General features: G+C 35.8%; 3 protein-coding genes across 8 annotated transcripts; 2 read left to right on the forward strand and 1 right to left on the reverse strand.

The window, feature by feature from the left end:
* The first annotated feature begins 14974 nt into the window (after nt 1–14974).
* On the forward strand, nt 14975–105856 carry LOC115449086 (transcription factor EB). Of its 6 annotated transcripts, none has more exons than XM_030176803.2 (14): nt 14975–15082; nt 83310–83566; nt 95072–95171; nt 95469–95573; nt 95968–96069; nt 96450–96587; nt 97339–97510; nt 98051–98292; nt 99370–99507; nt 99994–100132; nt 100517–100659; nt 101324–101444; nt 101970–102095; nt 102479–105856. In XM_030176803.2, the coding sequence occupies exons 2-14, from the start codon at nt 83511–83513 to the stop codon at nt 102640–102642; spliced, it is 1746 nt and encodes a 581-aa protein (XP_030032663.2). In that variant the 5' UTR covers nt 14975–15082; nt 83310–83510; the 3' UTR covers nt 102643–105856. The 6 variants fall into 6 exon arrangements, with proteins under 6 accessions (XP_030032663.2, XP_030032662.2, XP_037294509.1 ...); XM_030176802.2 differs by lacking the exon at nt 14975–15082 and adding an exon at nt 67908–68050; XM_037438612.1 differs by lacking the exon at nt 14975–15082 and adding an exon at nt 67908–68050 and having other exon boundaries at nt 101333–101444.
* Nucleotides 105857–110487: 4631 nt separating this feature from the next.
* On the forward strand, nt 110488–113768 carry LOC115449082 (phospholipid scramblase 2). Its single transcript, XM_030176792.2, has 5 exons — nt 110488–110738; nt 111355–111527; nt 112516–112769; nt 112867–113002; nt 113653–113768. Exons 1-5 carry the CDS (start codon nt 110652–110654, stop codon nt 113747–113749), a joined length of 747 nt encoding a protein of 248 aa, XP_030032652.2. The 5' UTR covers nt 110488–110651; the 3' UTR covers nt 113750–113768.
* A 10812-nt stretch (nt 113769–124580) lies between these two features.
* LOC115449083 (zinc finger protein 579) lies at nt 124581–131711 on the reverse strand. Its single transcript, XM_030176795.2, has one exon. It carries the CDS (start codon nt 131694–131696, stop codon nt 129795–129797), a length of 1902 nt encoding a protein of 633 aa, XP_030032655.2. The 5' UTR covers nt 131697–131711; the 3' UTR covers nt 124581–129794.
* Nucleotides 131712–144179: the final 12468 nt, after the last annotated feature.

The following is a 144179-nucleotide window of genomic DNA, read 5'->3' on the forward strand; positions in this document are numbered from 1 at the left end:
GATCCAGCGATGTATCAGTCTATACTCCTACTCCACCCCTAGCGACATCTGGTAATCAGATTCCTTAATTAATTCCACCACTATGTCCACCGCTTTGCGCACGCGCAGCCCTCGTGTGCCACGGCGTCTGTTTTGAACATGTCACCCGTTATCACCTGTCACAGTTATCAGGAGGCTGTGCGCAGTTTGAATTATATTAACATTGATCTCGGCAAATACTCTGTGCAAAGGAAGCTATGTTTGCTCGCCTTAGAAATTCTTCGTTGTACTCGCTTGTATGGAAAAATTGTTTTTTTTTTTGAGGTTACTGAACTTATTTGGTTGGGGGCCTGAATTAATTAAAAACACTAGTAGACACCACGGCATCCAACAAAATAAATATTTTTTTTTGATGTTACTGAACTTTTCTGGTCGGGGGCTCGAATTAATTAAAAAAACTAGTAGACACTACGTCATACAACAAAATAAATACAAATAGGTTGAATCGAACGACAATAGGATCTGATCAAATGGACTTGCCGAAATTGTTGTAAAAAGCCCTGTAAAATAAATCGATTTTGATGGCTCATGATCCCAATGACTTCGTCTTTTCACTTATAACACTAACTTAAGCAGTGGTAGATTCTTGACCATTTAAAGAGCTTTGAAATGAGAATTTAAGTACTTAATAGTTAATTTTGACTTTGCCTAAAAGAGATATTGAATTGGCTTTTAATGAGAGACCTTTAGAATTTCGCGTCTTAGGGAATCTTACGGAACTGTAACAGCAACGCATCATGTTTTCACGAGGCAGTGGTGCTCCAGTGGAGCCGGACCGTTCATACTCTGGACAAAACTGGTTTTATTGCGACTATATGGGTGATAAAAATATCTAAATCTTGATCGATATGATAAACTAGTACAAAAACACTGGAAGAAGTATCATTGAGACGTACAACATACATTCTTATTCCTTTACAATAACTTTCGAGAGCAGTTAATTTTTTTAACAAAAAATTCCATGCGTGTAAAATTTCCGCGGGGGAAAAAATCAAATACGTTAGCGGTTACAATTAGTTAGTTCGTTTCTCACTAGATGGCATTAGGAGTTCGTACAAAAATTGCTTTGTCTTTTCTAGATCCACGATCTCACAAGGTCCACGAGAAATTAAAATCATATTATTTTTGAAAATAATAAAACGTAATGTGTAATTATTTACATAATAGCGTTTACACGGAATGTAAATTATGCATTAAGTTATATCCAATAATCTGTGGTAAATTGTACAAAATAAGAGGTAATTGTCTATACTGAGTGAATTCTGGGTTCTAAAAAACAATTAATGAGCCGCTAAGGTTTAGGGCTAATCGGTGGCATGCATGCATTTGATGACGTCAATGGAATTCCCCAAAAGCATTACGAGCACAACTTCCTCGAACTAATAACTTGATTTAAGGATCTCTTAGATGATAAATACATGGCTTGAAAATAAGACAAAAATCTTGATAATAATGGCATTTTTAAGAATCTACTGTGTAGATAATCTTAGTTCTTCAAACAGAAAATTATAAAAAAAAACCGAGTACAGTCATTTATTTCAATGGAACATACATGTTATTACTGTTTAGTAATAGTCTGTTGAAGCTATGTTAAAGACAAATTAACTACTATTTAAAAGGGCACTGGCAGTTAATTTACTTACTCATGCTTGACTTAAACTCTGGTTATTGATACTTACTAAAACTACTTATAACTAGATGAAGACGTGGTACCAACATACAAAACATTTCCCGCCCATGGACATTCGAAATTTAAAATTATGCTATTTGATTTTTAAATTTCGAACAGTAACATGCTAACCCATCATGGCGCTTAGGAGTTTAAATATTTGTACATTTTCTTTATGACTCACATGATAACATTTAATTTATATATTTTGTGTAAATAAAGCCCTTGATATCAATCACAAGACAGATAATTGTATGTAAGGTTAAACAACATGGTAAGTTTTTGTTTTTAAACAAAATGTTAATGGTGAACGCGTGGTGTATTTTAATTTAGGATATGCGTAGGTAAGTACGTATTTAGTTTTCTTTTTTATTTCTTGCCAGTGTTACATTTTTTTTTTGTATATTTTAAGCCATTTTTTTTCATAACAGCCAAAATAGTTCCTCTTGATCTAGTCTAATCTGCCTTGGAAACCTGGAAGGCGTTTCAAAAACTAAATTTTATTTTCGAGCACGAAAAAGCTTAAAAATATAAACTATAAAAATACAACTTTCGTTAAATGACCAAAATACGTTTATATACGTCATGAAACAGATGTCAGAGCAAGATACATTATGTTATGTGTAACGTTTATTTACGTCGCGACGTAGCTACAACGCGTATGCACGTCATGCGCCATGAGCAGATGTGCCCATTGATTCGTTGCACTGCTGATGTGTAGTGTTGACCCTTTCTTATTTAAACCTTTTTGTGTGAGAATTGGGTAGCGTAATTGCGTTGTAAGTAAAATTGGTAGAAAAGTGCTTGTGGGTATTATTCTCTAGGGTTTTTAAGATATTTTTGTCGTCAAGGCTTAGGCAGTCCCGTTTCATCTTATAGAAATAGGCTCATGTATTACTTTATATATTCTAATAAAATATCTCTCGGATAAGTTACACAGTAGCAACATGCATTATCCGAACCGTTATTATACGTCACCTTTTATTCAACTACAATAAACATACAAACTAAAGATAATTATGCATTTGCTTTTAACGGCAGACGAAAGTAGACGTTTCTGCGCAACTCTGACGGAACGGACGACGTCATCACACGTCTGCGGATTCTAAATATACCGCACCACGCACGACGTAATACCACGTACCAATGTATAGTATATGTATAAATAAAGATGCTTCAGGGTTAGTAGAGGCCGAATTTACGAAGAGTTAAAGGTTCTACTGACGGAATTGAAACATTCACCTGGTTTCGCATTGTTTGTTTATATTTAGCTTCGATAAATAAGTTTAAGATGATAAAAATACCTCCACGCTTGCTTGCTTGTTGGAATTTGGAAGAGGGAAATGTTGTGAAGAGACTTCATGCATGTTTTATGATAAGATACCATTTAGTTCGGCATGGCTTATGTTGTAGTTCTTGAGCGTCATTCTACTCTGCTACCTATCACCTGAGACATGATTTTGGCAATTTTTTTAACAAATGTCAACTCCCCTCTGGATTCAGTTCCGGACAAATTGTGTTAGAATAACTCAGTAATCGAGCCTGGGTTCCATCAGTCCATATTTCATATACGGTCCTAAAGGCCATTCTATTAACAGAATAGTAATACACATAACTTGACATAGAATAGATACATAAAATAATTACATTACACGCATTATTTCGCCGTAGACGCAGTGTAATTTTACCCGCAGGATGTTTGCGCACGCTCAGTTGGTTCCTACACGTGTCTATACATATATAAATACATGAAATACTATGTAACATCAACCGGAATCAAAATGCAACGATCAGTAATAACTAATCAAATAGAAACTCCAAGTACCAAGATTATTTAGACTTGTAAGTTAGCTGTCAATTTTAAAAAAGGAACAAAAGTCTTCAATCCATTCCAAATAATGTTGACGTTTTGATCCGTTAGGAAAATCGTATCTAGATACCTTAGGAGTGTGATCTTTGTTCTTTTTTTATACTTGCATTACAAAGTGACCCCGCTGTACCTGATGGTGAGTGAAGAGAGGTCGAATAGAATGTCGACTGACGAGAGTTACCCCTCGGCAGTCGACACAATTATGCCGGCCTGTTGTAACTGTATATACGCAGTCTGATCCCGGAACTGCCTCGGTGGCGTGGTTGTACTGCATGCGCGGTACGGCAGCGCTCTGAGGTCCTGGGTTCGAATCCCAGGTCGGGCAAAGGGATATTTGGGTTTTTCTGCTCAGTATCAGCCCGGAGTCTGGAATTTGTGCCCGATATGGCGATAGGCTCGCCCCCTATCACATCACGGGACGGAACACACTTGGCGAAAAGTGGGTGCCATGGTTGCGCCTCTGCATACCCCTTCGGGGATAAAATGCGTGATGTTGTGTGTGTGTGTGATCCCGGAACGCGATACACTTACGTGGACTACTATGGCGGGTTTCACACATTGTATACGGTGGTAGCTATCCAGCCGTATACAAACATCCTACCACCAGCAAAATTCTTCCATCTTTATAAACAAGAGGTTTATTAGTCGACAGTTATATTTCCCATGGCCGTCCATGGCCATATTTCTCAGTAAACACTTCACATAGCAGGGCGTGACGCAACAAATCTGCGATTGCATCTCATGATTACTTTAAACCTTTAACACACAGTGATAACGAGCTACGTGAAGTCGATAACAGAAAAAAATATGTTAAACATAAGTTATTACGACAAAATTATTCTCTGTTGCGTAAACAGGTCAAATTTTGATGGAATAGTTGCTAATGACTAAATATTTTTCACAACTCAATGGTAGGAGGAAATCGTTCGCTAGGTAAACATCAATATGTACTATGTACTAGATCTGGCGTTCCGAAAACTCCCAAAGGTTATATATAGTTAGTTTCCAAAGGAAGAAGAATAACTATTAATCCAACATAAAACACAGACAAATGTAAAATCAAAAATAGAATTATTAAATAATTTTAATAATAATAATAAGGATTGTTTGCAACTACAGTCTTGGGTTTCGCCATCGGAGGGTGATTGAATTTTTGACTTTTTTATGATATCTATAAAAATGAAAAAAAAAGTTATTTTTTTTTAAATAAAGCAGCATAAAATGACTCAAAAATGCACTAGTGGTAGTATATTGCTGCTATGTATTAAGTCAATGCTGTTCGCTTGGCAAAGCATCGCTTCGCTGTATACGCGAGGCGTACTCGCACCACACGTGACTGTTTGCGTGCATCCTATTGTACTCACCGTATAATCAAAACCTCGCAGTGTTGCTATTGCGCATGCGTTTAGTTACGCCCTCACCTGCCTTGATGGTGGCGCTTGTGTGGTGGCGTGTAATATTGGTGAGATATCATCCTTATGTTTGTTTTTTTATTGGAGAAGAATTTCAAATCTTTAGGATCAAGTTGTCAAATTTCATGGATATTGATAGTCTTCTTCTCTGGCAAAAAAGACTACAATAAAAATATTTTCGTTGTGTTTTATTTTACATCAGCGATATATAAGTGTAGTCACTTGCCTTCTAATTAGATTTCATCTCCATAGCAAATACCAGGTATTTTTTTAATTATCACCTTATTATACCCTTCCATCCAGTCGTTCCCTCAATGCTGAGGATCGTGACCGCAACAACCTATAAGAGCCCTCCATCTGGTTCTATCATGCGGCGTGAATTGCCTTGTACCCTTAAACACTTCTATTTTGGTCCTTCAAGCCGGACATCGCTTCGCACAGCTCTATACGCCCTACCCGCGCCACGTGTTCGCGTGCATTCGATTATACATCTCGTCGATGATAACTGCATGCATCTGCTTACTTGCAAATGAAGATTGGCATTATAGGGTAGGCAGTAATATACGTAATTGGAGCATGGAGTGCCTGGTAGTGATTGAACATGGTTGCCGAAGGAAATCATGGCTATTGGTCAGTCTTATTGATCAAATGGAACGCAATATATTTGTCAACAATGAAAAATCTGGTTACAATTTTAATATAACTATTGTTTTTTAACGAGCACGGTAAAATGACCCTTCTGAACTTGATGGTAAGCGGAGTTTTGTTCAGATATTGTCGAAAAACTAAAGATGATTCCTCGCCAGTTGACATAATAATGCCGGCCTATTTGAAAACTACTGACTAAAATTTTATAATCCTTCACTCCCTCGATTACTTCAGGTTGTTTTACTGTAAGATGTTTGTTTACATTATCTTAAACCCTGCTGACATAGCGGTGGCATTATCTGCCAATAAATTCAGTGCAGTTCACAATATCATTGAAACTCTAGTAGTATTGTGTTAAAAAAACAGAAATGATAATTTAAAAAAATGACATTCCAGATGAAAACTTTTAGCTACATCCTTATTAATGCATAGAAATTAAGACGCTCGGTAAAATAAATTAACAAATGTTTTACAAGTACCTACAGTCAAACATAGAAACATACAAAACATATTCAAACATGGAACCTCTGCCTTTTTTGAAGTCGGCTAAAAAGAATATTGTAAACAGACTTCGTATGAACTCTCACATTTAATTACAGTTGGAACCGTTACAAATTGCAATTCGATATTCAAAATTTATGGTCGGTTTAAATAAAAATTACTGCCAGTATGAGTTTTAAATTTAGAATAATAAAAGTAAAATTTATGCGCATGATAGGAAAATTATGGTTAATTGGAGTTGTATTATTTAATTAATAAAAACTGGAGAGCTAATTCAGGGCTTGCAGAAGGTCGAGGCTCCGATATTAATCGCAATAGACGTTATTTTAGCCGCAACCCTAACGTCTGGCGCGTCAATTAGTCCGGTTATTTTAGTACGAGACGCGCCGCGCGGCCGACCGCTCACCACCTCGAATATGCGCGGAATAAGCTCAAAAAGCGTAAATAGCGACGCGAGCGCCATAAGCGAAACGCCCGTCACGTAAAATGAAATGTAAACCTTATGCTGCGTGTTTTAAAATTGAGTTTCAGTTATTGTTTAACAATTAACCGATGTGAGCAAGGCGAGTGAAAAATTATGTGTTTAGAGTGGTTATTTGTTAAAGTATAACGATTGAGCGTAACGCTTCAAGCGAATTTATTTTCTGCCATGTAAAATTAAACCTTATAAGAACGTGTTAAAGTTAAATCTCGTGCGTGGGTGTAGAGTTTGGCTAGCTTGTTTACAAATGGATTCCCGAGCCATTGAAAATGGATTTGTCATAACATTGGAGAGCACGAAGGTCCTTCGCGGGATGAGTGAAATCGATTTGACATTTCCTAATTAATTTTTAATACCACGGTAACGTATACAAAAGTAGTATAATTATAAAAGTCTATGTGGTAGGTACGGCTTGAAAGCCCCTAACACTATCGAGACTTTAAATTCCTATTTCTACCCAGAATTGCAGGACATTATCTGAGCAATGTAAAATAATGCACCTGCATGGTTGAAATAAATTATCAATCAACCAAAACAAAGTATTGATTTAATTTATCTTTGTCTAAGTTTTCGAACCCATGGCTTAGTAGTTGTACTATCAGGCTGTACATTGCACAGTATTAGGATATGAGTCGGAACTTTAAAGATAAGATTATATGTCAATTGAGATTTCTTTGATCTCACAAACGGCGGTTTATTTTGAGGGCTTATGGAATGAGACCGTTTTATAAATAACCTAAAGACTAGCTATTGACCGCGGTATTGCCTCCGTGTTAGTTTTTCAACAAAAAAATATAGCTCACGCATTTATCCCCGATGGGGTATGCAGAGGCGCAGCCAGGGCACTTACTTTTCGCCAAGTGTGTTCCGTCCCATAATGTGATTAGAGCCTATCGCCATATCGAGCACAAATTTCAGACTACAGGCTGATACTGAGCAAAAAACCTAAATATCACTTTGCCTGATCTGGGATTCAAAGCCAGGGCCTCAGAGCGCTGCCGTACCGCGTGCATGTTAGTTTTTGATATGGAAATAATAACTGAGAGCATTATATTATAGTACTAGATTTTGCCCGCGGCTGCGTGCGTGTGAAAATGTTTTTCCGTGATAAAAACCTGTAACATTAAATAGTAATATAGCTTCTTATTGGTGTAAGAATTTCAAAATCAGTTCCCTAGGTCCAGAAATTAGCCCTTACAAACTTATAAATATTTCCTCTTCATAATATTAGTGGATATATTCGCCTTTATAAGACCCAATATAGGTGGCGCTATGTGAGTGTGGGACAGGTCTGCCTACCCTTTAAATGGGTAAACGGCGTGATCCTATGCGTACATATATTTTTAAAAGTAATTGTTGCGTGACTGAAAACCCTCGTGCAGTCACCCACATAATAAAATTAATTACTTCAAATCGCTCATAAATACATGTTAGCTTAATTTTTTCTTTGTGAATTCATTCAGTCAGTATTATGGTGATTATACCTTTAACTTAAGATATCATAATTAGACCTTATTTTTTTCGCGGGAAAAAACGCGTTATCGCTATCACCACTTGGGGGGTGAGAGGCACGGTTGTTGGTTTCCCCGGTCTTAAGGACCAATGTCGACACTCGGCAGTATAACGGTTTGAGTTAATTTCCTCTCTTTCGCCGTCATTTTCCTAAACGTCTAAGGTATTTCCGTCACTGCATAACCCGCAATTGCGACCAATGCTATATCTGACATGTTTTTGTTGGCATTATAAGGACTATTCGACAGTGGAAACTATGAAATACTTATAATTATCACTGGTGGCAGGTCTCTCATATGTGAGAGTTCGCCTGGGTAGGTACAGTCAGCAACAGAAGTCGTTGAACATAATTTGTTTCCAATATTTCCTAATCATTATCATTTACCATAAGTTACTGATTACATTAAGTTCAAAATAACTTGTCATAATTGAACTACAAAAGTAGCTGAACGCAGTCAAACCATTGAATGTCAAATATTACTAGCGAATTCTTTTTATGATCTGTAATAAATACAAATGTGGCTAAAATTAGCACATTCTTTTGTTTTTATATAAGTACAAGCTTTTTTCCTATTCATTAAATTGAACCCATCAAGCTTCAATACACCCATCTCGCGAAACGCAGCGCACCGCGTTTTTTACTATCAAAACATTGCTGAATTATTCAACAGTCCAGAATATCAATTAAATTGTTATTTTATAACATATTAGCTTTGGCTCGCTGCTCCGCCCGCGTGAAAAAGTTGTTCAAGGTCAAAAGTCATGCTATATATTTACCCGGGATAGAATGTAGCCTATAGCACTCAGGAGTAATGTAGCTTTCTATTAGTGAAATATTTTCAAAATAAGTTAAGTAGTTCCTGAGTTTAGCGCATTCAAACAAACAAATTCTTCAGGTTAATATAATAGTTCATATTGAAGTTAATAACCAGAATTATATATTTTTTAAGTATGGGCAAAACATTTTTTTCTCTTTATTTGTTTAGAGGCTTTAAGTCTCTTAGGAGACTATGCCAGCCCCATAGTAAAAGATACAATAGTACAAATCATTTTAAATTAATTACAACTTAGTATATAACAGGACAGTTGCGTCAGATTGAGGCTCTGAGAGAATACTCTGGAAGATACCAATGTCCTTAAGGTTTATGCTATGAGTTCTTCTCAGAGCCTCACGGACATCTCTAGATTTGATTCCAGCAACAAATGATATAATATATAAGTAAGTAATATTATAACATTAATAGGAATAGGTTAGTTACATTTTAAACATCCTATTTTATAGAACACTGGTCGGTTTAAAAACCAAATGTGTAAATTCAAAATTATTCTGGCAGGAGATTCTCTTCGAAGGATGCAACGTAAACGTCAGTTTCTTTTTCATAATTTTTCAGCCAATCCTTTACTTTGGTGTCCATATTGATAACCTTAATCTGTACTCTTCTTTGGTAAGTGATTTATGGTCCGTTTCAGCGTTCAGGTGTTTTGTAAATTAGTATCTGTTCATCGACTTTTGTTGCTGATCGTACCACAGCAATGACTATTTCTGCGGCCAAGCAGCAGTGTGTAGTCGCTGTTGTGTTCCGATTTGAAGGACATCGTAGCCAGTGTAACTACTAGACATAATGAGACTTAACATCTCATGTCTCAGAATGGCGAGCGCTGTACAATACCAAACAATACTTTGTAATTCAAGGTGTTGGATGGTGTTTCTACTGTTTATGGGCGGTCGTATCGCTTACCATCAGGCGAACTGCAAGCTCGTCTCGTCATTCAAAGCAATAAAAAAAAATACTTGATGTACCTCCGTTTGTAAGTGATAAAGTAGCTAACGATGAGACAGGCGGGGTTTTTGCTTGATGGTAAACGACTGCTAATGATAGCATCGTACAGAACTTGAAACTACAAGCACTGCGTGGATTTTTTTCATACTGCCACGGCAAAGATACCCCACAGCACCTGATGGTAAGTAGGGTCCGATAGAATGTCGACTGACGAGAGATGAATGCCTCTTGACTTGCCCCTCGACAGTTGACACAATTATGCCGCCCTCTTGGAACCGGATATCCACAGGCTGATCCCGGAACGCGACACACCTAAGCCACTTTTTTAACACCTTGTGTACGGTGATCGCTATCCGAGCGGATATAAAATATATCTTTCCGTCAAAATCTTTGTCACATTATCATTTTTGTCATGTCATTCCTCTGCATTCGTCAAAAAACAAAACAAACACATTATCACCGAAAGAGACGGCCATCCGTGACCATCGCCATATGAGGAAATATTGCGATCACCATCCTGATACATAAGATCACATTAAAATTATAATTTAACAGAGTTTATAATAGTTTCGCGGCGGGAACTAGAGACTTACTACACAGAACTCAAGTACTACTATAGCAGTTTTGATCATGATATAATACCAACCCGAAACGAATAGTCTTGCATCGAAGATCACAAATCACTGATGTCTTAAAGCGGAAAGCGAATTTGCGCTCTCTCGTTTTGCACGCCTGTTGTGCCGCGAAGGGAGGCTTTATCAAAAGCTAGGCTTACAAATAAAAACGCCTACAAAAACACTCATGTTATTTTGCTATAATTATTATAGTAGGAATTTTAAATAATTATAATTATGTAGGGATTCTTTGAGGCTTTGGTTTGAGGCTGCGTACACGCTGTTTATTTGTTACACCAAATATATGCCGGGAAAAAGCTATGAACATATCTCTACATATTATTACTTATATAAAATGTGTTTCAACTTATAGCTAGACAAAATTAATTAAGGTTCAGATCGGGTAAGATATATCCGCAGATTTTAAAAAACATATCAGTTTCTTAAACAATATCTTCTAAAACAATATAACCAAATCCACCAAGCAGTTAGAAGTATGCGAATAAAATTATTTATATCAAAAAAGATAAATATTCCAAGAATCAATATCAAAAATATCGTATATAAATATTACCATCTGCTACAAAATAATAATTAGATTCCGAGAAGGCGAGTATCGTGTAGCAACTAGCAACAGAGCCGACGGTCGACGGGACACGCGAGTCGATGCGCACGCGCAACGATTCACTTAATGGACTTATCAACTGCACATTACTATAATAAAAGTTGATTACTGAGGCCGATGTTTGTGCGTTTGTTTAGGGACGATTAGGGAATGACCGCTTTGACATTGACGAATGACAATTATCATCGCGCGGGAACGGGAACATGACCTGATATATTTATATCTTTTGGAATTGAAGTATTCAATTACCAGTACGCTTTTCAAAGCATGTTAAACGACTGGAGATACAACTTCTATCTGTCAACTCTTTCTTTTAAGCAGTCTAGGGAAAATCGTGTTTGAAACTTTAACTGTTACTCGACCTGAAGCGGTCCAAGGGTTTCAGAACCTATACCGCCTTTAAACCAAGCGAACTTTTTGATAGATTTTTCTCTATATATGTGCGGGAAAGTAATGCACTACATCTTATGGTATGGGGTCCAGATTGAATGTTGACTACCGAGCGACGATTATTTTGCCAGTTGTCACAATTATGCCGGCCTGGATATACTGAGGCTGATCTCAGGCGATACATATATCCTACCAGTAAAATAATCGTCTGAATATAAAGGTAATTAACGAGAGTAGTTGCGTCTCAAGAATTGTCACCATGCTTTACTCGGTAAACACCAGTTGAATCCAGAATGCGTTTCGTTGGAACCAGCTACTGGGTTTTCCATCATGTACGGTCGTTGCTTATAAAATATCGAGTCCCACCAGTATTATTTATAATTCGCGATTATTTATATATCTATTATTTTTATTAGTATAACTGAGAGTCAGGAAGTGGCGGTGATGTACCCTCGTGGCTCGGATAAGACGTGAGGCCCTTCTTGCATCTGATCTCTCTCCGGTCATGTTGATTGCCGTCTCACCGGACTATGAGAGTGAAGGCACAAGAGCGCACCTATTGCATACATTTTTTACTCCCGCTCAGCCTTCGTGGGGGGCGACTGAGCGGTTATGCTGGGGTAACCGTGCCTTACGGCCCGGCGTTGAGCCGCCCGGATTTGATGGTGACCTTCGGGCGACCGCCGGGCTGAGTCCCTAACTCTATATACAACTTAACCTATGCACGGCCTACCAGCTAAAACTCCGCGGTGGCCCTCTTCGGCGCATTAGGGACGGCTGCGGGCTTCCTCTGACGTTGAAGTGTCTAGTCTGCGACCGCAGCCGCCTTGCGGCCCGTCTCCTATGGGGGGGGGGGGGCTCAGAAGCCCCCGCGCACCGAAGGACGCCCTCGGCGTCTACGGCAATGTAAGGCCAACAGCACACTCCGTCCATCCCGGGGGTCAACCGAAAGATGTGCAAAAATGCACAAAAATGCACTAGGGCGGACAGCCCCCTGCTGCCCGCCGACGACCCCCTTCGTGGCCCCTATTAGTCGCCTCTTACGACAGGCAGGGGATACCGTGGTGGAATTCTCCAAACGCCCCCATTCCACAGGGCGGGAGACGCCGGTCAGTCGTCCACCCGGCGCCTCCTACGTCTCCTCTGACGGCGGGAGGGATCCTCCCTCTCTCGATCCCACCTATTGCATACCTGGCTGATCTTCCTTTAGATTGGCAGCCGTGGCTGAAATTTGGCATTACAACTACGCCACCGAGAGCTGCTACAAATACTAATCAAATAACAAGTGAGTATTTAGCCCATCTGCAGCATACGACCTTGGAACACAATGCTGGACATAATGCCTCCAGGCGCAAGATCCTAATGTCAGTCGCTTGCCACGAACGTGTCATACGCGTATTTAGAAAGCTGTCCCATTCGTTCGCGACAATATTTGGAGGTCAATACTTCGGATTGATTGGTCTTGTAACATGTTTTTGGTTTGGATGTTAGCCCGTGTTTTAGGTAGGGGAATTTATGTAAATTCTTTCTGGAATATGATAAGAAAGAAAGGATATCTAATTAGATATAGTAGTAGTTGTTTATAACATCGCTCTATATTAAACAATTTCATAAAATATGAGTCACATCACCGTGCGGACTTCATCTTCAGAGATAATGTTAGGTTTTTAATATCCTCACATTTCTACGTTAACTTAAGTGCTCGCCTCATCTTTAACACCAGGAAACAACCCAGACCTTTAAATTATACTAGAACTTACTGCACTCTTCATTGAGACAAACGAGGGTTTTACATATCCTATCTTACTAATATGATACATGCTTAAGTTTAAAAATTATCGGACGTAAGCACAGTAAACACTGAATAGATTTGTATGAAATATGACAAAAAGCTAGACCAAATCTTGAAGTATCTTGCGGAAGATAAATGCAAAATAGTACTTTTATCCATCAAGTAACACGGGCGGAGCTGCGAGCAACTACAAGTATCAGATATATAATTTAGCTGGAAAAGCCGGCAACGCCCCGCCATTCTTCTGGAGAAGTGGGTGTCTATGGGCGGCATGATTACTTACCGTACCGGCCCACCGGCCTGTGCCCCACTACTTTAAATACTCACTTTATGGCGCCCACCATTCAAGGGGAGTACTAGAACCGAATGACATGTTTTTTTTAACGTACGTCACTAAATGTCCATTTACGTCATAGAATCTTTACTTAGTATAATATAAATTTAAGAGCCCAGTGTAGGACCATTATAGATATTGAAAAAGAAATATCTCGTGTCTTTATTAGAGGAACTGTAGCCAAAAGTTAGTGTTTAGATTTAGTGTCTGTCTGTGTGTTTGTACGTGCATCACACAAAAACTACCGCATGGAATGGAATGCAGTTTTTCACGAATGTACTGTGAACTCTAACTTAAAATATAGACTCCATTTTATCCTGAGAAAATATAAACCGTGACGCGGAAAAACATTTTCACGTAGGCAGAGCCGCAAGCAAAACATAGTGTCTATTTGTTTTGAATTGTAACCAAATTCCGAACTTTAGGTGTACGTTTTGAATATCAAGTAAATAAGTTCTAAGAATTGGACGTCATTGTCCATTGCCAAACAGTAGCTGGAGACCAATATCCTTGGCAATAAATCTAGTTTTTATTTAGTGTCAAGGATAAGGTTATATGTGTTGTAATCCAAGGAGGCAATACGTTTTGTAGGAAGCCCTGTTCTTATATCCTGATCCTGATTTGGAAAGTTTTGGATAACGAATCAATCTTTGTCGTGTGATGAATCAATTTGTTTTCTATAAACATGTGAAATATTTAGCTAAAAAAGGATACCTACAGTCGAATTGAGAACCTCTTTTTTTAAGTCGGTTAAAAACAGTCGTTATACAAAAAGTGGGGTTTTAGGTATTACACAGTTGAATACAACTTGAAAATGGATTTGGGTAATATAATACGCTGGTGGTAGGATATATTTTATATCCTCCCAGATAGCGACCACCGTATGTAAGGTGTTAAAACCCGCCGTAGTGGCCCACGTAAGTGTGTCGCGTACCAGGATCGTCCTGTGTATATCCGGTTCCAACAGGCCGGCATAATTGTGCCAATTATGTAGGCCTGTTGGACCCCATTCCACTTACCGTGCCTTGCCCATGTAAAAAAAAATCAACTGAATTTATCCGGAATACCTTATCATAATACTGTATTTAAGATACTGACTCAGTTCACCTCTTTGTTTACAATGTCGACCAAAACAAACCTGAGACCATACCGCGAACCCAATATTTCACTTATAAACCACCCGACTCCCGAAACCATAAACAATGGACCTAAACCACGCTTGTGATTGCATCACACCATATTTCAGTTTACCTGGTCCATACCTGATAAACATGCGCCTACGCATCCGTCGGTATCAAGCGCCCGCCAGTATGATTGCAGACGCCGTACGGCTCGGACGTGTGACGCGCATTCGTTTCCACGTGGTGTTGTGTTGTGTAGTGTTGTGAATTGGATTGCTCCTCAAAAGGATACGGTACGCACTCGTTTTTGTTTATAGACAATTGTGCACATTAAAAACAATCAAGCCTCTTACAGCTTCATTGAAAGCGTCGGCTCTATCTCGTTGTTTATAAGAGCCAGTGTTGTATAGCAATTGTTTAGATAATTTAACCGGTGACAACTGTCTGATAATATCGATGGTTTGATCTCCACGGCCGTAATGTGAAATCCCGCTGATTGTTACTATGAATTAACGTAGTAACCTTGAAACGTGTATTTATTACTGTGTCTTATTGCACGCGTACCATTCGCTAATTCGAAATGCTTTTTATATTGTCAGGATTGTTTTGAGTCGATTGAGTCACTTTGAAGTTTTCTTTGATCACTTATCTCATGGGATTTGTTTCGGACTATATCTACGTTTGTAATCTGGGATATGAAGTGTCTAGGTCGATTTCAACATCTTTCGTAACAAACATTTGTTTATGTGATAAACCAGTTATATATCGGATTCAATTATCGTGTAATAATGACATTAGAATTGTTAATGTATTACATCGTATTTTTTGTTCATCTAATATTTTTATCTTCTTCATGACGGATAATAATATCGTTTTTGTTTCTTCTAATGGAGTACATAAAGTTATTTTACGAAATTGACATGTTATAACAAATTATTAACTATTTTATTACCATTTAAATGAGAATAGTCATATAAAATACTATTAGTATCAGTTTTAACTCAATTTAACTGTCAGTCCCGTTGGTCCTTTCCAAAGACCTTGACTTTACTGACCTCCAAACGAACGCAAGTCATGGGATCCTTGCGTTCAGTTTGCTCTCGTTTACAAATATCTGCCATATATGTTTGTATGTAAACAAATACGTGTCAATATGACAATTTTAACAACTGCTGTTTCACCTACGTAAGTATATTTCAGACGGTTATTTTTTTTTATTCATTATTTTCGAAATATGACGTTTCTTTTTAGTATTTATCGTTACATATAAAATTTACCGCCGCGTCTGTGTCTGAACGTGATAAATTCAAAAACTACCAAACGGCTTTCAATGAATTTTGGTATGGAGATAGTTTGAGACCCTGGGAAGGACATAGGCTGCTTTTTATCCTGTGAAAATATATAGCGAGAATTGTATGCCAGTAAAACTTTCACGGGGGCAAAGCCGTGAACAAGAGTTAGTAGGCAATATAAACTTTTTTTTCTATATGGGCAGTGACTCTACTTCTAATAATAAATGGAGTATAGTCCAGTTAGACTGTCGACTGACGAGGAATGATTATTCTTCGCCATTCGATTAGTCCGATAAGGCGACTATTACGCTAGTTGGACCTAGTAATTAATAATTTAATTGATTAATTATTATGATAATATTTAGTAAGGCCCTGATTCATAATACTGAATTAAATCCACCAGGTCACGTATAAGACAGGTAATTCTGATAGCACTCTTTTGTTTACCTTTTATTTGGGAACTTGACTGTTGTATTTGGTCGTCCTATATTCGATAATAAGCATTCACTCAGACGTCGTGTAACATGCTCTAAGACTCCAACCCATTGACAAACCAGCCTTATCAATATCCTTTAATATCATTCTGTTACATGGCATCCGACTGTTACTCATACGGTTTAATTAGTGTAATTAGTCAAACATTCCGTCATCTGGGCTGCCAAATTGTTACACGCTTGTATTAAGTCAATATTACCAGTTAGGCTTTTGGATTATTTCACCAAACAAGATGGTAGGGGGGGGGGGTCATTTTACCTTCCGTAAATATGGATTTTAAATTGTTTGTCGGGTTCTTATTGAAATCGGCTAAACTTGAAGGTAATTAGGTTTCTTGGTCAACATTTTCGCTCATAAGCAAACATAAGAATAAAAATTATGCATTAGACCCACGTAATTAGTTTACACTGTTTTATTAACTACACCTCACTTCTCGGCAAAGTCTGCCATCTTGTTAGATTTAGGGGATTTAAACCATAGCCTTCTTAACTGATCAGTTGACGACAGGTCTCCAGATCCTAAGTTACTCACCATTGATTGCATCACAATTAATTTTATAAAGGTACCCTGCATGAATTCCTAGTTGCTCACAGGTGAATTGAAACGAATCGTCAAAGTTAATACCTACTTTGTCTATATAACTTTACTTTAGTACTGTAACTGTTGTAGTGTTATTTATTTATTTATACAGAAAAAATAAAACAAATAAAAGAAAGACAAAAGGCACAAGTACAAATGGCGGTTTTATCGCTGTAGGCAATGTCTTCCAGACAACCATAGGATGGATATAAAAACTAGAAAGAGAAAGAGATATATAAATAGTACATTGTCCCGATTTTGATAGTATCTCATACACTACGAAACAGTTCCCAACGCAAAACGTTTGAATCATAAACGCTCATGAGATGAACCAGTTAATTAGCTAAACAAGCTTAATTACAGTTAATTACAACACAGCCACAACATCTGTCTACACGCGAATTTTGGTCGGTTTAGAAATCAAAGATCCAAAATTGTTTTCGACCATCCCCCACACTTTTAACTAAATTGGATTGTTGGAGTGGTTTTTGTAATTTGTTATCGTAAATTAGGAATATATCTAGTTAGTAAATTTTGGCTGATGTAGATTTCATCGAAATGTTTCAAGATATCATGGTTAATGGTATCTTTAACTTCAGATCGTTTAGAAATGGATTCTATTATTGATGTTAGATATTTGAAATTATAATTCATGTCTTTATCAATCTACGAATCTCTAATATTATCAAACACATTTTAATCAATTATAAGAGATTAGCATGCCATTCTTGAAGGTATTAGCCAGTTCTACCAAAATACTGGAGTTGTAACATGGCGTTTAAGAACAATATACTGAGCATTGCATCGCGCTCATTATACTGAGTCATAAGGTCATACTGTTGTTGGCAGATGAATCAAGATTTATTGAGCAGAATAAACTACTTTATCTGTATTCCTGTCCCACTGTTGGGCACGGGCCTCCTCTGTTACTGATAGGGTTTCAGCCTTACTCAACCACGCCTGCCTAATGCGGATTGGTAGACTTCACACACCCTCAATATTTCTATAGAGAATTTCTCAGGTATGCAGATTTCCTCCCAATGTTTTCCTTCACTGTTAAAAGTGACAATTCTCAAAGAATACACATATAATTTTAGAAAAGTCAGAGATGTGTGCCCTTGGGTTTTGAATCTGCGGACATTCGTCTCGGCAGTCCTTTCCACACCCAACAAACCCATCACCGCTTAAAAAAAAACGACTTTTTCTACTCTTAAATTGATATCTTCACTAACTAGTTACATCAATGCGCCGTTAACTCTTTATTGAACTACTTCGTGATCAGAAAAACCACCGCTTTCACAATCAACATACTATATTTGGTGTTTGATGTTAGAAGTCAGTGCACTGTCCTCAAAAATATAGTAATATCTCGTAAATAACGTCTTTGTGTTCTAGTTTCCTTTTATAAGGTAATATTAAAAAATATATGTTTTGTTTTAGTTATGCATTCTCTAATGAATATTGTTTTTGTTTTTTTTTCTAACTTGTATTATTGATCATTACCATAAATCCGTATTTGTCCATTTGTTTATCTAATGCCCAATCATTTTAAGAACTAGCTTTCCAGGTATCAATTTGCATGTTGTTTCTGACTAGCTATTAAAGTGAGGATATGGTTATAGAAGTGGATAGATGTCTTTATCTTCCTCCTTAAGTCGTTTGTCTAGTGAGCTGAATTCAATGATCTTCTTTTATATGGTAGCGATACTCTCATCTCGGGTACCTAGACGATCAGATGCCAGAGGCATCTCATTGCATGGCAACTCTTAAAAGAGAATGATTATTGAGGCCTCTGCAATCTTAAATTATCTAACAATATTGATATCAATAGTACGTGTTAATATATGTATATCGTATATATATCGGTATTCAACCATCTTCTGTAGGAGAGTAATGATTTTTTTTGTTTTTTTATTTTTAATATGCATTTACCAGCATAATAGACAATTACCTTTTCTTAAGAAAATACAAAAGCAAAACTAATACAAGGTGCTCAGGTCGTTTCGGACACGACTTCCATTATAATGATTTTCGGAGTTAAAAATGTGTTTATTTTAAATCTAGTTATCATTCATTATGTGACGTGAAATATTTTAACATTCTGGGAGGTTATCGCGGACCATCAGGCGAGCGAGATGCTCATCACGTCAGTTAATTGCAATAAACAACATCAGCATAAAATACTACAAGTCTTTTAATAGTTCTCATATACCTAATTGACGACGAACATTTATTGCCTGATGGCAAATTTTTAATTAGAAATAAATTAACTTCGGAGCCCATCTGTCCGCCAGTTGGGTAAAGATATTGGATATTTCTGCTTAATATCAGCTTTGAGTCTGGAATTTGTTGTCTATATAGATACTGGTATCATCTATCATATGAAAAGGAATAGAGAGGAATAAATTGGTACTTTCGTTACGTCTTTGTTTACTCTTTTGAGGATAAATATCTTAGTGTGTAGTCTATCTAACTTGCCTCACGCACCTAATGCTTCGCCCATGCATGACCAAAAACTTGGTCCTGGTTTGGACATGTCCGCGCCTTGTCCCTGGGCACTGCTATCTCCGCCCTAGTTACAGCAGTGTGTGCTGTATCGTCTAGTAATATATCAGGTGCACTCAGATCGGAGCTATCGGTTGGCAATGAGGTCAGGGTCGAGCGTTGTCGCCGCGACCTTGACCTGGCGCGGGTAAACAATCGATAGTAATCTACAACCTGTAACATACAACTATTTACGTTTCTGATATAGGAGATAACCCGCTGATCCATGAATTACGAACTGTTTAGCTATATAGTCATAATTTAAAAAACAAACACATCACGCATTTTTCTCTGAGGTGGTATGCAGAGGCGCAACTAGGGCAACAACTTTTTGTCTTGGTCTTGCAAAAACGCAAGAACAAGACCAAGACTGCAAGACCAAGACTGAATTTGGGCAACACTAATAATTAAACGTTTAAGCAACAGGCTCACGCCATATTTCCACTAAATTAAAAAATGATCAAAAATTTAAAATAGTAAAAATTTTAGTTTAAGCAAAAATGTTCGTTATTTGTGGTTTTATGACACAATTTTAGTAGTGGCAAAGACGAGTATGGCGCATTAATTAATGTCAAAATGATCCTTTATAATAAACGAACTGTTTCTAATTGATCTTAGTATACCAGTCACAATGGAGTTAGTACTAAGTTAGTAATATTCCGCCCAAAAAGGCAAATATTTTTTATCGTTTGGACGGTGGGTGGTCATGTTATCTATGCTTGTTTTACTATCAGCGTCACTATAATTTAAAGCAGTGTTTTTTTTTCTTCTTTGAATGACGCGACGAGCTTGCCGTTCGCTTGATGGTAAGCGATACGGCTGCCCATATACAATAGAAACATCATCCAACACCTTTAATTACAAAGTATTGTTTGGTATTCCACTGCGCTCGCCATCCTGAGACATGAGATGTTAAGTTTCATTATGTTCAGTAGTTACACTGGCTACAATGTCCTTCAAACCGGAACACAACAGTGACTACACACTGCTAATTGGCAGCAAAAATAGACATTGCGGTGGTACCTACCCAGACGGACTCTCACATATGAGAGACCTACCAGTAGTCTAATGAATAAAATTTCTTGGCGTCCCCAGAGTGGCAAAAAAAAATCTAGTGTCTCTCATTGCATCATGCAAATGACCGATATAAGTCACTTGGACTCTATTAACCTTGACACACACACATACACACAAACACATACAAACTCATAGTGTTGATAATATATTTATTCCATTCATATCTATATACTATTCTCGTAAATGTACAAGTTTTATTAAACTTGAAAGCCACACATAAAAAATTACCTCTATTGCCCAAGCGATAAGATTAAAATTTCATTGCAAACCTTGTACGATCAGCAACAAAAGTCGATGAACAGATACTAATTTACAAAACACCTGAACACTGAAACGGATCATAAATTACTTACCAAAGAAGAGTACAGATTAAGGTTATCATTTCAATATGGACACCAAAGTAAAGGATTGGCTGAAAAATTATGAAAAGAAATTGACGTTTACGTTGAATCCTTCGAAGAGAATCTCCTGCCAGAATAATTTTGAATTTACACATTTGTTTCTTAAACCGGCCAGTGCTCTATAAAATAGGATGTTTACAATGTAACTAACCTATTCCTATTAATGTTATAATATTACTTACTAATATATTATGATGTTTTGCCCATACTTAAAAAAATATATAATTCTGGTTATTAACTTCAATATGTACTATTATATTAACCTGAAGAATTTGTTTGTTTGAATGCGCTAAACTCAGGAACTACTTAACTTATTTTGAAAATATTTCACTAATAGAAAGCTACATTACTCCTGAGTACTATAGGCTACTTTCTATCCCGGGTCAATATATAGCATGACTTTTGACCTTGAAAAACTTTTTCACGCGGGTGGAGCAGCGAGCCAAAGCTAATATGTTATAAAATAACAATTTAATTGATATTCTGGACTGTTGTATTAATTCGGCAATGTTTTGATAGTAAAAAACGCGGTGCGCTGCGTTCCGCGAGATGGGTGTATTGAAGCTTGATGGGTTCAATTTAATGAATAGGAAAAAAGCTTCTTTGTACTTATATAAAACAAAGAATGTGCTAATTTCAGCCACATTTGTATTTATTACGGATCATAAAAAGAATTCGCTAGTAATATTTGACATTCAATGGTTTGAGTGCGTTCAGCTACTTTTGTAGTTCAATTATGACAAGTTATTTTGAATTTAATGTAATCAGTAACTTATGGTAAATGATAATGATTAGGAAATATTGGAAACAAATTATGTTCAACGACTTCTGTTGCTGACTGTACCATTTACGTCTAAGTGGCGTGTATATGTTTTCCTTAACCAAATATTCCACGTTCGGTAATACTTAAGTGATGTTTATGTTTGAAATTATATTAGTTTCAAATAACTCATCATAACATGGTTTGAACTATAGAGATTGAATAATTATTTATGTTTACGCGACTGAAAATTTCTCGTAGATATTAAAAAAAATCACGTCGAATTGATAACCTCCACCTTTTTTTGAAGTCGGTTAAAAGTAGAAATATAAATAAAACTATTTTTCGTATTTTTATCTCCGGTTTGTATATTATAGTTTCTCCCGACGTTTCAATTTTACAGCCTTCGTGGTCACGGGGCGGACTGAGGTGTTGGTTATCCGAAAAGTGAAAGTTACAATATCCTATTAAATTAAATTATATAGGCATGGAATATTTCGAGTCTAATTAACAAAACATAAGATTTTACCTAGTTATTTTTTTTAATAATCTATACAAATACATATATAAAGGTGATGTTTGTTTATTTTTTTACTTATAGGAAAATACATTACTACTAAGTGCTTTAAGCTACTTTTAATCCGGGAAAAGAGCCGGACAGCTTTTTTATCGCGGTCCAAGCCGGAGGCAGGAGCTAGTATATAGTATTTTAATTTTTACGAACAATAAATGATTATTGCCGAAATTAATTTGAAATGACTTCCATTTGATACTATATCTATCAATAATTGTCATTTTGATTGTGTACGGTTTTGTAATAACAATTAAGGCTTGTGCGCACGCGGTTTTTTACGATAGTAGAGTGAATAAGTTAGCTTCGTAACAGAAATGTAAGCAATAAATTATCAATTAGATTATTATATAATGCTGTTCCATAAGGTGTGGTAATATAAAAACCGTAAATGTGTAGTTAAGCATACATATATTAAAATCAAACAAATATTTAAAAGGAGGTAAATAGATTATAAATTATGGTTAAAAACTATAATATTTAGCAGTTAACGTATCAAGCTATTGAACAAGAACCGGCAAGCCAACAAAAAAGGTGCAATAAGTTCGTTGAGACGATCTATCAAGTCGAAATCAAAGTTCGATTATCTCTCTAACAATAATAGAATATTTACGTCCGAGTTTTTCTATACCATGTAAAGGGTGTTAAAATTTTTTTTGCACGATGTATAGGATGTTCAAATTTTGCGCAGGTCACCTTGAACAAAATTTTATTATTTCCTAACTTGAACAAAAAGTCTAAAATACCAGTTTGTAATGTCTCACAATTCAATGGCTATGGAATAAATTTTATTTACGTTTAGTAATAATTTTGACACAACGGTCTTCCCACTGATTCGAACTTATACCAACATACACTTTATATAATACATTTTACATGTATTATGATCAACCGTCTATTGATGTACCAGGTCATGACTACTAAACTTTGTTTAAATAATGAGATGACGGCTCTCTGCGTCACAAATATACCTATGCGTATATTTTATTATTCCATTGATTTCTGTGTTATGTTTCCTTATTGGTTCGGAGGTAACTACGAGGTGAGCCATTCGCTCGCCCGTTCCTTTATATTAAAATATAATAACCTAAGATTGTGCGAACGTGTATGATAAAATTAATGAAATATTACCTAAAATATTGTAAACGAACATTTCAACATTGCGTTAATAAATCAAACCGCATAGTCGTCTGTATCTATGCTAACATTGTGCCAAAGTCATCCACGAATAAAGAATATTTTCCGTAAAAATCCTAGTTTTAATTTCTGATTTGTCGATCATTTTGTAGTTTAGTACGAATATAGCGTGTGTGTGAGTGTATTTCTGACTGAATGTGTGAATAATATATCCTGATGTAACGCTTGTAATACAACGCCCCTCGTTCGACATCATATTATAAATTATTGAACTTTGAGACAATTTCACAATAGAAGTTCCTGAAAGAGATGCTAATCGAGACGATCATTTGTGTTAATAAAAGCAGATTTATTTTCTAGGCAACAAGGAATGCGTTTTTCACACTTTCATGGAGTCACTAACATCAGTTTCGTTTAGATATAAACCACCAAAAGTAAGTGACGAAAAATACATATAGGTTCATTCCACAGTTAAATCACTGCACTACTATAGTTTCCATAAAATGATTCATCATTACACGGTTTGATTTAAAGTTTGCGGTAATATCCACAGATGCTGACGATATTTGTGTTTACCTCATAGGTTTTTGCTATTGTAAATGAATTGTACAATTCGGGGAAGGCGACTATGTAAACAAATATTACGTACCTATGTTTGTGTGGCACCTAATAATTCTATATATATGAATATCAAAGGTATGCTAACGTGCATTAGGCCAATTAAGACTAAGGACTAAAACCTTAATAGTAGAGGAGGTTTTTGCTTAGCAATGATAGTATTAAATACAGAGCAGATATTAAAATACAATATTTTACGGATTTTATCGCGGTTTTAATATTGTAATGTTCTGCCGACGTTTCGAAGACTTTGCAACCTTCAAACCGCCATCCGAAAAATCAGTCACAATATCAGAAATTTCGGGAGAAAATAAAAAATAAAATTATAATATGAAAACCGCGATAAAATCCGTAAAATAGTTTTAATATTCGCGTAAACATAAATCATTATACAGAGCATATTACATAAGTTCCTTACCAGCCGACCTTTCTCTGGTCGAGCCGGGGAAAGGCGGTCGCCCATCCGAGCAGTCCGTGCAGCTGACCTTGGCCGCTTGTACTGACACACGTCAGCATATGTCATTAGAATCTATGGATACCACGGTTCGGCTTTATTGTGGATAGCTTTATATATCTTAAAACAAATCCTTCTCCTGTTTATTGTGTGTGATAGTTATTGACAAAAAATAATGTCGTGGGACATTTAAAATAAAATAAATTGCAACTTGAAGCTAATAGTCATCTATGTTTTCATGCATCTCTCCAAGAAACTTTGTACTTAAGAGTATAGTTTAGTAGTGTAATGGTACCATGCTGCCGTGGGTTCGATTTCGATAAATGATTTCGTTACGTATCGAGTCGCGTGATACAAGTTTCGACAACGTTGCCCCATGCCATGACAAATATATAACCCACGGCTTTACAAGTGCGGTTTGGTCACTGTCACTTACTCGCAAATGTTTCTCAATTTGTATTTAGTTTTTATTGTTAAATGATTGCTAATAAACCTGCTGGCGACGGTGGCGGATTTTCTAATAATTGTATTAATACAATTTACTCGGTATAAAATCTATATTATATTTTATCCATGTTTATCAAATTATTATTTATTACACCTACCTATATTGTTACATCTCTGCATCACCCAAAGGTTGGTTGATAAAGAATGCTTCGGCATTAAGTTCGCGTTTATACATAGATATATACAAAGTGTGTAAATAAATATTCCAGATAGGGTTAATGTAAAATAAAGCCTAATAATTTACAGAACTTGCTTGAAATTATGATTGTCTAACTACATTAATTTGTTTTTTAATTGCTTTAAATGACGAGATGAGCTTGCTGTTCGTCTGATAGTAAGCGATACGATCGCCAACAAACACTATACATACCATCCAATTCTTAAAATTACAAAGTATTGTGGTATTCCACTGCGCTCGCCATCCTGAGACATGAGATGTTAAGTCTTATTATGTCCAGTAGTTATACTGGCAATAATTCTTCAAACCGGAACACAACAGTGACTACACACTGCTGCTTGGCAGTAGGAATAAACATTGCGGTGGTACCTACCCAGGCAGACTCACATATGAGAGACCTGCCACTAGAATTAGGACAGGTTGAAGAAAATAGCTATGAGAAGATGGCGGTACCGTAGTTATGCATAATATTTAAATCTACGTATATAGAAGTAAATGTTCCTCATTCATGGAGGCTCATTGAGAACATTATAATCATTGTCACTTGTCATCGTATGGCGCGATTTATATAACAAAACATCCAATAGTTCAAATGATGCCAATAAGTCTATGAATGGAATTACCTCAGCAAAACTATACACATAATAACATAGTTTATCTGTATTGTTCGCGTAAATGCAGCTGAACGGATTTCGATGCAGTTTCAGTTGTATGTTGAACGAAATATTATTATGTCTTACTTGCAGAAGACACAGTTTGTTAAGATTTTTTGGCTATTAAAAAAGCGGCGATAGCGTAGTTGGGTGTGGAACGGACTGCCGAGACGAATGTCCGCAGGTCCAAATCCCAAGGGCACACACCTCTGACTTTTCTAAAAAAAAAAAAATCATGTGTGTATTCTTTGTGAATTTATCGTTCGCTTTAACGGTGAAGGAAAACATCGTGAGGAAACTTGCACATCTGAAAGGTTCTCTATAGGAATTTCGAAGGTGTGTGAAGTCTACTAATCCGCACTAGGCCAGCGTGGTGGACTAAGGCCTAATCCCTCTCAATAGTAGAGGAGGCCCGTGTTCAGCAGTGGGCAAGTATATAATACAGGGCTAATATTATTATTCATTATTATTAAAGTTTTGATAGACACACTCCTTTACTTACACTACAAATGCATTTTTAATTCCTTTGGTCCACGAATAGTGATGATATCCTTGAGTACCCTTATCATGATCATTTACATTTACTCTTTTCTCTAGTAAAAAAACTTTTTAAAGGGTATTTTAATTTTTCCGTATCAGATATGGCGATATACGTGTTCCCATCACAACATGGGACAGAACGCACAAGGAACAAAAATAGGTACTAGGTGCGCCTCTGCCAACCCCCTGGGGGAAAAAAAGCGTGTACTGTGTGTTTGTGGGCCTCACTCTATGTGTGTATATATGTGTGTGCACGTTTATTCCAACATATTAATATATGATGGTTACTCCAACACAAGCAATTATTTAATCTAAATACATTACAGTATAAGTCATAATGATTAATTATGTGTTACATGTCATTAGATATGTAATTACGATATTAGTATTATGTGACTGAATCATTGATGTGTAAAATGGTATAAACGTATTGCTATTATTTTATAAATATGTCGAATTGTTGTGAGATATAACAAGGAGAAGCGGCGATAGCCTAGTTGGGAACGAAACGGTCTTCCGAGACGAATGTGTACAGGTTCAAAACAACAGACACGCTCCTCTGAGTTTTCTAAAGTTATGAGTATTTTTTGTAAATTATCGCTTGCTTTAACGGTAAAGGTAATCGTGAGAAAACCTGCATACCTGAGATGTTCTCTATAAGAATTTTCAGTTGTGATATTGTTATTATTTTTGAAGTATGTTTTGAAAACGCGAGGTTCCTTATACAAAATTATTGAACCTACGACTTTTACGGTTATTTACTGCAATTAAAACAAGAAGGTCAGAATTTCTGCAAGAGTCATTCCATATCAAGTCAAAGAGGTAACCATAATTTCTTAATTTCTTAATAATCGAACCTAGATCCAATGACTAAACAGGCTGGAGTAATTTGGTATAAAACGCCAGGAAGTCAGCATTAACAAAATTCCAGCTAATTCTGGAATCTAGACGAACATTCCACACGCGGTGCCAAAGGAACGTCGCGTTTATTTTATTGATTTTTATAGACGTTTAAACGATTCCACTCTTAATATAAGGTGATTTGAGTTCAATACTTTATACGATACAAAAGAGCTTTATTACTAGCCTTATATACTGTCCCACTGCTGGGCACGGGTTCCCTAACTGAGAGGGTTTAGGCTCAGTCCACCACGCTGGCCTTGTGCTGACACTTCACATACTCTCATGATTCTTGCGGAGAATACTCTGGTAATTTTTCTGAAATTCGAATTAACCAAACAGCTGACTCTATTTGCAAACCATACACATACGCCTACACGTCAAAGACACGTGCGTGATAAATAAATAAACAAACAGCCCGGAATTCCGATAAACGCATTAGACATGTGCCATTTCCTTATAAAAACAATGTGAGTGATTTTTAAACGTTATCGGCGTCACTAAAGCCTTATTGTTTCAATGTAATAAATGGTATAAACAATAACACTTTTACAGCGTGTACTAAAGAAACTGCACATCTGAAAAGTTCTCTATAGGAATTTCGAAGGTGTGTGAAATCTACAAATCCGCACTAGGCCAGCGTGGTGGACTAAGGCCTAATCCCTCTCAGTAGTAGAGGAGGCCCGTGCTCAGCAGTGGGCAAGTATATAATACAGGGCTGATATTATTATTTACTAAAGAAACAACTTAAGTAAAGGACATCATTTTCCACGTTATAATTTAGGCAAGTATTAGAGTAAACGCAAAATGAATTTATAGGTTATGTGGATATAATATGGATAATGTCCTGAGCATAATATGTAATATAATAGTCACTTTGAAAAGTACAGTATCATCATGCCTCTGTAACTTGATAGAAACGCTTAAAGGTCTGAAAATGGATCATGGAATGCAATAGCTAATCAATATGATAAACAATTGTGTAACATGAGATATCAAGTGCAGTGAACTTGTAGGCCGATGTAGTACAAGCAACTCGGAACCGTGTGCTGATAGTTGCGTGCCTAACAGAATTTTCCATCTGTCCTAGGAAATGTATTTTCCGAAATATTTTTCGTTGTACATACCAACCTGGGGTATGAATTTTCAAAAATTCTTGGTTTCTGCTCACTTATGTTACTAAACCATATAATGCTTCCAGATTTACAGACAACAGACTGTCGAAGCGAAAGACCAAATTCAAAACCCAAGGCCTTTATTATACAAATCTTCAATACAGGATCGATAAGGCACAGTAAAGGGACTTAACAGCACTTGATGTTAGTGAAGTGGACTTCTGAATTTGAGATATTAATGTTTCTTTTTTATAATTTGTCACTTCCCAGTGCGATGAGTCCACATCCTCCCGTTCCAGATCCTCATCCACTATTCTCTACAAAGCTCCGCATCCAAAAGAAATATCTAGAAGCATAACTTCGGACGCAACACTTGCTGTTTAGGTCATTATTTAAATTGGTTGTTAGTTGTTGAATTTATTCGTCGCTGTCGGCGCGCCGGCGCTGGAGCGGCCATGTTGTCTGAATCAGTTGCGCGTGCGCATCTGCGGCGCGGGCGCACGGGGTGTACAGATGTTCTATGATTGAGCAATGCTTGATTGTTTATCTTTATTGTTATTAAATATTTGCTATCGGGAATCAAACTAGGCTTGTGAATCATATTGATAAAAATTGTTGCTACTTATAAAATACTCGGTTATGGAAAAGTAGTAATACGCTAATAAAGAGTGGAATAGATAATATCTTTTAACATACACATTTTAAAATTATTATATTTATCATCGCTTGTAAAGAAATTTCCACATGTACTTACCTATAGGTGTGATATTATGGAAAGTCCGAACTCACAAAAAGCTAGCTTGTCGGACCAAGATTGCCTCTCAAGCTTATGTCCTGTTACCAATTGTATAAATTTGTCGAAACAGGGATGAATATTGAATAGACATCCCATATAGATTTGACCGATAAATAAAAATGAATTAATGACGTGCAACTATCAAACAAAGCTTATTTACAAATAAATAATTCAAATGCCTGTCACGTGAGTCATTAGCACAGCCGGCGCTTGCGCATCGTTATTCCCCTTAAACAGGAAACTGGATAACGGGGAGTAACAACACAGAATGTTATGTGTTAATGAATTAACTAATTTGTTTTTTTTTTAGTAGAGGTTTTAATCACGTGATAGTAAATAGTCTTAATAATATTCTAATTTCCAAAAAAACAATTTGGTCATGGGATTTAGTTTAAGTTATTTTTATAACAGACATGTGACGTAAATGCATTGGTAGATTGTTGCTGCCGTTTAGTCATATATTTAGTGTAACGATAGCATCTGCGCGTTACCTTATTCACCAAAGACTAGTGTGATGACTGTACGAAACGTCATATAGAGGTCACTTCATCCCATTTTTATATGAGCCAGCGGTACGATCTCGCTTATAACCGTTTATGTTCCAAAAAATCTTGTAAATTATTCTACTACAAAATTCTTTGTTTTCCTAGTCGTTTACTTTATAGTTTACCATACCTCTATGTTAAAATACGTAGCTACATAAGGAAAAAATATTTCAATATTATATTGTATACTTTTCCTTACTTACAAAAGGTAAAAAATATTAAGAAAACCTGATCGTTCGTGTACAAAAAGGGACACCTGATGTCTACATTATTCCTGATATGTCAAGATTTTTGGCTATATGCCGGGGTGTTTGGAGAATGCCAGAATGTTTCATGAATGAAAAAAAATCCTACCTCCGCGAGGGCCTTGCGGGAGGACGAAACACAAAATTAACTTTAAAATTATGACATAATTGCACATCATAAGTTTTTTTACGAGAATTAGGCTTTATTAAATTTTCTTAGCGTGACATCTGGTAACCCTACTCAATATCAAAATTAACATAACGCAAAGGTTAGTCAAATAAGAAATTAAAAACTAAAGCTTTGTATGGACATGGCTCAAATTATATCTTGAGTTCAGTGACCTTTTAATTTATTTATCGTCATCACATCTATATTTGCCTTAGGTTATCCTTTCTTGTACGTCGTAGAAAAGTTACAACTGCATATACCCAATAAACGCATAGAATTTTTAACCTGTTTCCTACTCATGACACATTTTCCTTTTCCAAGCCATAGAGGTGTGTTAAGTTCTATTTACTAGAGTGGCCTTTCATGAAATACGCGACGGGCTAACTACCCTTTACTACTATTTTCCCTTCAAGAATTCAAGCGCATATTGAGCAAAAACCCAATCCCACTTCACTCTATTCACACCGAACAATTTTCAAGTAGGTACCAAATTACGAATTTACACAAATATAAAATTAGTAGTAATACCGCGTATTATTACAAAAAAAAATACATTTAGCCTGGAAATGATCCTGCAATAATATATCTAACATACAAACTACGTGAACATGCCGTGATTTTGTAATGAAGTTAGAATTTCAAGTCGGACATATATATTTTTTATTGCTTTGAATGACGAGACGAGCTTGCCATTCGCCTGATGGAAAACGATACGACCGCTCATAAACAATAGAAACACCATCAAACAACTTGAATTACAAAGTATTGTTTGGTTTTCCACTGCGCTCGCCATCCTGAGATGTTAAACCTTTTTACGTCCAGTAGTCACACTGGCTACAATGTTCTTCAAACCGGAATTAAACAATGACTACACGCTGCTGCTTGACGGCAGAAATAGATATTGCGATGTACCTACCCAGATGGACTCTCACATATAAGAGACTTATCACCAATATAGCCTCGGTGGCAAAGTTGTGTTACAGTACGACGTGCTACATTTAATTAAAACTTGTAAATATGGACTTTATTCTTTCACAATATTTAAGGTATGCTAATAAGGCTTGAATCTAGATTATTCTATCATAATAGTGACCCTATCCTTGGTATAACATACATATGACTTGTTTTCCTTAAGGAAAGTGCGCGTTATAAGCCCTTATGGCTATCTATATATCAAATCAAAGGGAATTTACTCGTACATTGTGCAATATTTTACATCGCAATATTAAGCGAGGATAAACTTGTACTATATTCAGGAAGGATAAAATAAAATTTAATTAAAGTATACCATTTTTTCAAATATTTTCGTTTTCTATATTAAAACCAATACAAAGAGAATAATCTCACTCTAACACCAGCTATTACCACTTTTTGTAAGGGCAGTGGAGCCACGCAGTACTATGTTATTCAGTTCTGTATGGTGTTGTTACTGTATGGGCGGTCGTATTGCTTACCATTGAGCGGAATGGTCGTTTCGTCATTCATTTGCAATATAAATAATGATAGCACGTACTTATGACACCTAGCGGAGAAGCACGGCGAAACGTTGGAAGTTCTGTTAATGCAGTATAAGGTCTATCTGTGTGTCAAATTTTATCCGAATCCGTGCAGCAGTCTGTGTTTACTTAAAACAAACATACAAAGATCGCAAGTTTTGTGGTATATGGTATTTATTGCCATTTTAAATTAATCCCTATTTTTATTTTTGGTATTTCAATATACCATAATTATTTCTTATGTTTACGCGAATGTTAGACATTGAAATAAAACTATATTTCGGATTATATCGCGCTTTTTTATGTTATAATTTTCTCTGGACTTTCAACTTTGCAGCCTTCGTGGTACTGCGGCAAATTTGTTGTTGGTCATGCAAAAAGTCAGTTAGAATATAGTGTGTTCAGAAGGAGAACCGTCGTGGTCTAAAATTGAACTAACTTTCGATTTTTACATAGCAACCCTTCCCCGCCATTCGGTAAATGTTAAACTCATGTCATATCATATTGATTTGTTATTCAATGATCTTACGTGATGTTTTGAGTGCTTTTTGTCTAGAAACATGCTGAAACTAAACAAATAAGGTAATTAAGCACAGTAGCGACCCCAAATCCCACGACGATTCTCTTTCTGAGCAGACTATATCTAACTAAATTTTGCAATTTTATAAATTAATTATTTTGATTGGTTTATTCTCGTGTTCTCATCAAAGATTTGATTGGGATTTTGAAAACGGACGTTAAAGATTTTGATTGTCAAAACAAGGAATTTAGATATAACAAAAATAAACCATTTCATTAATTTGTTAGTTTTGACTTCAGTACTTCCCCGATGGTCTTAAATACTTGTTTAAAATTTAATTTATTCATCTCGGAAAATGGTATTTGCGTTGACGCGATCAGTGAACAACTAGATTCGACAATAAGTACAATAGTTATAATAATAATAATAATGAGACGGTAGACACGATTCTTTTGCACAATCGTTAACGCTAATATAAAACAAAAGAAACATGTATAGAAATGACATACCTTAACGATAAGTCTATCGTTACGATATATCATTCTCATACATAATGTTAGCGTTAATAATTGTTGAAAGACTTGGCTACAGCCTCTGTAGTACAAATCTCTTGCCAAAAACAAACATACATCACGAATTTATCCCCGAAGTGGTATACAGAGGTGGAACCATGGCACCCACTTTTCGTCAACGATGTTCCGTCCCATGATGTGATGTGTAATCTCTTTTCGATTAGTAGTTTTCACTATCTACTATAAAATACTATTATATCAAAACACAGTTAAAACAAACATCAATGTTTTTTAATAAAAGGGATTAAATTTCTGCTACATTATAATCTAACGCTAAATGGTTCAGCCTTTACCTTACGCTATCAGTTATGAATGACAGTAATTACTGTCATGCCAAACGTCCTTTATATAGGTCTCATATCGCCGTATGCACGCTCACGCGCAGCTTAAGGAAAATTATAAGATTAAATATAAACGTGTTTCTGTCTTAATAGTAAAGTGTAATAACTCATGAATTTTGTAAAACCGAAAAGTGGTGTCATACTTTGACAGACTATATTTATTCTAATTTTTAAATATTTTAAAGCTATGTTTATACAATGGGTTGTACATTTAACTGAATCATCAAAAAACAATTTTAAATATTACAGTTTCACGAACAAATTAACAATTTAATTTTATATCCATAAAAGTAAAATAATCGTAATTGAATAATTACAGCAATTAAATATTTTTAGCGAATCGCTTTGAATCGAGTTTATATTATCTAGACAATAACGTTTTCTATCTATTCATAAATTATGCGGATGTTAACGTTTACACGTTATAATGTAAAGTACACAAAGACGTGTTTTTTTTTACTAAGTTATAGGGATATGAGTTAATTTTCTTTATTAAAATGTCACTTTTACAACTCTTTCCAAGGGCCATAGTAATTGTAAACTTTTTGTGAAATAATTACTATGATTATCAAGCTAAAGATACGTATTTAACACTTGAATGCTAAATAATCGATGGACTAATTAATTAAATTATTAGATGTTACTTTTGCATGCAATAAATTATTCTTTAATGATTTATTCATCATCGTCATCAGCCGCATGAGCATAGACCTCCATTAAAGATTTCCAGACGGACCTGAAAGCGGCCTGCATAAAGCAACTCTATTAATTTAATATCAAACCCAATAATTTAATCTAAAATCTATTAAAATATACATTTATACTTATACTCCTTTTACTAATCTGTTCCTTAATATGATATAACATGTAACTTTAGACCTTACATTTAACAAATTTGAGCTCATTTTATCAAACTTATTACCAACTTTAAATACATAGTTTAAGCACTAGGCTATAGCAAATCTGCAAGTATTTATAAATCTTCCGTTTCTGGAACTTATTTCCTTAATGGAGAGATACCTATATTATCACTGCATACGGAACCTTTTTTTATCAAGAATGATATTTAATTAGAAGCGAGAATAACTAGTATTAACTTCACAGATATCTTCGTATTTAAGTTAGAAGAATAACTAATATAAAAAAAAAACCATAAATTCTCTACATACGTCTCCATTTTGACATGGTTTAAACGTCATAGTGTCAATAAGGTGAATTTACCTTTAGGTGCCGTCGCGGGCCGCTTTCGAGGAATGATTTCATGCTAAATGTATTATGTTTCTTTTCTTTTATTATATTAAAGACTCGTTTTAATCAAGATTGAGGATGAGTTTATTATATTTAAACTTAATTGTTATTCGCAATTTAAAATGTTTGAAGGATTTTGACGTTTTTAGTGCTCTTAATTCAATTATTTCCATCCTTATAAGAAACAAGATCTATTGAGATGAAGAAAGGTTTTTGAGTAATGCTCAATCAGAGACTGCTTCAGTGGCGTAGTTGTATTAGGGTACATCTGCAGTGCCGAGTTGTCGAATTTGATCCTTCGACCGTACAAAGTGGTATTAGGTTTTTCTACTTTATATTAACCCGGAGTCTGAAATTTGTGCGCGAAATAGCCATAGGCTCGCCCCCTATCAGCGTGTGTGCACAAGTTGCGCCTCTGCCTATCCCTTTGAGGATAAAAGGCATGAATGTATGTGTGATTGCTCAATTTTCATGTTGACTACATTTTCTCCATAATGTGAACGGAGGTCAAAATATCTTCAATAAGTTAGTCCGTCACTTGTCACTGTCCCATCTCAGCAATCCATTTGCATAACCAAAGTCGTTATCGTAATCCAAGTTCAATAAAACACTCGAACTTACACGTGGCCAAAAGCCTGTTCTAAAACAAACATAACCGCTAAGTTCATATTTTTAACATTCCTAATATATTTTTTGTTCGCCAAAGCGAGCAACGGACCGTGATGCATGTGAGGTGCATTTTTTGTCGCTCTGACAACTAATTTTACACGTGAATTAACTGATAATTTTTTAAACTGTATAGAAAAAATATTAATTGAAACATTCCAGTACATACACAATCGAAGTCTAATAAAATCTTAAAAAAATCGCATAATACAAATGTTAGAATGTTGTAAAATTATTTCGCTATTTTCAATAATATTTTCTATTTTTATGGCAGTACATTTCCCTAAAATATTATTTTTATTTTTTAAGGAAGCATTATTATTTGTAAGTAGTAATACTCAATTTTCCATTCAAATAAGCAAAATTTATCGACAAAGCATAAAACCAATCAAAATTTTCTATTAATTGACCATAATTTGCAGTCATGTGGCCATTTTCTCAATACATACTGATCAACTTAAAATCAATTAATATAACTGTATTAATATCCGTTAGCTCATGACGTTAGCAGACAGACGGACAGACATATTGTAAACACAGGTTCGTCAACCGTATTGCTAATTAGTATCTACATTTACATATTAGCAAACTTATTTATAGATAGTTTTTGTCCTTAACTCCGCTCGTGTGATCATACTTGTTGTAATAATTATGAAGTTTAATTACTTATTTAGTTTGGTCATAACCTGGTATAACTGATGGTTACTGAAATTAAATTAAATAATTTATTTGAACCTGTAAACTTTTATACATTATTTAAATACCCCATCAATATTAATTCTACCACCAGTTCGGAGAGCAGTTCTCACCAGAGAAGAACGGGCAAGAAACTCTGGTGTTGCTTTTTCAAAATCAGTTTAAGGTATAAACTACAGTAAATAAAACACAGAAAAGAGAAAAATAATTGTTTTCTTTTTATTGCTGTTTAGAGCAGTTCATTTATATGCTCTTAAAATAGGTAATAAAATAAATTTCCATACGAGTGCACGATCCTCTTAGAAATCATGAAATATAACTACTGAGTATATATTGACAAGTCAAGAAGTCTGAGACCTCGTAGTCCCACTAAAGGGTCCGATAAAATCCGCTTTACGGTTAGTACCAAGTTCATAATGCGCTTCACAGTGCCAAAGATAGCACATGGAGGAAATTAATCCATACAAATATAACTCCATGGGATTACGATCCTCAGTAATGAGGAAGTCACTCCGAGGCTTTCGTTTAGACTACAAGAAGTTGAATATTCTTATACAAATTATTGTAAATAGTATTTCTAGTTCACGTAATGTTGTGTATTATTCATTTATTGTATCTAAATTTATGGTTTTAGCTTCTTGTTAATGCTATGGTCAAAACTGTGTACACCCATAATGGGAATACATAATATTTTAAATTGTATAATGTTTCGCAATATAACCTATATGATAATATGTTATATTGTTAGTGTACTAAAATAAATAAATAAAAATCAAATTGGTTGGTTTCCATGAAAAATTAAGCATTTTAATAAATACCTCTATTGCAGACTGAGAAAAATAATCACACTAGTTTTACATACATATGGCTTAACAAAAGCGATTACTTTGAATACACAGACGCTGTTACTTTTTTGCAGTATTGAGTTTGTTAAACTAATACCGGTACCGGTTTACGATAAATTTAAATGTATGTTGTTCTTTCATTAAAATATTATCTTATAGAAGTTAAAAACAGTTCAACTCAGTTGTTATGTTCTTCCAAAATTTATTTTTTGTTTATTTATGATCCTCTAAAATTACACATGATATTTTAGGATACAATTTTCTAGTAATATTTATTCTAATAATATTCAAATAATACTAGCATGTGCTCGCGTCACCGCCCGCATGAAAAAGTTTTTCCGGGATAAACAGTCCCGCTATATATTTTCACGGGATAATAAGTATGCCTATGTCGTTCCCAAGGCCTAAAGCTATCCCCATACCAAATTTCACTGAAATCCGTTGAGTAGTTTTGAGCTTATAGCATTCAAACAGGCAGACAGATTCGGCGGGGGGACTCAGTTTTATAGTAATATACTTTTAAGAACATTTTAAGACGAACAATTCCGTCATATATGTTTGTTGCGTAAATTTAACCGTTTACGCAGCGCACGCAACGGAAACAAGTTTTGGCAACATGTTTCATTAATACTCCGCTTCTATTGGTCATAGCGTGATGTTACTATAGCCTATAGCCTTCCTCGATAAATGCGCTATCCAACACTAAACAAATTTTTCAATTATAACCTGTTTTGCTTTTTAGTTTTTTAATTATCAAAATTACATTTTATTGTTATTTATATTGTTCGAAACAACTTAGAGTAACGTATTGCAGTGTTATTTTCAAATAGACAAGTATATGATTTAAATTAGGAACTCAATGTCAAAACGACCCTGTATGAGAAAACTATCTTCAAAGTTGAATCCAGTTACTAGAACACCAAAACACTATTTCCTTAGCATTTGATGCTTCTCATCTAATTTTATAGAAATTGGTGGATTATCCTTAATTGACTTATAAATTACAAGCATCATCAAGTCTTTTATTAGAATATCTAATATAATGTTGTTTCATCTTATGAAATAACAGCAAGATTCATAACCTTTTAACCATAGGAAAACAATTACAAATCTTCCTATAAAATAACAGCTGGCAAGAATCATATCCTTTCAATAAGAAAATAATTACAAATAAAGGAAGGAAAAACATGTTGCTAACTGAAGGGCCTGAAACAGTTTATCTTGTCACGGTTATCGCGTGCTAACACCACCAGTCACGGAACAAATCCGATTGTCTTACAAATACTAATACATAGAGATAAGTCTCTTGGCAACCTCGTAAAAATACTCTCTTGAAGTGTTTAAAATACGTCTTGAAGTGTTTAATTTTTATTGCAGCATCATGAAATGGTGAATACATTGTTCGTTTCAATTTTAGATAAATATGAAGATAATGTATACTTTTTGTTCACGCCGTGGTACATACATCAAGCCTTTTATCAGGGTAGGCAGAGCTGCAACCAGACTAACCTTTTCGCTTGTCCGATGATGTGATAGGGGCGGGCCTATCGTCATATTAGGCACAAATTCCCAACTAAGAGCTAACACTGAGCAGAAAACCCTAATATCGGTTTCCCGACCAGGGATTTCAACCCAGGACCTCACAGTAGCATCGAATCGCTCACACAATACAACTATGTCTTCGAGGCATAGTTATATAGTTCAAATATCTTCAAAATTCAAACTTCTTTTAAGATAGCATGATACCTCAAGATGTTTTTCTTCATAGTAAAAGCGACAGTTAAAAATAAAATATAAGACCACTTTAATAGCATAAGTTCGCGCCGTTGATGCTAGAGTGTAGACAGTATCGCTAATGCACCAACACATCAAGTCATGAGGGTTCTATGTTTGAAACAAAATTAGTTTTCCAATTTGATCGCGGTATTTATATTATATTTTTCCGCCCCGTAACCACGAAGGCTGCAATCTTCGAAACATCGAGAGAAAATTATAAAATAAAAAATAGTTTTATTTCGCTATCTAAGATATATTTATTTGGTCCAGCGGATATGGTACTAACATTACGTAATTAAACTGGTGTAATAGTGATAAAACCCGGTTTTTGTGCGCGGTTAATTAAGGTCCCAAAGCGCAGCGCGGTCAAGGGCGCGGGTAGTTCAACGCGACGATAGCTCGTTTTAGAGATCCTTCGGTAGACAGATATAGGAAATCATATACAAGGTGTTAAAACACGTCATAGTGGCCCATGTGTGTCGCGTTCCGGGATCAGTGTATCCGGTTCCAACAGGTATAATTGTGTCGACTGTCGAGGAGTATTATCTCTTGTCAGTTGACATTCTATTGGAACCCACTCCACTTACTATCAGGTGCTGTGGGGTAACTTTGACGAGCCTTAAAACCTAAACGTTTCTCCAGTAAACTAGAAGGTGGATAGCTTGATATTACAATATAATAGGTTTAATTTAGTATGATCCGAATGGAAATTATTACGTTTGCTAAAAGGTAGAGTTTGAAAATTGTTATTATTAATTATTAATCTTTTTTTTTCTTTGCATAATATGCTTTTGCTATATTAAGTATAGTGAGAATTTCCAGATAAATTATTATTTATAAAAATGCCCATAACTGCATAATTAATGAATGAATAAATTGTTGGTCTTTATGCAATTTTGAATCTTACGTTTTTTTTTTATTAGCGGTATACCCTACCAATATAGATAATATTGTACGGAACCATGTCTGAATATTAATCAGAAAGCCGTAATTAAAAAATGTAATTATACTCAAATAATGACCTCTGTTCAATGCCTAAATTGTATAGAAACACAAATATTATTAATAAAATTAAAATTGTTTTTTTTAGAAGAAACTGGTTGAGATAAAACGATTAGGATTAAAACATGTTCACAAAAAAAAATTCACATGTACGCATTATAAAACATTATAATTTTTGTTTAAAATACCGCACATGTTCAAAAAACGTTTTTATACCATTTTATATACAGATAGATATCAGTGGCGAAGGTCCATATAACCCGATTCCTGTCGGCTTCCCTTTATATAGACTTTCTGTAGAATCTGATTATCACCCTTTAGGTATAATTTATTTCGAATCTTATTATCAAAACTATTTGCGGACTGCATCCATGTATTAGTGAATATATGTTGTGTCGTGACCCTTTGGGAAAATTTCAACTTTTGCCTCTGATAGATAACTCCTTGTTGAACATCACATGACTAAAAGAAATAAAAACACATCACGCCTTCATTCCCGACGAGGTAGGCAAAACTGCAACCCGAGCAGTCTCTTCGCCAAGTTTATTTCATCCCATGATGTGATAGGAGACAATCCTATTGTCATATCAGGCACAAATTCCAGACTCCTGGCTGATACTCATCCACAAGACCCGGGATTCGAACCTGGGCCTGTACCGCGCACGCAATACAACGCCATTGATACAACAATCTTATCATGTCTTCTAGCCAGCACAAATTACCAAGCTTACCCCAGTCTAGGAATCCTTGTGACCTCCAACCTGAAGGTTTTACTATTTCCGCCATCTAAATCAAACAATAGATGTATTACTATGTTAATACAATATTAATATAATGAAAACCAGTTTTGTGTCCCTCACGTTCTTATTATTTTAATTCGTTTTTTTGTTGTCATGGCAACGTGTCTGCTCAACCATTGATCAAGGTAGTAATCGACCACCGTCGTTACGAACCAGTATTGTAACGTCCATATTCAAAAAAGTTTTTTGGCATATTAGATAAATTATTTGATGTTATAATCACCGCCCATAAATACTAAAATTCCAAAAGAACCATATTTTTTTCCCAACCATAGAGGAAAAGATTAAAAAAGAGATTATTTAGAATTCCAAATAATCTTACATATTCATGTGTATAGATTAACCTACGAGACAATACCCTTGCCCCCCACACCGGTCACACCACCAGTGGCGAAGCGTCCATACAAACCGATTCCTACCGGCTTCCCTTTTAGGTTTATTTTCGTTTGTCTTAGTTTTTTTTTCTGTTAAATTGACCGCGATATTTTAACTTTGGTAATTTTTTTGGCTCGGGTTACTTTTTGAAAAATTTCAGCCTTCGCCACTGCACACCACATATTGTGTCACCGAGCAGTAAAACTCGACAAGTTTCTAGAACATTCATCTGTCTTTAACATGTAATACCATCACGCCTTTTCCATTTCAGGGTTATGCAGACGCGTTTTTACACTCAAGTAACAAGCTACATTAGGTTCCAATAAATTACCCTATTCTGCCGTGCTAAACGCAAAAGCGGTATGTCAGGGAAACCTTATTTAGAGATTATCGAAGTTTTGTAAATATAGTTATATAGTTTCGTAAGTAGATCTGAGATAGGGAGAATGCTTTTAAGTTTTTTCGTACAAGTTCTAAAAATGATACCGTTATTTCGGTAAGTTCATTGGATGGGTATTTCTTTAAGCTATCTGACGACGTAAAAATCAAAATTTTGATTATTTTTTGAGCGTAGCACGGCGTTTTTGCCATTTACCGGGACCATTTCCAATCTCCGAACTTATACTAACCAGAGAAATCGGATATTTAATGTCTTTACTTGCGTACCTACGTCATAAGTTGTGGTTAGGAAAAATATGCCTTACACGTTGCATAATGAACCAATGCAATTAACTGCGCATGTGCCGGCCTTAAACTGGCGGCGCGTCCTGTGTATAAAAACTGTCACAGGTCACAGGAAACTGACTGTGTTGGGTAAAGTACTTTGATGCTGCTTTTTATTGTAGCACTTACTTAGTTATTTTAAATCAATGGTAAATCTTTACCTGATGGTACGCAGCAGACCTCTTTCATCTTTAAGCCTAAGATATTTAATCCTATAATGCCTAGATGTTTTCATTTCATTAAACTGGCGACAATGCTTAATGACCTGAAGTTTGGGTGCAGTCATAATTAAGGCCATGGAACATAGAAAAATGGTGATAAAGCGATAATGCTAAGTACAGCCGAAAACTTATCGGCCCAAAGAGTATACAACCAACATGAAACCGAACCTAAATAACAATGATAATCTTAAAATAACATGGACCATATCTGATCATAGTGTACTTTTTGATAATTATCCTGCTATTTTGTATAAGAATCAAAGTATTGACAAGTAATCTCCAAATTCTTAAACTCCTTTTTACATGAATGCTATGCGAAATAGGGGTGCGATAATACCTCTGCCTACCCCCGAAAAGTCCAAATTTGTTACCAAACCAGGCTCAACTCTAAACTAGAATAACGGATCTGCGTAGACATAAAAAAGATTTTCCTCCAAAATAATGTGGGTCACGGAAAACCGATGGCGCAAACTTCGCGTGCAACCATGACATCGCGCGCATTATAATAAAGAGATAATGCATCGGTCTTTTTATTCTAAAGGAAGCAGGTCAAATGCTGAGACATTTAGAGCTCACCAAACCACCCTCAAATCAATAAACACAGTTTTTTTTTATTAGTTTTGTCTCCTAATTTCTGATGAAAAAGATGAAGAGTTTTAGTTATTTGGATCTCATTAAATATCCTAAACTCCCAAGACGTAAAGATTTTGGGTTTTTGGATCAGTTAATCTCACTACCCGTGTGAAACATAAAAATATGTGATTTCTAGTTTTGTTTTGTGACACTGTATTGGTTATTTTTGTATCAGGGTGTCTTTAGATTTGTTTAGTAAGATTTCATCTGATTTAGTATTATATCTGTTTCTAAAAGTAGCCATATTTTGAACTCTATCAACTGTCGTAACCACATCACTTAAAGCCTAATGTAGATCTATTTGCAAAGCTAATCTAAACTAACCCCTTAGGCGAAGTTACGGACCTTGCAGATTCAGATTATGGACCAAGAATTTCCAAAAACCAGTCGCATTCAAAACATTACTTCAGAGGTCAAAGAAGGCGTCTCTCATGATCTAGATGTATATCTTGTTAATGTGCCCAGTCTTTACTAGGTTAAGGATTTCCACACAGATTTGATTAGTCCTATTTGTCAATACAGGATGGGTGAACATGTTATTACTTAATTAGTTTAATGTTTTTTACTGATTATCAAACCAGTTATTGAATTCATGGCGTGAAACCTCATGGGTTTTGGGTCTATCATTTTTAAAAGGCGGTTTGAGTACTTATATTAGTTCACCTGCACGGATAAACAATAACAGTGATGGTTAATAACAATAGTTAAGATAACTAGGGATAATTTTATTTCAGATCTTAATTGGAATTAGATCAAGTCTTTCCAGCCTTCAGACTTCACTTTACATTTTTGCAAGATTTATAAGCAGGATCTGTGGTTTCTCCATTCGAAATATATTCCGGAAGTGTTGTCTTAGTTAGAAAGCTAACCCAGGATCTTTGGTAGTACCCGAGTACACATAAACGACTCTCAAATAATATCTTTAAAACAAAGATTATAGACAAGCATACAATCATAATCAAAGATAAGCGATTAGTCATTCTCATATCATACTGCATTACTTTTAAGAGCTACGTGAGATCATGCCACGGCAGCGCTAGATAGAGATACTTTGGTATCTGGCTTAGATCAGCGAATATATTAATAATTTTGTGGCCAGTGTAACTTCTGGATATAATAAGACTTAACATCACATGTCTCAGGCTGGCGAGCGCAGTGGAATACCAGACAATATTTTGGAATTTAATGTGTTGGACGGTGTTTCTACTGTTTATAGTCGTATCGCTTACCATCAGGCAATCCGCAAACTCATCTCGTCAGTCAAAGCGATAAAAAAAATGATTAAAAACACCGAAGGATTGTCACAATGACTGTCATCATCATCATCTCATCAGTATTGATTCCTTGTTTGTGGGTAAATACCGGATATATTGTTGAAACCGAATAATGACCGCACTACAGATGTTGTAAACTTCATAGTGCAGTTCTGAAATCTCGGTGGGCTTGATAGATACGTTCCTACAATCATGCCAGCCTGACTTACTGATGTAAGTCAGGCTGGCATGATTGTAGGAACGTATCAGTCCAGAAATATAGTTACTATACTTACCATCAGTTCTAGTATAGACATTGCACTGAACCTGGACGAAAAATACTTTTTCCAATTTTATTCGCATTCGACGAAGTAACCGCACCAAGCAACAAGCACCACGGCTTGCGGAGCGTGGTCTTGATGGAGTATTGACTTACGTGAGTTATGCTTCGCTTATCATAACAATTATTCTGGCCTTAAAATCGGATAAACGCAGGCTAATCCCGGAACGCGACACACTTGACGGACTATGGTGGGTTTAACATCTTGTGAATGATCGCTATCCGGGAAGATACAAATACCCCCAAAATTATAATCTACTTGTTCGTTGCTCGGTATGCCTCATCTGGTAATTCCTTGAGATTCGATTGTCGTAGGCTGTACCTAGCAAATGGCTGAAGAGACATTTTGATCTGAAATTTCGTAATAAATGTATTAATGGTTTTGATATGTATAGTATTTATATTGCCGCTAATATTTACCGTATATCAAAATTCGGAGCATTCAAAAATATTTTAGGTGAAAGTTCAAGGCTGGTTGAGTCAAAATGCGTCGGATTTCAGAGTGAAAGGAACGGGAATTCCAGCCGAATAAATATTGCTTTTAAGGGCTTCACACCTTTAAAGGAAAAGTTTATGAACGGTGAATCGAAATTTGTGTATATAGGTGTTATTTTATCAATATTTTTACAATATAGTATTTTTATTCTAATAAATACATACCAAACGCTCATGCATATTTCTGGAATTTATGATGCAAGTATTATATGTAGATAACAAGAATAATTGGGACTTTCGTCTGAATAGTACAAATCCAAATATTTCTTGATCATCTGAAAATGTTTTACAATCATTTTTAGTTTCAACAGCCAGTCGTCTAGTATTTAAATCGAATCTAGAAAAAACAAACCAAATTCGTTTTCAGTTACCAAAGCGTTGCATTATAGTTTAGCAATCCTTCTGCTAAGCTGTTGTTCATAATCTTAATTTTACTCGACCTTGTTTCACTAATTTTATCTTTTTACGTTCATTGGTTAGAGAATTCTGTTTTTACTCTAGTTTGTTTGTACACTTCACCTCGACTCTGGCAACCATCATTTCATATTTCAGTGCAACAACCATAAATCATATTAATTGCCTTAGTAATAGTGCTCCTATTGTTCTAGTAAATCGAGTTATTGATAGAGGAAGTGAATTGCAATTGTTTTCTAATTCCAAGATCATAACGTCTGAGGAAAATCTTTCTATTACTGTCTGATTAACTTTATGTAATGGCAAAGGCCATTTGTGATTTACTGAAGATGGAAAATAGGTTTCAATATAACTGTAATGTTTTGACAATCATAATGAAAGTATTTTTGTGTATTAACTTAAAATATTGGCTCCATTTTATCCCGGAAAATATAAAGCGGGACTTTTATCCCGGAACAATTATTACACCATTGCGGAGCAGTGAGCGAAACCTAGTGAATAGACTTATATGAAAACATCTATCACATCCTGGATTAATAGGCTCCATTTCGTTCCGAAAACATATATGAAGTATTCTTAGGAATATCCGTCCCAAGGGTGAAACCGCGAGCAAACACCTGTGTATATGAAATTATTAATTCAGATTCATCGAATTCTAATTTTAGCAATATTTTTTTTGTGTATTTCCTATTAATATGAAGATTATATTGGTACGTAACACATACTATGTAATATATCGACGGAAGATTATCATTTTACGAGTTAACGCATTGCGGTGAATAAACACGTGTCAGTGATAGTAAGTGGTCTGTTATCACTAATTGTCGCTTACGTTCTGCGCCATTAGTGTGAGTGTATTTCGAAGATTATCAATAATGCACTGATTTTTTGGGAATTATTTCCTCAATTTATTGAAAATTAGAGATTTTTTGATATCATTTATTTTATATCTTGTGACGATAATTCGGTCTTAAGACTGCCTCTGTGGCGTAGTTTCATAGCATGCGCGGTACAGGAGCGTTCTGAGGTCTCGAGTTTGACTCCCGGGTCGGGCATAGTGATATTTGGGGATTTCTGCTCAGTATCAGCCCGGAGTCTGGAATTTGTACCCAATATGGTGTTAGACTCGTCTTCTATCACATCATGGGACGAAACACACTTGGCGAAAAATGGGTGTTCTGGTTGCACCTCTGCATACCCCTTCGGGAATAAATGTGTGATGTGTGTCTGTTTGTTTTATAATTCAGTTTGCGATTCTTGTTATTTGATCGGAGGGTGGAGGTGTGGTGATTAAGGGAGCCGTAATATTTGACTTCGATCCTAGGTCGGGAACTAAATCAGGCCTATTTTTTAATATAGATAATAATCTAGGATATCACTGATTGTTATCAAGTAGCATTATTTTTAAATTAAGGCGCAGTTCTTTGCTCGTATCCTAAAATCTGTAGATATGGGATTATAACTAGTTGACGGCAGCGTCATCAGCTTGTGGCAAACAGGACGGCATAATTTTCTCGACTGGCGAAGGGTAATCTCTCATGTCAACCACACTCCTCTTACCACCAGGTGCAGAGAGGCTACTATGCCTTATCTATATAAAATAACAACTTTCAGCATCATAACTATTTGCTTCAATAGTTGGTATAGTGAAGTATTTTGTCTGATGATGAAAAGCAATTTAAATGTAATTATATAATGATAACGTCTTTGAAAAAGATCCGGCGTACTAACCCAACATTTTTATATGTAATATTGCTTACACTTCATGTTTCTAGGTAAATTACCTATTAAGTCTATATTGACGTCAAGCAGACTGCCGGAAAACTTGACCCTTAGTTAGTAAGTCGTACAAAATAGTGCGTTAATATTTCTTGAACTGTACCACAAATAGCTTAGCTAGTGTTGGCAAGTCGCACAAATAATGCTTTAATATTTATATTTCTCCTACTCTTTTGGTAGGAGAAATATAAATGTTTTGGTGATAATTCATTTTGAGTTGAAAGTATACGTAATTATACAAAGAGGAATTTATTTCACTGTTTTACTGAATCATACGTGATCAGTAAATGATAAAGAATAATTTTTGGCCTTTAGAAAGCAAAAAAATACAACAATTAGTGAAATCAAACTCTTTCTATGATGTAAAATTAACTTCATAATTATCTATTTATTTTTCAAAATTATACCTAAGTTCGTGGCGTTAGCCTAGTTTGGAGCGGCACGGACTTCCGAAACGATTGTCCGCAGGTTCAAAACTGTCTTAACACATTTTAATGTCTTAAGACTTGTAAATCTAATTACAGAAACGTTACATTGAAATTTAACATAAGGGCAGTATCATCTATTATCTAACTCCTCATAAATACATAAAAAATACTGTCTTTTTTATAGTAACGTCAATGTCCACGTTCCATTTACTTTGGATGTGAACACGTTGTATGACGTAGTGTGTATTTATACGCGAGTCATTGAGCCGGCTTCGAACCTTCACCTTAAGAAACCGGGCCACTCGCCGGCTCGAGCCGCACTCGTTTTTGCAATGGCGTGCGCGTGCGCATTGTTGTGGGTGATACGATTTTGATGGGTAATATGATTAATGTTAAATTAAAATAAATTTATTTTCTTTCAATGCCACTGGTAAGAGAAAAACAATAATAATATCAACCCTGTAATATATACTGTTCCACTGCTAGGCATATGTCTGCTCTACTGCTAGTACGGATTGGTAAACTTCACTTACCCTCAGAATTGATATAGAGAACTTCTCAGGTATACAGGTTTCGTCTCGATGTTTTCCTTGACCATTAAAGCAAGCGATAATCCACAAAGAATACACACATGATTTTAAAAAAGTCTGAGGTGCGTGCATGGGTTATGAACCTGCGGACATTCGTCTCGGCAGTCCGTTCCACACCCAACTAGGCTATTAGTAATATCGATATGTTAGTGGACACGTATATTCCACGATTTTATGTCGTTTAAATGTTCAATAAAGCTTGTGACACCAACGAATAAGTAGTTAATATTAGATTGAATTAATAAGCCATATCCGAAATTAACTTGACCCGCTTATTGCCGTTAATATTATGCTTTAATGGATATATTTTATTACCAGTAAATTAAATTTATTTAATTGCGCTGTTATATGACACAAAGTTGTCGAAATATTCTTCGTATACGCGTCTTCAGTTCCAGATAAGACTGAGTTTATATTCACTTTTTACACCCGGTTTCACAAACAATAGTATGCGGACGCACAGTGCGTCTGAACGCAGTGTCGACTATTTCATAGTTTTATTTGACTTTTCTCAGCTTTGTTTATCTGACAGCCAACTGTTATAAGGCTGTATCAAAATATTAGCCAATCACAGAGCGCCTATGCCTAACCATTGCGAAGGTTGTCATGCCGAAAGCAATTAGAAATTTACTATCACAGCATCGCTCCGTACTTAGCTAAGAAACTTTTTTAAATACGTCAGTCATTTGCAAACCACGGACACGTCAGATGATGATGATGATGAGATTGGACCAAACAGAATAATTTTAGAAACGTCAGAGATGTGTGTGCTTGGGTTTTGAACCTGCGAACATTTATCTAGCAGTCCGTTCCACTCCCAGCTAGGGTATCGCTGCTTTTCTTTTATCGGAGCTTGAAAAAGTGCCTTACTGCACCTGATGTTATAAAAAAAAACTAGGTTATAAATTGTTGATTAAAATCAAAATAAAATAAAACTGATTTAAGATCAGGATTCGGGATACATTGGAAACCCGCCCAATTACTTTTCACTGGAATAACGAGTCGGTTTTACCTAACACTGTTAACTTATGTTATCATTAAATACATACATCTGACCTCCCTTGGTTGTATACCGGCATGACAACTATCCACGAGTGTAGTTCTACGAATGTTGACAGGTACAGTCAACAACAAAAGTTGTTGAGCAAATTCAAAACTTGAAAACTCTTCTACGCAATTAATTCAATCGCAATGTTATTATTTTTATTTTAAATAAAGTGAACTCTTTGAAGTTTCTACACAGAAAAGTTTAAAATCGATTGGAAATCAACTACTTTTGTGGCTGATTGTACAACTATCATCGATCTACTATGATCGTAGTTCTGAGATTTGAGTTCGATTCTCAGGTGGGACAATTTATGTTTTTATATTCCTAAAACCTTGTTTGGGTTTGGAATTTGATTTAGCCACTACCCGACTTCGAACCCAGAACCTCAGAGCGATGTACGGCACCCGCAATAGTACGCCACTTAATCAGCCAGAAAAATAAATGACATGAAGATATACTTTCATATACTATGCCTATCTTAAATCTCTTCAAGTATGGAGGAAAATATGTAAAGAAGGTCGATATATCAAGCCTTAATATAACTGTTTAAGGAAAAGTGAAATTCTAAGACAAAAATAAATAAAACAAGTCTGTTACGTCTCACAGTTGCAATATTAATTCGCCTGCTTCTGAATGTTCGAACATATAACCCGCCTAATAGTAAGACCAACTGCCCATTAACTGAACAATCATCATCCTGAATCATTACTGATAAGTTTCTAACAATAATGTACAATGTCCATCAAAATCTATATATATAAAAATGAATCCCTATTTCCCTTAGTCAAGCCATCACGCGTGAACGGTTGGACCGATTTCACTATTTTTTTTTGTTCTGTTTGTTATTGTCAGGAGAAGGTTCTTATAAAAAAAAAATGCAAAAAATCGCGCGGAAAATTAGAAAATTTAAGAAAACGAAAATATTAATTTTATATTACTGTAAATTATTTGAAATAACTGTCAGCGATTGACAGAATGCGCGCTGCAAATTCGAGACGGGACAACGTCTGTCGGGTCAGCTAGTTAACAATATTTGTAATTAATAACACCAGCTCTGTATTATATACTGCTCCACTGCTAAGCACGTTCCTCTCCTTCTACTCAGAGGAATTAGGCCTAGTGGAGGCAGACTTAATGTACCCTTGACATTATTATTGGAGACGAAAAAATTACGTATTTATGAATGGGCCTTTAGTCGTGAAAATGTAAGACAAATTTCCTTTTGCATGTTATAGTATGGATTAACAAATTATACAAACGCTGGCTTTGGTCAGTTTTATTGCTTGTGATCTTTAAAACCAGTCCTGTTGGATTCGAATCAGTATGCGAACTGGACGCCAAGGCTGCCGCACACCATACGGGAATACCCGACTTTCCTTACCATTTTCCTCCTACGAAACATTACCGCGCAATTTTATTGCAAATAAATGTCTCTAACTATAATTTTAACTATCGCCTTAAACATCTCTGATAGGTCATTATTTTTTATCACCACTGAGTTTTTAAAATGTTATAATTATGATTCCTTGTTAATATTGCTTTCATCAAGAAATCTTGCTAATTCTTCCTGGATTGCTAAACTGGTAAGGTAAGGAATATACGCAACGCACGCCTATAGAAGGTCTGTCCACAATTAAATCAATACAAGGCTGATATAATTAATGTAAAATCATCCATTTTATAAATCCGTAAAGCTTCTTTTATCAATGATATAAACTTGGAAATCAAGCATGGAGAGATCATCTCCCTCTTTAATGAGGACTTATTTTTAGACGTAAATATTCCAAGGATTTGCTAAGTGCTTATCGCTCGTAATAATGATGCGGGCGTGATATAATTATTGTCTGTTTTTACTGTGCATTGCAAAAAATACTTTCTAATATTGTTTTTTTTTACAAGCTAAGTAAAAAATTGTGTCTAATTTTCGCTTCAGTTAATTTATATCCCTTAAGACGTCATGTCGATGAAACTACCAAAGCCATTAGGATATAAGCATTTGTATAATTACTATGTTCTAAAATCATGTTTGTAATACGTACGACTGCATTGCAGAGGTCTCGGGTTGGATCCCCAGGTCGGGCAAAGTTATATTGGGTTCTGCTCAGTATCAGCCTGGAGTCAGTATTTGTGCCCGGCGTGGCGATAGGCTCGTCCCCTATCACATCATGGGACAAAACACGCGAGCGAAAAGTGGGTGTCTTTTTTGAACTTCTCCCCACCCCTTTTGGGATAAAAACGTGTTATATTTGTTTTGTTTTTTGTTTGTCAATTTATACTACTAAAGGCCATTTTCAATACATGATCGCAAACTTAATTTCGGACTCAAAACCGAGAATACCAATTAAAATAAATCATTAATGAGCATGTCAAAAGCAACTTATACCGATAGGTCAATTTTTTAGATCGAACGAAAATGAGATCGGGATTGTTTTTAAAAACTTCTGTAAGTGTTTTGACTTTTGCTAGCGATAAGCAGATACTAACACCTTCAATTTATATCTCTGACAGGTGCTTCAGTTATTACGACTTTAAAAAAATCTAGGCGCCATAGTAATTACTAGGCATTATGAGCCATATTTCATGACGTGTATTTAGTTCTAGATGTTACTATGGGCGTGGTCTGCCATTAAACTTCTTTTCTCATTAAAATACCACAACAATTACGTGGCAGGGAAATAAAAGATGAGTTTAACATTAAAATACAGTTTAAACAGAAAAAGCTTATAGTGTTTAGCTGTAATTTTTGTGTTGTTGATGTAGTGAAAATGAGGCGTTTTTCATAATGTCTACAAGTGTATATAATGTTACGTAAATATACACTTATTTTTAATTTAATGTTAGTTTTTGTTTTATGTCTTAGGTAGAAGTAGTTAAAAATAATGGAGATTTTTTTATACGTGCACAAAGTGGCCCCACTGCTCCTGATGGTAAGTGGAGTGTGGTCCAATAGCTTAGTCGTGGGGTAATCATCTCTCGTCAGTAGTCACAATTATCCGGGATCATCCTGTGTATAACTAGATATATAACCCGTCATAGTAGCTCGCGTAAGTGTTTTGTGTTCCGGGATCAGCCAGTGTATATCCTTTTCCAAGGCCGGCATAATTGTGTCGACTGTCGAGGGGTAATCATCTCTCGTCAGTCGACATTCTTTTGGACCCCACTCCACTTACTATCAGGTAAACAATATCAGCTATTTTGAAAATTGTCTTATTTTGAACTTTTCTGCAACATTCATATTTTACACAGATTTTTATTTTGTTAATACAGGCCAGTTATCTAAAGCACATAAAGCAAGATATGACACATAATGTCAAATATTTTACTGTTATATTGCGTTCCGACTCATGCAAACATTTTTATTCCACTACTAGCTTCCGCCCGCAGCTTCGCCCGCGTGGATTTCGGGTTTCAAAAATGGAGAAGGTGCTCAATTTGTCGGGATGTTTTTTTAATTTATGGTGGTATGCAGGTGGTCCGATTGTCCGGTCAGGGTCTGATGATGGGATCCTGGTGAAATCGAAGGAAATTTTAACAATTAATGTTGCACAAGTAATGACGGAAGCTTAAAAATGGAGTAACTTCTCCCGTTTTCCCAACATTTTCCATCACTGCTATGCTCCTATTAATTGTAGCGTGATGAAAAGTATACTATAACCAGCTCAGGAGTATGAAAAATAATTGTACCAAGTTAAGTTAAAATCCGTCGAGTAGTTTTTGTTTCTATAACGGTTATACAGACAGACAGACAAAAATTTTACTTATTGCATTTTTGGCATCAGTATCGATCCCTAATCACCCCCAGTTATTTTGGAAATATATTTCATGTACAGAATTGACCTCTCTACAGATTTATTATAAGTATAGATATGCAAAAGTAGCTCAAAAATTGTCCATAACGAAAACATGCATTTTAAAGTAAAACAAAAGAAATAATATCGTGAAGCTAACCAAATAACTAATGATATATTAAATTTTGTTACTGTTCAATTTAGTCGGGTCCGCGATATCACTTTTGTTGAGTTTCAGAACGCGACATTACATTATTATATTCTGTGCTCCAACGCACACTGCTTTGATGTTAGGAACACACCTACATTGCTTAGACAACAGTGAACTTTATACAATAGCAATAAAGCTCAAATTGACTCTACGTATTAGTTAGAAAACGTTTGTATGGGAAATAGAAAAATGCTGTTTTGAGGATTTTCCCGGCAATTATTCGAATTTTTCTCACCTTTTAAACCTTCCCTAGACCTCCACGAATAATTCAAGACCAAGATAAGATAAATCCGTTCAGCCGTTCTCGAGTTTTAGCGAGACTAACGAACAGCAATTCATTTTTATATATATAGATAAACATGCTTGTGATTATAATATTCCTGTATTGTATACTGTCTCAATGCTGGGCACCGGCCTCCTCTACTGCTGAAAAGGCCTTATTCCACCACACTGGCCTAGTGCAGGTTGGCAGACTTCACACACCCTTAAGATGCTTATAGGAACGTCTTAGGTATGCAGGTTTCGTCACGATATTTTCCTTCACCGTTAAAACAAGCGATAATTCCGAAGAATACACACATAACTTTAGAAAATTCAGAAGCATCCTAGGGTTTTGAACCTGCAGACATATCAACAGTCCGTTCCACTCCCTGCTAGATTATCGCCGCCATGCTATTCATTCCTGGATGAATATTTAGCAAGATTAATATAGCGAGCTAATTAACAAATGGTCCAGTCGTTTAGATGTTTCCATCTGTTGCTGATGATAGATGCGTCTGCGCGACTGCTATCATTATGTTCACAGGGTGTCTAATAGTCTCCAAAACGTTTTCATACTGACCCGGTGAAAGCGAATTGCATCCAGCAACTTTCTTACCTTGATAGTATCATCATCATCATCAGCCTATATCTTTTTTCACTGCTGGACATAGGCCTCCTCCAATATGCGCCATTTTGTCTTGATCGTATATTGGTGTCGAATTCAAAATATTTTTTATAAACACAAATTAACTCAATATATGTTGCTAAAACATAGTATAAATTATGATGCTAAATATATATAAATATATTACATGTATGTTTCACCGTTTCAATAGTATGCAAAATTGTATATACGTACTTACTATTAGAGCAGGGAGATAATCAAATTTTTATATTTGTTTTTCTTTATCTATATAATTAGTCTATCATATTTATATCTATATGAATTTCTTATTGAAATAAGCTTTAGGTAATGCGTAAATACACATATGTTTAATTTACAGTACTCCCTATATAAATACTATATCTTATAGATTTTTCTGGGGGTTATTATATATCTTTATATGTCAAATATTCCTTGATTGTATAAAAACATTCATCTATGAGACATTGAAATGTCCTATTTTCAACAGTAACTACCGTTTCAAATAGGCATGACATATACTAAATATGTTTAAGATATCTTAATAAAAACACGGACGAATTATTTCCACCTGAAACAAAGGGCGTTGACACGAGATACGAGTATTTAAATATTCGTATTAATAAAATAATTATGCTGAGTTCGCGTTACACGTTTGAAACAATTTGAACTTTGTGTACAGAGAATACAGTCTATATTTATGTGTGTAAGTTTTTGTCATCGATACAATTTTTTATCGTTTTTCGGTCTGTACACGTGTTTAGTTAAGTTTGTGTAGAAAGGTATAAGAATATTTTCTATCCACAGTTTTATTGAGCTTATTAAGTCCTAAATTACTATGACAATTTTTTATGAGTGGTACCAACTCGGACAACCAAATCATTAAAATATTGTGCCGAATCATCATACATATATAAAATAGCTTTTGTGTTGTTATAGTACATATTTACCGGTCAGTTAATTTTTCTTGTAAAACGTTGCTTCTTGCCAAATTTCATGCTTGACTGTCAACGGAAAGTACCCCTATAGATTTGGATTCTCTAGAGATATCGCAAAATATACGACAAAAATGTTTTTTTTTTCCAGCAATAGAGTATTCCACCTTAGTGTACACAAATCATTTATCTATTTATTCACACGGGAACTAAAGGCGCTAACTGCCGCACCATTAGTCATTATCCAGTAAATTGTGAAGAAAAAAATTATACTAGCGGAACTAATTCGAACAATGCCAAGGCTGTGAAGTGACACTCTCGTTTGATAAATACGCTTATTGTGGTGTTTATGTCGCCTCGTTGGTTGAGTAGTGTGCTATGTGCATAGACTTGAAACTATGAGGTTCTGAGTTTGATTTATAAATTTAATAAAAAGACAAAATTATTAACAGCTGTGTAGCCTTGATGGCGTAGTTGTGTTGCGTGCGTGGTACGTCAACGCTTAGATTCTGGATTCGAATACCTCAGGGACAGTGATATATGCAGTATCAATCTGGACTCTGGATTTGTGCCTATTAGGACTATAGACCCTCCCCCTATCACATCATGGGATGGAGTACAATTAATAAATGGGTGCCATGGTTGCAGTTCTGTCTATCCCTTCGGAAGTAAGAGCGATGTGTGTTTTGTTTGTGTGTAGTCCTGGTCATAATTTCGGCTATGGCAATAGGTTTTCTATTGATCACATTATGTATGTAATCTTGATGAGCTGTTGAAATAGTGGTTTCGCCTATCCTTTCGAAGACAAAAGCGTGAACCTAAATCTTGTTCCTTTACCTGCCTTTATTACACTTCAAGATGGCGCCGGCGCTATATACTCTTTTCAAAAAACATTCAAAATTAATTTGGTTGAGTTAACACAAACCTATAGAATTCTCAAATACACGACCAGTTTTGGTCCACAAAATGCCATCATTCGACCAACTGTACCTACTTTAACCTTGTATTGCTATATTTTAACAATAAGATGCAGCTGTGAATAACAAAATAGCTTAAAAACTAAGGTCATTGTGGCCTTATTTAAACAATTATTGGCTAAAAACAACACTTCGCGCTCCATTTGCACCATTGTCTAGTTGTGTTTTTGATCTTTCCGAGTATTATCTGGGATTTTCGTCACTTCTAAAACAAATAACTACGAAGTCAACTCTAATTTCACTATTTATCATTATCGTAACATTTGCCGGCCCCTAATAAATGTTTTTGGAATTATACCTCTCAGGAACATTTTGGAAAATTACCTCAGGGATTTATATTAGGTCGAGTTAGGTAATCTATTAATATTACTGTTGTGTTTGAGCGGAATTACTAAGTACTAGGTAAACTATGGCTTTCAGTGGCCAAGGGACTATATAACCCGATTCCTGCCGGCTTCCCTTTCGTACTTTGACAGTGTGGCACGGGCTTCCTCTACTACTGAGAGGGAATAGGTCTTAGTCCACCACGCTCGCCTAGTGCAAAACTTCACACGCCCTCGAAAATTCCTGATAGAGAATTCCCCAGATATGCAGGTTTCCTCACGATGTTTTCCTTCACCGTTAAGGCAAGCGATAATTCACAAAGAATACACTCATAATTTTTTAGAAAAGTCAGAGGTGTGCGCCCTTTGGCATTTGAACCTGCGGACATTCGTCTCGGCAGTCCGTTCCACAACCAACTAGGTTATCGCCGCTAAAAGTAAAATCTAATATCAAGATCGATTTGCAGATCACATTCATGCATATTAGTAAGTATACATATATGTCGTGTCGGGTTCAGTTACGATTTTATCCTTCGCCACTACTGGATTTTAAACTCTTTTAAACCTTCTACTAGACCAGGTGTTTCTTTACTCAAAGGCTTCCTTGACAAACAGAAGAACAAAATCTTCACCATGACTCCAGATCCTATCCACTTTTGTTACTGGAAGAAATGATAAATACGAGAATAAGTCGTAATTGAAACTAGACATTCTAATCTGCTACTAAAATACCTCATACTAGATCAATTAGATACCTCGTGTATTGCTAGTTGTATTTATTTCCGATCAAAATATGATGAGATGTAGATCTTTACTTATAGGTTATTGTCTGAAGGTCATTCTTTACAATGGGTAATATCTCTTCCAGCTAGCATGCTGTTATTGTGTTTCCACGTGAGGAGTTGAACTAATTTACTTTATATTTTATTAGTTGGGATAACAATTTGGTTATAATATCCGTGATGTTTTGTATTCTTGTTGGATACAATGATTGATTTTGGGATTTCTCATATCTCTCTCGGAACTCACGCCAGAGAAAATCCGTTTTCCGGGATAAAAGTTTCGCTATATCTCCGGGATAAAATTGGCCTCCTTCGCAGGGTTTTGAATTATCAGTACCAAATCATCGAAAGCCGTCCGGTAGTTTTTGAATTTATCACATTCAGACAGACGTACTGGGGAACTTTGTTATGTAAGGATTATCAACTAAACTATTGCTGGGATATGAACGAAAAGCTTTACAATAATTAAACCGATCTACGTGCGCGAGCTATGTTACCCCATAAAGTAAGAGAGGCGCTAATTGCCATTGAATAAAAAAAAGCAGCGATAGCGTAGTTGAGCGAGGAACGGACTGCCGAGACGAATATCCGCAGGTTCAAAACACAAGGGCACACACCTCTGACTTTTCTAGAACTATGTGTGTATTTGTAAATTATCGCTTGTTTAACGGCGGAGAAATACATCGTGAGGGAAGCTACATACCTGAGAGTCCTCTATAGGTATTTCGAGGGTGTGTTAAGTCTACCAATCCGCACTAGGCCAGCGTTGTAGACTAAGGCCTTGTCCCTCTCAGTATTAAAAGAGACACGTGCTTAGCGGGACAGAATTTAATACAGGCCTAATATTATATTATTTATTTAAATAATTCAAATGCCGGAACCATTTAACGGCAATGAGTCCCAAATTCTGTCAAGTTCCATCAGTTGGCTTGAACGATCATCTCGCAGTCTGATAAGATACGGCCAGTCATATTTACTATGAAACATGTTTAACGAACGCGTATTTGGTGTTAGGTCGTTGATATTTAAGGTCAAGTGGTTAGTTCCTTCTTATATCACACGTTTGTTTACAGTATAGGGCTCGGGGCTATGTACAATAGTCTAACAGAAAACGAAAGTGAATATTTACGTTTCGTATAAAAGATTATCGACGTCAAAAAAACAATTCTTTACTTTCCTCAATTTCTTCCTTTAAGGCTAGAACAGCAATAATTATAATTCCTGGTATTCTAGATGTTTTCGCGATAGATTTATTGAGTTATCCAGCATACTTAACACTATGATTACAATCATTTAAATAGTATAACTTATAGCTATAATGTAAGCCCAAGTTAGGAAAACTCAACATGTATATAATTGAATCTAAAAGTGACTTAAGCCCAGCAAATTAAACATAATATAATTTAGAGACGTTCAATAAGTAATTCAGCTATGGCATGTTTTAGTGAATACAGAAAAACATATCTGCAGCTAATTAAAAAAGGTTAGTAATGGCAGCCACTTCTATCTAAACTCCACTTATTGTTTACTAAACTTAGAAGGATTAGGATTGCATTACATCATTATACCAATCGTAATATAGTAAGCGAGGACAGTAAATAGTTTTAAATTTTTTAACACGTATAAAAACCAGACGTGAATTAGATATGTAAACAGAGCATGTTAATATTTATATGGGACGAACAATGAGTTCCATTACTTGTTGAAAGATGGCGTTGCATTAAAAAAAATAATGAAACACACTCCGACATTCATAAATTTAAGCTTATATGTTTATTTTATTTATATTTATTTACTCGAGTAACGAAACTCCATACTGTTTCTAATCATTTATAATATTATGTAAGTAAATATAACATATTATAACAATTTAAATTTTCAATTAAAGTAGTTCACCGGTGTCTACCTCACTTCTTTTATATTTATTTGATTTGCAAAATCAATATAACTTATAAGTGCAACAATTTCTTACAAGCTAGATGCTCAAAAGTAGATTAGTAATACATTAAAAGAAAATTATATAATTAACTACACATCAAGACCGACTGCCTCGGTGGCGTAGTTGTACTGCATGTGCAGTACGGCAGCGCTCTGAGATCCTGGGTTCGAATCCCGGGTCGGGAAAAGTGATATTTGGGATTTTCTGCTCAGTATCAGCCCGGAGTCTGGAATTTGTGCCCAATATGGCGATAGGCTCGGCCTCTATCACATTATGGGACGGAACACACTTGGCGAAAAATGGGTGCTTTGGTTGCGCCTCTACATACCCCTTCGGGGATAAATGCGTGATGAATGTGTGTGTATTAATACCAAGTAATAGAACGTCTTAAAAACATCACAAAAAATCTTAATTGTATGTAATTTGAAAAACAATTACGATTGTAAATACTGAATGAATCCCCTCGGTACGTTCGGGAAGTTTCCTAAGGCATTCAGCCGTACAAAAGCAATAAATTACAAAGATAATGTACCTCAACATGGCAAACTACAATGCGTTAGTGTAAACAGAATTTACATTTGTGAGGCGACGTTGGCGCCGCGACGCTCGCTCGCTTCTCACCCGGGTTTAGTTGTTCATTTTATTACTTAAAGGTATTTCTCATACAGCCTAATATTTCATAATGAAAAAAAAATAAAGGATAAGTAAAAACCCTTGTCCCCCCTAGGACGAGAGTGGTGCGAAGAGTACTACAAAAAAAAATCATAATGTATGTATACTTAGACGGTGGTAGGTATCTCATATGTTAATACACGCAACGGTTTCATCATGTTTGTTAACAAAATGACAGTTATATTGCAACCAATTTCCCATCTTCAGTAAATCGCAGAAATCAAATCAATGGTGGTAGGTCTTTCATATGTGAGAGTCCGCGTGGGTAGGTACTATTGCAATGTCTATTTCTGCCAAGCAGCAGCGTGAAGTCACTGTTGTTCCGGTTTGAGGCACATTGTAGCCAGTGTAGTTACTGGACATGAGATTTAACATCTCACGTCTCAGGATGTCAGGGAATGGTTGTTTGTGGAGTTTTTTATTCGATTTATTAAACATGTTTCGAAAGAATAATATACCTTAATGGGGACACATCAAGAGATTTTAATATAACATTCAAAAATATGAAATATATTATTTGTGTGTGAAATATTAGTAAAATAAAAAAGGGATAAACATGCAGCCACCTTGGTCTTATAACTTTTTATTTCAAATATGTTTTAAGTTTAAGGTGTTGGTTTTATCCCGAAACAACACCTTTATTTTCAGTAAAAGTCACTCCATTGTAAGTAGTTAATTAGGTCTATTGATGGTAAACAATGTCTGGTTTATGGATGGATTAGTTTAAAGTAGTTGTTGTGAAAGTTACCGATTACCTAGATTACTATCTTTCGAGCTCTTAAAAAATATAGAATTGCGATATGTTTAAATTACACATCGCAATATACACTAAGTGTTAATCGCGACTTCGCTCGCGTTAGGTCTTTCTCAGAATCTCAGTGTATTTTTCCGAGATTAAAAGTAGCTTATATTCGACTCATGAATGTCGATTGGCAAGAGCCCTAACACGACCTTGTTATTACACTGGTTTAGGAATATATTGATACTTTAATACATCGCGTTATTTTCGTCGTATTTAGCTTAATGTATTGCCATTTTTTTAAGCAATATTCCTTATAAAAATTAACCTAAAGAATACTTAAGAACTTCGAAGTAAATGATAATCGTTCCATAAATATATACAAAAGTCAGACTCCATACTCCATGGTAGTTTATTACTAATTGCTAATGTGGATAGTATTCATTTTATTACCAAAATATATGGTAATAAAATGAATACTATCCACATTAGCTGTTTAATACAAAACTGTGAAATAAAATTGACTTGAAACTGGTCAAACAGGCCCTTATAACAAACAGTTACGTTTACTCTTTATGTAAATCTCAAAAATGTTGACAACTCAAGTGTAGCGCTATCGTTATCTTCACTTGACACACATACGTACAAACATTATATATATACAAAGGCGTCGTGACGTTCCGTTTCACATATATTGAAAACGTGACTGTTTAAAAGATATCTTTTGTCGCCTCTTGTGTTATATCATATAAATAGTATTATGTTTGTTAATGTGCATTGATTTAAATGATTTTAAGGACGTTGTGCAGAAGTAAACAACATTTGTGTACTGAAATTGGGTTTTTAATATAAATAAATATCAGGTAAAGAGGTAATATGAATTTGTTTAAATCAAGAAAACTTGACAGAAATATTGGGGCGATCTTTTCCAATATTACACAATTGTTGCAGAATCTATAAAGAACAAGTGACTGTGTACTTTTGCTCGGTAGCATAAATAGACACAGCATTTCAGTGGCGAAGGATTCTTATCAGATTTCTCTCGGTAGCATGAATAGACACATTTCAATGGTGAAGGGTTGATATAATCCGATTTTTGCTGACTTCCTTTATGTAGAATCTTATTATTAAAACGTTTTCTAGACCACATTTATGCATATCGGTACCTATATGTTGTGTTCGGTACCTATATGTTGTGTTCGGTACCCTTTCAGTAAATTTCACATCGCCACTGCAGACTTTGTACTTACCCAAGCGTACATTCCCATACAAGAGACTCATAACTTAGTGAAAATTCTGACATCACTACATAGTATAAAACAAAGTCGCTTTCTCTGTCCCTACCTTTGTATGCTTAAATCTTTAAAACTACGCAACGGATTTTGATGCGTTTTTTTTAATAGATAGAGTGATTCAAGAGGAAGGTTTATATGTATAATAACATCCATTAAATAGTGGGGAAATATTGCACCCGTGCGAAGCCGGGGAGGGTCGCTAGTTTTATAATATTTGTGAATATAGTGCAACAGATTCATATTTATTTCTTGACACTAAAAATAAGTTTGAAATGTACAAATAGAATGACGTAAAGTGACAAGTAAAATTGATCGTTTTCAGGCCAAATGCGTGTGTGTAGAATTAGCAATATATTTTATAGACGCGAAAATACGGATTGTAGTGTGTTACGTATTTTGCACGAGTATAACATGTATATTTAGTTACAATTTAGCATGTAGTAGGCTAGAATTCGACTATAGATCTAAAGCAAGGCTTGCTGTTTTACGAAAAACTGGCGTAAAATGCCAAGTTGCGTGTTTTCATACTGCAGTGGAATGGACGGCGGTTTAAATAATGAGATGCTATTCATAGTAATTGAACTGAAGAAAACACCAAGCTTTTAGGAGATAATTATTATTTAAACAATGAAAATCATTATACATCCAAAAAATGTCCATTCGTTTACAACATGCAACTTACCTGGCCAGATGCTTATTAACTTTTCTTCTCGCTAGTGTTTTTACCCATTTCAAATACATACACAAGCATTTGATCAACAATGTGGTAAAAAATAAAAATCAACATTATCGTAGCAGTCGTAGCTACAACTCGTAGCACGTCATGACGTAGCGAATTGTTTGTGTCCGGGATAGTGTGCCTATTACGCCGGTGTCTACGCTTCGACTAATCGTCTGGCTTTACAAACTTATGAGCGCTAATTATAGTCTGTAATACAAAGTACAAAGTCGAACTAAAGCTTCATTAGAATACATTTTAAAATGTGTTCTTAATTCAAATTTCATTAGTTTTACCTTTATTTTTTTTTATATTTCTAGAATTATTTTGAAATTAGAAAATGTAACGGTTCTTTTACATAGTATGCAGTAACATAATATGTATGTAAATTTTATTGAAATTATTGCGTTGTTACTTACCGTTTCACAATGTCCCCAATGCGTCTTATAATTGGGTGGGCAAATGTAAAAATCATGAAAATCGTGATGCGCGCCGGTTAGCGTCCGCTGGCGACCGTCGTGGTTGCTCAATTGGCGTCTGGTTGCGCAACCAAGGATCCAGGTTGAGGCTGAGTGTTGTCACCTTGATAACCTGTTCCGGAATTTTTCATAATTGAGGGCTTCATTAATTAGGCTAGAAGTATTGGTGGTGTTAGGTTTTAAAATAGCATGGAACCAAATGCAGTTTTGGCTTGGTTGGAAGTATCAGCTATAAGAACCCGTAACAGGAATGGTGGGTAATATCCTTAGGGGAGGGGGGTTTGGAATTTAAAGGGAAGATGACCTTCGGTCTGATTAAACAGGGCGGAATGCAAGTTGTCGACATTCTGGATATTTGCTACGTGACCCTCAGTGGCGTAAGGTGAAATATTCCAGAAGGGAACCCGACACAACATATGGGTACTGAAATGCAAATAATGCGGTTTGCAAATAGTTCTAATGACATAAAAGGAAGCTGGCAGGAATCGGATTATATAGACGCGACTGGGCGCGTAGTGACGATATCGCCTCCTCTCTTTCTTTCGCACACATCGTAATTCCTGATGACGTCACGTGCGCGTATTGGAGCTTTTCTTGTTTCTTGACTCTAACCGAAATCCAAAGCCATAACTTGTTGATTTTTTACCGGATTTTAATCAATCTTTCTGTTTTATTTTGTATGAAGTTAATTAATAAATGTAAAAAATAAAAATAAGTCGAATGGCATATTTAATTATTACTAAAAGGCCATTACTATCAAGCTCGCAATCTTTTCCTTTTTTGGCTCTTTAAAAACATAATCCGATTATTCTTCCATAATTTAATAAAAAAGGAGATATGAAACTTGGTAACTAAATTAGATGTAATCAAACAAAAATATGTGAATATAGATATGTAGATACGATAAACTTCATTGTGTATATATGTTTATATTATGTACATACGTAATGCGGATGGTTAACACTGGGCCCTTATTCTGTATGACAGTGTAAGCGCGTAACGCCGCCGTGTCATGTTATCTTCGAGAAATGTGCGTGGAATGGTATTCTGTAAGCCAAATTTCTATAGTCCTAAACATGATGCGTTGTGATACGTGCTTGTTACGCACTGTCAAAACAACGTGTGGGATAGAGAATAAGGCCCCTGGTTTCTGTCAGATTTACTCGCAACGTGAGAGTGTGTCAATAATCTAAAAATATTTCGTATTGATTCAAATAAAATTGAAGGTGTCTATTGGGCTGTGATTGGCATTTGAACTGAAGTCAATCAATTTTTTCTTAAAGCTTTGTTTCCATTCGGTGATTGGTTAATCTTTGACATCGTGATTTTTCTTGGTGTTATACATGTTTTTACTTCCACTTGGCGTGGATCTACAAACTTTATTGATACCACATTGTCTATAAAGCAAATTAATGCGTACATTGCACAATATACCGCATCCGGGTCAATAATTAGGTTGGAAGCATCTCATTGGCTCAAAGGGAACGAAAACTTAAGTCTTAGCCTTCGCAAACTGTAATCCTCGAAGGTTGGCATTGGTTTGATATCATGGATGTTTATATTACCTTTCTACCTACAGGTAACCAGCAAACATATATGCTACCTTCAATATTTAATTTGATTATTATGATTAAATTAAAACAGTTTGCACCATCTACTACAGTACAGTTTGCACTATCTCGATTTTAAAATGCAAAAATGGACGCAATATCACAAAAGTAAACATAAAAATAAAAATAGAAATTAAATATAGAAATTGTAACACTAATGACAACCTCACTCACTAAACTCATAGCGCACGCGCACAGAATATCAAAAAAGAAAACCATTTAAAATGCAAATATTTACAGTTTACGTTGTTATCCGCGTCAATTACCAGGGAATCATAAATATGCATGTATATAAGTCGGTTAGAAGCATTTCATTGGCCCGTTGGCAGCCATTGTAAATGGCCGCAAGATTGCCGCGAATTTATTCGCTATCTTGTATGGAGGTTTATATATCATGCAATTTTGTTCCAATTGTGAACTTAGAAACAGCTTTGTAAGAAACATTATTGTAACCCACTTTTACGTTGGGAATTGAATCGGCGACCTTTACAGGGTAACTTTAATGTGTAGCGGTTGTGAAGGGTAACATTTTCAAAAAAGGAAGCCACAACACGGGTACTTATACTAATTATAATTAAATTTTAGCCCACTGTGCTATAAATATTAATCATTTATTTATTTAAAACAAAACTATTTTTCGGATTTTATCGCGATTTTAATATTTTAGTTTTCTATTTTATTTTAGTTTGGGAGAAAACTAACATATTAAAACCGCGAGAAAATCCAAAAACTTGTTTAATTTTAATGTCTAACATTCACGTAAACATAAGAAATCATCATTTATTTATCAATAAAATAATTTATTTTAATAATTTACTTACATTACAAAAGGGAAGCCGACAGTAATCGGGATATATATATACTTCGCCTTATGTGTAGTCATTTGTATTTAAGTATAAAAAGGTTTTGCATTTTCCCTTTAGTTTACTTAGCAATAAATTCTTGCTTTGTAACACGTGTGAGTTTTATTAACCGCATTATGCGTCAAGACTAGTAATGGGGTAACATACGATGTCATTCATTGCGTGTAGGTGATTTGAAGTTTTGAATTGTTGCTGTTTATGAGTCGTCAACTATCAGGCTAGCTTGCTCGTCGCGTCATTCATTTGTTAAAAAATGTTTATCTTTGGCTTTAAAAACCCACTGTGCCAAATACCACAATCGCCCTAACATGGGACGGAAATAAGCTCGAAATTTGATTGCATTTTTACTCTTATGCTTAAAGGAATAAAGACATGATATTTGTGCCGGGTCATGTAAAAACAACTATATTGATAGGTGTGTGTTTCTACGAAATATTAATCACCAGTTTGCTTGACAAATATCCTCAAGCCACTTACCTAATATAAAATACTGGACAAAGTCATTTACGTTTTTTTGTTTGTACGGGCAGGGGGTAGTGACTCGGCCACCTGATGGCAAGTGGAGTGACGTTTAGAGCATCTCATCTCATCTCTCTCATCTCATCATTGGCGAGAGATGTTCATCCTTCAGTCGACACTAATGGACCTATTTGGAACCGGATAAGCAAAGGCTGACACCGGAACGCGACGAACGTTGGCCGCTGTTGCGGGCTATGCTTTGTATACCAAGGGCGGTATTCGGTTGTTCACATATCCTACCATAAAAATATTCTATAGTACTTATAGAATTATAGCTGCTTTTGATATTTGAAGTAAAGGAATGGGATTGGCGGAAGAAAGCTAGCTGCAAATCGAATTTATAAAGGTTTTCGTGAATTATCTGGGCAGAAAATAATCTACTTTTATTTCTTTGCTATCCTTGCTTTTATACTCATTGCACAATAAAAAGAAATATTCTTAATCCTGTCGAGGACAATTATATTTCCTCAAAAGAACTTCTATATCCGTCATTAAACGTACAATTAATGTCTAGGTATTTTTTTCAATTTATTTTCCCTATGGAAGACTAACAGAGAACAAAGTTACTCTAAGATAAAAATATGACAGGCAAGAGCTGTAAAAAACATTTGAAATATGAAAAAGTTTGAATTAAACAGGTGAATTACAATAGAAATTTACAAACATTTAATTTCTCAAGGAAGACGTTATCATATAATTAACTCTGAAAATATTGTTAGTTTTCGAAAAACATCCGCATGAAACACAATAGAGGGGTTGATATTTTTAAAAATAATTTATCAAAAATGAAAATCATCCAAAATTTTACAGAAAGAATTGTTTAAATCCAAGCGATAATAAGTAATAAGTTTTATAAATTCTGTGAATATGAAATTTAGTGGAAGGAATTATTGCTGTCAAAAAACAAAAATTATGACATCACCGACTGTCTCTAGCCATAATGCTGCGTGCGTGAGAAAGAGATAGTGAGATAACCCACCACGCCCCCTATTTTGCTTACAATATTTCAAGTGTGAATAATTGCTTTTTACTCATTTTAATGCTGATCACAGAAAATTATTTTCTGTTCTACATAAAATGATGTACCAAATTAAACATAGAAAACTAGCCTATTCTAAACATAAGGAAACTTAAACATGTTTTATTATTCAGAAATTATCAAATGTCTTTATCCCATCACGAAAACAGGAAAAACGAGATCCGACAAACTAACTCTTTATCAACTGGCAACAGTTCAGTAGCAACACAGGATTAGCTGACACAAAACCGTTCATTCTCAAAGATTAAGTAAGATCCAAAAATACAGATGCAGATATCTCACGTCCCAAATTTGACAGGTCGATAAGATTAACAGACGAATTGGGCCTTTGTCCCTCTCGCATTGGGTCGAATTTGCCTTACGAGATAGTGTTATCAACGATGGTGGTCATTACGGTGTGTATGAACTACACAAATGTATTTATGAAATAAGCTATGGTTATTTGATATTGCATGCGGGTATAGTAGTGACTACCCAGAGCCCTATGGTAAGAGGAGTAACGTCTAGTTTCGACTGACAGGAGATAATCATCCGTAGTAAGTCGAATAATTAATACACAGGCTGATCCCAAAATGTTTCACATTGATGGGTTGATATGACGGATAACTCGTGTACGATGGTCGATGTTCGGACAGAGCAGATATGAATATAACCTACCAGCTTATATAAACTAGTCCTGCCTAGAGGGTATTTAATCATGTTAGGCAAATAAAACGCAAAAATGTTCAGTGCTCAGTGCCCAATGCACAGATCTCCACCTCAAGGAACTCGTATACAAAATTGCGTGTTTTTAGAGCCATTCGATTTTACTACGTTGTCATTTTATCATCATCAACCATCAGCCTCATAAAGTCCACTTCTGAACATAGACCTCCCCCAATTCGTTATTTAGTCACTATTACTTAATAGTAATAATAAAAAGTTATAATAAATGTTAAATTAATCACCTCGTTAGTAAAAAAACATTGATAAATGTTTTAACAATTTGTTATCATTTTCTTACGTCAAATAATTTAAGACAGAGCCAAAACATTGATTAGTTTAATCACTAATTAACACCGTGTATCGACTATCGGCAAGTCCGGTCTTGGTCTAATTGGAAAATAATTTATTTACGACTTCCTTGCTAGTTCAAAAGCTATTTAAAAAGGTAATTCCTAAATAATATTTACTTTCAACTATGTTTATATTTTTACAATTAAGTAAATATTACACAAATTCCTTATATTTTTTATATTCAATAATATATTATGAAAATTACATCAATGCCGACTCTGCATAAAGCATTTTATCAAAACAAAATAAATATTACTCATAATAATAAAGAATGAATACTTATATATTAGAATTCACTATTACAGTCAAGTTAACTTGATCGATAGCTTTTATCTTAAAAATCGTCCCTGTTGTAACTGATTAGTCAACTATTTACAGTTAAGTATAAGATCGTGCGTCGTCGCAAGCGGACGCATATCGACTATCGTCCCACGGTTTATCACAACGTTTATTTGTGTTTTTTTTTCATGATAATAGCTGAACGTAATCAGTAGTAACTCGCACGCTGACGCGAATTCACGTCAAGCGAGCCATTCACGGATAGTGTCAGTGTCGTGATGTAAAGTCGATTTTAAGTAAGTACAGTGTGGATTAATGACGGCTTTAATAAATTAATTATTGTTAACTCAAACGTAAATTTTTAGCAACAAGGTAATTCAAGCGACGATGGCTTTAAATTCTTTATGTTTATAGTCTAAAATTACTATTTTGAATTATAAACTGCAATTTTAATGCTTTAAGTGATGAGTAAATACTATAAACAGTGATAACTCGTGGCTCTCGTTTTTTGTAGCGCGACAAGTTTCTACATTAATTTACATTAGCATAATTTTGAGTGTCGTGAGAAAAGCTACGGCTTTGGAATAGTAATTTTGTTTGTGTCCAAGATATTTTTGCTCAATTTGTGCGCAATTTTGACCTAAATATTGTCATGGCAATCGTGAAATTGTTTATCGGTTTTTATTAACTAATGCGTGTTTTCGACTGTGTACTTAACCAACTAGTAAGACGCGATGTCGATGAGCTAGGTATGAAATAAGATGCTTCTGGTTAATATCGACTTCAATACGAGGCATAAGTAATCCGTAAACAGAAATATGTAATCAATTTACAAAAACGTATTAGTATAAAAATCAAAGTCAGTGGCGAACGGCTTTATTTTTTTGTTATACAACTCCTACCGAGATTACAAACTTGACTTACAGATGGTATTAACAATAAAATTGTAGTAATGATCGGCTTCTCTTTTGAAAAATCTATTTGCAAGTATTATGTGATTTTAACATTAAAACTAATTTACAAATGCCTTGTGTATAGATTCATTCATCCATTTAGTGTGACTAATTCAATGTCAGAATTTCAAGCAAGGTTTACGATTTGGATTTAGTGGTTTGATAACATGCGAATTAACGGCTTATCAAGACTGGAGTAATTCGAGATTCCACGTTTTATTATTTTTAAGATATGAATCTCATTTAATGGCCTTGGGACTATCATTTTTGGGCCATGATTCTTTTTCTACTTTACCATCATAACATTAACTGTAACTATTTAACTGCGAAGTGTAGATTGAGGATATAATTACTGAACGTATAATTATTATCACTTAATACTAACGTCCCTTTGCGTGCTATCTGCAAGCACCGCATCACGGCAGCCTCGATCTCATCTTAATCATTGCTTGTTCATTAAATCACTGGAATAGGTTTTAAAATACATATTAATAATTATTTAGGTAGCGATACGTTCTTAATTTTTGATAGTTTAAATAATCCCTCTCCCCAAAACACAACGATTCCTGTCATAAAATTCCGTTTTATTACCAAAATTCGGCTAAAGTATAAAGTGACATCCCCTGTCTCCCCTTGACGTGATGTAAAGTAAATAATCGCATTTCATAACTCGCTATTTATAAATAGTCGGTTATCTCCTGTTTGCATAGTCAAGGCTACGTTAATAGTTATCTTGAAGAATGGTTTCAGTAACCGCTGAAAAATGTGTTACATTGTATTATAATGCGAATGAGGATGCATACTCTATAGTTTTATTATAACAATGTTTTATTGAATGGCTTTTTATTTTTTAAAGAATATTTTAGCGTGTGGCAATGAGGTTTTTTGCCATTGTGGGTTTTATTGTCCATTTATGGAGAGATTTCTACCGTAGATCGTGTTAACAACATACAACTTGAGTTTCATACTCGGCCCGGCAACTATTTTTCAAGTTTTCAAATTGAAATTGGAATTTATGTCGGACTAGCTTTTGCTCGCGACTTTGCCCGCATGGAAGAGTTTTCCGGGATAAAAGTCCCGCTATATATATTCCCAGATTTTGAGAAAATCGATCACATACAAACAGTGAGTTTTTTTGGACTCTGTTTTATAATTTGTATAGATATGGCATTAATATCGATTCTTCTGTCTACCTCTTCAAACATGATGTAAGATAGTACAGAAATGAGTAAGTCTTGTCGCCGTTCACGGCTGTCTCATTATTAATTGATTGCTGGTCGTCTTTCGTCACATATTTTTTCTAAACGGCCAAGTCTTAACTCAATGGCTTCGACTGGATGAATCGCTAATTGGTTTCCTTGGTTTTAATAAGGTGAAACTGATTTTAAAACTGTGGAATGTGGACTTAGTGCCGAGTGGGTACGTTTGAGTTTTCATGGCACGTCATTGAAATTAGTGTACAAAATATAATGTTGAACTAGATTCCTGTTTCAACTTTCTACGCCATTTCCTTCGAAGCATCAATGAGACCGAGCGAGGCAAGTGTCTAAGGCAAATCTCATCTGTCAACGTGGATAAGCATGGCCTTGCTATTCGTGTTCAGACGGGGCAACTATTTTGTTTCAAGAATTAAACATGCTAGGCGAGGTAATTCCTCATCTAATTGGAGGCTAAAGGGATGCAAGGCGTCCATGGTTCTTTTAGTATTATAGGTGTTTATGGGCGATGGTAAACTCTTAGCAGCAGGTGAACCACTTGGTCAATGGGCAGCCTACCATGGATGGACAATATCTGTTCATTGTATCATCACGCCTTTCTCCCCTTCCAAAGGTAGGCAGTAATATGTTCCAGTCGGCTACATATTACTGGCATATACCGCCGATTCCAAATAATTGACATCGCAACATATTCTTAAATGTTTTGTTACCTTGAAAACTGCATAATTTCGGAATCACGACCGTGGTAAATACTTCTATTATTAATACGTAAACTATGGTATTTAACTGGTATATTCATAATAGTTTTTTTAGCAATGCTTTGAGAATTTAACATAATGTTAAAAAATATATTGAGACCAAAGTTATACACGTTAAATCTTACAAACTACTTTCAAAATATAGATTAATTCACGCCGTTTTAGCCACAAGTGTCGATCGAACTCCACTAAATTACATCCAATAAAAATAATTTAGAGTACATAAAACTTAATTCTGATTGACCCATTTTGAATCCGCAAAGCAAAAATCTTTTGAAGCCTGTATTAATCTAAAGGCTTCTCAACTAAAGGATTATTATGTACATGTGTTATTGATCTAAGATTCGCCGCAAAACAACCTTCGATAGCATAATGATCGCACGTGCGCAAAGCTCGCTTACTAACAATATCTATTTGCATATGTTCTGAAAGCGACACTTCACGGTGTTTAGTAGAAGGCTCGGCGCGAACGAGGCGAAGGAAACCTTACTTGTATTATGAACTACATGTTACTCGCGGCTTCACCGCGTGCAATAAATATGTCTCGCTGTATTTTGATAGGCCCATATTATCCTAGGTAATATAGAAGTAGCTTTTATTACCTAGGTGTGTAATTTTGTGTCAAATTTTATGCAAATCCGTTCAGCAGTTACATGGTTGCCTTCTAAAACAACTTTAGTAACTTTCTCACCTATATTAGTAAAAAGTATGAAATGTTTGGATATTTTAAGTAGTAACTGTGGAAACGACTGAACAGATTTAGCTGAAAATTATGTAGAGATCAGTGGCCAATGATCCATATAACCCGATTCCTGCCGGCTTCACTTTCGTATGTTATGTAAAATCTAATTATCATTAGAACGCTTTGCAGACCGTATTTATGCATATGGGTACTTATAATTATGTTGTCGGGTTCTCTTCCGGAAAATTTCGATCTTACCACTAGTCCAAATTAATTGTCACTACGTTCGGTTTGCGCCGACCCTATCTTCGCACCGGTTTCTCCGCCTTGTTCTCATGTAGATCGGGTTCTTTTGACTGTGAAATGACGTCATTTGTACGAGTTACGGTGTGAAACCTTAAAATCCATATTTAACTATTTTATTTTGTCGCTTGCTTAGTCCAAAAGTTTTTAGTGAAAGAGTCTTGTCTATTGTCCATTGTCCATTGGAGTGAAAGCCATAAACTGGCTAGCGCAACGTTGGACGCCTACTCACCAGGTGGACAGATGACCTTAAGTCGAAAGAGGTCTAGATGCGGTCGTTACCAAAAGGCCGATCGGGAAATCTTTGGGAGGTCCATGTTCAGTAGTGGACATCCTGCGGCTAATGATTATGATGATTAATTGTCCATTATAAGATTTATCAATAGCATCTCAAATTACGAGCGTAGTGCACCACACTACGAGTATAAACAAGCGACCAGTTCTCACCGGCCTGTCCAAAAAAAACATATATTGAGAAGGCTAGCTTCTCAAGCATCTCTAGTCAGTTATATAAACTGTCAAAATGAAATTCCTTATCACGCTCGATGCTGATAAAGCCCATTTTAAATCAGCGTACCAGCTCGACGGCTACGTTCGATAAGATTCATCGATTGGGCTGTGATATATCGCCTAAGTGACCTCGACTTGTCAAACATACAAATTACAAATGAAGACAAATGGAAATTGTACCGCGAAGTGTTGTGAACTTCGTTGTTAGACTCTTGACTCCGCTCGCTTGTAAATCTTAGATATAAATCGTACTTGCCTTTAGTTAGAGTTGACATCAAAACGTGTCCATAAGTTTTCGCATTTATGATATTTTGACACGTCTTGAAACATGAAGGTAGACAGCAATTTTAAGCAGTTATCATATTTACCCGTGTTGAATTTAAAAGGGAGACTCATAACTTTACTAAATTTCATAAGCCTGAACGCACACACACTCATTTAATTGTTTTATCCCTTTTGTAAGGCTTAGATTTAACCCACGCACGCGCACACACGCACACATACACATACACACATTGTATTGTTTTATCCTTTTATTAGGGCCTCTGTAACCTGCACTTAAATATAACATTTACTCATTAAACATACTAATAACAATTGTTAATAAAAAGTAATATTTATATGGCAGCAAAGATTAATGTTCGAACATCTCAGGCTCTCAAGATGTAGGCGCGTCCTGTTTGAGAGCCAATTATACATAGAAGTGTACCTAAGTTGCCTAAATAAATAAATTGATTAATTAAACACTAATTTGCGGTAAAGGTTACGTGTTAAGACTTATTCCTAGTAATTACACTGACTAAAAGATTGTATCATACCATAATAATTGCATTAAAATCTATTCTCATAAAAAAAACATTACATTCAATTATACTTTATAAATAATGATAAGTAGTTGATAATGTTTCTCGGTAACCTAGTAACGAGTTGAAATCTAGACTCGAGTATAAAGCGTACGTCATATTTGTTTAACTGAGCCTTCTGAGTGACTTATGTTGTGTTCTAGTTTTACTTTTATTTTTGTATGGATTTTTAGTTCAATAAACTTTAAGTCCACGCTGTTTAATTTAGGTTGTTAGGTGTCCTTAAATTTATAAAAACACAAAAATAACTGAGTTATTATAGGAAAGATATTTGGAAGCTAAATATGTCTAGAAATGTGACGTGCAATTCTCCTTAAAATTGGGATTCTTAAATTTACACTATTTTCATGATGATTTCTTATGTTTACGCGAATGTTAGACATTGAAATAAAACTATTACCCAGATTTTATCGCGGTTTTTTATATTATTGTTTTCTGCCGATGTTTCGAGACTTAGAAGCCTTCATAGTCACGGGGGGACGGGGGGGGGGGTCTGAAGTGTGGTTCGTCCGAAAAGAGTACACTATTTTCATGTTTAGCGTCCCCATAATTGCCTATAAATACTGGTCATTACATAAAATACCCAATCTCTCATCTACCTTCCTACTAAACAATTCTCAATAAAAAAATTGATGAGCATTGTTCCTATTTCATAATTTTCTTCTACCTATATTGCCTATCCCAAAGGGCGCCAGTGAGGCAGTAGTCCACAGATTTCAGCGACGCGACACACATCGCAAACCTGATAAGATAAACCAATCACAGAAGTCAGTGGAAATGTTGACCTACTCGCGCCGTCAAACAAATTGCAGGTGGCAACGCTTTTTGTTAATATTATATCTGTCATGGTGTTGACCATTACAAGCCATGTGTCGCGAGTGTTCGAGGAACACGCCGTATCACACAGACTTGAAATAATATTTACAAACAACATAGGTAAAATAGTTTAGCGTGTTGATAAAAATCAATCATAATGTTAATCAAATATTTTTTGTTATATGGACACAGCAAAGTAGCCTTACTGCACCTGATGGTAAGTGGATTAAGATGATTAGATGGAGTAAGATGATTACCCCTCGGCAGTCGACACAATTATGCCGGCCCGTTGGAACAGGATATACACAGGCTGGTCCCCGAGCGCGACACAAATACGTGGGCCACTATGGCGGGTTTTAACACCTTGTGTACGGTGGTCTCTATCCGGCCGGATATAAAATATATCCTACCACCAGCAACTGAAGATTATTCGGTTATTTGTTTTTTTCGTGTAAACAAATGTATGGCTCAGTACTATTTTATTAAATTCCATAGTTCATGGATTTCATACATTTCATTTTAAGCAAAGAATGTCTTAATAATAAAACTACGCCAAATATGATATTGTGATGCAGTCATCCAAATAATAGAACAGCATTATTAACACCCTTCCATTCACTGGCATTTTTTCACGCACACGTACATTATAATATAAATTGTCCATTACGTATCACGTGATCAATTGAACTTGCTTACTTTCACATTTAGATCAGTGTTGTCATATGCTCGAGTCCCGTGATCTTATTGTAGACGGGATGCCTCTAAATTCATGATTGCCTGGTAAGGAGTCCAAATAATTGCCTAGCATACGGAGACGATTGTTATTAAATGGACGGTTATTTACAAATAATTTATTTCATTATTTACAATTAATTTATTCCAATGTTTAATGGCCTAATATTTACGATTAATTTATTTCAATTTATTTTTGTGCATTAATAAACTCATCGCGTGTCTATAAATTATTTACAATAAATAGATTTCAAACTGCAATTAATCATAAATATGAGCCCGTCGATTAATGATTTATTTATCAATTTGTACCTATATTTATCATTCATTTAGTGATTTCGTTTACGTTTTTATCTGTGAACAGAAATGATTTATAGACATTTTATTGTTCTAGTAACAACATATATTGCGAATGGTAATTTTGAAGCTTTAACTACTCTGATAGTTATTGTAAATTGGTTTATCAAAAACACAATTTATGATGATTATCACTGCATTATGTCCCGGGTTACACTGTCTCAAATCATCATGTAATTATCTATTTTCCATAACTTTTTGTAATCACAAATCGTCATCAAACATTCATCATATAATCTTCAGTAACCTTAATTATCTTTGTACCCAATCAAAATATTAGTAAATAACTGCTTTTAGCACAGTCAAGGGTATTTTTTGCGAGCGTTTCTTCCAGTCAGTTTTATGTTGTTTCCAAGTTTTTTGTCCCGCCCTCACTCGGCCTTGCAATATAACAAACTAGACAATAAATGTTAGAAACGTGTTTTAACTGAACAGATAACTTTTATAGAGTCCATCTAAAGATCTGCCATTCTTAGATAAATAAAGACGATTAATACGTAGTCTATGAATACAAGACTAAGAAGCAATTATGCAGGCCGGCATGCCCGTCCGGAGATGCTTGTACCTTTGGCCAGTTGCCACTTTCTATGTTCTTCACTTCGACTCAACATCAGGTGTAGTGTAAGACGTTTCAAATGTGCAAACTCATTATTGAGAAACACTATAAAACTGATGGTTGCTTGATCCTACTGCACCTCATGGTAAGTGGAGTAGGGTCCAGATAGCGTTGAGAGTCGCGGGATGATTATCATTCGCCAATCGACACAGTTATACCGGCCTATTTCAGAGGCTGATCCCGGAACGCGACACACTTACGTTTACAACTATAGCGGGTTTTACACCGTGTATGATGGTCGCTATCCAGACAGACATAAATATCCTGAGACTTATATCAAACTATTTCCCACTACAACACATAAATGTTGAACAGAAACTAAGTCTTTAAATTCGGACTCTAATACTTCCTATAGAGACTTTTAAACAATGTTGATTATATTTATTTTACAAATATAACTTTCTCATTCCAAAATTTGAGGAAACGCGTCGAATGACTTAGGATTTTAAAGTGAAAAGGTGTGCCTCTATCAGCAGATTGTATCGCGGTAATTAATCGGTCCATTTCGATATTAAGTAATTAATACGTAACGTAATTTATACTATACAATATCAATGTGATAAAAAATAATTTCGCGCACTCAGTGAAAGAAAACAATTCTACATAAGCATTTGAACCTGCATATACCTATGTGAAGTCTCCTACCCCGCCCTAGGATAGCTTGATGGACTTAACCCCCTCAGTAGTAGATAAGACCCGTGCTCAGTAGCAGTATAGTAATACAGAGCTGGTTAATACGTAATATCTTGCCTGTATCCCTTACGGAGTAGGCAGAGATAGGTGAAGTTTTTCGGGATTACTATTATCCAGTAGCATAGCTTGCTATAGAGGGACCCTGTGAATTTGTTGGGGGCTCTTCAAGGCAGTGAGAACTTTTGGAAGCCCGCTTAGTTTAATTGGCCAAGAGGGGCCCTAAAGCTCGGGGGCCCCGTATCACTGATACGGAGCGGCGGTGGCTACGCCCCTGCTACACAATAGACAATAAATAGTACATCGTCGAGACAAATTACTCGGTCACGTGACTTAAATAGTGTAAAATATATTTATATTAGCAGGCACATGTTAATACGTCGATAAAGCCGGATTGTCGCGTCCTCTTGCGCACTAAAGCGCATATCTTAAGACAACCGATAAACAATTCGTCCTTGTTACTATGTTTTCTTGTTAGTTGCTGAAGTATTTCTTCCCCCTTTTCTTAGTTCTACGTCGAATGCGCGTTACCTTTTTATTCCAAATGATCTTGCTTCTTATCCTGTTATACATTAAAATTGTTTTGGATACATAGTGTATGCTTAGAAGTCATGAAAACTATTCAAAGTTTTCTGTAGTTTGTGGACAATGACGCTTATAATCAAGCGAGCGATTTGCTCGTAGTTCAGGGATTTTATTCTTTGTCAGTATAAAATCTATGTGGTCACACTGCCACTTTGCCAGCGGGGGTGTTATTCCCCTGGTAACGAAAACAATTCTACAATAGTTGATATAATACAACTATCACTAGCGATACCATCTTGATGGTAGCAGGAAATGCAATAGCGATTATATGATTTCGGCGCCTCCTACCTAAAGTCCTTATCGAAATGATTTATATAGATATTATATATTATAGTTATAGCGTAAATAAACAATAATACTGCCCACAGTTTAGACATGACTGGATCAATTGTTATACCTATGCCTACTACACATAGTTACACTAGTATTAAACAATAATTATAGTCACTGATATGTACAACAAGTGCGGCGTACATAACATTCGCCACAGCACTCAGCGAGTAGCATATTTTTATGGGGCCTCAAAACGGTACACATAATATTAATAATAATGAACAATTTTTTTAACTACAGATACAATATAAAAAAATGACATATGTCATCGGTATGACAGGAGGGAAAAATATAGCATTGATGATAGAAAAACAAGTATTGCTCGCACTTAAACGTGTTTCTGTAGTTATACCTCTCCCTACTCCTGAAAATGTCTGATGATTTGTATCAATTCGAAAACATGACTTCAAGACACTTTTTCACAATCGTTTACGCCCAAAGAAAACAAAAATATGTGTGGGTATTCCATATCCTAGCGACGGCTTATCTTTAGTAATCTATATCACTTGACCTTTTTTATGACGTAAATTGTTTCTGTTGTTAATTATTTATTTATTTTTCATATTCACCCGGTCAAAGCTTTTTATAGTACGTGTGTCTGTTGCTTTTTAAACTTGTCAATGGCAGAATTTACTTAAAAAAGATACAGCCAATCACAACGAATTGAAATTGTAATTTATGTATTCATTTGTTTCACACACAAATACAATTTTAATAAATAAGAACAATAAGTACAAATAACAGTATTATCCACTCTAAGCAATATCTTCTACACGGCCTAGGTAGATTTTTATACAAACACTAGAGAAATCGCCTAACTTTAAGAAAGATCGAAAGAGAGATGGAGAACCGTAAATATTTGTAGTATTTACTACGGTTTGCATCTTAGATGGCAACACTGATCTATATCCTTGTTTGTTGTAATACTTAGACCTATATAGTGTAATTTGAACCCATAGTATGCTCAAGGTTGGCGTCTTAGACGGTACATTTTCCTTCTATGCATAAAATCAAGTTACCAACGAACTACAGGGTAATTTTTTAATTGTGTTACTAAATGAATCCACATATTCCTTTATAACTTTGCTAATATGATGATATAAATCTTCCATGAATATTGAATATTTTCGCCAAATATCCCGGATTTAGTTTTAAGATTTTATGATAAATTTGTAGTTTAGTGCGTATATGATGTGTGTGAGTGTATTTTTGACTAATAGTGTAATGTTGCCGCTGCGATGAATTCTCTTAGAGAGATAGTAGTGATATTGGGCGTGTAAAATTAAATTTACTTTTTGTTATTTTTTTTTTTATATTACTCTTTTATTTTACATCTACGGCTCGACTGATTCATTGTAAGGTGTTAGAAAGTTGGAATCTTATCTCATAATCCTATTTTGGTCTTTACGCGCTATTCATTTAAAAACAAAATATAACCTACCTTCTTCTCTAACGTCTATCTTATTTTCAGTCAACAAAATCCGCATGGAGATTGTAAATAACAAAAATCAATGTTTTAAAAATCTAAGCGTTAATTCCTTAAGTTTTTTATTTGAGTTGTCGTATCAATGAGTCCGTAGATTACGTTTGGGGCTCACGTTTAGCGATAACTTATCGGCGATCGAGTACGACTCCGGCCCAATCTTTACTTGTTGACAATTTACCGTTTTTATTTTATTGGCCATTAATCCATTTGTTAGAATAATAAATTGATTCGTGTATTACGTTGAGGAAAATAAATTAAGTACCTACAGATAATATAAGCGCGCCGGTGCGTGATAGGTATGCGATTTTTATCTCGAAGTCTGAAGACGTAAGAGATCTCAACTTTTTTTAAATGTACATAGCAAGGTGATACCATTGCATCTGATGGTAAGTGGAGGGTCCAATAGAATGTCGACTGACGAGAGATTATTACTCCTCGGCGCGATTATGCTGACCTGTTGGAACTGGATATACAGAGGCTAATCCTGGAATGCGATACACGTACGGGGCACTATGGCGGGTTTTAACACCTTGATGCGGTGGTATTTCCGGACGGATATTAAATATACCTACCTATCACCAGCGATTATATCCCCCATAGGGTTAGACAGAGTTATAACTAGAGTTCCCACACTGTTACATCTAAGCGATGTGAAAATGAAACCTATCATTATTATCCAGTACAAATTACAAATTATGTTTTCCATTCAAAAATATTACACAATATCTTACGTTGCGAAGGGTAGATAGAAAAAAGATTTTTCAAAACAGAAGTAACGAAAGTATATTGTGCGTAGCATTGCAATGGAGCTTACCTTAAGACATAAAAAATATTTAGTATTATTTTTATTTTTTGTGATAGCAAATCTTGCAACGATAGCGAAATAAACAAAGCCTATGTTATATTATAGACTTGCATGTTGTATAAGTTACGCTGATGTAAACACTGTAAACCCCTGCCTATCCTCTACAACGTAACCTCAAATATGATTGATTGTCATAATCCGCGATGATTACTAAAATTTTAATCGATTCAACATGATTACAACGATAATGTTACGTTTTGATAAATAATTAAAACAAAACTAAAGAGCATAGTTGGATTACCAAAAGTGTAAGAGTTGAAAATCACAGAAAAATAATGGATTGGAATTAATCCATAGGATTAAGGGCATGAAAATACACGTCAAATTTAATCCGCTCGGATTAAATATAATTTATTGTGTTTGTGTCCTGTTGATAATCGAGTGTTGTGATTTGTTTTTTTTCAATTCCGATTGTTTCGGCGTGAGTATTCCGAACAGGGACTCGATTGTGGCATTCTTTGTTAGTGTTAGTTTTATTATAAAAAAGTGGTATACAATATCATATATATTTTGCGTAATACAGTCATGTTAAGTTATAATAATAGGCAAACATAAATGTAGTGTAGTTCTTCAGCCTCGAATTGTCTCAAAAGAACTTATACTACCAACGAGGCTTCCTACCCTATTTGTTACGCCGCAACTAGAAGGTAATCGTTCCACCTAAAATATAATCGCTGTAAAAATACTTTTTTTTTATCTCAGAATAATGACTAAAGCCAGTTTTATTCTTAGATTATACACTAGTTGTTAATACACTGATCATATACAAGTTTTACTCGCGGCGCCGGTCGCTTTTTTTCTTGAGAAGGTGATGGATTGTGCTGAATCCAGGGTACGCGTTTAACATTCGTGACAAATGCAAACAGTCTAATATCTTTATACACCTTCTTTAATTTTACGATCCACTTAAAACATGAGATATGTCATACAAAATAATCGAAAGAAAATTTTACATTACTTATAGACTTCAGACAACGATATTTGCCTCCACATAATACGATTTTAATTCTTAAGGTATAACTTAACCACGACAAAAAGTACTCTACAAATCAACGTCACAACCTTGAATATAACAAAAAAAAATGTTACACAAAACTGAAACCGAAATGGCTCGTGTAAAGACAAATATTTGACGCGCTACCTCCGATAACGTGTGATGCATCATAATACATCACGGAATCTTGACGCTGTGCCATATCGATAAACAGTCGCCATGGAAAAATCAACCTATATGCTCGGTTATGTAACCCAGATTGCGCTGCGATTGGAATTCAGAATGTGGGTGATAGATGTTAAAACTCTAGTGGCGGAATTCAGAATGATGTTAAAACCCTAGTGGCGGAATTCAGAATGATGTTAAAACCCTAGTGGTGCACGTAAGTGTGTCGCGATCTGGAATCAGCCTGTGTATTTGGTTCCAACAGGCCGGCATAATAGTGTCGACGACTGTCGAGGAGTGATCATAACTCGTCAGTCGACATTCTATTGGACCCCACTTACCATCCAGGTGCATTGGTGTTACTTTACCGTGGACTGTATATATAAAAAGTAGTTTTACATTAGTCTTTTCTATTAGACTTTGGAATAGTTTTCCGGCACGCGTGTTTTCATTAACCCTGGAGTCTAGTTTCAGTAGAAATTTTGTTTCTCCGTTATGATATTTGTAACATTCATTATCTACAGTAACGTGTTTTGATAACAGAGGATAAACATTTTTAGGCCGTCATGTCATTCAAATTAATCGAAGAAAATATATTTAAAACGTATCTTGGAGTACTTCATATACCAAGAACGGCATGCGTACGCGCCACTTGAATGTACAAAATCATGTTATCTATACGTTTAATATAATCCACAATTCTCTATTCTACGTAATATCATAGCTAATTGATTATTTGCTTATAATCTATCCATAATTATGAGTCATACACTTAATCATTGCACCTGCATTTTTAGTAATTTGTTACTCTTCAGTTAATAGGGGGACCAGTGTGCTAAAAAATTTTGTGCCGATGTGTGACGTGCTATGTCCGTGTTTGCAACGCAATCCCTAGCTATAGTGAAACCTAATGTGAAGTTTGAAGCTGTTCTAGCCTAGAACAACTAGCTCTAGGATTTCTAGGAGCCCTAAAAATTACCAATCTACATGCATGACTAATTCTTGAAGCCTTTTGTGGTTATTAACATTTTTTTGAATAATTTGCCGCTTGAATTAAGCTCATCTTAAAAGAATTATATTGTGTACAATAAATGATTCATTCGTATACATTATATGTAATTTCCATACAGATTTTTAATTGTAAAGTATTATCGCGTACTGTACGATAATGCGTAAATTCCTGCTAGGGATACGTTTAGTTTCTAAATAACTCACAACTCGACAAATAAAAATACTATACTCCTACTATACTTGCAGAAATATTTGTTTAACCTAACATTATCCGAGTTTGTGGCATGGTGTTAAAGTGGCGATAGGCTATTTGGTAGTGGAACGGACTGCCGAGACGAATGTCCACAGGTTCAAAACCCATAGAACACATACCTCTCTAACTTTTCTAAAATTATGTGTCTATTCTTTGTGAATTATCACTTGCTTAAACCGTGAACGAAAACATCGTGAAGAAACCTACACACCTGAGAAGTTCTCTATAAGAATTTCGAAGGTGTGTGAAGTCTACCCAATCCGAAGTAGGCCAGTGTGGTGGACTAAGGCCTGTTCCCTCTCAGCAGTAGAGGAGACCCGTGCCCAGCAGTGGGACAGTATGTAATACATGGTTGATATTATTACTATCCCCAGGTTGATAAAGAATTGAAAATTTAATTTAACGTAAACTTTAAAATTAAGAACGTAAGCACTCGTACAGTTGACAACCGTTTATCGCGATATCACTTGAGACCAACGTGGTTCATAACGCAAGTCACAAATGCAAATTATTTAACTTTAATGCTATTATCACTGTAATTAGACACGTCACTAGATCAATCATTATATCGCCGATATGGTTGTACCGCGTATAATACGCACAGAGAAGATTTATTTAGGGTATTTGCAGTAATCAGGTTTATGGAGCAAAGTCTACGACGCAATACGTTAATCTGTCGCATAATCCCACTACAGAAATGAGTCGGATTTGCATATTACACAAAAATACACTGCGTTTAAGCAATGTTTATATTAGCAAGTTCTTGCAGCGATATATTTGCGTGGTAACTTTCCAGATCCGTTTACTTTAGCGGTGATATTTCAATAATAATACTCATGCAACTTGCGCTAAGTCAAAACTAGCCAGAAGTTAAAAGCTCGCGCCTTGATTGGTAAAATTACGTACGGTAATCGACTTCTGTCTGAAACCTTGCTACAATTATTTTTAATTCGTAGATATATAAAACGCATAGTACCTTATTTCATATCTTTCTCATATAAAGAATAAAGCTGAACGCACAGTTTATAAAAATAATTAGAACTTAGCCGTCGACTTTACTAGAGGTTTTAACACGGTCCTAATTATAAGTTTCTAACTAATGAGTTTTGTAAACGAATGTCATTTATAACAATAAATAACAATATACTAGTTTTTATAACAATAAATAACAAAACAGGCAGTAATATTGAGGACTTCACTAACATGTTACAATGTATTACGAAATACGCAAAACAAACGCAATCGTGGAAATATTTAGTACTTTCGATAATTAAATATACTATCGATAACTCAAAGATAATAGTTAATCGGAATCGATGCTAAAATCCTTAATCCACGCATGTCTATAAACAAAATCGACTTCCAGATACGAGCGAGAAAGGACGTTGTTATCGTACCCAGCGTTGGTGGACTTGAGTGATGTGTACAGATAGTGTGAAATAAAGTGAGCATGTGTGTGAGGTGACGGAGGGACCGGCCATCTGGCTGTGGTGCTTCGGACGAAAACATTCCTCTATTAAAGATTCTTACCCAGGGCCCGACGGATAATCACAAGGATATATGCAAAATGACCAAGGGCCCTCGGAAAGTGAAACTAGTCATTGTAGTCAACAACAAGAAAGAGTGAGTATTCTGTTATTTATGGTAATTATAATGCTTCATAGGTCTAGTGATGTGGCCTTTCCTGGTCCTGGGTTCGATTTCCAGGGCAATATGTGAGTGTGTGAGTTTTCCAGGATTGCTTCTAGCATATGTATTCGTCGAGCGGAAATAAGCTTTAATCCTGTGTGCATTCTTTATTGTTTCTTATTCGAGAGTAGTCTATATCAAAGCATTTTTCTGCAACCAACTTTTATGTCCCCGATGGAAGGGCAACATAAAATTGAGACATAACTTTGTCTCAAACGTCACATTCCTTATGAATGGCCGGGAGTACAAACGGTAATTATGCAAATGTTATCTGGGCATCTAAATGAGCGCCAAGTACAAAACTAGCCGCATCCGGCCGACGACGCGATTCATATTTCTAAACAATGAAATATATAGAAATATATTAATACTTGTCCTTGTTTATTCATAAAAATAAACGTTTAATTTAAAAAAAAGAATAATATCGGGCCTGTATTTTAATATATTGTCCCACTATTGGGCACGGGCCTCCATTGCTGAGAAAATTTAGGCCTTAGTCCACGACGCTGGCCTAGTACAACATTGCTGGCTGACTTCATATGTGTATTTATTTATGCAATTTATACAGAGTCATTTTGATATTGCGTTTATAAATAAAACTACATATTCATTTCTGCCTTTGGTAAAATTGTACCAAAAGTTTTTCGCTAATTACCAAGATTTTTTCGTTTTTCTGACTCAAAGTGTAATGTTGCCGCTGCGACAAAGTCTCTTAGAGTAGTAATAGTGTCACTAGGGCGTGTATTTTTTATTATTGATATTTATTTTGTTCGAAACTGCACTTTTTTATTTGACATCTACGGTTCAAATAACCTATGGTAGAGATTTATTTTAAGGAAAAAGTAGTTTATTTAGTAATATAATGTAAAAATGACCCTGTATATATATACGGGCGGACTTCCACCCTTAGCCATTCGCCCAGTCAATATTAGAGTTGTGTAGTGATTAAATTTTGTTGTATACTGTAGACACTCCGAGCATTTTACATAAACGCGTTCAGACGTCCATACCAGATTTGAAGCTTGTCATAAGATTGACCTGGCCATAATATGCTCGATGCGCATCAATACCCAGAAACTTGGGCATAATGCAGACGCTGTGTATTAGTTATATTGTTGACATTGATTTCAGCAACTTCATCAATTAATAGCATAATATATTTTCTCGACATCTTGACGTCGAAGCATTTATATCCTAGGTGGAAGTGGAACGGACTGCCGAGACCAATTCCGGCAAGTTCAAAACCCAAGGACACGCACCTCTGACTTTTCTAAAGTTATATGTGTATTGTTTGTGAATTATCGCTTAGGGAAGGAAAACATTGTTGCAAATCTACATACCTACGCAGTACAGTCTGCAGACTTCGCGTAACCTTAGAAATTATGGAGTCGCATCACATAGGTCTCACATAGGCCAGCGTGGTCGAATAAGGCCTCTCAGTAGTAGAGGCGGCCCGTGCTCAGCAGTGGGCAAGTAAGTAAAAGTTGTATAATTGTAAAATTTAGGTAGATTGCAACTTTGACTTTACGGATGATTAACACTCAGCCGCAACCCCCCCCCCCCTTCCACGAAGGCTGCAATCTTCGAAACGTCGGGAGAAAATAAAAATATGAAATATAAAAAAATAGTTTCATTTTAATTTGCGACTATTTCTAAAGGCTAATCTCTGGAAGTACTGTCCCGATTTATAAAATCCTATCACTAATAGTAAACTACATAGTCCTGGGTGCTATAGGCTTTTAGAAAATAAAGATATCACGCGTGTGAAGCCGCGGGCAAAAACTATATCACATAAAGTCCAATGCGAGAACGAGTCGGAATAGAAGACAATACTGTCATATTTACACTAATAAAACCATGCATGTCAAATGGTCAGTCATCGATGGCCGACGCGGAAGTATGATGCCGTCCACTCTCACAATTCGACTGTCCTTGGCGGTAGGAAGAACATCATTTGCACGAAGGTCGGCGTGTGGTGTGGGTTATGAGAGGCAGCGATTGTGGGTGTGGTGCGAATGAGAGCGATTTGTTTAGTACGTTTATGTAGTTATATGACATAGTGTATTTTACCACTGTTTTTTTTATTGCTTTGAATGACGAGACGAGCTTGCCGTTCACCCGGTGGTAAGCGATACGACAATAGATACACCATCGAATGACTTAAATTACAAAGTATTGTTTGGTATTTCATTGCGCTCGCCATCTTGACACATGAGATGTTAAATCTTATTATTTCCAGTAGTTATACTGGCTACAATATCCTTCCAACCGGAATACAACAGTGACTACACACTGCTGCTTGGCGGCAGAAATAGACATTACGGTGGTACCTACCCAGGCGGGCTTTCACATATCACCAGTTATCTAAGACTCATTCTATTCAGACATTGATAAATTAAAATGAAAGGTCCATTAATTTTCCAATAATCGTTTCAGTATTTACAACAGTGTAAGACCAAAATTAACATGTAATAAAAATACAATTATGAAATTTCTTTCATTAATAGAAACTCTCAATTCTCGAACGGCTACCTTTTGTCCCGTCTCAAGCGTATTGAACCTCCAAAATAATTTTATGGTGCGGCATTAAAATTAGTATTACAAAGATGTTTTAGTATCGATTAAGTTTTATTATTTTATCAAGTCACTGTATATTAGGAGACAGCCTTCAAGATTATAGACATCTGCTACAACGTTACAGTTAGAGAAAAAAGGACGTATGTAAGTCGATTTGTATGCATACATAATCTTTGATTAGGGAAATGTTATAGCATTTGATAAGTGATAACAATATCAATGATTATACTCAATCAGTTACACGCTTGTAAAAGTTTCATTATAATCACTATTAAAATGAATTTTTATTATAACATTGTTTTTAAAAAAAATACAGCCTAATTGAGAACCGCCTCCTTTTCTCGAAGTCGGTTAATAAGGCTAATTGATAAATAAATGTATATTGTTAGCGTACAAGATAATATAATAATTGTGTCCCCACAGTGTATTATAGGATCGTGATATCACCATCTTGACCATTTTCAGCGGGTTCAATCCCTCTTTAGTACCTTTTTACATTAAAAAAAAACGCACATCAACTTTCAAACCACTCAAAACAAAACTCTTCTACGTCGCAATATTATCCAGAATCCTTCAACAGCCCTTACATCAACCACGCGTCACGGATCAAGTCAAATCATTGTTACACATGTCATCTACACCATCCGCCCCCGCCCCACACTTAAACCACACGCCAATGAACTGGTTAATTGCTATAACCGCCATGTGGGAACCATATCGTTCATAACTGCTATTAACTGCGAGCTATGTTGATATGCGGGCAACAGTGAAATCAATGATATTCGCAAGGTTGGCTAGAAATAATGAGCATTCTTTAGTTATAAATAGATATTGTTTGAGAAATTAAATTGTTATTTACAATAATTATAACAGACTCACGCCTTTTGTCCCTGAAAGGGTAGGCAGAGGCGCAACTGGTGTTTCCACTTTCGCCGTTTATTTCGTCCTATTGAGGCGAGTCTATCTAGTCTATCTGCTGATAGCTGATACAGAGTAGAAAAACCCAATATCACTGCCCTACCCGAAGGTCTAATCTGAGACCTCGACACTTCAATCGTACAGTAACACAACTACACCACTATGATAGCTTATATAATGAAATGCTGAAATGTAATCTGTCTACCCCTTCGCAGATAAAAGGCGTATGTGTTTGTTATTTTATAAGCTGATATGGTAAAATTTACTTAGCTTAATCTTAAGTATGATTATAATATTTTAGCATTGCAAAGTCCATGGCGGCGGATACTGCTTACCATCAGGCGAACCGCTCGAATGTTTGTCTACTAAGGTGATAAGAAAGGCTATCGCAGTATTTTTTAAAGTTCTAGTTGGATACATAATAGAACATTAAGCAAGCCTTCCTCGTCACGTCATTTAAGTAATTTATTTGCGAAAATTACTTTTTATTTATCTTTATTTCAAGAGCTTAGTTGGATTGTATTTATAATAAAGCATTAAGCAAGCCTTCCTTGTTTCGTCATCTAAGTCATCTATTTATAAAAAATACTTTTTATTTATCTTTATTAACGGAGCTTGATCGTAACTTCACGACCATGTCGTTTCATACTCCCGCTTTCACCAGTATTCACTCACTTTTCACTCAACATCAAGTAAAACACTTGATCGTTAACCAGCCTACGCTTTATAAATGCGGTACCACGCGCCCTGATAAATCAGTAAAGTCTAACAATAATAAACTATAAAATACTATGAAACAGCATTTTATAAAAACTGTGCGTACCATTAGTGTAATGAGAGGAAGCGATGATTTCCGCGTGCGAATCGCCGCGTCATCTGCCGGCAATCAAGGGCTGTAATCATCGACGTCATATTGTACGATGATTATCTTAGACCTGTAGGTCTAAAGCTGTAGCTTTTCCTGACGTATATAAGTTTCTTTGAAGGTATGGTAAAGTTACATTGCATCTGATGGTAAGTAGAGTAGTGATCCTGGCATAATATAAGTTGTTTTAGGACATGGTAAAATGAACCCATTGTATCTGATGGTAAGTGAAGTAGGGTCCAGGTAGCGACACCTTGTGATACCTTGCCGGTGGACACAATTATGCCGGCACTTGAAATCCAAATTTATCAATGTGTTATTAATATATTTATTTTGTGTCATTTTTTGGTTGTGGTAGGATATATTTTATATCCGCCCGTATGACGACTACTGTACACAAGGTGCTAAAACCCGCTATAGTGGCCCATATGTCGCATTCCGGGATCAGCCTATGTATATCCAGTTCCAACAGGCCGGCATAATTGTATCGACGGTCGAAGGATAATCATCGCTCGTCAGTCGACATTCTATTGGACCCCACTCCACTTAGCATCAGGTACAGCGTGGTCACTAAACCGAGCACGTAGAAATAAAAGTTTTTATGTGGCAGTCGATTACTTACATCAAGCGACCTTTTCCTGTTTGCTCTCTACTATAAAAATATTGATCATCTGTGATACAAGATAAAATTATCGGAAATTGCTACCGATCATAGTTAAAATAACGCTAAGACGCCATAAAGATTTCTGATAATCTTATACTTATGGACAAGCTATCTAAACAATAAAGATTAAAATCTTAAGTGTTAAATAAGTTATAAGGAAATGGGCAAGTCATTTTAACACCTAATCCCAATGATTAAGTATGACTAAGGCAGTTTTGTACAATATTTCTGTTTGATTATTTCGTTGCAGTTTCACTGTCCGACAATAGCGATAGGCCCATATAAGCCGATTCCTGCCAGCTCCCATTTATATAAAATTTCTGTAGAACCTTATTACCAGACAATTTGCAAACCGCATCTATGCATATTAGTACATATATGTTGTTCACTTTCAGAAAATTTCACCTATAGCCACTTCTGTCCGATGTTATAAATGCTTACTACTGGCAGTCTGAATGAATGAAATACTATTTCATACCACATACAGCAAATATGCAATATCAATCTTTGTAATAAGTCCCACAATACATCATATCGCTAAAAGTGGTGTTTTTCAGACAACCAGCACTAACATGGTATTTTAGTATGTTCGATTTTAACAATTATTCTATACGTTTCGGCAAATAATAAGAAAAATAACCTCTTTTATGTAACTAGCTATAAAATTGGTTAAGAAATGGGATATCAATTCCTATGTCAAATATTGCAACGTGTAAGAATCGGCGCGTGTAGCGTAATCGTTTCATCTCTTTCTTTCGCACGCATCGTAATTCCCCTGACGTCACAACGATATTAATGCGTCTCTTTTTCGTTTTTTGACATCAATCCCTTCTATCAGCTTTCAAAGGCTTATTGCATGTTGATTTTCATCCGAATTTACATCCCAATGGATTTCCATGACATATGGTATGGAGAGAGCTCCATTCTATCCCGAGAAAATACATAGCAGGACTTTTATCTCGGAAAACTCTTTTACGCAAGCGAAACTGCGTTCAAAAGCTAGTATATATATACCCATAAACCTAAAATATGTTACGACTTCACCATTAATATACTGAATCATATTACACAGAAATCGGTGGAAGTAAGCAGATAAATAATTAAGTACAAAGCCTTGGCGGTATTTCTAGCTTATCAAACATATTATCTCGAGATAGGAAAAACCCAGTTAGATATTTGACTTCCAGTTTTACGCCGTCAATCAAACTCCAGATGAGAGAATGACAAACGGTCTTATACTTTGTGAAATTTGTGTTGAGCCCTGGATTATGTGGGCGGTTCACCAAGGTAAAAGCCCAATATAAATTAAAGATCAGGTCAGCTCACTAAGTTAAAAGCCCAATTAGCCCTTAGGTAACATCGTAGTAACGGGGCTAGACAAAGCATTGTCTACAATACCGTGGAATATATTTACAATAGTTGAAACGAGCAAATTGCTTGTCTGATTGTATACAAGACAGAGAACATTAAATTTCAAATGCATCACGACACTCCTCTGCGCTGGTCATTTTGATTAGATGTTAAGTGAAATAGATAGGCGGACTGCATTTCAATTGCACTCCAACTGCAGATTTTCAGTTTGAATGCAGTTAGTACGACTGCACTCCGACAGCAGATTTCGAATGCAGTTAGTACCACAGCAATAAAAGCCCGATTACAGTCGGCGTGCAGATTACAGTTTGAGAGCTAGCTGCAATAGTCTATATATGTCTGTTTAGAGCCCAATTCGGTTACTAGACCAGTACACCCAATAATATTTGAATCATCTACGTTACTATATCCCCGTTACTATGCTAGTACTTCCAATAATTTGTCCAATTCACGTGTGACGTCGCGTGCGGCCTCGCGGCGCCGTTAACTTGGTTGTCACGCGACATCGTTATGACAACCGCAAACATTGTCGTGTTGCGTCATTTGTAGCCACGATAGTAAAAGTGAATCGGATTTTCTGATCTGTGACATAAATACTATCCCCCCTCCATTTCCTATTGAAGGGGAATAAGCTTACTAGGGTCCTTAGATAAGGTGCAAATCTTTCTATTATATTATTTTTATACAATCTTGTCTTTTTGACCACGTGGCCAAGTGACCACGCTGTACCTGATGGTAAGTGGAGTGGGGTCCAATAGAATGTCGACTGACGAGAGATGATTTTATTTTATTTTTATAAAATTAAGACGCAAAACAGATTACAATTAAAATTAAAGCTAATTATAAAATATACAAGCATAAAAACTAGACTGTATTCCTAAACATTGCGCCCTTATACTAGTTAATTACTTAAAGTTAAACTTAAACTTATGATTACTCCTCAACAGTCGACACAATTATGCTGCCCTGTTGGAACCGGATATACGCAAGCGGATGGCTATATGCGGATATAAAATATATCCTACCACCAGCAAAATCTGCTTCGCTCACGTAACTTGTCTCTAGGATTTCGATGGTTTACTATGTTATATTTGACGTGCAACTTTAATAATATACAACATGATTCGAAATATTTTTTAATAAAATTTCCAGTAATCTCGAAATACCAATAAAGTTGTTTATCATAGGTGTTAGCTTCGCCTGCGTGAAAAGCCTGTTCCTCTACAATAGTCCCGAAATCACTATAGCACTTAGCCCCACATGTACGACAAAGGCGACATTTATACATTATTTCCCATAGAAGCAAATTACCGTGATAAAAAATATCCTATATGTTAATCCAAGACACAGACTATCCGTGTGCCAAATTTCATCGAAATCCGTTCAGCTGTTCTTACGTTTACTTCTAACAAACATCCAAACATTATTATATAGTAAGATAATGGAGGAAGTAAAATTTTGAGCAATATATTCAACTGTCAGTGATTCGTACACATTCGGTACATTCTAAGACCTTATCTTTACCACCGTCATGGTTTTACGAGGACCATTATCCTTCCACATTTCCCCCATTGACGTATGTTTACAGCAGTAATTTGTAAGTTATGCAATGTATAATTTGACGATTGACGGTTTGACGCAATCATTGTCTGCGTAGATAAGACTATCTGTTTATTTTGACGATTTTAATCGTACTCGTATTAATTCAAAAGTATATGATGTTTGTATAGCAACGCAATAACCGCTGAATTTGCATGAAATTTGGGTTATCGTCACCCATAATTAAGTATTTATGATATAAGTGCATTTCCCTAATAAATGTCGCATTCAACCTTGAGGTAAAAAAAAGGATTTTAGGATTTCGATAAACTGACTTGTGCGCACACAACTGTTGCTTTATGTTTATAAGATAGTGATGTTAGCCCTCACATATACTTTACCTAACCCCTAATATACTTATAGGTACCGACCGAGTACATACGAAGCTGGTTGCACTTCTACCTACCCCTTAAGGGTAACGGCGTGATATGTCTTTGTGTGTGTTTTCCAATCTACCACCTAAAATGACACCATCATTTAACCTCAGCAAAACTTTCCAAACTCAAGTTATTCATCAACACTACCATTATTAATATTCTGCACGCGACGCGTTTCGCGATTTTCGGCGCACGCGCCCCCCATATTTAATTAATGACGAAATCTGTTCCCGTGGGGGTCAAACCCACAGTTAGGACGCGATGCACGTAACTCATTACAGGGATAGGTAGTGTTATCAGGGACGGTTTAACGGATTATTCATAAATTATATACTGGGTGCAAGACTTTTGACTGGTCCGTCTAGAAGTCTTTAGTGGAGGCCTATGTTCAACAGTGGAGTTCATATAGCTGATGATGATTTTTTAGGATATGCTGACGGATCCACGTGGATAAATTTTAGAAAGCAAGGTACTTGCTTACTTCCGAATAGCGACCACGGTACACAAGGTGTTAAAACCCGCCTTAGTGGCCCAAGTGTGTCGCGTTCTGAGATCAGCCTTTGCAGATCCAGTTCCAACAGGCATAATTGTGTCCACTGGTCAGGGATATTACCATTCCTTCATCGACACTAATTCCACACCGCTTACCATCAGGTGCAGTCGAGTAAATTTGTCATGCTTATGGTAAATAAACTCCATAATTAAGATAAAACTTACCCTAGTTAATCAGGGACAGTGTGAATTACGATTAGTATATTTGTGTCTTGCTGGGTAGGCGTACTGCATTGTCCGTTCCTGCCGTCAAGCAGTATAGTGCAAAAAAGGTGTCTTAGTCCAGAAATGTCTTTTGCTAGTGTACTTCTTGGTCAACGTGGGATTATCCCCCTGGGGCAATTCTTATTCGCTTGGTCTCTACACCGAATGCACGCCCTTGTACTATAAGGAGGGAGCAACGTAATAAATAGCGGACCTTGTTAAAGGTTTTATATATATTATATCACTTTAGCTGGCTGATATTGTAAACGTCATTGGAGTTTCCATAGCGATGGAAAATAACAAGAACAAAAATGGTGTAACGGTGATACATACGATGTAGCGTAAAACTCAACTTATAGTAAATAAAGTCTGCTCTGTTTATAAATTCTAAGGGCGTTATTACTCTGCAGTATAACCCATTCCTAACAGACCTCGCCTAACACCTTCCCCGAAATCCCTATTGTGAAACATATAGGTAACACATTTTGTCTCATTAGAAAAGGAAAAGAAAACATTAGAGTTTACATCTACTATTTTATATGGAGAAGTGCAGTATGGTATCAAATAATTCATCGTATTTCGAAGTTATATGTTTAGCTACTGTTTTCCCTTGTATCTTACTCATAATAACATTATTCATGTCGTAAAGTGCCGGCAAATTTATGAGGATACCCAAAATCCATTAATATCTCATTACAAAACGAAAGTAATCAAGACGTAAAAGTACATGCGCCGGGCGTCGAACCCGACTCGTTTTGCAAGTCTGCTCACTGCTGACACGTCATCCGTTAAACTAAATATATTTTTAAAAGGCATATGGTAAATTGTCATAAAAACCAAATAAGATCCTAAGATCCTTTTTAATACTAAGATCCTTTAAGTATTTCTAAAAACACTACCTAACTACTATAGCCCGATGCGATTTGCAATCCCACAAACCAGATACATCACAAGTTAGAACAGACACGATATATCGTACGACATTTTACGACTGGCCATTTTAATTTAAGAAGAACGAAACAAGTATTGTGGCATAGTGCATAGTTCGTATTTATTCTGTAAAATAAGGTTACGCAAGAATACAAAAGGCTGACGTTATAACTAAAATAATATTTATCAAGTGTGACGTATGAACTTCGTCATTCCGATTTGTCGTATCGTATAACGTATCTTAAATATGAGATAACTGTTATTTATCAATCAAACTATACGCCTTCATTCCCGAAAAGGTAGGTAAATCTGTAACCAGAGCACCAGTTTCACCATGTGTTTTCTGTACAATGATAGAATAGAGAGCGAGCCTATCGCCATATCGAACACAAATTCCAGACTCTGGGCTGATACTGAACCCAAAAGACCGGCTGCCAGACTTCAAGACAAGCTTATTTTGCGTAGATCGGACCACCAACAACTAAAATTTAAAAAGTTGTATATTTGTAAAATGTTGGTAGATATTTTAACTTTGCGGATAAACAACACCTCAGTCCCCCCCGTGACTATGAAGGCTGCAAAGTATTCGAAACGTCGCGTCGCGAGAAAACTAATAATATTAAAAGCGCGATAAAATCCGAAATATTGTTTAATTTCAATAATTAAAAGCCACGCAAAGCTCACCAACACTGTCAAAACACACCAGTCATCTCTCCCGTCCATCTGTATTCCTTGACAGCTGTTACTACGTGTGACAATCCGTCAGTTCCATTGAAGATAGTGGCCGCTCCGATGCGTGTGCGCAGTCCATACTAATGACGCTATTGTCTAACACCTACTGTTTTGTTTTGCTAATGTTTGGTGATACATGAATGGGCCGCGTGTTGTTTTATGTGTCAAATTAATTCGCTGTATGTCAGTAAAAGTTTTAGGCCTTTTTACGCTATGTAGCCTAGATTTTTTAGTCGATAAGTCCTATCTGCCAATGACGGTTTCGTTAAATTTTATTGTTTTAGAGATTATTCAAACATTTCTTTGTTATTTTGTTGATTACCAAAAATTTACGTAAGGTCAGGGTCCTTTATTCCGTCTAAAGGGGCTAATTCGTCTTTTTGAAATTACGGGCGTTTTAATTGTGCAATCAAAAAGACGAATATGCCTCTGTAGACGAATTAGGGCCCCCAGAATTTACTGTGAAAAATATTTCGAACGACAACCGACATCGCTGCAAGAGCGTCTTAAATCAAGCAAGGATTACTGAAATTCATCCTTGACCAAGTTGTACGATTTTAGCAACAATAACACATTGTATTCCAATCTAGTTCTCTATAAGATTCCAAATCTTGTACAAGGTTCTAACAGAGTACTTTTCCTTGTTACAGCCCGCCTACATTCAAGACGTTGACGCCGACGTCTCGCACACAGCTGAAGCAACAGTTGATGCGAGAGCATGCGCAGGAGCAGCTGCGTAGAGAATCACAGGTAAATAGAAATTCAACGAATAAGTTAGAGAGATCAGAAGTGCTTATGGATACCTAGATGGCTAAGGAAAAGTTAAGAAAGTAGATAAAGATATATTAATTTTCACATACCTTATGTGACTACAGTTACTCTCTGACTATAGCCTTTGTTGGTTTTCAAATTGCTTTTACACGCCCTGTGTGATGAATATAATTCGAATATAAATTGTACCTATAATAATTCAATCATCTTTTCGGATAGGATCTGATTTTCATTGAAAAATGTACGATGGTTAACATATTATCATGGTATTGTCAGGCACAGCAAGCCGGCCAGTTCAAAGATGAGGAGAAGAAGAAGTCAGCACCGGCGGAGGTGCCGCGGATCACGCCTCACGTGGATCTGCCGCCACAGGTGCTTCAGGTGAGGAACTTCAATATCCAGGACACATTGAAACTTCCATAAACTAAGATACAGAAAGAGGAATTCTAGCGTACATTGCAACCTCTTTCAACTAGGATTAGCAATTTAGAGTCTTCGAGATAGTACATGGAACAGAATAATGCATTTTATCAAGTTTTTATTAACCTAACTGTGTAGTTTATAGTATTGCAAACAACACATCAACTTTGTATAAAAGCAGATCATAAAAAAATTCATGCATAGAATAAAGTTTTACAAATTGCCATCGCAGCCACATTCTTAATTTAAATTTTAGAAAGATTTTGTAATCTTAAAGAGATATTACAACTACATAGTAATTTAGGAACACTAAACCCTGATGCCACCAAAATAAAGTCTATTATTAATGTTGCAGGTCAGAACAGTTCTGGAGAACCCCACCAGGTATCACGTGATACAGAAACAGAAGAGTCAGGTCCGGCAGTACCTCAGTGAGTCCTTCCAGCCACAGACACAGGTCAGTACCAGATCATCCTTGAAACTTTTTATTTATTTATTTACACTTTGTAAACATTAGGTATACATGCGGACTTGTAACATTGGCATGCTGTCAACTCTTCGTTCCTGATAAAATTTTACACAGTCAACTAAACGATACTGATTAAAATGAATGGATTGCATTTAAGTTAGGAAACTGGAAAATGGAATCTAGAAACTTGATCCTAAGAATAGCAGTCGGCAGTATTATTATTATACACTATTGACAAACTCTTAGTTTCTTCTCTCTGTCTAAATGATGGAAAATATAAATAACCAATAATTTCCTGATATGTAATTTTACTTACAAATAATATTTTGCAATATATTTTTTTTAAAATGACTATAAAATATGGCCAGGTGTCGTCGACGACGCGCGGCGCCCCGACCCAGTCGGCGCCGGAGCTGGGCGCGAAGCCGCCCGCCTCACCCGACCGCGCCTCGTCCTCCAGCCTGCTCAGTCCGGGCATATGCTCCGTGGGCACCACTAACTCTGAAGTACGTTTTTTTTATTGTTTTTAATGACGATAGAAAGTTGTCTATTAAATAGGATTTAACGATTAAACTAAGAATTACGATACACGAAATTTAATTGAAAGTGTAAGTACTTTTAAAAATAAACATTTTTACATATTATCGCGATGAGTAATAGAGACTACTTAAGTAATATTCTTACTTATAAGTAAATGTATTATATTTCTTATGAGAATAATGCTCTTTAAATCTAAACCTAAACGAAATATTATTAAGTGTTGGAAAAGAAAAAAAATATGCTATGATAGTCTCCAATATGGATTGATGTTGATAAAATTCAAAATATTCTAAAAAAAGTTGATTTTAAGGACCGTGTAGTGTGGAATTATTTTCCTAAGAAATGATACGGGCATCTATAATAATACGTTAAAATTCAATAAATCAATTGTTTATTAGTAAATACTTCAAAGTAACAGATATTCATGAAGTGTTAATTGTAATCGTTAAATGGGGAAACGTTATTATTCAGACGTTTCGTCATATTCATGAGAAACATTGGGTTTTTATTATTAAAATAATAACTATAATTGTAAACGACTCATACTCATATTCATTTGAATAAAATTTTAGTAAGTCCACTTTATTTCTCCTAAAATCTCATCTATTGTATTCTTTATGCATATTATTATTATGCCCCTGTACATCTGCATGACTGAATAATTAAACATTAAACTAGAAAAAATGAATTATACTAAATTGTCACGTATTTTTGCAGGCGGATGAGTTCCTAGAAGACATCCTGTCCCTGGACAGTGGGGCGGGTCCCCTGTCGTCGTCGGGCCCGCCGTCCGCCGCCAGCTCGGTGGCAGGGGACTGCGCGCTCCTCTCAGACGCGGACATGCACGCCCTCGCCAAAGACAGACAGAAGAAAGACAACCATAATATGAGTGAGTATTTGTAGTATAAATTAAATCCAGGTTAGATAAAGTGTCTAGATATTCTGGGCCAATTTCGATCTTATTGAATAGCAAAAGTTTGTTATTTGCCGTGACAATGATTAATGCTGATTTTGTACTTCGAAAAAAGAAAATATTGGTTCAAGAAGACCTTCATTGAACCCATCAATAAGTAAAGTAAATGAATTTCTTATTTTGTCCTAATAAGTCAACACAAGTGAAGTGAGCCACAAAAGTAGGTGAAGAAATTCAAAACGCTTCTACAAATTAATTTAAATCGAAATATTATTTTTTCTTTGTCTGATATAAAGTTAAGTCTTTGAAGTTTATTTTATTGAAGAAAATAAAAAAAAAATTCTACCTAATTTTATGGCTAACTGTACATAAAAGGGCAGCGGGCCTACACAATCCAGGGAAGTAGGGGCAACTGAATCTTCCCCTGCGTCCCCTGGGTACGCTTATGGTAATGGTCTATTACCAAACAATTGCGCTCCATCCACCCATCTTTAAAATCTCACACTTCCATTCCAGTCGAACGCCGTCGAAGATTTAATATAAACGACCGCATCAAAGAGCTCGGGACCCTCCTTCCGAAGACCAACGACCCGTTCTACGAGGTCATCCGAGACGTCAGGCCCAACAAGGGCACCATCCTGAAGAGCAGTGTGGACTACATCAAGTGCCTGCGCGATGAGGTCAACAGGCTCAAACAGAGCGAGCAGAGACGGAAGCAAATCGAACTGCATAACAGAAAACTAATGCTTAGGATACAGGTTCGTGGTTCATAGATGGCGTTAGCAGTTATAGATTTTAGGTTAGCAAATTAAGAGGTGTGTCATAGGAATAATCAGCACAGAGGCTGTATAAGTTGAAGAATAGGGGAGTGTGAGGATTTCAGGCATTTTAATCGTATTAATAAGTGGAATGCTGCCACTTTAAGAATTTATTTAGTAATATAACCTATTCATAATTCAAGTATTAAACAAATCTTTGTCATAGTTCTATTTATAGAAGTTTTGCCGTAAATGATGCTATAAAACTTATTGGAAGACTATCGCATGAATGATAAAAGATTCATGCATATAAAATTTACAAAACATATGACAGCGTATAGCAAACAGATAAAAATATATCAGAGATATATCTATTCAAGGCGCCATGTTGAAAAAATTATCATTCAAGTTTTTTCAATTGTTAAATTTAGATGTGATGCATAGATAAGATTATCACTATCCTCCAACGATTTTTATCATTGAGAAATAGACACTTAAATTATTTTTCTTACGCTTCATCTATGTTCAAAGATTAGATTTCGTCGGAGTTTTTCTCAACTATTGTAAAGTTTTTTTTAAATTGCATCATTTGTATTCTTCAAGTCATCAATGCTTGTAAAATGGTATCAAGTGGGAATATAAGTGATCTTTCAACGTCAATTGTATAATATTCTTTGTCAAAATAATCTCTGTCGGTAGATTGATTATAGTTATGCATTAATACGCGCAATTGGATATTAAATATTGCTTTTACATATTTAGTTCGGTGCACCGTATTTTCATCTTTCTTTACAGTGATTGGTTTGAAGATAATTGTAGAATTTAATAAAAGATATTAGTTTGTTATGATACTTTATATTTAATGATACCCGCTGATGATGAGGATGAATTGATACTGGTTAAAATATAATAAATCGATACAAAATGCAGTTTTAGTACACGCGACGCGGTGGCATGGTGGCGCTAATTACATAAAATGGCTAAATACACACGCGATGCGCAAAATGCTGATTAAATAAAATGAGTGAATATAATGTAGGGCGTTAGTCTGTATAGTAATAGTTGTAATGTTTGCAGGAATTAGAGCGGCTAGCGCGGGTGCACGGGCTGCCGGTGTCGTCCAGTGAGAGCGGCTGGTCCTCCCCCCACACGGACGATTCAGGAGTGGAGTCCGCGGGACCGGACCCACCCCCCGAACCGCCAAGGACGCAACCGGTATAGCATTTATATCATTTTAAAAGGAGGTACACTAGGTGGATAAAAATACAGACTAAGTAGATTTGTGTTTCGGTGCGACTGCTGTCCCAAGGTCTGCTGATTCGATCCCTAGGACGAGTAAAATGACATTTAATTTTTTGCCAAGAATTAGTTCAGAATCTGAAATTTGTAGCCAATAAGGTGTTAGGTTCCACGCCTATCACATCATGGAAAAAATACATATAGCAAAAAGTAGACGCACTAGTTGCGCCTCTGCTTAAAAAACCTAAAAAGATGGAAACGCGTTGTGTTGTGTGTTAAGACAGTGACACAGAATCATTGTGTTTCGAACATCTTCGAGACTGTTGGAAGGACATTCATTTGCCTCTTTCACCCCGGATTTTGGATGAGACTTTAATAGACTCTTATAATAACAAAATGTTAAATCATACAGTCGTTTATAAACATATTTATAACTGTATATAATAATTGTGTGTTCTGCAGGAGGTAGTGTTGCCGAAATCGGAGCCGGCGCCGATGATGGAACTGGGCGAACCGCCGCCCGACTTGTTGCGCGACATGCCGCCCGACATGCCCACAGACATACCTTCCGCAGAGTGCCTCTCCGCATTAGACGCTCTCGGTAAATATGCGCTTGCTTTGTTACACTTTACTGCCCCACTCTAAAATATGTATTGAACCATGTGACTAAATAATATATGTTCTACGACTATTTTAATGTTTCTTCGACTTTTCAAAGCAGCTCTAATACCCAAAGCACACACTTCTGACTTTTCCGTGCGCACACGTTTGCTTTAAAGATGGAAGAAAACGTGGCTAGGAAATCTAAAAATTCTACATTATTTCAAAGGTATATGAAGTTTGTCAACTCCTCCTAACATGATAGACTAAGGCCTAAACCCACTCATTAGTAAAAAAGTCCGTGCCCTGCAGTGGGATATATCGCAGTAATATATTGTATGTTTCGTCACACGTTGTTGCAACAATCGCCTTATGTAAATTGAAGGTGCCATTCGCGTTGCAGACGGGCTGAAGCTGGGCTCGTGCTCGCCGCTGAGTCGCGACGAGGGACTCTCACTCGGCTGCCTCGAGCCCGACCTGTGTCTGGACCCCGTGCCCGACAACCTCTTCAGTCATAAGGATATCAAGGTATATAGATTTGTGTGACTATCATTATGACGTCTTACATATGAGACATCAAAAAGTATTTGCTAGTTAATAAAAAGCTTAAACGCTTTATTTCTACCCACAAACAGTGGTAACCGCGCTGATTTTTTTGAATTTACCAAATAATTTCTCTAGGCAAATAATTTCACACATTGTCATATTTCATTATTTTCACAATTTTTAACTCTACGCTACTTATAATTGTCATACTTATAAATCAGGGGTGGCCAACCGGTCGATTGCCATCGACTGGTCGATCGCGACATCAAGTCCAGTCAATCGTGGCAAGGCTAAAATATAAATACGTAGAACAGACCGCGCAACATACCTAATCACTAACTGCTGCACGCATCGACTTGTATCATTTTTTAATCAAAATAATAATAAACTGTGTACTGAACTATGTTGTTTGATTTAAGATTTCAAGATGTATGTAGCTTGGTAGATCGCACAGAGTATCATCAGTGAAAAGTAGATCTTGGGTCTTACCAAGTTGGCCACCCCTGCTATAAATAATTTAAACCCCACATATTTTGAAATTTAAAAAGTTACGCATCAAATAACTGAAATGTTGCATGACTATTTTCATCACATATAATTAATAAACTAATTATTATATTGTTATACAAGTAATTAACACGTGCAGTTGTTCCAGATGCGGCTGTCGCCGACGCCGGGGCTGCTGGGCGAGGAGGGCAGCGCCGTGCTCAACCTCGCGCAGATAGAGGACCTCATGGACGACGACTCCCACAACCCAGTCACATCAGGTATGTCGGGAAAAAACTTTAAAAAATACGATAATATTTCCTATAAAGTTTTCTCGGTGTCGATAAAATTCGATTCGGATTAGCCATTTCGGAGATTAACCCAGATCTTTTTTATGAAAAACATTGCACAGAAAAAGTCGTATACTTCCAAAAAATTGTCTAATATTTCCTGTAAAGTTTCTACGTGTCGATAAAATTCGATTCGGATAAGCCATTTCGGAATTCCCAGATCTGTTTTTATGAAAAACAATGCCCTGAAAAAGTAATATAATCACGATACACGCTTAAATTTAAATTATTTTATTTACACTAATTTAGATTATTAGATCCATATACATCCATATACATACATATCCAGATACATGTATAATTAACAGTGGTCTTTAATGCCGGTCATGTTCAGAGAGTTGTTTATTTTATTACATTAGCTCGTACTTATCATTTACGTAGTAATTTTAGTAACTATCCGGTTCGAAGGATCATTTATTATAACTTGTATTCTAATATATTAATTCCGTGTATCAGGCGACCCGATGCTGTGTTCCTCGCCCACGTCGCAGCTGTGCCTGAGCGACGTGGTGGCGGACGCGGCCGACCGCAACATCTCCGCGATGCTGCATGATGATGGCAACTCCTTCCCACATGCTACCGGTATGGACTCAGAATTATCTTTATTATACTTATCTATCCCTTAGTGATGGACTTAACATAAGGATTGTGGGTCATTATCTTTCGACAGTTCATAGAAAATTATTGAAAAAGAAACGACCACCTGTGGCAGTCTTAAACTAAAAACTCACTGCACGATCGGCCACATACCAAAATTAAATGTTCTCAAATCAGGAAAATAATTGTATTAGAAAACTCCACGATATGAACAAAGTTATGAACACAGGACGATATCTATCATCGGATATCTTTTAATTTATGACCAATATTGTTTATTATTGTAAACTTTATACTTTGATATTATTTAACAATGAACCTTTTTAAGAAATCTTTTATACCAACAAATAACAATCGCTCGCCCCCAGGGTCGTCGCTCATGTCGGACTCGGCCATGGGCCTGGGCGGGCTGTCGGCGCTGACGGAGGGCTGCCTGCCGAGCCTGCTGCTGGGCGGCCCGCACCACCACGCGCCGCACTCGCCGCACTCGCACCCGCGCCAGCACTGCTTCGACATGGACCTCGGCGCCTAGCGCCATCTGTTAACCAAACGCCGAACTAGAGCGATGAATCTACGCGGCAGGTGCGACTAGCGACATCTAGCGACGGACAGTGTACGCGGCACGTGGTTGAAATTATTATTGTTGAATTTATAATTATTATCGAGTGAATTTTTGTTGTTGCAGATTTTTTATTATAAAAATATTTCGCAGCTATGTCTAATATGTATGAAAAGACGTAATTATTTATTTCTCCGCCCACCAGAACAGATATTTACGTAAATAAATTCGTGTAATATTAATAAAAAAAATCAAAGACATTCTCAGTAACGAATTCAGTGGGGGGCTGTGGGGTGTTTACCTCTCACTCCTATATTGTAGTTTGGGTCTAATGCTCTTAGAAATTTTATCGACCAAGTTTCCAAGATTTTAAAGCTTTCCTTCAGTTATAAGATTTTTTAATTGTTATAAGAATTATTTACTAAATAGTCTCGAATGCTTAAACGCACTTGAAAATAACGAAACTAAACTACTTTAGTTTTAAAAAAAATGCTGTTAAATTACTATTCACTTTACTTCACTACTATATTTCGAATCTCTTAATCTGTAGATTATTTATTTCAGTTAAAAGCTATTCATTGTTATTCATAGCATATTTCATATCTCATGAAGGTAATAAAGTAAAAAGTAAATTTTAAAAAAGGACATATAGAACCCAAACTACATTATCAAAAGTCTTCCATAAAATGTTTAAAAAGCAATATTAATATAATTATATAAATAAATACTCGACGAAAAAAATATAATATTATTATACAAATATTTTTATCTTTTTTGGGTTTCAAATTGATATTTACGACTGTTATGTTTGATGAAATCATTATATAATGATTGTAGTACGCCCCTTGACGTTTAAGAAAAAAGGTATACATACAGTAATTGACAATCATTGACTACCGGAGCTCTGATAACGTGCTATCACGTTCATTTTAAATATTTTTTGTTATTTATAACTTCCGTCTTGCTATGGGCCGGACTCTGGACAGTTGTGTGTGGTCAAATTACATAATCATTAAAGCCATACAAATGATAAAATTGAACCAAAGAATTTATTTCACATGCAGTTTACAATTCGACAAAATTCTGTACATAGTATGAAGCCCAGCGTGGAAACGTTGCGACATATATCTTTCCACTATATCCTTAGTTGGAACGTGATGTTAAAGTTACCGATTTTATTATTGTTATCTAGTTAGTTTTAAAGAAAAAAACAGAATGTATGTGCCAATTTAACGAATTTGGCTTTTGGCATTAATTTAATTTTATATTTTTATGTTTTAGTAACTATACTTATATAGTGCTTCAGTTAAAAATAAATTCAATGAATAACACTGTTAATGATTGATTATAATAAACCACAATTAAAGATTCGCCAAAAAATAATGAAATCTTTTACGAGTTGCTTAACTCTAAAATAAAAGGAAGTGGAAAATACACTTACCAATGGCAATTCCAATGCTGATTCTCTTGAATCAGTGTTGCCAGATCCCGGGCTATAACTTGTGATATTAAGCACAATATGTTGACATCACTGACTAAAAAGTATTAGGTGCATGGTGCTCTTATTTTGAGACGTTTTAGATGATATTAAATTGTTGATTAGTAGCTAAATATTTATATTTGGATACACTATACCATACGATTTTAAAAGACAGGCGCGAATTTGGATCCTGTATAGGGGTCGTGACCCCCTCGTCTCATAACATTTTTAAGTACCTCATGCATCAACACGGCTACTTTTTTATTACAGCTATTATTTTTAAGTGTATATTATAATATTAAGGAGTTGATGCTCAATTTAAGGATGCTTAATTCGCGCCTGTGTACAGCAAATAGCAAGTCTATTCAAATGATTTGAGCTTTTGTAAATATTATTGTATAGGTTTTAACTCTTCCATAAACTCTTGGGCATCATATTTAAATTGTGACTTATGCAATTACTTAAAGAGCTCTTTTTTCCACTTGTCAAACATTTCTATAATTAAAAGTTGAATCAATATCGTGTCATATGTCAGAAGCTAAGTCAAAATCATAGAGCCCAAGATTTTATAAGGAAAAAGTTAAAACTCAATGTAGGACCACGCAAGAATTACAGAGATAATAATGTGATACAAAAAGTTATATATTTTTAGACGATATTTATTATGATAGTTATAGATATAATTATTTTTTGTATATACATATTATAAGTTTAAATCACGAAGTGCCTTCGCTTTGTAGTAAAATATAGTTGAATTCTCGCTTATACATTTCGTGTAAATATTTCTTTTTGGTTTTTTTCTTAAAAACCTAACACTGGTTATGACCGTCACGTGCATTGTTAAGTTTTCGGGATGAATTTATATTATCGATGAATTAACATTACTTTTTTATGTAAAAACATCTGTGCTATGTAATTAAAAAGGTAGCAAACCCTTAAATCAAGTAAAAAATAGGACTTAATAATTGGCAATAAAGTTAATAACATAATGTCATAAAATATTTTTACAATAAATATTAAATACTTGTAGTGTTTGCTACCTCTTCTCAATGTTATATTCTAAAAAATATATTTCTTACCTCTGACTATAAAATTGATCCAAATATATGTAAGACAGGGGCGTCGTTATCATGGCATTATGGGGCTACTTGACCCCCCACAGTATGACTTAATATTATTATTATATTACACCCGCGCTTTAACGACGCCGCTGTTCCCCGGACTTGAACCTTTTCAAACTAACGGAAACGTTACAAACACCAGCGAACAAACATACGTATTGAATATTATGTATACTTTAGATTGTAAGAAACAGTGAGCCTTGCAATAAATTTTATTTTAAATATTGTTTAATATTAAAGAAACGAATCGTTTTGTTATTATTATATTTAAGTGGGTGTGTGTGATTTTCGCTCCATTTTAACATCACAGTATTGTTTTGTAACATATTTTGATTCCCAAAATCACTGTCTATAAACAAGTATAGCACGTTGTATTGGCATTATCTTTTCAAAGGACATGTTAATTATAAACTAAGTATTCAATATACCGACGTAAATTAATTTTTATATTCGAAGGCATCAAGGAGCGAAAACAAGCGCATTGAGTGCGATGAATGTAAGAAATTTTTATTTAATAATGTATGAGATTAAAATAAAAAATGTTGAAGTACAAAACGTGAATAACAAGTGAATTTACGAGAATAAACATTCGACTTTCATTATCCTGTTGCTTTAACATGAACATAATATTGTATTTATCAATTATTAACAAAGTGCTAAGTACTCAAAAATGGCTTACCCTACAGTCGCCACTTTAAGATCGGCCTGGTTTTGACAAGAGTATTAACTAACTTGATGGTAAATGATCAGTAATTCAAGGCCCCACGTTACCACTTTGTTTAAGACATATGGGTACATACATTGCAACATTTTTATAAGAAATATGTGTTGAAACCTTTGCAAATTTCTTTGACTACAGTAAACAGAACTTTAAGTCATTTTAAATCGAACAATGTAAAGATTAGAAATATTAACCTCAGTTAGCTGAGAACATGTGTAAAGTTAAAAATAAATTATACGAGTGCACTTCCACAAGAATCAACAATGAGAACATGAGCAAATATACTTAGGCGAAGGGAAATTATAATTTGATAGTAAAAAGAGATAAAAGAAAAGACAACGTTTTGCTTTAAATAACAATATTCAATGATAGGTAATTATACTAAACTTTAACGAAATTAAGAGCAAAGTGCTGAGTGACATTTTACTATCCTATATCCAGAACATCGCTTTACAATGACTTAAATGTAATAAAGAATAGAAAAGTCAAAATTCTGTGTCTTAAGATTACTTTCTTTTTCCATAAATTACATAAAATTTCCGTAGAATATTTTAACCCCATCTAAAATATTGAGTACGCGTAAAAAAGAATATATTTTTTAAGCTCTATACTACAAAACAAATTATAAAACTAAATATGATTATATTTTTTGAAGGCAAAATTGCAGCTGCAATCTCCATAACAAAACGCAAATTGCAACAAGATATCCCACAGTGCCCCAGTTCCGAAATAATCAATAACTTTGACCATGCAAAAATAATTCAAATGTCGCTTGCATAAAAACTATGGTTAATTGTGTCGCATGCAGGAATAATGCGATCGGACCTGCGCGTGCTACCCCTCAAAAATGTATTTGGTGAATTATTTTTATTCATTCTTTGGCAACAATGAACCGTTTCAAATTTCGAACGAAATTTGCGTTTTTGCATAAAATGGCAACGCTGGGCGGCGCGTGCGCAGGCCCATTAACATTTCCGGTGGCCATGCTGACAGTTTCTTCGAGACTTTATAGGTAATAAAACTGCAGTTACTAAATGTACTTTTTGATGCACATTATGCATCTAAATGGGAAAACAGTTAAGAAAAGTACGATCATCTACATTTGTGACGGAATTCCCCATTTTTACGACATTACGACATGTGCAAAATTGTGAATGAAAGTTTTGAACCATTAAGAAAATACTATGAGGAAAAAACAAACCTGAAACCACAGAGCAACCGCGGCTCCGTACCGTCTCGTCCTTCGGGGAAACAACTTCAAATAATACTTCGCAAAACAATTTGATTCATTGTTTATATAACTACCTAGTCTTGCCATAAATATTGTAATAAAGAAAAAAGAAAATTGTTAACTGCAAATAACATTTATTACTTTTACAGTGTGTCAGTTTAATACATAAATATAAAACAATTAAAAATATAAAAAGCTTATTCGAAGTGGTCTCCATTGGCTGCAATACAGTCCTTTAAACGATGAGGCCAGTTATCAATAGAAGCACGCACTCTTTCCATGGGAAAATTCTTCACTGCCAATCGTATAGATTGTTTTAGGGACTCCAAATTATCATGGCGTTTAGAGCAAGCTGTACTCTCTAAAACTGACCACAAATCATAATCCAGCGGATTAAGATCGGGACTAGACGACGGCCAGTCTTCAGCTCTGATGAAGTCCGAAACGTTCGATTCCAACCAAGACTGCGTGGACCGAGCTTTATGACCCGGCGCCGAGTCTTGCTGGAAGGACCATACTTGGTTATTGAACATGGTGATGTTAAGGGGCTTAACTACCTTCTCAAGAATGGTATCTTGATACACTTGTGCCGATGTTTTGATACCTTTTCACAAAAATATGGCTCAGTCACTCCTTCATAGCTAACACCCCACCAAACCATCACTGAAGTCGGATAATGTCCACGTTGCACTCTGTCGACTAATTGGGAAGCTTCCTTAGAGCTTTGAGCATAAATACGGTCATTTTGTTTGTTAAAATGTTGCTCAATTGTAAAAATTTTCTCATCCGTAAACAAAATTTTTCTGTGACCTCCCTTTGCGTACCGCTTCAGTAGTTGTTTCGATTTTACCACCCTATTCTTCTTTAAATTATCAGTTAAGAAATGGCCAGTGCGTCTCTTATAGGCTGCAAGTCCTAAGTCATCTTTTAAAATACGCGACATGGTTCTAGGTGCTATCTTCATTTCCCGAGATAAAATCTTTTGCTTTCGGACAGGATTTCTTCGAATTCTTTCCCTTACTGCTTTGACCACCTTTTTCGTACGAACACTACGTGGACGGCCAGATCTTTTCTGTCACAAACAGAGGAGGTCTCATTGTACCTATTAATAGCCCGGTACACAAACATTTTACTAATACCAAGTGTATGGAGAGTTTTAAAAATTGCATTTGGCTCCATACCTACTTTGTGTAATGCTATCACAGCGATTCGGTTCTCTTTATCACCCCACACCATTTTAATATCGCAAAATATTTTACAATGTATTGGCGCCAAAATGAGAAAACACAATGAACAATCGTATAAAAATGACAGATTCGAAATTCAAATGTAATATTTTTTTATAATTAAGTGTAACAGTATTTATGGCCAGACTAAGTATACAACTTGTATATACGTTACATTATTTAATTCAAAGTACGAATAATTTCTTACTACCTAAGACATAAGGTAAACAATTCTAATAATTACTAATGATTTAATGAAATAGTAAGTACTTTCATTATTTTAATTAAATAATTATGCGGTTTGTAAAAGAAATGAATCAATGCGGTATTAAATTATTTGATCTGAAAACAAATTGGTTAATTGAACTATAAACGCAGTAAACAATGCATTATAAATTTGTTTTATAGAATTTGTACTGCGTTCAACAATTAAAAGAAAGTTTAGATGTTAAATTTTAAAATATATACCCACCCATATTTATAATCAGCTACAAAAGTAGCTGAATAATCAAAGCACTTCTACGTATTAACTTCAATTGATTTTTTTCTTTATCTAAAATAAAGTAAATTCTTTTACTAAAGTAAATACGATTATTTATGAGGACACAAAGTTCAAAAGCCATTTGTAACTTTGCATTTGTACTTTTAAATTTTCAACCCTTTTTTCATGCACCTACCATGATTATCTCGGCACCACCCTAAGGTTGGCTGGTAGAGAATGCCTATGGCATTAAATGTACACAGCGTGGACACCTGTATACATTTGTATAGGAAGTGCTTAAAAATAAATAAATTTGTTCAACTACTTTCGTGGCTGTCTGTTCACAATTACTTCATACCAGTTAATTGCCTCCTACAAAACTATACATAAAACTCAATATTTTAGAGGACAAAACATTTAAAATAAGGTTCCTATAACTAGGCGATAGCCTAGTTGGACGTGAAATGGACTGCCGAGACGAATATCCATAGGTTCAAAACCCACGGGCACACACCTCTGACTATTCTAAAATTATGTGTGTACTCTTTGTAAATTATCGCTTGCTTTAACGGTGAAGAAAAACATCGTGAGGAAACCCGTATACCTGAGAAGTTCTCTATAGGAATTTTGAGGGTGTGTGAAGACCAATCCGCTCTAGGCCAGCTTGGTGAACTAAGACCTAATCACTCTCAGCAATAGAGGAGGCCCATGCCCAGCAGTGGGACAGTATATAATACAGGGCTGATATATTATTTCTCTGTCAGGGCTGATTATTTTTCTCTAACAAAAATTTTATATAAATTCTTCGATCCCATGGTCACCCTCGCCTATTGTACTTATAGTATCGCATTCGATTGGTAAAGCCGATACAGTTTCCTTTTTTTGGGACAAATTTAAATGAAGTCCCCCAAGTAATAATAAGGGGCCATTTGCATGGAGTCGTTTTAATGCGCTCCTGTTTTTATGAAAGACGAGGGAAATGCATTGTGGTCGAAATATAGAGCTTGATTTATATTCTTTGATATTTTATACATTAAATTTTACTTTATATAAATCAGCGTATATGAAAAATTTATATTAATTTTAAGATACATTACTAAAGTTTTTTTAAAAAGTATAATGCGTTCTGGTGTGCTTCAGATAAATATTAGAGTTATTTTTTAAGAATTTATACAACTAACTGAATGTTTATCATTAATACTTTCAGAACTTTCTTTCATAACCAAATGAAAATTATACTACACTACTATGTACGTCGAATACGTCGAAATACGAGTTTGTTTTAAATATAATCGACACACTCACGCCTTTTTCCTTGAGGGAGTAAGCAGAGGCACAAAAGTTGCACCCAGTTTTAGTGTAAATTCCATTTCATCATGTGATAGGGGGTGAGCCTATCACCATATCGGGCACAAATTACAGATTCTAACTGAATAGAAAATCTGAATATTCCTTACCCGACCTGGAGATCGAACCTAAGACCTCAGCACTGCCGTCATACCGTAATACTACGCCACGCTACACTCATCATCGAATGTAAGTAAAACCTAGTAACAACAGATCCTCCTTCCGTAATTTTTTTTTTATATCTTGAAGTTTACTTCTGTCAACAGTTCTATCATAAAATGACAAAGACTGACCGTTCCATATATATTAGAATTCTATTTGGACTGACCAGTTTTTCTATATTTTGTTACGATGCAACAATGATTTTATTTTAATATGACGCAAACAGCTCCTATACCCCCACAAGCACAGTCGTTCGTAGATATCATAAAGGAGCCAGTCTCCGTGGTTCCTGAACCCCAGGTAGGACCTATACTCATAGTAGTGGTCTTAAGACCCTTCTCCAAGCAGCCTTGAGCATTCGTTTCACAAATTTTCGGCGCACGAGTTAGCAAAGATTAACGCATATTTTAAATTTAATAAAATTTTTAGATGTTTTGAAAATTTTAAACTGTCAAAATATTCTTTATTAAATTGTCTTCTAAATAGTGTTGGTTGCAAATTTAAATTATGTGTAATTTAGGGATGCATGAGATAAAAAAAATTAATGGCATTTTCATTATGAAATTACTGACACAATATCCACATTACAAGAAATTAGAAACTACTAAATTTTATAATAACATATTGTGAAATATGTTAAAAAAAATGTATGTGTTTTATAAATTGCGATTAAATAGCTTTTAATAAAGTTTGAACATCTATAGCCTTAGAATAACAAGCATAAAAAATGCTGGAACACGTTGCTTCCTTCTATATAACAGCAAATCTTTACATCAGAAAACGTTGCACTGTCATAAGTAAATTTAAAAGATCTTTCACTTCTCTCTTTGAATAGATTATAATAATTTAATAGATATTATTTTATACAAACGAGAAATAGCCCTTAACGAAATACATATAAGACAGGATATTCCAGGTGTCAACATCGACTACTCCAGCATTACTCGAAGAATTATCATCAGTAGACCGCTTGTTCATAACCAAGCGCCTTCGTGTGAAGAGTGTCCTCTTCCTCCGAGGCAAGAAGAACAGGTTCTACGTCAGAACACCGGATCAAAACTTGGTGTATAGCGTGGAAGAAGATAATAGGTAATAAGGACAAAAAAATTTAAGATATTTTTTTAATCTGACATTGAAATGAAATGATTTATTTGAATCTGTAAAATGTTATACATTATATAGATTCCGTCAATATTAACTCTACCACCAGTTCGGAAAGCAGTTTTCACCAGAGAAGAACGGGCAAGAAACTCTGGTGTTGCTCTTTTCAATCAATTTAGGGTAAAGACTACAGTACATGATAAAGTGAGAAGAGAAAAAAAAAAGTTTAGAGCAGTTCATTTATAGGCTCGTGAAATAAGGAATAAATTAATTAAATTTTTTATATGACTGCACAACCCTCTCAGGAATCATGAAATTTCTCTATTATCCTTATAATTATTTCCTCCCAGCACCTCTAGCAATTAGAAATTAGAAATGTAAGCGAAATGGGCAGAACAGTCCACACAAGCAGCACCCGTTCACGAGTATGACGCATGTGCCAGCCATCACATTTGTTAGCCTGGCAAGGGTCGGTTATACAACCACACCGGACTTTTGAGTGAGCGCTGTAGGTGCTCGCAACCCTTGAAAATTAAGCGACAATATTGAAGGCAATCTATTAACGAGTTAGGAACTTCGGCTCAGGACGGTCACTGGAAGAGGATGAGACATCAAGGAATATGCAAGATCACTTAACGTCGCATGAAATAGAGTGGATGTACCATAAATCAATCATATGACAATTTCGTATATCTATTAAAAAATGCGGCGATAGACTAACCGCCTTTTGCACCAAACGATCCCAATCACTTTTTTCGATCTATCTCAAAAATGGACCAATCAGAACAAAGTATTTTTGACATGCTTACAAATGATTTATTTTCATTGGTTCTTTTTTGGATTTGGATTGGAGATTGAAATCGTTTATTAAAAACTGCTGTTAATTAAATAGTATGTCGACGACTATTGGGCCGATTCTACATTCGAGGCAACTGGAAATAGAGCTGCAATACTATTATTAAATATGTAACTCCAGCTGGTGGGTGGGCTACTTCTGCTACGGCCTGCGACCGCTCCAGCTGCGCGTGACTGATAGCCGAGGGTCCGAAGTGATGCGAATACACCGACCGTATGCCTGCACCGCCAGGGTTCTGCCGTGCCAGCTGCAGCGCCTGGAGGTGTTCGCACCGCCTGGACAGAGGATCGGGACGATTGAGCAACAATGGACTGTTGTTAAACCGCTGTACCTCGTCAGGAATGAAGAGGGAGAGGTCGTGTTTTGGATAAAAGGTTAGTATATTTTACTAGACAAATATTATTTTGATCAGTTGCCATGGTGTTTAAAAATAATGGAAGGGCCGACAGTTATCTCCCACTCTTCCCACAGGACCGTACGTGACCATCAGTTGCTTCAAGGACGTGAAGTTCTCGATCTGTCGGAGCGACGGCTCGCCCGTCGGTGGCACCTGCAAGCGCTGGCAGGGACTCACGCACGCGCTCTTCCTCTCGCCAGTTACTGACAGGTACTTCGTTACATGCTCTTTACAATATACACGCTATTAAAATATTACCCAACTTTTTTCGTTTTTTTACCTCCCAATTAAGAGCATTTCTCGTAAACCTTAGAAAGGATGCGCTATGTGCTTATTGCCGCGATCATAAAATGCAGGTATTTTGAATATAGCTACATAGAAAGTCCAATATCTACTACACGGTTTTGTGTCGTTATAAACGCACACAAAAATAAGTCTTAAATAAGTGTTTGTTTTACGCACACTATAATAGTTTTTAAAAATGTGTGCCTGATCATAACTCTTAGAATTTGACAGCAAGTAAAGATTATACAAGCTGCGTCCATTAAGTATTGTCTTGGCTGTTTCTATTTCATACGTCATTGTCAAACTATTACCCCCGTGCCTGAGAAAGCACGTAAACTTGTTGGACCTGTACCTGATCTCTCTCCGGTCATGTCGGATTGCCGTCTCAGCGGTCTGAGAGGATAAGGAACAGAGAGTGCTTGTGTATTGCACACACTTGTGCTTTATAATGTCCTGCGTACTTGGCTGATCTCCGTTGAGATTGGCCGCCGTGGTCGAAATTTGGTTAGGAAGGAATCAATCTAAACTGTATTCATTAAAGTAAATCGCTAATGCAACACAAAATATTTTTTCAGGTTCGGCGTAGCATTTGAAAGAGACCTCAGTGTGCAAGAAAAGGCTTTGTTACTAGCAGCCACTCTTCTAATGGATTATATGTACTATGACGCTTAATAAATTGTTTGGAACAAAATATTGCTTTTTTATACTTATATGCACTTACGACTTAAATCTAGTTTCGTCAACGTAAATAGAGATTTGTAAACGAAGGAAGAGTTTTTAAAAAATGTGTATTAAATAAATATAATTATTTTGAAATCGCAGGCGAAGTCGCGAGCGATTACGTGTTCGCCCACAGCAAAAATATTTCCGTAACGACGTACATTAAAAAGTACTTTTCAGCGATAATTATTTTCAATCTGAGACCGTACGACGTCCATAAATCTACTGAGAGTAATAAAATCAGAAGCGGACGTTAAAATTAAAGCATTGTTTGAGTCTGCACGCGATTTTGTATCGTAACATTTACGTATTCTGCATAAATTGGAACGTCGCCGTCCATCGGTCATAAATATTAAAATGAGGGGACATCGCGCTGCTATATTTTAAATGCATTTTACTATTTTTGCACACAAAAATACCATTTTCCCCCATCTAAAAATTAATGGCGCGCGCTACACCCCTATTTGCATTGTGTTTAAAGTTTTTTCCGCCGGCAGATGTCCGAGTAAATGGCGCGAATTTTGACATAACGTGTAATTTTGGCGCGCACAATGTCAATTCGATGTTGCAAAAGTGAAAAAAAAAGTTAATATGGGGTATTTTATAGAACCCTTTTCCAAAGGATTGAATTCAATTATGAAAAGCTATAATAATGGGGTGAATTTAACAGATTTCGGGGAAATTCGTGATGGGGTTTAAGTAGGTCAGTGGGTGCAATTTTTTTGCTTTTTTTTGGCATAAAAAGTGGCGCGCGCTTGTCACGTGCATTGAAAGCAAGGGTTTAAAAATCCAACAATAGTGTTTTAGAAATTGATTTAGAGTCTTTTTTGCGATGCGGATTTATGAAATTACATTTTTTTACGAAAAATGCCATTTTATTTTTTTATACTTTGATGAATAAATAAAGCAATGACTCGGTGTCAAGGAGGGTATTTTTATGTGATTGATAGCGTACTGTGTTATAAGTTTTTTAATACGGGATATCCGACCAATGTATTGACTTAAAATTAATAATTTTAGCAACATCAGCTGCATTTTAATGATGAAATTTTTGCAATCTTACTTTAGAAACATTAATGGAAACGTAGGTTTTATGCAGCAACAATATATTACCTCTATTACGTATTAAGTGCATCCAAAGGAATAAACAATACCTCGAAAACGATCACTTGTTTTAAACTAAATGTATGCACTTGTTTTAAACTAAACTAAATGTACATAAATACAAACATACCTACTAAAAAGGTCTTATCAACAAAGGAGCGAAAATATTCATTTACTTTTCAACACTTACTAATTATAAATACGAAAATGTATGTAAATGTTTCCATATTAGTTAGAAGTAAAAGCAAGCCGCTAAATAATAGGACGGGGAAAAAGTATTTTCGCATCTACTATGTATAAACCTGTAATAAAATCTCTTTATTATACTATTTGTATCTGGCTCAATCAAGAAAGGACTGCCAAAACCTGTCTTGTTTTTTTAGAAGTCTCAAAATGTCTATAGCAACGGGATCATGGCACTTCCTAAAATATGGCAGAAAGTCATCGAACAAAATGACACATATACACTGTAATGAAATGTGAATAAACTTTGAAAAAAGAAGTCTTGAGTTTCCTATAAAATGCAAAGAAAGTTTTTCCCCAACGTTGATTGAAAGAAAACGCACACAAATATAGCACGTCCAGTAAAATATAATATATTTTATCCGGGTACCGGGTAATGATAGGTACACACCACCATGTTTATTCCAATATAAGACAACGCGGGCGAAACCGCGAGCAAAACCTTCTTCTACATAAAGGTAAAAAGTGCAATATCCTTGAAATTAAACTAATTTTCCGGATTCTATCGCGGTTTTCTGTTTTTTATTTTTCTCCCGACGTTTCGAAGACTTTGCAGCCTTCATGGTCACGGGGGGGACCATGAAGGCTGCAAATTCTTCGAAACGTCGGGAGAAAAATAAAAAACCAAAAAACCGCGATAGAATCCGGAAAATTAGTTTAATTTCAATGTCTAACATTCGCGTAAACACAAGAAATCATTATGCAATATCCTTGTTAATCGAAAAGGCAAACAATTATACAGTCGCGTGTCCCCAATCAATTAAATTATTTTTCCTGACTAATTAGTTGTAAGAGCTATATATAGTAGAGATAAGCGGGAATAATAAGGACACTGCAGTAGTGACGCCACATGTCCCCACTGACGCAATTTGTGGTTACTCTCACGTCACCTATAATTTGATATTGTTTTTATTAAATTCACCGTCTCGTGGTGTAGTTGTTTTGCGTGTGCGATATGATACCGCTGGAGGTACCGGGTTCGAATCCAGAGCCAAAGTGATATTGGCTTTTTCTGCTCAATATTAGGCCGGAGTCTGAACTTCGTGCGTTGTATGACGGTCAGCTATCACATCATGGGACGGAATGTGAAATGCGACAAATGGAAGCCCTAGTTGCAACTCTACCTATTCGGTGATAAAGGCGTGATGTGTTTTTATTAAATAAATTTCTAAACGATTTGGGTCGGACTGCTTACACAAAGGTCCATAAGTTCAAAACCCGAACACACCTCTGACTTTTCAAAGATATGTGTATTCATGACCCTTGTCAATTATCGTTTTAACTATCAAGAAAAATATTGTAACGATACCTGTAATATCATAAAGTAATGCTGTTCCTAGCGTGCAGTACAGCACTTTTTTTTAATAATATGTCTAATATTCTAATTACTAATATCGACACACACGCCAGAAGATGTCTATGTGTGAATATAAAAAGAAAAGAAAACATATTTTAGCACAACTTATAGTGACGTAAATTTGCAAATTACTTAAAAAAATATGCATATGTATGTATAAAAAGATAGATATATTTACGCTATCTTACGCCCGAAATTAATAATGTATCTACTATCCAAGACTGAAACCTATCTTAGATTGCCGACTATCTTTCGATTGGTCTCCTATCGGCATGCCAATATCTTAACTCGCCTATCCTTGCTTGCCTTCAACGATAGATCGCTGGCAATCCTTTCCAGATGCGTTCCCTCCTGACCATTCCATTTTATGCAGAATATTCCATTCGTAAAAAAAAATATTTTTTGTATTTTCCATACAAACTATTCGTTTCAATATTTGCCTAATTGCGAAAAATAAGACTTGGAGTAATAAAAAATATTTTATGTATTTTAGCCCTCAAAAGAAATAATTAATAATTAGTACATGTCATATTTAAGATACAAACTTTTTAATTAGTTTCAAAATGGAACGTGAGTAATGTGGTTGCTGACATATTTTGACACTGAAGTTTAATAACATTGTTCATAATATATTAATAAATCTTTAAAGTATTTAGTTTTTAGTATGAAGTACGCAGTAAACTCGGTGCCATATAATAATAATTGGACTCTGTACACATTATTCAGTGTTATGGAACAAATTACAATTCCGTTATACATAATTGTTGCATAACTTTAACCGTTTATGCAGCGCACGCAACGGAAGCTCTCAAAAGTAATCAATTTTATCCGTTTTTGGTCCCATTGGTCATAGTGTGATGATATACATATACCCTATAATAGCCATCCTCAATAAATGGGCTATCCAACACTACAAGAATTTTTCAATTCGAACCGGAAGTTCCTGAGACCAGCGCGTTCAAACGAACATACTCTTCAGCTTTATATAATAGTATAGATAGTGTATGGAAATTTTGCCTGTTTCTATGTTTTAACTGTCAACTAATAAAACTATGTTAATTTGTAATTATTATTTTTAATTACAAATATAGATAAGCAATAAAATAAATAGCAGTGATTGTAAAGGTATTTTATTTTACTAAGTAAAGAAGTTATTTGTTAATGCTGTTCTTTCTCCAACATCTTGATTCTCTATATTGTTCTCATAATTAATAATATCAGCAGTTGATAATTCCACTTGGGTTGAAATTTCCTCTAGCCTGTGATTCCGACAAATATTGTGCAAAACTGCAGTTGCAATTATTATTGTTTGAACTTTAGGTAAAGATAAACGCAATGTCAATGCAATCACAGGGAAGCGACGTTTCCATGTACCAAATGTCCTGAAAAAGATAATATAAATATTTCCTATTCCTCAGCAAAAGTTGATGGAATGGAGAAACACCATAGTTCCTGAATAAACGATGCAATTGCCCCTTGTTAGTACCTATCTAATAGTTCGGTAGGTACGGTATTTTTTGTAAATAATGTCAAAAATTATTTACCTTGTACATAGAATTAACACGAATATACGAGATCAGTTTAACTAACAATGATTGGCAAGCAGATTTCGAAAGCCTAATCCAAATGTGAAATCAAACTCATCCAGGGTCTGCATGTAGTTAACTCTTTTCATTACCCGTGATGAAGCGCGACTTTCAGTTTCGCTATCAGTATCGCTAGTCCCTCCAAATCACTGTCGTCACTGTCACTAGAGAATATGGATATTTCCATTGCCTTTTCGTTTCCCTTAAAAATCCAGTGTAAGCGATATTCAAAACATATGAAGTAAACTGAGGAATTGGTCCGATTGGAAAATTCGATTGTTACAACAATCAAATCAAATGTCAAAACGGGTAGATAGAGTATTGGCAAGCGTAAACTGTCATTTTCAAACAGAGGGTAATCTATGATCTGTAATCCGTCCTCTCAAAGATCGATTATTGTTAGAGATAGCTTACTGAATCTATGGATTGGTTATTGGCATGCTTTATCCATAAAAACGAATGAATTATCAATCTTAGATGGCATACATTGGATTAGGATTGGTTATTAATTTCGGGCGTTAGTCGATGACATCGGACGTTTCCTGAAGTATTTGGCTGCGCGGTCAGGCTGGCAGAAGAGAAGATATGTCACGCGGCGACTATTCTATTATTCTCTCTGGTTGGACGTTGTCAAAAAAATGTCTAAAATTGTATTCTATAATTATTTTGCTAATATAATGTTTACTGTAAAAAGAGCGTTTAACAATATGGTATATTGCACGTCAATTTTCAGACTGACATGTGGGACACGACCTGCATTTACCGACTTCTTGTAGCCTCTATCTCCTTCGTAGTCATATTCGACCCTTTGATAGATTAAACTTCACTAATTAGTTCTTATCTAAGTTTATAGAAACACAATTAACCACAAGAAGTAAGCATTTTAGCTGTTTGCTATGTAATATATTGAGACCGACTGGTAGCGTCCACGGCAGCATGAAACCAAAGCCATTGCTGTCCGTTTCAGTTATATAAATATAATAAAGGACAAAAATACAATAACTAAGGAAATAATAACAGTTACGAATTTATTTATAACAACTAAGGGAATAATTTACAATAACTAAGGAAATAATTACATACTTACAGATCAGGATTAGCAACTCCATTTTACCTGTATCTTCGGGAAACCCATAATTCAATTCTAGGATATCTAAATCCTTAAATTCCTTGAAGCTCATTTATCAGTTTCATTAGTTCCTGAATATTGTCTGTAATCTTTTATTTTTTATTTATTTGCCTAGTCAAAAATTGTTTACACGAATATAATTTTCAAACGAAAACTATCAATGTAACAATTTCTTTCAGGCGTGACCAACATGCACAAAATAGGTTAATAATACATTAAAATAAAATTATATTATTAACTTTTACGAAGAATTATCTATAACAAGGCCTATGAAGTCAAAAAGGTGAACCGCGAAAAAGTAAAAAGGATCTTTTCCAATTTATTTGTTTAAAAAGTAGCAGATGGTGGTCGAATTCTCCAATATCTTGGAGTAACTTAGTACACCCAAGCCTACATGGAGGCGAGAAAAAAGGCCCCAATTTTTCATTTATCAATGTGAAAGGTGATGTTTATACTACTTTTTTCCATTAAAAAATATTTAGATTTTTAATTATTACGTGAACTTTTTGAAATAGTCTAAATGGCGCTTTTTGAAATAAACTGGTCGCCGTTCGCAATTTGGTCCCAATGGTAACAGGAAACCTAAATGGCGAAAAATCACCTAACCCAAAAACACTGGGACACGTGACAAGCGCGGTTGCTTCGCTCCCTTGATACTAGAAAGGTAGCCATAAGATGGCTTTTCCTACGGTTCAAATAAGAGATGTATGCTTTATAGTTAATTTTCCAGTGGTACCGTGCTTTATTATTTATTTATTTGAACAACCAACAAAACATACACCTTACATAGTTTTTTTAACAATTCAGTAAGTACTTGCTGCAGTGCTGTTTTAATTATAGCGGTTTATAGACGTTTACGGCATTATATTTATTATTAGGCATGAAACTTGCTTGTTACAGCATTGGTAAATTTAAAAACTGACTGAAGTCCGCCAGGTGGCGCTATTCAAATAAACAACACTTTCAATGCTCTACGTAATGCTATGTGGCTCATGTTGTTGCATGTAATCAGAATTGCAATTATTTTTTATTATAAATGTGTAATATATTTGTAAATTATCATTGTGAACTCAGTTTGCAATCCTAAATAAATAAGTAGCATACTTAAAAGTGCGGTCATTATTCCTAGAACTGTTTAATAACTCTTTTAAATCAATGAGACGTATGATTCAATAGAAAGCTACATGGTAACGTGTTCATGCCCTCGTCTGCCTTCATCCTCAATTATTTTCCTTGAATAAACGAAAGGTATATGGCGATTACGTACGTACTGAGCTAAAGTTAACTTTACGAGTAACAATGAGTAATTATAATTAATATTTCAATATAACTTACATAAAGTGATGTTACTTTCATGATTTACTTTGAAAACTTAACATGATAGACGTGTGATTTTGAATAAGTCAGATATAAGGAATTGAAATATAGATTTATTAATTAATTCTTATGTTTACGCGAGTGTTAGACGACTCCCGACGTTTCGAAGACTAAAATATAAAAAACCACGTTAAAATCCGAAAAGTAGTTCAATTTTAATATCTAAGATTTATTGTTTTATATTGATATAAAGTTAGTGGACATTCTTTTTATTCATGAAAATATTACCAGGGTCCGTAGCTGCCTTTTTACAATCGTTAACGCTAACGTTATGTATGAGAATGATATATCTTCGCGATAGACTTATAGGATAGTCATTGGCTTTATCAGCAGAAAGTCATGTTAAGTTTAGCCCCTGATCTAAAATCTTAAACAAAAATAATGAACGAAATTTGCAAAGAAATAAATCTTATTTCTTACAAATACATTTTGATGTTTTTAGAAGTAAACTTAAAACCATCGAATAGATTTCGATGTTAAGCTCGAATATATATACCTACCATAGATTTAATCCAAAAAATGCAATTAGGACTTTTATGCCATAAAACTATTTTCCGCAACCAATAAAAAAGACCACGCAGGCCAGCCAGGACAAACATTGAAGTACCAAAGTTGTTTGTCCTTTAACATCGAATGACGCGTCTCTGCGTCAGACTTTATCATTAGGCCACGGAATCCTACAATTACAGCCAGTTTCATGCTTGATTCATTTATTTTTCAGCTAGACATACTGTTATCGGGTCAACTAATTTATTAGTCAGCTATACGTATGGAAACAATTTATTTAGGGCAAAGGAAAATGTACATACGAAATTATGACGTAAATTCGCTATAAGTAAACATTGGATTACTAATAATGCCAAAACCAGCGCTCAGTGAAACAATAATTCATCTAATACCAATAAATATACAGGATCATTTTGACATCGCGTTACTAAATGAAACCACATACTTATCTACTTGGAAATAACACTTTATAATAAGTTACTTGAGCCGTAGATGTTAAATAAGTTTTGAACAAAATAAATATTAACAAAAGTCATTTTAATTTTACGCGCCCTAAAGCCACTACTACTCTAAGATAATTTGTTGCAGAGGCAAAATCATACTTTCATTCAGAAATACACACACGGACATGCCATACTCGCATTATACCACAAAATGTTGAAAATAAATCAGGATATTTCGTGAAAATTTTAGTTATGAATGGATGATTTTCGGCACCATGTCAATAAAGAGAGTATGTGGTGCCATTTACTAACGCAATGTCAAAATGATCCTGTATATGGGTTCTTCCAAGGTCGGGATATCTAGATTATATTTATTATTACAAAATAGTTGCAATTTTTCACACTAATTGCTCGAAAATAAGGCATATTGTTCAATGCAAGGCACTAAAAGTCCAAATAAAGCATGAGAATTGTCAGTTCAGGTTTACCCGTTTTATTAACTCCGTGACGCTGCTAGTTAACCCCTCGTCACATTTTTCACCCGCATCCTAAATCACAGGGCAATGGGGGTAGTTTTAATTTGAAACGTAAATTTCATGCTATAGCATTCGAATTTATGGCGGAAGAGACAAAATTAAAGTATTTGTTATTATTCATTTATAATTGAAGACTGCCTCGGTGGCGTTTCTGTAATGCAAACGCGATACCACTGGTGAAGTTCCGGGTCCTAGGTGTTGCAAAGTGATTTTTGGGTTTTTCTTCACTGTTAACTCGGAGACTGAAATTTCAAATACACGTCAAGGGAAGGAACACACTTGGCGAAAAGTGGGTGCCCTGATAGCACCTTTGTCTAACCCTTTGGGAATAAAAGTTATGTCTGGATGTAGAATTTAAACTGTTTAATTATGTCAAATGACTGAAATGTAGCTGTAATATAATTAGTCGATAGCAAGCGCGAGGTAGATAGCAACAAAATGCAATTCGACATAATAATAATAATAATAATATCAGCCCTGTATTATATACTTTGCCCACTGCTGAGCTCGGGCCTCCTCTACTACTGAGAGGGATTACGCATTAGTCCACCACGCTGGCCTAGTGCGGATTGGTAGACTTCACACACCTTCGAAATTCCTATAGAGAACTTCTCAGATGTGCAGGTTTCCTCACGATGTTTGCCTTCACCGTTAAAGCGAACGATAAATTCACAAAGAATACACACATGATTTTTTAGAAAATCAGAGGTATGTGCCCTTGGGATTTGAACCTGCGGACATTCGTCTTGGCAGTCCGTTCCAGACCCAACTAGGCTATCGCCGCTATTCGACATAAAACCTTCAGCAATAATAAATAAAAAACTTATTTATATTTTTTTTTACAATTAAAGTACATTTTACAATTAAGGTAGATATTGTAACTTTGATATTTTGGATGACCACCTCAGTCCCCCGCGTGATCATAGCTGCAGTCTTCAAAACGAAAGAATATTATAATATAAAAAAACACCCTAAAATCCGTAAAATAGTTTTATTTCAATATCCAACATGGCGTAAACAAAAGAAATCATTTGTAATAGTTAAACTCGAGATGATTCAAAAGGTCAAGACGTGATCCAGCGTGACGCGACGTCAACGCGTGTTGACACTAACCCGCCACTGATTTAACCCTCCTGACAGTGTTGTGCCATTATTTTTTCAACTTTAACCCATTTTTCAACAATTTCCCAACACCCCTGGATAATGTTTGACAGATGCGCGACACAATGCATCCCTCGCGACACGATTTTTAATGGGTGTCGCATTTTTTTTTTAATGAAAAAGGGATTTTTTTGTGTGAACTAAGTTTTTTTAATCCAAAGCTGACAGTTGACGCGTACATAATCTTTAATTAAGAGTATTTTTCGGTGTTTTTTTTCTGATGGATCGTAATTGTGTGATTTATTTGTGTGTTCGATTTGGTTCGTAATGAAAACTGTTCGTATTTGAGCGATTAACTTCAAATGTACTGAAGATGTCTTGATATTTATGAATTGTAAGTTTTGAAGCATCTTCAACAATTGTTAGTTTCATAGTAAGAAAGAAAGAAAAAATTTATTATTGGGAGAAAAACAGTATAAAATGTACCTACAATAAAAGGAGAGAAAAAACAAAATATATAAAGATAATAATTTATAAGTAGCACAATTATAACGATTGCCACGATTCCTTCTTCTTGCGTCGATGTCCTCAATGCTGTGGGTCGTGGCCCCCTACACGGATCAGTTTACTCCGAAATATACTGCGCCAATTGTGCCGGTTCTCTGCAATGTGAATTGCTTTATAATATTATAGTCTTTATACTTATTAAATTTGAATGTGCTTTATAATAATAGCTGTAACTAGATTATAAGGCAATAAATGGATATTTTGTTTTTCTTTTATTTTATTGTGCCAACAATGGGAACCCTCATTCAGTTCATTCTTATAGGCATAATTTCGGTACCAAGTTGACGGTGTTCAGGCACTAGTTCTACAGTGACGAATATCAATTTACACCCTACGTCTCCATTGTTAGCAATACAGAGCATGAACTTAAAAATACTAAATTTACAAAAAAATTGGTCCAAATCCCTGCCTACACCTAAGGAATAGAGGCGTGATAGTGTATGTATGTAATCGGGAGACAATTCACAACTTACATAATTATTTTGCTTTTTTAGGATTTCTATGGTAAGTATATAATATAAATTCAATTTCCTAATTGAAAAAATACTTTTGGTCATTTCTTATTTTTTTTAATGGGCAAATATCTTCCAATTATAAATAAATAGATAATATCTTTCAAATTGATACTCAAAAAATGTCACATGATGGTTTTATCCCAGAAAAATTTTGTACGCGGACGGAGCCGCGAGCAATATGTAATGTAAATTAAATATCGCCCAATGGCCGTGACATTAAGTAACCTATGTAACAAAAAACATCAATTACAGAGCACCGGTCATGTTTACGGAAAACCGTAAGGAAACACTTGTTATTTGTATATTTAATTTATTGAATACGGTAGAAATGCTTCGTTTAATTACTGAAAAAACAAACACTTAACAAACAGACGGAGTTAGGAACATATACCGACCACAAACCGCACTGCCACACTACATTCGTTCTTAAAATTATTTAATTAGGATATAATTTGCTTTGAAGACATCGGGATGAAATTGTACACTTTCCTGTTGTAATACAATTACGAACTGTGAAAAATTCTGAATGATATTAAATAAATGATTAACTCAATTACGATATAATAACTCATTTTCGATGTTGTGTACAAATTAAAAAGTTAATCTATGTATATAATTTGCGTGTTAATCGTAATAGCCATACAAAAATTTAATTCATCTCAAAATTTATTTTAATTGTAAGTAATACATCAACAATTACAACCAGAAGTCGCCGCAACAAACAATAATACAGTTTGCGACATCTGAACGTAGAATACAATTCGAATAAAATTTGAGATAAATATAATGTAAAAACTGTTTTTACACATGCAATGTATTAGAACTCGTTTTAAAATTGTTCTTTTTTTCAAATTTCGAATGCCCTAAAAATTTAATGTTAAAATTTCAAATTAGGAATTATCGTTTTCCAAATTTAAAAAACATGTCAATAAATGTAATGTCGCAGTGTGGCCGTGGCATAAGGTTTGGCTTTCTCCTAAAGCCAGAATATAATTCTCTTTATAGATATCTTTATTATACAATTTTAACCAACGTGGATGTCCAACGTATTAATTCTAGACTTTTGTAATTAAAAAATAGTTTGTTAAACTCTGCAGTATCACTCTCTTGTCGCAGCAATAGTAGTCCAGAGTTAAGATTTTGTTACATGGATTCAATCAACCATAAATTATTAATATTTACTTTTTTAAAGCATCATCAATATTCAAGTCAGCGATTTACTGGCTTTGAAATAACAAAAATATTTCAGTCATGGTAATAAATAATATCAATACAGAATTAGTATATTCTATAAATTACTGTTACTGGAGATAACGCAAATTCTATTTTTAAATATTTTAAAAATTACCTCGACAGATTTATTTACGTAAAGTAAAAAAGAAAAAACATTTCGGGAATTAGTTACACTAATTTACTTTGGACGTTTTGGATATAATTATTCTACGTTTTATACCCGAATATGTCAATAAAAAATACACAAAAAAATTTTTTTTTGAACCATAAAAAATTGTTATTCAGAATTAATTTGAAATAATGTTAAAACGGGATTTATGTCTCTTAAAAAAAATACCAAAAATTTTTATAAAATTTTCGCAGCACCTTTAATTCTTCCGAAATCATCGTGAGAGCACTCATTATATTTCGCTCCGCACGATACTTACGGTTAAAGTACATCCACGTTGGTTAAAATATTACAAAATAATTTGACTAGAACAACATATTTTTAAATTAACCGACAAACAAATTATCTCAATTCACATTATATACAGTCGCACTTAATTTATAGTGAAAGACTAGTTATAGCACGTTACAAGTACTGTGGAATGTTTAAAAATATATAGGAACTTATGAGATCAAAATATAATTATAGTTGTATGCATGCACATTAAATTGCCTAAATATTTCTTTGGTTCTTTATAACATAATAAAAAAATCACATGATGTACTGTTTATAAAAATTAAACAGAATTTTAGTTTTTCTTGTTTACATTATCGCAGCCTCAAAGAAAATGTTGCAACTCGAACGATTTTTTTATTAAACTTACGTATTTTTTCCTTGAGGGTACAAAATTATTTTGAATTATTTTGATACATTTATAATAATTGAACATTTTAATCTGTGCCTAAATTGAACCTATAAATTAAAAGCGTACAAAGTCAAAACTTAAATAAAATTGAAAATATATTATATTAATATTGGAATAGAAATAATTTAATTGTTACACCGGAAAAAAATCATGTCACAAAAATGGAATGAAAATTTTATAATATAAATATTTTTAATTCTTGTTACGTACATAATATTAATATTGGAATAGAAATAATTTAATATACGGGAAAAAATTCAAGTCACAAAAATGGAATGAAAATTATATAATATAACATTTTTAAATACTTTTTACGCATTACATTTATGGGACATTTCCTTTGCAAATAAAAGAATGCAATTTAATAAATTAAATCTGCGTGACTGCATGCGAACATATTAAAATCGAATTAAAATTCTTTATATTCTGAAGTTTTATATAAAATCCAAGTATCGTGCACAATACATGGTGTATAATCACAAGATAGTGCTTCGTGCGACTGTACCTATCTGATTATGAGCATTGTACCCGAGTGAAATATACACTAATATTAACATTGTTGCCTTAACGTAACCGCACCTGTAAACATTCCGCTTAATATTAATTTGTACTGTTATTTGTAGTACCAACCGCCGATACCTTACGCTCTGGTATATTTGTACTATTGTGACGGCCACACAGGCGGTGCCAAATATATACTCATAAGTCCTCAGCCTGAATGGCAACGCGGCTACAAAATGGGTCAAATAGGACTTTGAATTTATAAAATATTTTTTTTATTTTGTTCTCCCTTTTACAACCGAAGACTTCGTATCTCTATAATAATATTTGAAGTCTTTTGGTATTAGATAAATATAAGAGGAGTTACATTTTTGTTGTACCTACTGAAAGATTGCATTTTTAACTTTTGTTTTATGACTGCAGTTTAAAACCCTTAATAAAAGTTATGGTATGATCTGTCCTAAGACTACGACATATTTAGGTACAAATGCAATGGAAGTAATCCCATATTCACTTTGTATTTTAGTTTCCACGATAACTCCATCGTGAATTTAAATTTGCATTAGATATCGAATACCATACCTTAACTGCGTAAACCAGTTTTTATAATTTCTGCCTGCACTGGACATATAAAAGAGCGCAGCCCCGCGTGTGTGGCCAATGAATCCCCTCCACTCAAGGTACAACGCGTACAGCAAAATAAACAATCTGAACACAATTTCGATACATTTTCACTACATCCAACGACGCGGACCTCGTGACGTCACGCACACTCCAATAATAAAAACTTCTTTATCGACATACTCTGTGTTGCTGTCGGGGAGTATGCGCGGCGGCAGTCAGTCGACACCACGCGCACAATTTTTTATTAATTTTTGTTATTATTTTAAAACGTTATTTAATATAATCTGTTGTATCGCGCGCGCGCGTTTCGGCTCTGCGCGGGGTTTGGTTTGGCGTTAGGAAGACTAGAGGAAGATGGTGCTCCAATTTTATTGTTATAATTATGACCAATAACCGATGCTTAGTATGTTATTGTTTTAAACCTTTTGTACCAGCTCACTAATACAAATATTCATTCTTTATAATATTGTAAAAAAACTATTTTTTAATATTTTGAGTTTGATAAGATCGCAATCAGAAAAAGCGAATCATCGCAATAAAATCACACCGCACTAAATGTTTATAAATCGAGCGTCCGCGCCGCGTCAAATCGCGGTTTGAACAAGGACTTGTGATTCACAACACGTGAGTTTCATTGCATTCATTCGTTTATTATTTTTTAATCAGATAGTAAGTATTTATTTTTTAATCAGATAATAAATGGAAGTAACGGTTTTGTATAGTCATCCAACATTGGAGAATTTTATTATATTGAGGAAGAATTTATAGGAACTATATGTGCTACTTAAACAAATAATTAACTTTAACTTCGACTTTCACTTAACAATAATTTGGTAAACTTAGAACTTCGCAGTTTACGTCATCTTGAAAATAATTTCAATTTACGTAGGAACAATCAAGAGGAACAATCTGGAATAGCTTAGTTTCGTAAGGTTTACCCTGATTCACAATCACATTAATTTATCGTCAGCTAAATCAGGAATATCCTTGTGGAGCCCCGAGCAGAGCCGTCCCGCACGAGACCTCTAGTTTTTTTAATTTTAATTACAACTTACGTACATACATAGGAACTTTGTTTAGAAGCTGCATGGTTTGTACAAGCTAACCTCCACACTGATCTACCGAATAATGAATTATTTAAACAAACTTTGTTACTTCATTACCCAAATAAGTCTTGATTATCAAGATAATAATATTTGTATGGCATCCAGCCCGGTCCACCCCGCCGCTCGCCCATAGTCTGACAAAAAAATCAGTCTTTCTGTTTGTATATTGGTGTAAATGTTAGGAATTATAATATATAGTAAAGGGTTCGCGTAAACGTTAGTTTAGTACATGTGTATAACGCGTGGACATGTAAAGTGTAAAGCGCGCGTGAGGTAGTAGTTGCCGGGCGGCCGCGGGGTGGACGCGCTGCTCCGTCGCAGTAACACATTATGTTATAGATTACGTTACAAATAAGTATAAATGTAAAGGCCGGCCGAACGAGGGGGGCGCGCGCCGAGCTGCGCCCGCGCACGCGCCCCAAACAATGACCCGTATTATGTGTTGCACAACAAAACCCGTCAGACCGAGCCCCCACCACCACATACCTAATCGAATTAATACTAAAATTACGTTTAATGTTGATCACTGCCCAATAGTACGTATCTTTGTGCTTTAAGTCACTCGTAGACAACAATAAACAGCGCGGCGCGCGCATGCGTCGCCGCGTTTGTATTTTATTGTAACTCGAACATATAATGAATACGATAACAGCTAATATAAAAGCTAACGTCGTGAGGTAGAGCGGTTGTTGCGCCCCGTGTGCCGCGAGTCGCCGCGTGTCGCCGGCGAGTGCGCGCGGAGCGCCAGTGATCAACATCGCACCGGCACTACGACGCTACGGCGCGCGGGCCCGGCCAGCGCCGGCCCCGCGCGCCTTATACCTTTAATCATTATTACTCCTACGGTGTAATTCGACTCCCGACGATATCGACGTTTCGCGAGCTCGTCTCCACCGACCGGCGGAACATCGACGTCACGTAAATAATAAATAATGGAACTCGATAAGCGGCCGCGTTTCACATATCACCCGACAAATATAATTCTCAATATATGAAGTTAGACTCTGACAAAACGAAAAATAAACATAGGCCGGGGGCCGCCGCGCGGTGTGGCGCTCGGGCGCGCGGCCCCCTTCCGATACAATCACGTCTCATATTATTTTTCAGCAATCGCTTGAAGGCACACAGCGTTAAATGTAGTTAGTACAGTTCGGGCGGGAGGGGGCGCGCGCGGCGATGAAATCACGAGACCGCGCGCGCTCGCGCCGCGCCGGCTAGGCGGGCGTCAGCGTCAGCGTGACCGTGGCTCGCCGCGTCGCGCGTCGCCGCACCGGTAGGAACACCAGCGCCGGCACCAGGCTCAGCGCCCCGCCCGCCTCCTCCACCACGAACGGCTGCATCGTGAGCGGCGCCTGCGGGGCGCGCGGCACCGCCAGCAGCGCGCCCGCGCCGCCGTGAGCCGCACGAAGGTGCGCCTCCAGCGCGCCAAAGCCCTCCGCGCGGAACTCGCACCGGGAGCACGAGTACGACGCCTCCGGCTCGCCCTCCGCGTCCGTCGCTTCGCTGCCACCCTCGGGACCATCGGGCTCGGCGGGCGGCACGGGAGGATCGCTGCCGGTGTCGGCCGCCTCACCGATAGGCTGCTGCTGCGCATGCGCACGCTCGTGGGCGAACAAGAATGCGAGCACGTCGGTGGTGAAGGGACAATAGGAGCAAGCGTACGGCTTGTCGCGCGCCAGTAGATCGAGAGGACGCGGCGGAGGTGGTGGCGGACGCGCCGGCGGCGCGTGTTCGGCGAGAAGGTGCGCGCGCAGGGCTCGCGGGCCGCGGAACCGCCGCGCGCACAGCGGACACGGCTCGGCGGGCGACGCAGATGCGGGCGCGGGCGGCGCCGGAATGCCGTGCGTGTTGTGTTTGTGCACGCGCAGGAAGTACTTGCTACACAGCTCCTTGTGGCAGATGTCGCATGTCACGCCACCCAGCTGCGTGCCGCTTTCGAGCGAGATCCCGTGCATGCGCTGCATGTGGGTGCGCATAAAGTATTTGTTACACAACTCCTTGTTACAAATCTCGCAGAAGCTCGAGCCGGAGGAAGACGCTCGCCGCTCGTCTGGTGGTGGCGGCGAGGATGACGCTGGTCGTGCGCCACCATCATTGGGGTCCTCAGCGAGTCTCTCGGCGGCGAGCTCGTTCAGCTGGGATATCATTGTCTGCAATTTGCGCAACTCTTCGCTGGCAGAACCTGGTGAAGCTGCGCCACGCTCCTCCACAATTAAGTTGAGCGGACTCGTCTGCCCGTCGCGGAATGCTGCTTCTAGCTCATCTTCACACTCGCGCTTTACCTCCGCCATCTCCTCAGTATCAAACGGCGGGGGTAGCGAATGCGACCGTGGTGGCGTGTCCGGCGGTGCCGTGGGTATCGCCGGCGGGGTGGTGAGCGGCGGTGGCAGTGACGTTCCGAGTGGGGTGCCGAGCGGCGTGCTCAGCGAAGTGACGAGCGGCATGCCCGGCGGCGTGAGGGATGGCGGCGAACGGTCTGCCGCTGGCGATGGGTGCGCAGGGACGCCGTGCCGCCGCTCCCGGTGCGTCCGCAGAAAGTATTTATTGCAGTACTCCTTGCAACAGATCTCGCAGAATGCCTCCGGGTTGACGACACCGAGGCGTCGAAGAGCGTCAGGCTGGAAGCCGGCCTCACGGGCACGTCTCGCCGAGTCAGGCGAGAGGCGGCGCGGCGTACCTCCTGACTCCTCATCGGAGGCACGGCGCGGCGGCGAAGGCTGGGCGGGCGGGGGCGCCGCCGGCTGAGGCTCGTTGCCATCGTAGATGCCGTGCTTGTTAGCGCGGTGCGTTTTCAGGAAATACTTATTGCAGAATTCCTTACAACAGAGGTCACAATAGGCCTCGGGATTGAAGATCCTTGGTGGTTCGTGCCTCGGCAGCAGGCGGAACGCAGCCAGGGGATCGAATGCGGGCAGCGCGAGCTCCCCGAAGGCGAGTGCGCTCTTGTAGATATCGGCCATCTTGGCGTGCAGGTCGAGGGGCGGGGGCGCAGGCGCAGGCAGTGGCGGCGGCGGGGGCGCACGCGTCGGCGCCGCCTGCTTGCGCCGCTTGCGCCCCGGGCTGCCGCCGCCGCTCTCCAGCTCCACCTCGCGCTTCACCGCCGGCGCCACCGACATCGCGTCACCGCCGCATCTGAAACGCACAACACAAAACATTATTAATTATTTCGCAGTCTATTTTGTGGCCTAACGAAACACATCATCGTAAGTGAAATAGCATCGATAATTTCAGGCATTTATCAACTTTATAGAATGTAAACTTCAGTAGCAATGTAACAATCCCATGTGCGGAGTTTAAAAATCAATCACTATTATATGGTATTTCCAAAAAAACACTGTATAACATGATTACTAACTGTGGTTTTAGCTACAGCGTTTGAGAGACCGCCAACTTCACAATGATTTTTTTCCCCGAACCGGAATTGAAACCCGAGACCTCAGCGCGTTAATCGTAGTCATAGTGCTTACGCCACAGGCAAAACATATTCGAGAAAATATGACAAGCGTCACGCGTCGCCTAGCGCAGTCGCACTGTCTACCGCGCGGTTTAAATCATGTCTTAGTTACAATTACCGACGAATGCAGCATATTCATACTGATGTGTGACAACATATTTAAATGTTTTTTAATATGAGCATTAATTAAAGATTCTTGAACAAGAAAATAAATTAAAGTTAGTAAACAAAACTAAATATAAGCTTGTAATATTATGTATTCTTCTTTCAGTAACTTTTAAAATATATTTTTTTTATTGCTTTGAATGACGAGCCGAGCTTACCGTTCGCCTGATGGTAAGCGATACGACCGCCCATAAACAGTAGAAACACCATCCAACACCTTGAAATACAAAGCATTGTTTGGTATTCTACTGCGCTCACCATCCAGAGACATGAGATGTTAAGTCTTATTATGTCCAGTCGTTACACTGGCTACAATATAATAATAATATTTTTTTAAGGGTCTAATTCTCTTGATATTTTAATTACGTAATTTTATTTCAACTAATTATAAATATGAACGAATAATTGAAACAACATGACATAAAGGAAAACCAATTGGATTAATGTGGTTAATAATTAAATAGAGTAAATCTAAAATATTGTTTACGTGAATTACATATGTAAGATAAACAATGAGGTAAGATATATTTAAAACAATTCTAATTCCGTCATAAAAAGTAGCCTATGGCCTTGGATTTAAAATTATCATTATACTAAATTTCATAAAAATCGGATTTACAAAAGCAATAACACTGCATTCAGCTTATTCATTTTGATAACATTTGGATTTATAAAAAAAGGTACGGATTGTTTTAGTCTGTGTCATGTTTGATATTTTTAATAAAAACATTATTAGGATTAGTGTAGTGTAAACAACTAAAATCTAATATGATTCCAATAAGAATCGTATTAATTAAAAGTTATAATAATGCGAAAAATAGACTTATAACATTAAAATGTATTAATACATAATATGCATCCTTATATACCTAACTATATTTGTGAGATATATTAATATATCACTAATTAAATTTGTACAAAGGTGTGGAATCGTAAAATTTCAAATACATTTTAATTACATTAGTGTCTATAACATAAAGCAATAAATTTTTATATTACATTTAGTTTTAAATTAGTCTCTCTCATCCCTAGTTATTGTTTCTAATTACTAATAATCATCTAGTTATTGTTTCTAATTACTAATAATAAAGTAATCTACCATTTTATTATATGTAAAGATAACTATTTTTTTAAAATTTTAATGAGTTATCACATAGAATATTTAAAAAAAGACGATTTGAAGTCATCATCCAAAATTAAGTATAATAAGTCCCGAAAACCTCGTATAAATATTATGGTTTTATGTATTTAATTTTAAAATATAATGGACTAGCTTTTGCTCGCGACTTTTTTTCGCGACTCGCGAGTTTTCCGGGATATTGTTTTTCCGACTTACTTACACAAAGCAAATTACACAAAATCATTATAAATGTTAGCCTATGTGTTTTTCCGATGTTACTGTAAAGTTTCATTCAAATCCGTTCAGTAGTTTTTTCGTGAAAGAGAAACAAACATATACATCCATCCTCACAAACTTTCGCATTTATATTAGTAAGATACGCTACCTTCGGCTGAGGTCCAAAGTACCGTCATTCATCACTTTCGAGTCCGCGGTATCATCACTGGTCAAAAGAGTCATTTACACATGTCAAAACACAACTCTTTTGTGTTTCACAATATTTTTTATAAAAACATTTTTAAACAATTCAAAAAAAGAACTTCACTTTTTTCATATTTTGCACGCATGATAACCAAAAGGTATATCTCAAGATTACGTTTTTTCAAGTTCAATCATGAGCAATATTGTCGGCACGTGCTCGCGGTGCGCGTGCGCTCAAAACTGTCGTTTTTACGTAAAAACGGTGCACATTTCTTTTTTTTTTTGGGGTAGAAAATAGCAAAAATCGTTTACCCCACCCGTCATCCCCTGACCGAGTCGATTATTTGACGGGGGACCGGTGCATTACGTTTTAGGGACGGTTTACATGGACAGCGGTTTCAATGAATATGTTTAATTTTAATGAATCATATTTTTATTATGTTTCAATTTTATAATATAAAGATTAACCATATAATGCAGTCGATTATAAATGTATATTGTAATTTTTATTGTAGCAATGTCTAAGATGCGGCCTAAATTTCTGATATACTTTTTTAAAAATACCGTATTTTTTAATTAATATAGAATCCTCAACATATCTTTTACTTTAAACCTTATTTTTTTTAACCCAAGTCCTCAATACATTTTTCACTTTTAAAAATTTAAGATGGTAATTTTTAAATAAAATCTAAGTACATTAACTAACTAATGCAAATTTTTTACTTTTAAAATTCCAAGATGGTAATTTAAAAAAAAAATTGTGTTTTAATTACTTAATACTGTTAATCTTCAAACTTCATACCTAACATATCAAGTCTACCTAATGCATTATTACATCCGTGGTTAATAATTACACAATAAAAATAACTAAGTATTTTCATCGAAAATAATCTCACACTTATTCCAAAAATATGCCATGTGACCCAACCCCAACAGCAAACAATACGACACCGCTTTCCGAAAATTTGGAAACACTATCAAAAGGGCGGTTCTTTGTAAACATGTTCCGTCTCTCTCCAACTCATCATATTGTTCACCCGTCCCGCTCTATATAGCCGTCTCACTCCTCAATTTCATTCCCATAATCATGATTGTGAGTTATGACGTAATAAATTTAAGTTCCGAAGATGCTATGAATTTCTTTTAGGGGTCAAGTAGGAAATAATATATCCATTAGCGTGAAACAACGTGCAATGCCGCCGACATTGTGGCACCTTTTTTAATTTTTTACTAAGATCAACTTGTTTTGTATTTTTGTGATATTTTTCTGCGTAAACCAATTCTAGGTTATGAATTGATTACGATTTTTTTTTACGTATTAAATTATCAAAACCAAATTAACATTATTTCTCAAAAGTAAGTAGGGTTTTGATTACAGTAAAAATAATTATAATGACTAATTCGTTAGACAACACCATATGTCTAGAAGTTCAACAATAAGTCATATCTCTGCAACAATTATATTACACCATTCTAAGAAGGGCCTTTGTAGTTACATTTCCATACCAGAATAAAAATATAAACAAAGCAAATGTCTTACGGAACCTACACACTTACCACAAACGCGCACGCACCCGGTATTCTAAGAGCGAAAAAATTATGAACAAAGTTCAAACAAGTATTATTATTTGGTATAAACAACCGTAGGGCTGTTGAGTTTTATACTTCTAATATATATTTTCCATGCCAAACTGAAAAGTTTTATATTAAAAACTGGAAAAACAAGTTTAATTACTTGGCGGGAAGTACTTGCGCCCGTAGGCCGGCGGACATCAATTTTATTAAAGTGTTATTGTAATTTAAGACCGTTTTTATTTTTGATACACGATGGTTCAAATTTCGAATTGTTTAAAAACGTTCTAATTTCAAACGTTTCTTTGCAACGCGCGACTCTAGCATACATTGTGTACACCCTCTAATAAATGTAAATTAAAATAAAAGAACTGGCCAAACGCCCTTGAAGCGCACAAATTGACATTAATTTGACTTCATTAGTTATCAAGGACTTTACGAAGGAGTCTAGCATGAATAAACCTAGCATGACTAACATGATACATTGAACAATCTTATAGAAAACTGACTTAAAGTTCATCATCATCGTAATCATTATAATAATTCACTTCTCACAGCTCCGCAAGTTGAGAACCTCTGGAAATTGTTCTTACTTTTTATTAATCACGATTTTTCAGTTTTCATTAGCTACAGAGAGTCCACTGCTGAACATAAGCTTAGCCTTAAAAATAAAAAAAAATAATTTAAACGCGATATTTTAACAAAAAATAAATTATACCAAAATTTAGGACAAATATACTATTAACGAGCGTATAGCTTTACAATTCAGGGCAAGGGCAGTGACGTTTACTCTCCGCACTTATAACCAAGCGAGTAACTTGCTCGTCTCTATTCCGATGTGTAGAAAGATATTTGACCCTCTTACTCGATATTAGCAGTGGCGAAAGGTTAAATTTTCTAAAAGAGAACCCGACACATATAGGTACTAATACGCATGAATGCGGTCTGCAAATCGCTCTAATGCAAACAGTTTTAAGATTATATAGAGTGGGCATCGGGAACATTGTCATACAAAAATGTTGCGCTCATGCGATGGTTACGCAATCTTCCGTGAAATAGCAAAACATCAATATAAAATATTGTATATTTTTTCCATATCATGATTTGCACGTTTTTAATGCAAATATTAGCATAATTTTAATAAACATATTATTTTTGTATTAGTATCTAAGGACGCTGTGACATCTTGCCATACGGGCATTTCAAATAATAATAATAATATCAGCCCTGTATTATATACTTGCCCACTGCTGAGCACGGGCCTCCTCTACTACTGAGAGGGATTAGGCCTTAGTCCACCACGCTGGCCTAGTGCGGATTGGTAGACTACACACACCATCGAAATTCCTTTAGAGAACTTCTCAGGTGTGCAGGTTTCCTCACGATGTTTTCCTTCACCGTTAAAGCGAACGATAAATTCACAAAAAATTTCAAATAAGACAGCGACTTATTACCGATTGGTAATAACTTTTGCAACAAAACATGGGCCTTGATGCCGACAGGAATCGTTATATACTTAGATCCTTCGCCACTAATGCCTACTAATAAAAAAACTATCTTAATTGTATTAATTTCTCGTAATTGATTATAAATGTTCCTACATAGGTGTTATTGGTAGCCAATATTTCGTCGTTAAATTACACTTTATTGGTTTTACGACTGGCGTGACGTCACTACAACACTTGCAACTAGATTAATATTTCGATGTTAGTTATGCAATTTAAATAATCCCGTTTATCATGATAATTATTACTACTGGATGGATATTAAGGTTATGTTAGGAACTCTGTTGGTTTCATGGTAAGAGAATAAAAATAAACAAACGAAAACAAAATGGAAGTAAGGAAGTAAGCTCTGTTATTCTTTCAACATCATGATGCAATACAGTAACAAAATATCTTTCAAAAAGGATATAAAATACTTACTACATTTATAAATCTTGCACATGTTCAAAATAATTATAATAACATATAAAATACGCCAGCGTGGTGGACTAAGGCCTAATCCCTCTCAGTACTAGAGGAGGGCCTGTGCCCAACAACAGTGGGACAGTATAAAATACAGGGCTGATATTATTATATTATATTATAAAATACGTATATTTTAAACAACATTCAAAACTAAACGAACATACATTCAATATTCATTCAGAATTATTTTTTTCAGCCAAGTGTTATATTTTTACGAGTCAGTCGTTAACTTTGAAATATCGGTCGCGAGGGTGTTACAGGGTGCGGCGGGGGGCGGCGGGGTGGCAGGGGCGGTCGGTTGGCAAATAAAATAAAAATAAAGGCCGATTACAGCCGACATTTTATAATGGATGGTGGAATTACACGCGGAGCGCCGCGGCGCGCGCCCTGTATAGCCCGCTTCCAAATGTCAATGGATTGTTGCTTATAAAATATTTCGAGTGGCTTTCAAAGGCCTAATGTTATGACCTTCGATATGCTTTTAAATGTATGTAGGGAATGGAGTTTGCTGGTAGTTGGTATATGTATGAGGATGTACGACTAATTAAATGAGATGAAACAGAAAATACGAGAAAAATTAGACATGTACGAATGAGTAGAATTTACAAAAAAAAACCTATTAATATTATAAACAGAAAATATATGATGTATGTTTTTTAATACTTACACTAAGAAACTACTCAACCGATGTTAAAAAATTCTTTCACTGATAAAAGTTACATTACTCTTGAGAGCTATAGTCTATTTTATCCCGGTAGGTAACAGCGAGCAAATGCTAGTTAAAATAATTTCTTTTATATTTGTGTTATTGTTTTGTAAGACTAGGCGAATCATCATCAGCCACAGGCTCCACTGCTGAACATAGGCGTCCCCCACAATTTCCAAACCGACCTTTTAGTATGAATTGATTTAAACATTTCATAAAATAAAAATCCAATATACACATTTTAACCTAATAATAATGCGCCATCAATTTTAGCATTATCTCGTCATCTTATCGACATCCGTACCATATCAAAATATTCATACTACGATATAACATGTAAACTTTTTTATTGCTGTGTGTGACGAGACGAGCTTGCCGTTCGCCTGATGGTAAGCGATACGACTGCGCATAAACAGTAAAACACCATCCAACTTCTACAAAATATAGTTTGGTATTCCACTGCGCTCACCATCCTGAGACGTGAGATGATAAGTGTCATTATGTCCAGTAGTTACACTGGCTACAATGTCCTTCAAACCGGAACACAACAGTGACTACACACTGTTGCTTGGCGGCAGAAATAGACATTGCGGTGGTATCTTCCCAGACGGACTCTTACATATGAGAGACCTACCTACAGTAACGTCTATCCTATGCAACGAAATAGTTGAAAAAAAAAGTAAAAAATCTCAGTATTTTGGAAATACTGTTAGTTTTCCTCCTCAAAGATGCTGATGGAGTTACCATAAACAAATCTGTCGTCATTTAAAAAACACTCTGGTAATCAAAGGCTTGGCTTTACCTCTGTCATTGCTTTAGTCCATGGGCAGCAGATTCTGAATAGCGAACCGCACTCTCGTTTGCCTACTAAGGGGTTGTCCATTAATCAGACGAGGCTCGAAAGGGGAGGAGTTCGGAAATAGAATCACTAAATATCACAAGCATTGGCAATGAGATATTACGTGTATTCCTTTTTCGTTGATCGCGCGATTTAATCTAAAAATTTCAATATACGTACCAAAAAAAGTTGACTTTGTTTTTGGGTAGGGGGGAGGATAGTCTAAAACCTTACCACATATTTAAAGGGGTTAAAAAGTCACTAAAACATTACGTGATTAATGGACGAACCCAAAGGCAATAAAAAATAAAAATAAGTCAACTCCACACACGTCGTTGTCCGTGTGATGTGGCGACCGCGGCCAGGGCGGGAGTCGAACCCGCATGCGCCAGGTGCTTCTCACAGCTTTATAATTTTATAATTGACAGTTGTGACCGATGGTTGAGTATTTTTATCCAATTTCGATTGAAAGGGTGTTGTTATCTAGAGTGTTTAGTGGTCATTATCGGGTGTGCGATTCTGACGAATTTTCCTTCATTATTTGGCCCTTATATATTTTGATTTTGCGTACATGTCGAATTGTTTCTAATATACTGAAATCTTTAGTCCGTTCTTTTTAAGTATATATTGAGAGACTGCTGTTTGGATATCATGAGTATTATTATAATATATGCTTGTCTATTGAAAATGTATTGCAGTTTCTTTAATTTTAATTTGAGTGAGATGCCATTGCAACAGACTACGCAAAGGAAGATGTTTTTAATTCGATGTGTATTTTTTTAATGTTTTGAATTATAATAAGCATCGATTTTAAAAGCTAAGAAGTTCATTTCGCTCGTTTCGAGAGACGTTACACGGAAAATCTTTTATAATGCTCAATATATTAATAATAATGTACAATCAGCCTCATAACTAACTGATTAAATTATCATCGCCATAAATCGCCTATACATGTTTCATTGAAACAGTTTTTGGGTGATGTGAAAGTAAAAAACTACTTTATTTTAGTCAAGAAAACAATGTAGGTAAGAACACAACAGTAAAATCGATTTGAAGTTTACAATTTGTTCAGCTACTTATATGGCTGACTGCATCAAACTGTATCTAAAATATTTGCCACTAAGAATAGACAAACTATAATGCCTAGAGATCCAAGATACAAGACACTTGCACAAAGCTGACAAACTTGATCATACTAGTGAATCGTAGATTTTTTTATATGTATCTTGCCCACAACGCGGTGCTCAAGTTGTTTGCCGGCTCAATTTGTCGCTCTTTTATTACTGCGGTGGTATATGTATGCATATATAATATTAGCCCTGTAGTATAATACTATCCCACTGTGGGGCACGGGCCTCCTCTACTACTGAGAGGGATTAGGCTTTAGTCCACCACGCTGGCCTAGTGCGGATTGGTAGACTACACACACCTTCGAAATCCCTATAGAGAACTTCTCAGGTATGCAGGTTTCCTCACGATGTTTTCCTTCGCCGTTAAAGCAGGCGATAATTCACAAGAATACACACATAATGTTTAGAAAATTCAGAGATGTGTGCCCTTGGGTTTCGAACCTGCGGATAGTCGTCTCGGCAGACCGTTCTACAACCAACTAGGCCACCGCCACTATGTAAATGCACTATAAAATACGAAAAACCTTGTATGTTATTCTATACCGAAGCCAAACACACAACAGTCAATAAAATCTGACCTTAAGCGATACATCAACACTATTGATTTTGTGTCAAAAATTTCATTTTTATCTACGCCCGAGTGCGGCACAGTTTAAAGATAAGAGATAAGCTAAATTAAAAATGTACCGAATCTAATATCGATTTATATTATCACGCAGTAAACATGTCGTGTGCTATAATTATTTTCGGCTGTCCTAGTTGTATAGGAGTTTTAATATTTTACGTTTAAACATGTGATGTTTAAACTTTTGCTGGTGGTATCTTATATGTGAGAGTTCGCCTGGGTACCGCAATGTCTATTTCCGCCAAGTAGCAATGTAGTCACTTGTGTTCCGGTTGAACGACATTGTAGCCAGTGTACTACACTGGCTACAATGTCGTTCAAGCCAGTGTTACTAAACACTGGCTACAATGTTACTACACTGGCTACAAACATTATTATATTTGGACATAATAAGACTTAACATCTCATGTCTCAGGATGGCGAGCGCAGTGAAATACCAAACAATACTTTGTAATTCAAGGTGTTGGAGGTTGTTTCTACTGTTTATGGGCGGTCGTATCACTTACCATCAGGTGAATGGCGAGCTCGTCTCGTCATTCAAAGCAATAAAAAAAACGATTTTTGTAATGCTTATAAAAGACTTAAGCAACACTTGCCGTATTAAATTCTCCACATATACAGTAATTGTAATAATAGGCGTTTTGTGACATCTAATATCTCATTGTGACGAGCGCAGTGTAATAAACTTATAATACAAGGTAGGTGTAGCGTTAACTATGAACAAACATAACGCTTACCGTCAATAGGAAGATATTATTATATATTTTATTTTATTTGCGTGACTCATAGCTATCAATAACCATCAAATATACGACGTAATGAATACAATAGATAAACCAAGTACGAACTACCACAGATAGGTTTTTAATGTTTGATCCTATCTTGAAATCTTAAGATGTTATTAAGTACCAAAATGCGTAATGTTTACAATTATTTACAAACTAGCTGATCCGGCTAACTTCTTACCGCCTAACAGGCGATTATTTTTATACTTATTCTGCTATTCGGAAAGTTGATAAGTCATCAATTACATTATGTAAAAAAAAAAATAAAATATAAAACACTTAAAATTCTTTTCATCGTTCCATCTAACGTCACTCAGTTGCATGGTAGCAAGACATTCAGCGATTCATTTTATATTATAGATAAAACCCATTAATTTTAAATGTACATGTCATTGTTATTTCATACTGTTTAGGAATCAACAAGAACTTCCTTTTAAGGTTGGTTGTACTGTATTAGAGATTTTAGAGATCCCTTTGTATAATGCAATGTTATTGTTACAAGACCGTGTTTTGGGTTATCTTTTCCAGTGTAATACACTATCCCACAGCTGGGCACGACTGGGCTGCCGTTTAAAAAAAATACTGGGCATTATGTGCGTTACATCGATGGCTTCTGTTACAAGGTGTCGATATGAAACTATTTTTCAGATTTTATCGTGGTTTTTATATTACAATTTTCTCTCGACGACAGAAGACTGCAACCTTCATAGATACGGGGAGACCCGAGTACCGATTCGCATGTAATCATGATTACAAGGTTTTATGTTATATTTGATGTGCAAATTGAAATATATATTTATCAAAAGTATTTTTCAATGATAATCTCCAATTACCCGAAAGATAAATAAAGGGGGAACCATGAAATATTTTCTTCTAATTGTTTTCGAAATTAAAATTACAAATCTCATTTTGCAACATACGTAATAATTAACATAGATTCTAATGGTGTGCCAGCAAAATCTATCAAGCTTGCTTGCTCATCTCGTCAGGCAAAACACCTACTCAATTAGTTATTTATCACCTAAGTATAAGACTATCAAACCCAGGAGGGTCATAATCTCCTGTCATTCTACATTACCGGAAACTTTCCCGCGTTATTTGACATGGAATTAAGCCTATACCTCATCAAAGAATCTATTATTTGCACCACGAAATAGCACCTAATGACAACCGACAACCGTTGTATAGATGTTAGAAGACTATTGTTTATTGAAATCTGACACGTTAGTGTCGCAGGTAATAAAGGGTGTTTATTACTCTTTGTACAGAACCCGATGTCCGTCCGATCACCCCTACACACACGCACAATGTATATTATATTAATCTAATCACACTCAGCGTGCGTGTGTGAGTGTTACGTCTTTAATAATATCTGGGGGCGAGGGAGGCTCGAAGAAGCCAGGGGCCGCGGGGGTGTACTCCTCTCCACTAGTGAAAAAATATATCCTAAGGAAAACAATATTATAAATTGGACTTTTCGTATGTGTGTGTTGTGGAAATACGTATCCATTTTGCTCGCATGCCTTTTTATTTCATTTTACTTTATTCCCCGCGTGACGTATCGCGGTGTTTTTCCCACTTTTATTATACTTTTCTGCTTTGACGTCGTCGATGACGGCATTCTTCCTATTTTTTAAGTTCGATGTAATCGGGCCGGGGAATTTGTGTTTTCGCAGGGTTGTGAAGAGGTTTCGAGGTTTAATTTGTTGGCTAGCAGATGTAACTGGCGACCCACAATGTTTATGATAGTTATACAGACTCTTAAGCCATGAATTTGGTAGTCTTCCGAGTAGAATTGTTTGTAGACCTTATTTTCTTTGCTACAAAACTATATTTAAACGTATTGAATCTTTATTTATCTTATTCTAATCTTATTCTGATAAGTATTCTACTAATGCAATGTTTCCTCTCACAATCCATCAAAGAAATCATCTTATACGACTCTCCTATTTTCTTTCTGACCACTATCTTCTTGTATACTATCTTCTTATATGGACGATACTACTCTCCTCACAACGTCACAAGCCGACATAGAACAGCTTCTGTCGCTTCTGAAAAACCAGTTCCGACTTTGGCCTCACCATAAATCGCGATAAAACCAAAATGATGATAGTGGATCGTAAAAATAATAATCGACCTGACTTAGGCGAAATAGCTAATTGCGAAGTTGTCCAGAATTACATCTACCTGGGATCCACAATCACAAATACTGGTAGTTGCGAAGACATAAAAAGACGGTGTACCATGACACGATCAGCCGTGGAAAAACTCACAAAGATATGGAAAGACCGCCGCATAACCAAAACACCAAGGTTCGCTTAATGAGATGCCTGGTATTTCCGATTTTCCTGTATGGAGCTGAAACATGGACGATCCACCAAAAATGTCGTAAAAGATTGATGCCCTGGATGTGTGTGCTGGAACGCTTGCTTAGAGTTAAATGGACTGCTCATCGTACTAACGCTTCTATTCTGAAAGAGCTTCACATCAAACAAAGACTTACGTCGATTGTGCAAATGCGAATCCTCAAGTTCTTTGGTCATGTCATCCGTAATGAAAGCTCCTTGGAACGATTGTTCATACTGGGAAGAGTAGAAGGTAAACGTCCTCGCGGCCGAATACCCACCAAATGGACAGACGTTATTAAATCGGTTGCAAGGTGTTCCCTTACTGAATGTACACTCTGCCAGGAGTGTACGACTGAGAAGAAGAATCTTCTTGTATATTAGTTGCACAGACTTCAGTCCAAAGGCTGTAGACAATATGTATTTTAAGTCATTAATGCTAATAGAAAATAATGAGACCTCGATTAGA

This window comes from Manduca sexta, chromosome 3 (assembly GCF_014839805.1).
Source record: "Manduca sexta isolate Smith_Timp_Sample1 chromosome 3, JHU_Msex_v1.0, whole genome shotgun sequence".
Classification (NCBI taxonomy): domain Eukaryota; kingdom Metazoa; phylum Arthropoda; class Insecta; order Lepidoptera; family Sphingidae; genus Manduca; species Manduca sexta.

Excerpts from the sequence above, each read along its gene's own strand:
- LOC115449082 (XM_030176792.2), top strand. The coding sequence starts at position 110,652 with ATGACGCAAACAGCTCCTATACCCCCACAAGCACAGTCGTTCGTAGAT. Across the intron at positions 110,739-111,354 it reads CCGTGGTTCCTGAACCCCAG|GTGTCAACATCGACTACTCC; the intron begins GTAGGACCTATA and ends AGGATATTCCAG. Across the intron at positions 113,003-113,652 it reads CTCTCGCCAGTTACTGACAG|GTTCGGCGTAGCATTTGAAA; the intron begins GTACTTCGTTAC and ends ATATTTTTTCAG.
- LOC115449083 (XM_030176795.2), bottom strand. The coding sequence starts at position 131,696 with ATGTCGGTGGCGCCGGCGGTGAAGCGCGAGGTGGAGCTGGAGAGCGGC.
- LOC115449086 (XM_030176803.2), top strand. The coding sequence starts at position 83,511 with ATGACCAAGGGCCCTCGGAAAGTGAAACTAGTCATTGTAGTCAACAAC. Across the intron at positions 96,588-97,338 it reads TGGGCACCACTAACTCTGAA|GCGGATGAGTTCCTAGAAGA; the intron begins GTACGTTTTTTT and ends GTATTTTTGCAG. Across the intron at positions 97,511-98,050 it reads GAAAGACAACCATAATATGA|TCGAACGCCGTCGAAGATTT; the intron begins GTGAGTATTTGT and ends CTTCCATTCCAG.